The following is a 138,483-nucleotide window of genomic DNA, read 5'->3' on the forward strand; positions in this document are numbered from 1 at the left end:
GGGCGGGAGGGGGGCCAGTCTCCTCTGGGAGCGCCCCAGAGTCAGCGCGGCCCCCACCTCCCCGGGCTTGGGTGCTTGGGAGTTAAGCGGGACCCCTCCGGAAAAGGGAGGGGGGACCCGCCTCACTTCTGTCTTGGGCCGCAGCGGCCGGGCGGGACGCCCCCAGAGGACCCCTGCACCCCCACCCCACCCACAGGGCCCGGCCAGGTGGCCTCACAGGGAACAGGTGCCCAGGGCCCTCTGCCAGCCGCCCCCCCGCTGCTCCTGACCGCTGCTTCTCTTCCCAGACGCTGCAGCCCCTGTCCTGGCCTCTTGCCTGCCGCCCCCATGAGAAAAACCAACATGTGGTTCTTGGAGCGGCTTCGGGGGTCTGGGGAGAACGGTGCTGCCCGGGGCGCGGGGAGTGAGGCCGGGGACAAGGCCTCCAAGGGGCCCCTATACAGCAATGTGCTGACGCCCGACAAGATCCCCGACTTTTTCATCCCCCCCAAGCTGCCCTCGGGCCCCGTGGAGGGTGACGGACAGGCCGCGCTGGGCCCGTCCACGTCGGAACAGAACCTGGCCTCCGCGGCCCCCCGCCAGACCCCACGGAGCCCCCGGCTGCCTGCCAAGCTGGCAGCCGAGAGCAAGAGCCTGCTGAAGGCAGCCACCCGGCACGTGATCCAGATCGAGAGTGCTGAGGAGTGGCCGCCTGAGGAGGCCACTGACCCAGACCCCCAGGCCCAGGGCGCCATGTCCCTGCCCTCAGTCCCCAAGGCCCAGACGTCCTACGGCTTCACCACGCTGGCCGAGAGCCCCCACACTAGACGCAAGGAGTCTCTGTTCCACAGTGAGCACGGGGCCCTGGCCCAGGTGGGCTCCCTGGGTGCCGGGCGCCGCCGGGCAGCTGCCAAGGCCAATGGGGGTGATGGGGGCCCCAGGGAGGCTGGCGGGGCCCTCATGAGCCCCGGCCGCTACTTCAGTGGCGGGGAGAGCGACACGGGGTCCTCGGCCGAGTCCTCTCCCTTCGGATCCCCTCTGCTCTCCCGCTCGGTGTCACTGCTCAAAGGCTTCGCCCAGGACAGCCAGGCCAAGGTGAGCCAGCTCCGGCACTCGGTGGGCCGCCACGGCTCCCTGTCGGCTGACGACAGCACTCCAGACACCAGCCCCGGCAGCCGGCGCCGCCTGACCCGCCGGGCACCCCCGGAACCTGGCCCCGAGTCGGGCCAGGCGCGTGGAGAGCACACGGTCCACGTGGGCCCTCGGGGCAGCGTGCGGCTGCTGGCGGAGTACGAGGCAGGCCAGGCCCGCCTGCGGGTGCGCCTGCTGGCCGCCGAGGGCCTCTACGACCGCCTGTACGATGCCCGCAGCATCAACTGCTGCGTGGGCCTGTGCCTGGTGCCCGGCAAGCTGCAGAAGCAGCGAAGCACCATCATCAAGAACAGCCGCCACCCGGTCTTCAACGAGGATTTCTTCTTCGACGGCCTGGGGCCGGCCAGCGTCCGGAAACTGGCCCTCAGGATCAAGGTGGTGAACAAGGGCAGCAGCCTCAAGCGGGACACGCTGCTCGGGGAGAAGGAGCTGCCCCTGACCTCCCTGCTCCCCTTCCTGTAGAGTGGGGACCTGCTCGCTGCCTGCTCGGGTGCAGAGGGCAGACCCCCGTCTCTCCTCCACACCGGGTCCTGGCGGGCAGGTCCGCTGGCTTGGGCTGGGGCTGGGCGGGGAGGGGCTCACACTCAGGCTGGGCTGGGCCCTGATGCTGCAGCTGACGTGGGTTTGCTGGGTCACCCGATGCTGACTGGAGTATTATTTTTCATGAATTAATTTCTTTGGAGGAGGAGGAGGAGGAGGAGGAGGAGAGGGGGCCTCAGGGGAACAGAAAGGGCCACTTCGTGAGGCCCCTCCACATTGCCTCACCCCTTTCACGCAGAGTTCTAGCAGGAGGTTCTCAGGGGTCCAGGAATCCGTGCAAGTGACAAGGCAGGGCCGTGGACGGGGAGGTCACAAGTCCCGGAGCCCACAGTCTCCTTCACTGCACGCGTGTCTTCCTCCCCCGCAGCCTGCCGCCATCCAGTTCCCACCCTGCAGAGAGCAGGGCCTCACAGCAACACCAGGCCCAGACTCTGCCCGAGACGCTCCCTCCAGGGGCCAGGCTGTCTCTGGGTCTCCCAGCTTCCCAGGTTCCGGTGGTGAGCGGGACCGGGCCAGGGTGCCTTGCCGAGGGTGGGCGCGGAGGGAGCAGCTGCTGCCACAGTCAGAGCAGAGGAGGTCTTGGCAGAGGTCCGCTGGGAGGAAACGGCTCTCCTGTCCTGCGTTCCTCCGACACAGTTGACACTTGCTTTTTGGGTGCAGGCCTGTCTGGCCATTTCCGCTGTGGCGCTGGAGGGTCTTGCTCAGAGATGCCCAGAGAGCAGCCCTGTGGCCCATTCCTCCGCGCTGGGGGCTGCCACCCGTCGCCCTTTTGTCCAGCGTCTGCAGCTGGGAGCGACACGCGGTGACTGACGGCCGTGGCTTTGACGCCGTGTGTAAATAGGCTGCGGCTACGGCGGGTGGGTCAGAGCCCAGGAGGCAGCTGGGGGGACCCGGCTGTGGCCTTTCATGCTGCTCGGTGGCCGCAAGGCTTCCATTGTGTGGTTATGTGGGTCCTTGAATGATTTTGGGGGGCGGTTTCCAGCTCAGAATGATGCAGAAAAGACTCAAAGCAGGGGCCAGGCCAGGGCGGTGCCTGTGCTTCTCCTGGCTGCTGGTGGGCACGGGGAACCAGGGCACATCTGTGGCATCCCGGGGCGCATCTGTGGCATCCCAGGACGTCCCTCATCAGCCCGTTTGCTGCACGTTGTTCCTCTTGACCAGGGAAGGGTGGAGGAGCTGCTTCCCAGGACTGGAGGAGCAGCCGGGCCCCTGCTGCACGTTCGGTGGGACACACCTGTGAGCCCTCCAGAGAGAGACAGTGCAGGGCCCTTGGGGCTGGGCCCCTTCTGAGCCTGGTGTTGCAGGCGCTCTGCTCTCTCTGGAAGCCAGGGCACCCAGGGCGGGGGCTCCTCAGGCCGGGGAGGCGGGGAGGGTGCCCTGCATGGAGAGAGACGCTCCCAGCCTTCTCTGATGCTCACCCCTCCCAGGCCCTGTTCTCTCTGGGGTCCCCCGTTTAATAGCCCCTGCACTGTTTGATATCTTAGTGTCTGAGGTTGACTGTGGGTAAATCTGTAAGACACTCCCCAAGCGTGTTTGTTTATAAAAGCTGTTTATAGTGCAATAAAGGTGTTTCGGGAATACGGGGGTGGAGGTTGGCTTGCCTGGCTGTTTAATAACGAGAGAGCTCTGCCGTGAACCCCAGGGAGGCGGTGGAGAGGGTTCCAGATCAGTGAGGTCCTTTCCACCGACGTTCAGAATGCCCTCCACATTCTCCTGCCCTGGGCGGAGGCAGGCAGGGGGCAGGAGCCCAGTCCCTGATAAACCACCGCTCCCTTGGAGCAGCAGGTCTGGGTGCCGCTCCACGATTCCAGCTCGGTGACGGCACCCATGTGAGGAAACAGGACTCTGACCCCACACGGTGCCTACAGGGTGGGTCCCAGCTCCACCCAGAACCTTCAGACAGGACCCCATCTCCACTACCCCCACCAGACACCGACCCGTCTCCCCTGACACCCCTCAGGACAGGGCCCCATCCCCCCTCAGACCCCTCAGGACAGGGCCCCATCCCCCCTCAGACCCCTCAGGACAGGGCCCCGTCCCCCCCCAGATCCCACGGGACAGGAACCCGTCTCCACAGACCCCTCAGGACAGGAACCCATCCACCCTCAGACCCCTCAGGACGGGAACCCGTCCCCACCCAGACCCCTCAGGAAAGGACCCCATTACCCCCCCCAACCCCTCAGGACAGGACCCCGTCCCCCACAAGACCCCTCAGGATGGGATCCCGTCCCCCACAAGACCCCTTAGGACGGGACCCCATCCCCCCCAGATCCCTCAGGACGGGACCCCGTCCCCCCTCAGATCCCTCAGGACAGGGCCCGTCTCCATGCTCTGAGCCCAGGCTGGGCTTTGTCTCTGCCGCTCCCCACGGGGCCCAGAGGTCTCTGCCATCTCAAATCCACCAGGAGCTTTTGGGATTGGGGGTTCGGCGCAGCCCCGCCTCCTGACAGTGGCCTGAGGAGCTGCACTAAGGAGTCCCCGTCAGGGCCTGTGATGGGTTGACAGGGCTACGGGCGCCTGGTACCCTCTTCAGCCCCAGCCACTCATCCCTAGGCTGCGTGTGTGTGCGTGCCAGGTAGGTGCACATACGTAGCCATGTGCTTCTGCATGTGTGTGCAGTGTGACTGCACGTGTGCCCATGTTACTGTGTCATCTGTTTGGTGTAACAGTGGCCCTGTGACCAGGTGAGTGCCTGCAAGCACTCGAGTGTAGCTGCCTGTGTGCTAGTGTGTGCACGTGTAAGCACGTGAGCTGTGTATGCATGTGTGTAACTGTGCACTTGTGTGCCTGCGTGACCGCGTGTGGGCTGGCGTCTGCATGTGTAAGCATGTGAACTGTGTATGCATGTGTGTAACTGTGTGCACTTGTGTGTGCCTGCATCAGCACGTGTGTGCTGGCGTGTGCACGTGTAAGCACGTGAGCTGTGTGTGCATGTGTAACTGTGTGCACTCGTGTGTGCCTGCATCAGCACGTGTGTGCTGGCGTGTGCACGTGTAAGCACATGAGCTGTGTGTGCATGTGTAACTGCGTGCACTTGTGTGTGCCTGTGTCAGAGCGTGTGTGCTGGCATGTGCACGTGTAAGCACATGAGCTGTGTATGCATGTGTAACTGTGTGCACTTGTGTGTGCCTGCATCAGCACGTGTGTGCTGGCGTGTGCATGTGTAAGCATGTGAGCTGTGTATGCGTGTGTAGCTGTGTGCACTCGTGTGTGCCTGTGTCAGTGCGTGTGTGCTGGCATGTGCACGTATAAGCACATGAGCTGTGTATGCATGTGTAACTGTGTGCACTTGTGTGTGCCTGCATCAGCACGTGTGTGCTGGCATGTGCATGTGTAAGCATGTGAGCTGTGTGTGCATGTGTAACTGCGTGCACTTGTGTGTGCCTGTGTCAGCACGTGTGTGCTGGCGTGTGCACGTGTAAGCATGTGAACTGTGTATGCATGTGTAACTGCGTGCACTTGTGTGTGCCTGCATCACTGCTGGTGTGCACTTGTGTGTGCGTCTGTGTGTGCTGATGTCTGGGAGCTGCGGCTGCCCGTGCCCTCCCCGCTCCACTTCTAAGTGGGCACCACCCAGGGATGCCGTGCCTGCGTGGTGTCTCGCCCTGCCTCAGGTCTTGGCTCACTGCCCTTCAGATCAGCCCCCACCCCGGAGGAGTCAGATGCCCTTGTTCACTCCTGGCTGTGGTCGTTTGCTGCCTTGTGATATTGATCCTGAGCAGAGCGAATCTACTGTCAGGGCCTCCAGCGTCCCTGGCGCCGCAGAGCGCTCGGTCCCAGTGGGTGCTGTGCAGTGAAGGAGGCGGGCACACCTGCCAGCAGTCTCTCCTTCCAGCGTGGCGGCCATCCTGAGTCTCCCGACCCTCAGGAAGGCCATGGGCACCACAGGCAGGGGGCAGCCTGTTTGGTGCAAATTACACAAAGATGCCCTTTCTTCAGTGTGGAGCCATCATAGGGAACAACAGAGCCAAGAGATGAGCAGTCAGAAGCCTGGAGACATTGTGGACACCTGGATCCAGCTATGCCTGAAGTTCATAACAGTGCACCACTTCAGCTCAGAGGGTGGGCCAGTAAAGTCCCTTCTTTGCTCAAGCCGGCTTCATTCAGGTTGTTTTGTTTTGTTTTGTTTTGTTTGTTTGTTTTTTGCAGATGGAGTTTTGCTCTGTTTTCTGGGCTGCAGTACAGTGGTGCAATGTGGGCTCTCTGCAGCCTCCGCCTTCGGGGTTCAAGCAATTCTCCTGCCTCAGCCTCCCAAGTAGCTGAGATGACAGGCGCCCGCCACCATGCTCGGCTAGTTTTTTGTATTTTTAGTAGAGACAGGGTTTCGCCAAGTTGGCCAGGCTCGTCTCAAACTCCTGACCTCAGGTGATCCACCCACCTCGGCCTCCCCAAGTGCTGGGATGACAGGCGTCAGCTAGCACGTCCGGCTGATTCATTTTTTAAGTTGACAGCCAGAGAACACTGATCCAGTGGGTGTCCCATCCCAGGAGGAGGAGTAACACCTTCCCAGGGCCCCTGCCTTGTGGCCTCTCCTCTCTGGGGCCTTGAAACCCTGACATGTGTGGGGAGCTAGCAGGGCGAGCTTCAAGCCCCACCTTCCACTTGGGGTGCGGCCAGGGCCAGCCGCGTGGCTTCTCTGGGTCTCAGGCTCCCCAGGCCGAAGGCTCCGTCTGTGATGAGCCCTGGCGGCTGGTGTGTGGTAGAGCTCAGTCCACAGGCTCAGCGGGCGGAAGCCGGCACAAAATAGCGACGATAATTAATATAATCACATCAGGGCCGTAATTACTGGCGGCCTCAGACCCACCCAGGCGGGGGCTCCCTTGGCCTCTCTCTGCTGCACCCACCGCCCCAGTGCCGGATTCAATTAAGCTTCTGTTTTCTTCTTGGCTCCTGGGGGCAGGAGGGAGGGCTGACCACGGCCAGTTCCGCCGACAGGAGGAGAAAAATGACTTCAATAAAAAGGAGGAGGCGTGAGCGACCCGCGCACATGCCCCTCCCCACCAGCGCGGCGATTCCCGCGGGCCGGCACTGAGCCCTGGCTCCACGGGCGACCACAGGCGGGCGACCCGGTGCCTGCGCCTCAGTTTACTGTAGAGTGACGTGGTCCCAGAGCCTCCCTCCAGGGTCACACGCAGGGCAGGGCCTGTTGATTTTTTTTTTTTTTTTGAGACGGAGTCTCGCTTTGTCACCTCTGTCGCCCAGGCTGGAGCGCAGTGGCCGGATCTCAGCTCACTGCAAGCTCCGCCTCCCGGGTTCCCGCCATTCTCCTGCCTCAGCCTCCCGAGTAGCTGGGACTACAGGCGCCCGCCACCGCGCCCGGCTAGTTTTTTGTATTTTTAGTAGAGACGGGGTTTCACCGTGTCAGCCAGGATGGTCTCGATCTCCTGACCTCGTGATCCGCCCATCTCGGCCTCCCAAAGTGCTGGGATTACAGGCTTGAGCCACCGCGCCTGGCCAGGTCCTGTTGATTAAGCCCATCGTGGGTGGGTGGGCGGCAGGACCCGCCGAATCCTCACCAAGACGCTGCCAACTGCCATCTACAGATGGAAACACTGAGGCACAGAAGGCAAAGGGGCCTGCGCACACCTCCCAGCTGGCAGGACAGGAATTCGGACCAGGGCTGGACCCACGCTGCCCTTCCCGGGTGGGATTGGACACCCACTAGCATGGCCGGCCCCTACCCGCCGGCTGAGAGGGCGACAAGGCCTGAGAGGGCCCTAGGGCCGCGTGGCCCCTGTGCTCTGCCAGCCATGGGTCAGAATCCTGACAAGTCCCTCCATTCTCTGTGACTCAGTTTCCCCTCTGCAGTGCCCTGTACCCTCCCTGCCTGCTGGTGGGGCTGGGGTGAGCGCTGGCCCAGCACCCGTGGCACCCAGTCCTGGTCACCAGGTGAGCCCGGCTGCAGCGCCACGGATGGGACCCGCACCTTCCCCCGTGTGGTGAGGAATCCTCTTGTGCAGGGTGAGGTCTGGGCTTTGCCTTGGCTTTGGGAGGTGATTTCTGCCCTGCCTGAGAGGAGCGTCTTGGTCTAGGGTAGGGAGGGTCACAGCAGCAAGACCAACTGTGGGACTTGGGTCCCACAGCGCCAGACACCTTGGAGCTTGAGGGCGACCCTGTGGCAAGCAGTCAGTCGCTCAATCAAGCCCCTACGAGGGAGTCGTGTAAAGCTCTGGGCGTGTTGTCTGCATACCGTGAGGGTCATATGTGTTGTCCGCACACGGTGAGTGATCATACATGTCTGCCCATTGTGAGGGTCACACTTGTTGTCTGCACACCGTGAGGGTCATATGTGTTGTCCGCTCATGGTGAGTGATCATACATGTCTGTACATTGTGAGGGTCACACGTGTTGTCTGCACAACGTGAGGGTCATACGTGTTGTCTGCACACCGTGAGGGTCATACGTGTTGTCTGCACACCGTAAGGGTCATACGTGTTGTCTGCTCACGGTGAGGGTCATACGTGTTGTCCACTCACAGTGAGTGATCATACATGTCTGCACATTGTGAGGGTCACACGTGTTGTCTGCACACCGTGAGGGTCATACGTGTTGTCCGCTCATGGTGAGTGATCATACATGTCTGCACATTGTGAGGGTCACACGTGTTGTCTGCACACCGTGAGGGTCATACGTGTTGTCCGCTCATGGTGAGTGATCATACATGTCTGCCCATTGTGAGGGTCACACGTGTTGTCTGCACACCGTGAGGGTCATACGTGTTGTCTGCACACCGTGAGGGTCATACGTGTTGTCTGCTCACGGTGAGGGTCATACGTGTTGTCCGCTCACGGTGAGTGATCATACATGTCTGCACATTGTGAGGGTCACACGTGTTGTCTGCACATGGTGAGTGATCATACGTGTTGTCTGCACACCATGAGGGCTCACACTGCTGTCTGCACACGGTGAGGGTCACACTGTTGCCGCACACGGTGAGGGTCACACTGCTGTCTGCACACGGTGAGGGTCACACTGTTGTCTGCACACGGTGAGGGTCACACTGTTGTCTGCACACGGTGAGGGTCACACTGTTGGCCGCACACGGTGAGGGTCATACGTGTTGTCTGCACACGGTGAGGGTCATACGTGTTGTCCGCTCATGGTGAGTGATCATACATGTCTGCCCATTGTGAGGGTCACACGTGTTGTCTGCACACCGTGAGGGTCATACGTGTTGTCTGCACACCGTGAGGGTCATACGTGTTGTCTGCTCACGGTGAGGGTCATACGTGTTGTCCGCTCACGGTGAGTGATCATACATGTCTGCACATTGTGAGGGTCACACGTGTTGTCTGCACATGGTGAGTGATCATACGTGTTGTCTGCACACCATGAGGGCTCACACTGCTGTCTGCACACGGTGAGGGTCACACTGTTGCCGCACACGGTGAGGGTCACACTGCTGGCCGCACACGGTGAGGGTCACACTGCTGGCCGCACACGGTGAGGGTCACACTGTTGCCGCACACGGTGAGGGTCACACTGCTGTCTGCACACGGTGAGGGTCACACTGTTGTCTGCACACGGTGAGGGTCACACTGTTGTCTGCACACGGTGAGGGTCACACTGTTGGCCGCACACGGTGAGGGTCATACGTGTTGTCTGCACACGGTGAGGGTCACACTGTTGGCCGCACACGGTGAGGGTCATACGTGTTGGCTGCACACGGTGAGGGTCATACGTGTTGTCCGCACACGGTGAGGGTCACACTGTTGTCCGCACACGGTGAGGGTCACACTGTTGGCCGCACACGGTGAGGGTCACACTGTTGGCCGCACACGGTGAGGGTCATACGTGTTGGCTGCACACGGTGAGGGTCATACGTGTTGTCTGCACACGGTGAGGGTCACACTGTTGGCTGCACACGGTGAGGGTCATACGTGTTGTCTGCACACGGTGAGGGTCACACTGTTGGCCGCACACGGTGAGGGTCACACTGTTGTCCGCACACGGTGAGGGTCATACGTGTTGGCCGCACACGGTGAGGGTCACACTGTTGGCCGCACACGGTGAGGGTCACACTGTTGGCCGCACACGGTGAGGGTCACACTGTTGGCCGCACACGGTGAGGGGCATACCTGTTGGCCGCACACGGTGAGGGTCACACTGTTGTCCGCACACGGTGAGGGTCATACGTGTTGTCCGCACACGGTGAGGGTCATACGTGTTGTCTGCACACGGTGAGGGTCATACGTGTTGTCTGCACACGGTGAGGGTCACACTGTTGGCTGCACACGGTGAGGGGCACACTGTTGGCTGCACACGGTGAGGGTCATACGTGTTGTCTGCACATGGTGAGGGTCACACTGTTGGCCGCACACGGTGAGGGTCATACGTGTTGGCTGCACACGGTGAGGGGCACACTGTTGTCTGCACACGGTGAGGGGCACACTGTTGGGTGCACATGGTGAGGGTCACACTGTTGTCTGCACACGGTGAGGGTCACACTGTTGGCTGCACACGGTGAGGGTCATACGTGTTGGCTGTTCCTCTCTCCTTTGGCAAATGTGGACTGAGAGCTGGTGTGCCTCAAGCTCGTGTCGGGGATACCACAGCTCCGGGGTGTCCCTGAGATAATGTTCCCGGCCCCGCGCTCTCCAGAGCCAGGACTCTCCCTGTGGGCAGTGGCCTCTGGGCCCATCCCCTCCAGATGGCTCCAAGCAATAGAAAGTGGCCGTGGGTGGCTTCCAAGTCCAGGCCATGAGAAGGAGGTGGCCCAGGGAGGCAGGTGCAGCTGGCAGCCCCCGCAGGCCCCAGCCTCCTGGTCTTACAGCAGACTCCCGGGTGTCGTGGAGCAGGCACCGTCCCTGGTCTGCCCGAGTTCCTGACTGAGGCTGTTTCTCGTCGACAGGCGTTGAGGTGGGCGCCTAGTCTGAGTCCTGCCCTTGGAGGACTTCCTGGAAGGGGAGGCCAGAGGACAAAAGGGTTGTGAAACTCCAGAGCGGAAAGGACTTGGCCCTAAAACTTCCAGGAGGCCCTGGGTCACAGAGGGGGACTGTAAGAGGAGTGTAGACTTCATCCTGGGGGCAAAGGGCTTGGATGAATGTTTCAGAATGACTTGAAGTGTTTGGAAGGAAGGGGCACGGCCGGGGAGCACAGAAACCAATGGGAGGGCAGGGCACTGGTGCTGGGTCTGGATGGGAGAGGCAGACGCCTGGCACCAGGGTGAGGAGAGGAGCAAGACACATTTGGAAGAGACTGAGGCTGCAAAGCTTCCGGGATGTGCGAGGACTAGATGTTTGGGATGGTGGACGGGGGCGGGGGGGCCCGCTGAGTCCTCTCTGTCAGCGCGCTCACCTACCAGCCAGCCCAGGAGCCTCTGCCTTCCAAACGCACCGGGAACCTTCTCAGCAAGCAGGTGGAGCCGCTGCACACGGCAGCACATCGCCTCTCTGCCACACTTGGTGGAACACACGGGGCAGCCCAGGCAGGAGGAATTCAAGAGCGGCCAACATGAGCCTATCTGCTGCCAGCAATGGAAGTCAGGATGGGGCCCCCGGGGCAGAGACCAGGAGGGATGAGGGGCCCCTGGGGGCTGTCATGGTTGGTGTTTTCATGGGGCGGGGGTTGCTATGGTGAGTTTATTTATAAATGTTCACTGAGCTCATCAGGACCAAGTATTCAGAACACACAAACTATTCATACAACTCAGCAACAAAATGACAAACAACCCCATTAAAAAATGGGCAAAAGACCCGGTGCAGTGGCTCGAGCCTGTAATCCCAGCACTTTGGGAGGCCAAGACAGGCGGATCACGAGGTCAGGAGATCGAGACCATCCTGGCTAACACGGTGAAACCCTGTCTCTACTAAAAAAAATACAAGAAAATTAGCCAGGCGAGGTGGCGGGCGCCTGTAGTCCCAGCTACTCGGGAGGTTGAGGCAGGAGAATGGCATAAACCTGGGAGGCGGAGCTTGCAGTGAACTGCGATCTGGCCATTGCACTCCAGCCTGGGCGACAGAGCAAGACTCCGTCTCAAAAAAAAAAAAAAAAAAAAAAAAAAAAAAAAAAAATGGGCAAAAGACTTCAATGGGCATTTATTGGAAGAAGATATACAAACGGTCAACAAGCACACGAAAACATGCTAGGCATCCTTTGTCATTACCGAGATGCAAATCGAAACTAAAATGAGATACCACTTCCCACCTACTAGGAGAGCTGTAATCAAGAATATGGAAAATAATGAGTGTCGGTGAGGCTGTGGAGAAACAGGGCCTCTACACACTGCTGACAGGGCTGTAACGTGGTGTAGCCGCCATGGCAAACAGTCTGCCAGTTCCTCAAAAACGTAAACGCAGAAGTTCCACATGGCCCAGCAATTCCACTCCTGAGCGCACCCGAAAGAACTGAAAACTGTCATTCATACAAACACTGGTGTGTTAATGTTTGTAACAGCTCTATTTACATCATTCAAAACATAGAAACAGCCCAAATGTTCATCGACAGAGAGAGATTAACCACCATGTGGCATATTCGTACACTGGAATAGTACTCAATCACACAAAAAATGGAGCATGGCCTTGAAACATGACACTCAGTGAAAAAACTCAGGCACAAAAGGACGCATATTGTTTGCTTACATTTATATGAGATGTCAAATACAGGTAAATCCAGAGGATTTCTTTTTGAGATAAGAAGAATGTTTTGGGGAGCTAGACAAAGTGGCTTGCACCTACAATCCTAGCAACGTTGAGAGGCTGAGACAGGAGGATCCCTTGAGCCCAGGAATTGGAGGCTGCAGTGAGCTGTGAATATGCACTGCACTCCAGCCTGGACCAAAAAGCAAGATCCCAACAATTTATTTAAAAAAAATGTTTTGGGGCTTAATAGAAGTTACAGTTGCATAACATTGTGAAGGTGCTAAAAGACACTGAACTGATCGTGTCAAAGTGGTTAATGTGCAGAGGCTCCCGCCTGTCATCCCAGCACTTCGGGAGGCCGAGGCGGGTGGATCATCTGAGGTCAGGAGTTTGAGACCAGCCTGGCCAACATGGTGAAACCCCGTCTCTACTAAAAACACAAAAAAATTAGCCGGATGTAGTGGCAGGTGACTGTAATCTCGGCTACTCGGGAGGCTGAGGTAGGAGAATCACTTGAACCCAGGAGGCAGAGGTTGCAGTGAGCCGAGATTGTGCCACTGCACTCCAGCCTGGGTGACAGAGCAAGACTCCATCCCCGCCGCCAAAAAAAAAAAAGGCGTCACAGAATCCTCTCACTTGGTGCCCAATCGTCCACCCTATGATCCCTTTCATAACCCATTCCATTCATCCTTCTCCATTCCATTCATCCTTCCCATCATCCTTCCCACCATCCTTCTCCATCATCCTTCCCATCATCCTTCTCCATCATCCTTCCCATCATCCTCCATCATCCTTCCCACCATCCTTCTCATCGTCCTTCCCATCATCCTTCTCCATTACCCTTCTCCATCATCCTCCACCATCCTTCTCCATCATCCTTCTGCATCATCCTCCACCATCCTTCTCCATCATTCTTCTCCATCATCCTCCACTATCCTTCTCCATCATCCTTCTCCATCATCCTTCACCATCCTTCTCCATCATCCTTCCCATCATCCTTCTCCATCATCCTTCTCCATCATCCTTCTCCATTATCCTTCCCATCATCCTTCTCCATCATCCTTCCCTATCATCCTTCTCCATCATCCTTCCCATCATCCTTCTCCATCATTCTTCCCATCATCCTTCCCATCATCCTTCTCCACCATTCTTCCCATCATCCTTCCCATCATCCTTCTCCATCATCCTTCCTATCATCCTTCCCATCATCCTTCTCCATCATCCTTCCCGTCATCCTCCCATCATCCTTCTCCATCATCCTTCCCCATCATCTTTCTCCATCATCCTTCCCACCACCCTTCCCTATCATCCTTCCCCATTACCCTTCTCCATCATTCTCCATTATCCTTCTCCATCATCCTTCCCATCATCCTTCTCCTTCATCCTTCTCCATCATCCTTCTCGTCATCCTTCCCATCACCCTTCCCATCATCCTTCTCCATCATCACCCTCCCCCATCATCCTTCCCCATTATCCTTCACTGTCATCATCTATCCCCACCATCCTTCTCCATCATCCTTTTCTATCATCCTTCACCATCATCACCCATCCCCACCATCCATCCTTATCATCTGTTTCATTGTTTGTCCCTAGACCAGCTCTGTTGCCTCTGCCCTGGTCCTCATGGTAAAAACCCAAGTCCTTCCGATTCCCACCAGGCCCTGCATGACCTGCCTGGCCACCTCCTTGTTCTCACCTCCTCCCTTTCTCTCCCTTGCTCAGTCTGCTGCAGCCGCATGGGCCTCCTTTTGGTTCCGTCTGCACAGCAGGCACGTTGGTCTCAGAGTCTTTACTCGTGCTGTACTCTTCCTAGATACCCTCATGGACTTCACCTCAATGGCCTTCCCTGCCTTCCACCGTCCCCCAACTCTTCTTTGCTTTCTTCTCGGCTCTCTGTGGGGGCCAGGACCACCTCCCAGGCTCTTCCCAGGCCCAGAACCGTGCTTGGCACATAGCAAGTGTTCAAGTTTTAGCTGAATAAATGTGTGTGATGGCCAAGGTGCTAAGATTTTTTTCTGAGAAATCAGTAGGATGGGGGTCTGGGGCCTCTTCCCACCTTCACAGGCAGCTGCAGACACCATCCCCACTGGCCTTCAGGCCCTCCTCATACCCACTCATACTCACGGGCTCTCTGTGGCTGAAAGGAAGGGCTATTTTTAACCACGTCATCCTCCGCCTCAAGTGTTTAATTGCACAATAATAAGGGTGGGCGACGGGTGAGCAAACCTCACATTACACCAGCACATGCGGCAGGGCCGCCAGCACTGCCTGCCCATGTGGTCCTTCACCTGGAGACCCTCACATAGCCCGCCCTGAAGGCCAGGGAAGACCTTCAAGGCGTGAGTGTTCCGAGGAGCAGAGAGAGCTGCTGCAGAGAGGGGGTGCCTGCCAGGCACAGGGCTGCATAGACGTCTATCCAAACTCAGGGATGGTTGGTCTTGTAGAGCCATGGGCCCCACAGAATGGGGTCCATGCCAATGCCCTCCTCCCCAGCCACGCTCACCCCACTGTGCATTGGTATCTCCCTGCCGTCCCTGCGGGCTCTGGCCCCATCCCACCTCTGGGCCTTTCCTCCTGGTGCACTCTCCCCCCATCACCTCCCAGTCCCTTCCTCACCTCCTTCACTTCTGTCTTTGCCCAAAGTCCCCTTCCTGGGAAGGCCTCCCTGACCTCCCTATCTTCCCTAAGACTCTGCCGTCTCCTCCCTGCTGCGTTCTGCTGGCTGACAGACTCTGATTCACCAGTTGTGTTTCTTGCCTGTCTTCCCCACTAAGACGCCAGCTCCAGGAGGGCAGGGATTTTGCCAATTTTGTTCACAGCTGGGTCCCCAGGGCCTCTGCTGGGGTGGGCGTGGCACACAGTCGGTGCCCAATGTATGGTTGATGTACTCGCAAATGAATGAACGGCTGTGCAGGACCTTGGCAGCTCTTCCTGAAGCGTTTGGATGGGGCCAGCACTGCCCCTCCCTGCGGGCTGAGCAGCCGCCACCTGGGGCAGCCATAGCGAAGGTACATGGCCTGGGTGTGCCCACAGCAGAGATGTGTCCTCACGGTTCTGGAGGCCAGAGCTTTGCCATCCAGGTGTCAGCAGGGCTGGCTCCTTCCAGAGGCTCAGAGGGACACTGTGTCTGCGCCCTTCTCCAGCTGGTGGTGGTGGCCGGCAGCCCTCAGCCTGTAGATGCCTCAGTCCAGTCTCTGCCGCTGTCCTTGCACGGCCGCTGCCCCTGAGTGTGTCATGAGCCCACTCCTCATCTTAGAGGGATTCCGGTCATTGGACTGAGGGTCCACCTGACTCCAGGGCCTCATCTTAACTCATCACATCTGCAAAGACCTTATTTCCAAATAAGGTCCCACCATGGGTTCCAGGGACGGGCAGTATTTTGAGGGGAGACACAACGGAACCCGTCATACGCTCCTTGATGCTGATTAAATCCAAGTCTGAGCCCATCTAGACCTGCAGAGCTGGGGTCTCTGTAGGAGGCAGGGTGGAGGGCTGGCCCAAGACTCTACGCTTTGGATATTGTTTTCACATCTTTTAGTTTTGATATCATTTTGACCTTACAGGAAAATGGCACGATTACTTGCCATACAGCAGGAACTCCCCCTGACTCTACCCTGAGTCACCAGCAGGCTGGATTTTCCCCATTTGCTGTGTCATCTTCGGTGTCTGTACCTCTCTATCTGTATCTACAGCCACCTGCTGTCTACGTACCGTACACTATTCATATTTATACGCATTTTCAGAACCATTTAAGACTATGCTGGAGGTGCGATGCCCACTTCCTCCTAAACATGCCACCGTATCTTTTCTAAAAACCAGGATTCTCTTTTATAACCCTGGGGGCTGTTGTCAACGTCGGGAAATTCCACATCCACACAATGCTCAGATCTAATCCGCTGCCTGCATTTAAATCTCGCTGGCCGCTGCGGTGATGTCCCACTGTGGGGGGGGGGCTTGCTACCCCAGCAGGTACCATGGCAACAGATGCTGCTGGCCGGGCCTGCAGTGGAGCAGCCTGGGCTGGGAGCCAGCCGGGGCGGGGGCTAGGAAGGCTAGGCCTGGAGGTGCTGCTGGCCCTGGGGTCGGGTTCATGGCACCCTGAGGACCACACAGAGTAAAGCTCCTGGGCCTCTCAGACCACTTGGCCTTGGCTAAGGGTTGAGAAGGGTTCTGAGGCCTTGCCAGAGCTCAGAGGGAAACTGTGTGGCCCTCGGCAATCGGCTGCGGATGCCTGCCTCAGGCCGGGCGTGGCCGTGGGCGCAGCGTGCTGTATGTTCGTGTTCAGCCCTCGGCAATCGGCTGCGGATGCCTGCCTCAGGCCGGGCGTGGCCGTGGGCGCAGCGTGCCGTATGTTCGTGTTCAGCCCTCGGCAATCGGCTGCGGATGCCTGCCTCAGGCCGGGCGTGGCCGTGGGCGCAGCGTGCCGTATGTTCGTGTTCAGCCCTCGGCAATCGGCTGCGGATGCCTGCCTCAGGCCGGGCGTGGCGTGGGCGTGGCGTGGGCGCGGCGTGGGCGCAGCGTGCCGTATATTTGTGTCCAGCCCTCGGCAATCGGCTGCGGATGCCTGCCTCAGGCCGCGCATGCGTGGGCCCAGCGTACTGTGTGTGTGTGTCCAGCCCTCGTGTTCACAGGTGAGGAAGGGCCTCCTTCCGAGGCTCTTGGCAAGTGTGGAGGAAGCAGAGCCAGGTTGCCTGGTCCACGGGCTTGACCGCATCCAGATGCCGGGGAGAAGGGGCTGCCGCGTCAGAGCTGCTCACAGCCGGGCCCTGGGGAGCCACTGATGTCACTGCACCTCTGTGTTCCCATCTGTGACAGGGAGCAATGGTGGCTGTGCCTTCGGGGCTGCTCGAGGACTCACCTCGGTGTTCCCGTCTGTGACGGGGAGCGGTGGTGGCCATCTCGGTGTTCCCGTCTGTGACAGGGAGCGGTGGTGGCCGTCTCGGTGTTCCCGTCTGTGACGGGGAGCGGTGGTGGCCATCTCGGTGTTCCCGTCTGTGACAGGGAGCGGTGGTGGCCGTCTCGGTGTTCCCGTCTGTGACAGGGAGCAGTGGTGGCCGTCTCGGTGTTCCCGTCTGTGACAGTGGTGGCCGTCTCGGTGGTCTGTGACAGGGAGCGGTGGTGGATCTGTGACGGGGAGCAATGGTGGCCGTCTCGTGTTCCCGTCTGTGACGGGGAGCGGTGGTGGATCTGTGACGGGGAGCAGTGGCGGCCGTCTCGGTGTTCCCGTCTGTGACGGGGAGCAGTAGTGGATCTGTGACGGGGAGCAGTGGCGGCCGTCTCGGTGTTCCCGTCTGTGACGGGGAGCAGTGGCGGCCGTCTCGGTGTTCCCGTCTGTGACGGGGAGCGGTGGTGGATCTGTGACGGGGAGCAATGGTGGCCGTCTCCGTGTTCCCGTCTGTGACGGGGAGCAGTAGTGGATCTGTGACAGGGAGCAGTGGTGGCCGTCTCGTGTTCCCGTCTGTGACCCGGTGGTGGATCTGTGACGGGGAGCAGTGGTGGCCGTCTCGGTGTTCCCGTCTGTGACAGGGAGCAGTGGTGGCCGTCTCGGTGTTCCCGTCTGTGACAGGGAGCAGTGGTGGCCGTCTCGGTGTTCCCGTCTGTGACGGGGAGCAGTGGTGGCCGTCTCCGTGTTCCCATCTGTGACGGGGAGCAGTAGTGGATCTGTGACAGGGAGCAGTGGCGGCCGTCTCGGTGTTCCCGTCTGTGACGGGGAGCAGTGGCGGCCGTCTCGGTGTTCCCGTCTGTGACGGGGAGCAGTGGTGGCCGTCTCGGTGTTCCCGTCTGGGAGCAGTGGCGGCCGTCTCGGTGTTCCCGTCTGTGACGGGGAGCAGTGGTGGCCGTCTTGGTGTTCCCATCTGTGACGGGGAGCAGTAGTGGAGACAGGGTAGTGGCGGGTCTCGGTGTTGTCTGTGGGGAGCAGTGGCGGCCGTCTCGGTGTTCCCGTCTGTGACAGGGAGCAGTGGCGGCCGTCTCGGTGTTCCCGTCTGTGACGGGGAGCAGTGGTGGCCGTCTTGGTGTTCCCATCTGTGACGGGGAGCAGTAGTGGATCTGTGATGGGGAGCAGTGGCGGCCGTCTCGGTGTTCCCGTCTGTGACAGGGAGCAGTGGCGGCCGTCTCGGTGTTCCCGTCTGTGACGGGGAGCAGTAGTGGATCTGTGACGGGGAGCAGTGGTGGCCGTCTCGGTGTTCCCGTCTGTGACGGGGAGCAGTGGTGGCCGTCTCGATGTTCCCGTCTGTGACGGGGAGCAATGGTGGCTGTGCCTTCGGGGCTGCTTGAGGACTGAGTGTGAGGACGTTGCTACGTGCAGTTTTGTTGATGTGTCTGTGGTTTTACAGTGACCCTACTCTCGGGCTATATGGGCTGCATCCGTTACAGCCTTGGGTCTGTATTGTTCAGAATCACATCTTGGAGACTACGCTCTACCCACCTCTGTCTCCCGTTTCTGTGGGGTCTTGGCCTGCGCTGCTGCAGAACCCCAACCCCAGCTCAGGCCCCAGGAGAGAAATGGATGGGTCCCAACAAGCCAGTCCTCATGGGGGACATGGGAGTGAGTAGAGATGCAAGTGCAGGAGCCATGGGCAGGGCACGTGCAAGAGGTCAGTGGTGGACTCAGAAGACAGGCAGACACACAGAGGAGAGAAAGAGGGAGGGGCGAGAGAGAGAGAGAGAGATGGAGAGGGGCATCGCCCGTGTCTGGAGGGGAGGGGGCTTGTCAAGGGCTGGGTTGGGGTTGGGGCTGCAGAGGGATTGGGGGACTCATCCCAGCCTCTCCTCCAAGTGCATCTTGGGCTGTTCTCCAGAAGCCGGCTCTTTGGACTGAAAATACTGAAAATAGACCTCACAGCTCAGACACTGTCTCTGCAGCCACCCTGGTGGCCCCTCACGTGTCCCCAGCTTCCCCCGGAATGCTGAGTGTGGTGGTGAATTTTTTGTGCGAACTCGACTGGGCCACAGGATCCCCAGAAGTTTGGTCAAACACTATTCTAGGCATGTCTGTGAGGATGTTTTTGAATGAGATGAACATTTGCAAAACACCTGCTCTTAGGAACATGTCCCCACTCTATTGTCGTGTTTAGTGTTTCATTATTAGAAGTAAATCTGGGATGAATATTTATGTGTGAACGTCACTGACTGCGTGCTCTGTGACACGTTTGGACGTGTGTCCCTCCAAATCTGATGCTGAAATGTGATCCCCAGAGTTGGTGTGGGGCCTGGTGGGAGGTGCTGGCTCACAGGGCAGACCCCGCCTGCAGGGCTTGGCCCACACCCTTGGTGACATGTGCGTTTTGTTCTTGCTCACCTGAGAGCCCTTTAGGAGTGTGGCACCTTCCCCCTTGCTCCCTCTCACCCGTGACACACCGGTTTCCTCTTCACCTTCCTCTATCCAGGAGTAAAGCTCCCTGGCCCCACCAGAAGCAGCCGGGAGGCTGGTGTCACACTTCCTGTACAGCCCGCAGAACCGCGAGCAAATGAACCCTCTTCATTATGAACGCCCCAGCCTCAGGTACCTCTTTATGCGACACAAAACGGGCTGACACATTGCATAAGACAGATGACTGGGGATGAACATCCTGGGCCCAAGGATGAAGCATCTGTGACGCAGGCACCTGCTGCCCAGTTCCCTTCTGAGGGGCTACGCCCATGCAGGGCTGAGGGTGTGGGGCCCACCCCCATGCCAGCCCATCCTTGCCAACCCTGCACGTCACTCTCTTTTTATCAGTTTTCAAGGACAGGATGGCATCTCACCAGTTTAACTTGAACTTTTTTTTTTTTTTTTTTTTTTTTTTTTTGAGACAGAGTCTCGCTGTGTCACCCAGGCTGGAGTGCAGTGGCGCAATCTCGGCTCACTACAAACTCCGCCTCCTGGGTTCAAGTGATTCTCCTGCCTCAGCCTCCGAGTAGTTGGGATTACAGGCACCACCACGCCTAGCTGATTTTTGTATTTTTAGTGGAGACGGGGTTTCACCATGTTGGCCAGGCTGGTCTTGAACTCCTGACCTCAGGTGATCCTCCCACCTTGGCCTCCCAAAGTGCTGGGATTACAGGCGTGAGCCACCACGCCTGGCCCTTAACTTGAATTTCTTTTGGCTGGATGTGTGTTCCTAAGATCTTGGCCACAGTATTTCTTCCATTTGTAACTTGCTCATCCAAATTCTCATTCACCCTCCTGTCGGGGTTTTAACCTGTTACTAATTTATGTGAGCGTATTGTATAACAAGTATACATGATTAAGGCTGAGGCTGAGACCCTGCTGTGTACTCACAGATACACACGGCCAAGGCTGAGACTCAGGGCCCCTGTGGTCCCAGCTACTCGGGAGTCTGAGGTGGGAGGATCGCTTGAACTCAGGAAGTCGAGGCAGCAGTGAGTGGAGATTGCACTCTTGCACTCCAGCCTGGGTGACAGAGCAAGACACTGCCTCAAAAAATGAATAATAAATACATACATACTGAAATTTTTAGGGGTGGAGGAGTATGACGTCTACACCTTAGCTTCAAATGTTCAGGAAAAAACCGACAGGACAGTAACACAGTGTGACAGGCCATGCACAGCTGGTGACCAGGTGACGGGCACACAGAGTTCTTAGTGGGATCCTGAAGTCAGTTTGACTTGGGGGCTGCCGAAGAGACACGAAGACGCCTTCTGTCCCCACCTGCCTCCCAGTCAGAGCCCCAGACACCTTCCCACCTCCCTCCCAGTCAGAGCTCACCAGGCACCTTCTGTCCCCACCTCCCTCCCAGTCAGAGCTCACCAGACGCCTTCCCACCTCCCTCCCAGTCAGAGCTCACCAGACGCCTTCTGTCCCCACCTCCCTCCCAGTCACAGCTCACCAGACGCCTTCCCACCTCCCTCCCAGTCAGAGCTCCCCAGACGCCTTCTGTCCCCACCTCCCTCCCAGTCAGAGCTCACCAGACGCCTTCTGTCCCCACCTCCCTCCCAGTCACAGCTCACCAGGCACCTTCCCACCTCCCTCCCAGTCAGAGCTCACCAGGCACCTTCTGTCCCCACCTCCCTCCCAGTCAGAGCTCACCAGACGCCTTCCCACCTCCCTCCCAGTCAGAGCTCACCAGACGCCTTCTGTCCCCACCTCCCTCCCAGTCAGAGCTCACCAGACGCCTTCTTCCCCCCACCTCCCTCCCAGTCAGAGCTCACCAGACGCCTTCTGTCCCCACCTCCCTCCCAGTCAGAGCTCACCAGACGCCTTCTGTCCCCACCTCCCTCCCAGTCAGAGCTCACCAGACGCCTTCTGTCCCCCCACCTCCCTCCCAGTCACAGCTCACCAGACGCCCTGTCCCCACCTCCCTCCCAGTCAGAGCTCACCAGGCACCTTCTGTCCCCACCTCCCTCCCAGTCAGAGCTCACCAGACGCCTTCTGTCCCACCTCCCTCCCAGTCAGAGCTCACCAGACGCCTTCTGTCCCCACCTCCCTCCCAGTCAGAGCTCACCAGACGCCTTCTGTCCCCACCTCCCTCCCAGTCAGAGCTCACCAGACGCCTTCTGTCCCCACCTCCCTCCCAGTCAGAGCTCACCAGACGCCTTCTGTCCCCACCTCCCTCCCAGTCACAGCTCACCAGACGCCTTCTGTCCCCACCTCCCTCCCAGTCAGAGCTCACCAGACGCCTTCTGTCCCCACCTCCCTCCCAGTCAGAGCTCACCAGGACGCCTTCTGTCCCCACCTCCCTCCCAGTCAGAGCTCACCAGACGCCTTCTGTCCCCACCTCCCTCCCAGTCAGAGCTCACCAGACGCCTTCCCACCTCCCTCCCAGTCAGAGCTCACCAGACGCCTTCTGTCCCCACCTCCCTCCCAGTCACAGCTCACCAGACGCCTTCTGTCCCCACCTCCCTCCCAGTCAGAGCTCACCAGCACGCCTTCTGTCCCCACCTCCCTCCCAGTCAGAGCTCACCAGACGCCTTCTGTCCCCACCTCCCTCCCAGTCACAGCTCACCAGGCACCTTCTGTCCCCACCTCCCTCCCAGTCACAGCTCACCAGACGCCTTCCCACCTCCCTCCCAGTCAGAGCTCACCAGACGCCTTCTGTCCCCACCTCCCTCCCAGTCACAGCTCACCAGACGCCTTCCCACATCCCTCCCAGTCAGAGCTCACCAGACGCCTTCTTCCCCACCTCCCTCCCAGTCAGAGCTCACCAGACACCTTCCCACCTCCCTCCCAGTCAGAGCTCACCAGGACGCCTTCTGTCCCCACCTCCCTCCCAGTCAGAGCTCACCAGACGCCTTCTGTCCCCACCTCCCTCCCAGTCACAGCTCACCAGGCACCTTCTGTCCCCACCTCCCTCCCAGTCACAGCTCACCAGACGCCTTCCCACCTCCCTCCCAGTCAGAACTCACCAGACGCCTTCCCACCTCCCTCCCAGTCAGAGCTCACCAGGCACCTTCTGTCCCCACCTCCCTCCCAGTCAGAGCTCACCAGACGCCTTCTGTCCCCACCTCCCTCCCAGTCAGAGCTCACCAGGCGCCTTCTGTCCCCACCTCCCTCCCAGTCAGAGCTCACCAGACGCCTTCTGTCCCCACCTCCCTCCCAGTCACAGCTCACCAGACGCCTTCTTCCCCACCTCCCTCCCAGTCAGAGCTCACCAGACGCCTTCCCACCTCCCTCCCAGTCAGAGCTCACCAGACTCCTTCCCACCTCCCTCCCAGTCAGAGCTCACCAGATGCCTTCTGTCCCCACCTCCCTCCCAGTCAGAACTCACCAGGCACCTTCTGTCCCCACCTCCCTCCCAGTCACAGCTCACCAGACGCCTTCCCACCTCCCTCCCAGTCACAGCTCACCAGACGCCTTCCCACCTCCCTCCCAGTCAGAGCTCACCAGATGCCTTCTGTCCCCACCTCCCTCCCAGTCAGAGCTCACCAGCTCCCAAAACTTCACCAGTTCCAGCGAGCTTTCTTTAAAAATGATACAACTTTTCTTGAAAGTTTGCAATTATTTCAAAACAAGGACAACAAAAACAAAGCCAGAAAGGTGTGCAAACAAACAACAGTGAGAACAAAACAAGGTGACTAACCAGCTTCTGTGCTCCGCCCCAGGCTTGGGCCTGCTCTCTGTTAGAAACCAGTGACAAAGCTGGGGACAGTTGAACTTTTATTAGCACCAAGCTGGGACTTTCCTCTTGAGGGAGCTGGGACTGGCCTTGAAGGAAAAGGGAAGGAATTTCTCATCACAGCATTTGGTGTTCTGTAGTCTGGGCCTCGTGTCGCTGGAAGGCCCCCTGAAGACATCGCTCTGAGTCCCCCCTTTGGGAAACACGCTGTGAATTGGGGGCGGCACCGCGGGTCACTGTGTGAGGGACGAGACAGTTGTGCCTGCACCCAGGGGAAAGCCCGGCCCCCTCGTCACCCTCGTCCAGTGGCATCTGTGGGATTTCTTCCCAGCCATGACCACGGCTGTTCTCGTTCCTCACCACGGAACTACCCAGAGGGAGGAGGCAGCGAATGCTTTGGGTTCTGCAGGAGCTGACCTGGGTTCGCACCCGGTGCAGTCCCGGGCCAAAGCACTGCCTCTCTGAGCTCGTTTTCTCCTTGGTGAAGTGAGGGTGGTAATAGGGAAAGCCGCCTCGAAGGACAGACTGCGGGGGATGATTTGATTCTTGCTGTTCAGCCCTCGGTCCAGTGCTAATCCCGGCGAGGAGAGACCAACTGCCCTTGACTGGGACGGCATCTGGTGGTCACACGTGGTATTGCTGCCTCCTCCCCGGGTACCGCCGGCCGTCACTCACTCACGAGGCTTATTGAAGTTCTGTTTTACACTTTGGGAAGCCGAGGCGGGTGGATCACCTGAGGATGGGAATTCAAGACCAGCCTGACCAACATGGAGAAACCCCATTTCTACTGAAAATACAAAATTAGCCAGGCGTGGTGGCGCATGCCTGTAATCCCAGCTACTCCGGAGGCTGAGGTAGGAGACACGCTTGAACCTGGGAGGCTGAGGTTGCAGCGAGCCGAGATCGCACCACTGTACTCCAGCCTGGGCAACAAGAGCGAAACTCCATCTCAAAAATAAAAAGAAAAAAAGAAATAAGTTCTGTTCTGGATGCCGCTGGAAGTTCAGGCATGAGCAAGATAATCAGTCTCCACCCTACTGGAGCACGTATGCTAATGAGATAAAAAAGACAATAAATATGTAAAAAGGCAACACAGCAAGATCATGATAAATGCGACTAAGCAAACAAACTCCCCATAGATTTAGGTAGAAAAATGAGGAAGCCCTGCTGTAGACGAGGTGATTGGGGAAGGCTTTTAGGAGGAGATGATTTTTTTTGTTTTTTTTTTTGTTTTTTTTGAGACGGAGTCTCGCTCTGTCGCCCAGGGTGGAGTGCAGTGGCCGGATCTCAGCTCACTGCAAGCTCCGCCTCCCGGGTTCACACCATTCACCTGCCTCAGCCTCCCGAGTAGCTGGGACTACAGGCGCCACCACCTCGCCCGGCTAGTTTTTTGTATTTTTTAGTAGAGATAGGGTTTCACCGCGTTAGCCAGGATGGTCTCCATCTCCTGACCTCGTGATCCACCCGTCTCAGCCTCCCAAAGTGCTGGGATTACAGGCTTGAGCCACCGCGCCCGGCCAGAGGGGATGATATTTAAGGTGAATCTGGAAGGAGTCATGCCCCTGAATTGGGAGGGGTTACTGAGCCCCACACTGAACTGGTGTGGCTATGAGAGCAGGCGTGAGAGAGGGACAGGGGAGGGGACCAGCCTGGCGGGCCTGGGGAGGGAGCCAAGCAGCAGGGGGTCTCCATTCTGAAGTAGAAGCACTGGCAGCCACAGCCACACCTGGGTGGCTCTGACCACGGGGTGGTCACTGGGAACAGGAGATGGGTGCACTTCCGTTGTGTGTGGCTGCATGACAGGCAGCCCAGCCAGCAGGTGACGGCGGGCGTTCCTCACTCCCCGTGATTCTGCGTTCTGCGGTAGGACATGACCTCACTAGGCAATAGGACTTTGTCAGCCCCGTCACAATCATACACAACTGTTGTGGACCGAAACGTGCTGTGCTGCCACAGGTGTGATAGGAGCTCAGCAGAATCAGCCATGCCTTCCCTCTGTAGGCTTAATTTGGAGTAGTTTCAAAATGAATCGCCGTTTTAGAGACTGGCAAGACTGAATTTGACAGCAACTTCTTCCCGTTTCTCCTCTCTCTCCTCCCTCCATTTTCTTTTGCAAGGACCTTAGGGGCATAAAATTAGGTGAACAATAATTATTTCCATCCATCCATTCATTACCCATTCAGATACAACTATGAGCTCATTCCCCAGCCGGAGAATAAGAATGGGATTAGGGACTTCCTGCCACAGCCCCAGCAACAGCAACACCTCCCACATCAGCTCATTGTCTGCTCAGCACCACCGTTCTGCTCCACCACCTACAACTGCTTGTCACTAGAGTTCTACTCCACCTCCTACAACTGCTCATCAATCATCACGGTTCTCCTCCACCTCCTACGTCTGCTCATCAATCACCACGGTTCTCCTCCACCTCCTACATCTGCTTGTCACTAGAGTTCTACTCCACCTCCTACAACTGCTCATCACCATGGTTCTGCTCCACCTCCTACATCTGCTCATCTCCGCGGTTCTCCTCCACCTCCTACATCTGCTCATCACCACGGTTCTGCTCCACCTCCTACATCTGCTCATCACCACGGTTCTGCCCCACCTCCTACATCAGCTTGTTACTAGAGTTCTACTCCACCTCCTACAACGGCTCATCACCGCGGTTCTGCCCCACCTCTTACATCTGCTCATCAATCACCACGGTTCTGCTCCACCTCCTACATCTGCTCATCACCACAGTTCTCCTCCACCTCCTACATATGCTTATCACCACAGTTCTCCTCCACCTCCCACATCTGCTCATCAATCACCGCAGTTCTCCTCCACTTCCTACATCTGCTCATCACTGCGGTTCTCCTCCACTTCCTACATCTGCTCATCACTGCGGTTCTCCTCCACCTCCTACATCTGCTCATCACTGCGGTTCTCCTCCACTTCCTACATCTGCTCATCACCACGGTTCTCCTCCACTTCCTACATCTGCTCATCAATCACCACGGTTCTCCTCCACCTCCTACATTTGCTCATCACCATGGTTCTGCCCCACATCCTACATCTGCTCATCAATCACCGCGGTTCTCCTCCACCTCCTACATCTGCTCATCACCATGGTTCTCCTCCACCTCCTACATCTGCTCATCACCACGGTTCTCCTCCACCTCCTACATCTGCTCATCAATCACCATGGTTCTGCTCCACCTCCTACATCTGCTCATCACAATGGTTCTCCTCCACCTCCATCTGCTCATCACAATGGTTCCCCTCCACCTCCTACATCTGCTCATCACCGTGGTTCTGCTCCACTTCCTACATCTGCTCATCAATCACCACGGTTCTGCTCCACCTCCTACATCTGCTCATCACCACAGTTCTCCTCCACCTCCTAAATCAGCTCATCACCATGGTTCTGCTCCACCTCCTACATCACCGCGGTTCTGCTCCACCTCCTACATCTGCTTATCACTGCGGTTCTGCTCTTTCCTTTTTTTTTTTTTTTTTTTTTTTGGAGAGGAGTCTCACTCTGTCACCCAGGCTAGAGTACAGTGGTGTGATCTCGGCTCACTGCAAACTCCGCCTCCTGGGTTCAAGCGATTCTCCTACCTCAGCCTCCTAAGTAGCTGAGATTACAGGTGCCCACCACCACACCCAGCTAACTTTTCGTATTTTTAGTAGAGACGGGGTTCACCATGTTGGCTAAGATGGTCTCGATCTCTTGGCCTTGTGATCCGCCCGCCTTGGCCTCCCAAAGTGCTGGGATTACAGGTCTGAGCCACCTCGCCCAGCATCCATCTATTTTCTTATTGATTTATAAGAGCTATTTATTTATGCCGGGTACTAATCAGTTATAGACATGACAAATGCTGTCCTCCCATTCGTGGCTTCTGTTTCCACGTTTTTGAGGAGTCCTGAACATCAGGCTTAAGTTTTACATGGCTGACTTATTGGTCATGGATGATTAGCACTCTACACGTCTTGTTAAAAATATCCTTCTTTACCTGGAGGGCAAAAGCACAGTCACGTTCACTTTTTTCCATAAGTTTTAAAGTTTTGTTTCAGCATTCACATCCCATATCCACTGAGGACTGATTCTGTGTGTGGTATGAGGTAGGTGTGACAGAAGGAATAGTGACCCCCAACGGTGTCCACATCCTCGTCCCTGGGACCTGGTGTGAAAGTGATGATATGGATGGGAGTTACCCAACACGACGACAGTCGGGAGACCAGGGAAAAAGCACTCGGACGCACGCGCCTGCCCAGGATTGCATCACAGGCCAGCGTCCAAAATGGCCTGCTGTGACCTGAAAGCCAGTTTGACCTGGGAGCTGCTGAAGTGACCTCAATGACATGAAGATGCCTTCTGCTGCCACCTCCCTCCCAGTCAGGGCTCACCAGCTCCCAAAACCTCACCAGTTCCAGCGAGCTTTCTTTCGAAATGATACACAACGTTGCTCCTTCTAGTAAAGGCCCCTCCTGTTCGCGCTGCAGATCTACCAAAGACCGCCCGTCCTGTGTGCATGCCCCAAATTGCAATTGTTTTTATGTATTTTTCCAGACAAAACGTTTTACGTAAAAATGCGTCTCTATCTGCTTGACTTTGACACTGGGAGCACGTTATTTCATGTGGCAAAACGGACTTTGCTGGTGGGACTGGGGTTCCAGACCTGGTCAGACTTGGAGGGTCAGAGCACCCGGCTTATGCAGGCAGACCTCCTTCAATCACCTGTTTCCGTAATAACCAAGCGGGTTTCCCAGCCCTGCTCAGAGATGAATGCCAGTGGAGCATCCACGTGTGAGGGGTTAGACTGGCCGTTGCTGGCTTTGAAAATGGAGCGTGGGGCCAGGACCGAGAAGAGCAGTGGCCTCTGGGTGCTGGGAAAGGCCCCCAGCTCACACACAAGGCAGTGCCGGGAAAGGCCCCCAGCTCACACACACACACGGCAGTGCCGGGAAAGGCCCCCAGCTCACACACACACGGCAGTGCCGGGAAAGGCCCCTAGCTCACACACACACGGCAGTGCCGGGAAAGGCCCCCAGCTCACACACACATGGCAGTGCTGGGAAGGGCCCCCAGCTCACACACACGCCAAGAACACAGATCTCAGTCCTACGACCACAAGGCACTGACTTCTTTTTTTTTTTTTTTTTTTTTTTTTTTTTTTGAGACGGAGTCTCGCTGTGTCTCCCAGGCTGGAGTGCAGTGGCGTGATCTCGGCTCACTGCAAGCTCCGCCTCCCGGGTTCACGCCATTCTCCCTCCTCAGCCTCCCAAGTAGCTGAGACTACAGGCGCCCGCCACCACGCCCGGCTAGTTTTTTGTATTTTTAGTAGAGACGGGGTTTCACCATGTTAGCCAGGATAGTCTCGATCTCCTGACCTTGTGATCCACCCGCCTCGGCCTCCCAAAGTGCTGGGATTACAGGCTTGAGCCACCGCGCCCGGCCGGCACTGACTTCTGTAGCCACCAAATGAGCAGGAGACGAGCCCCCCGGAGGCTCCAGGAGCCAGCCCTGCCCACACCGTGGCTTGAGTCCAGTGAGATCCCTGTTGGGCTGCTGAGCCCAGGACGGCCAGGTGATCGCTCAGTGTTGCTGGAGCCTCTGCTTGTGATATGTTAAGGCGGCCGCAGCAGAGAGGAACACACTAGGGACCTGGTTTATTTTCTGCCAGGCGGACGCCCCAGGTCCGGGCAGTCAGAACCCCACACTCCCCACAGCCTGGTCCCCGTCCCCCTCTATTTTCTGCTCAAAGCAACATCACAGGACATTCAGAAATCAAGCACTGTGGCTGTGAACATTTTGCTTTTCCACAGGACATGGGAGCAGACAGGGACCCTCCAACTCTCCCCTGAGGGTGGGCGGAGTTCTGCTGTCCCCACCCACTCCTGGGCTCCTCTGGCTCCTGCTGTAGAGACACCAGCCCTGACTCCACCGAGAAGGTGCCGGGTGCAGCTCCTCCAGCCGTGTGGCCCCGGGAGTTTCCCGTGACCCTGGAGCGCTCATCTGCGTCTCTTCTCCACCACGGGCTGCCGTGAGGGCCAAACGCGCTGCAGCCTGCGTGCTTGGGGTGTGCTGCGAGCTGGAGGTTGCCAGATCCTTAACCCCGTGTCACTGGCGCAGGTTTAGGGAGCAGCCTTGGGTGCGGCGCTCTGAACGAGGTCTCCTGGAAACCGCAGTGGCCACAGGCCCTCCAGCGGCAGCAATGCCTAACTCATCTCTTTGTGGAAGGCACCCACAGATCTTGGTCAGGTTTAACTTGAGAGAAAAATAGCCGGGCGCGGTGGCTCAGGCCTGTCATCCCAGCACTTTGGGAGGCCGAGACGGGCGGATCACGAGGTCAGGAGATCGAGACCATCCTGGCTAACACGGTGAAACCCCGTCTCTACTAAAAATACAAAAAACTAGCCGGGTGTGGCGGCGCCTGTAGTTCCAGCTACTCCGGAGGCTGAGGCAGGAGAATGGCGTGAACCCGGGAGGCGGAGCTTGCAGTGAGCTGAGATCCGGCCACTGCACTCCAGCCTGGGCCACAGAGCCAGACTCTGTCTCAAAAAAAAAAAAAAAAAGAGAAAAATAAGTCACTGAGTGCAAGGTGAGGGTTTAGGAAACTTCAGGCCAAGAAAGGGGGTTTTCCCACGGCCTCCTGGATGGGACCAGACCCTCCCAGGGGCCTTTCTGCCTGGAGTCCTCCGAGAGACCCCTTTCCCGACAGCGGTGATGGCGCGGCTGCGTCTGGGAGCAGAGCATCCGGGAGATGGGACGGGGAGCTGGAGAGGGCTTTGCGTGTGTTGATGAACTGGGTCTCTTGTGTGCCAAGTGGTCACATGCCCGGACGGCTGGCCCCACACTGGTGGCAGGGGTGAGGGACACAGCAGGACTCTGGGGTGGGCCAGCACTGGGTGGGGGTGGGGGTCTTAGGCCTGGGAGCCCAGAAAGGGGAGGGATGGTCAGGGACTCTCCCCGCATGGGGGACCGACAGGCTTGAGTCTTCAATGATGAGTAGAAAACCACCAAGCACAGAAGGGGGAAGTGCTGGGCAGAGGCGCAGGGGAAAGGCTGGATGGGGCACAGCACGGAGAGGGAAAGGCTGGGTGGGGGCACAGCACAGAGGGGGAAAGGCTAGGGGGGCACGGAGAGGGAAAGGCTGGGTGGGGGCACAGCACAGAGGGGGAAAGGCTGGGGGGCACGGAGAGGGGAAAGGCTGGGTGGGGGCACAGCACAGAGGGGGAAAGGCTGGGGGGCACGGAGAGGGAAAGGCTGGGTGGGGGCACAGCACAGAGGGGGAAAGGCTGGGGGGCACGGAGAGGGAAAGGCTGGGTGGGGGCACAGCACAGAGGGGGAAAGGCTGGGTGGGGGCACAGCACAGAGGGGGAAAGGCTGGGGGGCATGGAGAGGGAAAGGCTGGGTGGGGGCACAGCACAGAGGGGGAAAGGCTAGGGGGGCACGGAGAGGGAAAGGCTGGGTGGGGGCACAGCACAGAGGGGGAAAGGCTAGGGGGGCACGGAGGGGGATAGGCTGGGTGGGGGCACAGCACAGAGGGGGAAAGGCTAGGGGGGCACGGAGGGGGATAGGCTGGGTGGGGGCACAGCACAGAGGGGGAAAGGCTAGGGGGGCACGGAGGGGGAAAGGCTGGGTGGGGGCACAGCACAGAGGGGGAAAGGCTGGGGGGCATGGAGAGGGAAAGGCTGGGTGGGGGCACAGCACAGAGGGGGAAAGGCTAGGGGGGCACGGAGGGGGATAGGCTGGGTGGGGGCACAGCACAGAGGGGGAAAGGCTAGGGGGGCACGGAGGGGGATAGGCTGTGTGGGGCACGGTGTGGCAGAGGCGGGAAATTCAGCCCCTTTGACGAGCTGCAAGGAGGTCCGGAAGGCTGCAGCCTGGGGAATACTCCAGTTATAACCATGATTTTGTTGTGAGAATCGAACAGCGTAGTTTGAAGTTATTTCTCAGGAGAGGTTGGAGCCGGAAGGGTCTGTATCCCTGAGGGTTGGAAACTTTGCCAAAACCACTTAGTACTGAGGACACTTATTGTTTCAAGTAACGAGAAGCCTGGACACAGGGTGGATTCCAGAGCTGCTAAGTTCAGAGGCTCGACAAGGGCATCAAAGACCCGCTTTTCAGTCCATCTGCCCTCAGGCTGGCAGGCCTCATGGTCACAAGGCGGCTGCCTGGGCTCTGGACATTACAGACGGGCCCAGCAGTGACAGGAACGGGAAACGCGGTCTTTTCCTTGTGTCTCCTTTTAAGAGAGGGAAGCCATATCTAGATAACCCCTGCAGGGTCCCCTCAGGCCTCCTTCCTAAACCAGTCCTGGGAGGTCCCTGTGAGCCACGACTGCCAGGACTGAGTCCTGATGCCAGCGCAAGCCCAGGTGACCGGCATTGTAGACAGCGCAGGGGTTAGAATGTGGACTGTGGAGAATGTGGGGGACACTCTCCTGTTGCCGCGGCCACCACAGACACATTTGGGTGCTGAGGGAGTGAGGCCGCGGGGGCTGGGAAGGGACCTGTACATGGGGGACAGCAGGCGAAGGTCACTCGGGAACCAGCCCAGCTCTGAGGCTGCAGGCAGGTTGGAAAGGGAGCTCAGTGGTGACCCCCGTGGCCTGCAGAGCTCTGTGTACGAGAGCCGGCGGGTCACAGACCCCGAACACCAGGACCCGGACAATGCGGAGCTGGGACCGGAGGACCCGGAAGAGGAGCTTCCCCCCGAGGAGGTGGCCGGGGAGGAGTTCTCAGAGACCCTGGATCCCAAAGAGGCTCTTTCTGAGTTGGAGAGAGTTCTGGACAAGGACTTAGAGGAGGACATTCCTGAAATCAGGTGGGCACCGCGGAGCGGCCCTGCCCGGGCGCGGTGGGGTAGGGCAGCAGCCCCCTGGGCACAGGCCCCTGGACGTGCGAAAGCGTTGTTCCCGGCCGCTGGCCTGGCTCGCCGAGGGGCCCAGGCTGCCGAGTCAGCCTAGGTGTGGGCCTGGTCAGCTGGCGGCCAGCACCCCTCACTGGGCCCTGAGACAAACACCAGCACATGCTCCCCTAGCCAGTGGCAGGAGGTGGAGTAAACAGCGCTGAGTTTGGAGTCAGGCAGACTGAGTTCAGGCGCCCAGAGTTCACAGTTTAACAAGTGATGACCTCAAGTCAGACAGCGAGAAAAAGAAATGGGAAAAAAAAGCCTCCCAACTCAAAAGCTGAAACAATTCTAAGCACCACAGGTGGCTGAAACATTTTAAATGGTCGGGAGGAACACGTTCAGGGTGAACGAACGCTTCAGCGAATCGGCACTGGGGGCAGTGATTCTGGGCGAGTGTCCGCAGCAAGGCGCGCGCTCTACCTACCTCTGGAACTTGGCTCCTGCCCTCCCTGCAGTGTGGTCCCGGCCCACGCCCACACCCAGGTGCTCCCTTCTCACCGTGGTCTCCGTGCTGCCCAAGAACAAAGCAGCGGCCCTGTCCTCACGGGGCCGTGCTAGCCTGCAGAGAAAACGGCAGTAGTGTGAGGGGCTCCCGGGGAGGACACGGGAGCCAAGAGCTGCGACAGGGCAGACGTCCTGACGTTTGGCATCTTCGCCTGCTGCCTGTGTCCCTCCCACGGTCTGTGAGCTTTCTGGGAGGCAGGCGCTGCTCTCTTTAGAGGCTGGTGGCCCCTCTGGGGCCTGGCATACAGTAGGTACTAGATAAATGTTTGTGAGATGGGCAAACATTATCTTAGAACTCACTGAAACAGCCCCACCAGGTGGGAGCTGGTCTCATGTCCAATTCACAGAGGAGGCGGCTGAGGGCCTGGGGAGCCGGGTGCCCTGGCCAGGGTCTTCCATCCAGCCAGCAGTGGAGCTGCGGTTTGGTCCAGGCCTTCGTGGTGCCAAAGTCCTCCCCCAGAGACCCTTCTCAGGAAAGGAGAGGCGGGTGGGCAGGGCGCTCGAGCAAGACCTACGCTTCTCTGGGCCCCCAAACGCGTCGGGGCGAGAAAGCAGCTCCAACTTCAACATGGAATTCTCCCAAAGCCGGCTGTCCATCAGCCAGAAGTTCCCCAGCACCATCATGGCCAAAGCAAGGAGGAAGAGGCGGCGGAGGAGGCTCGTGGAGCTGGCAGAGCCCAAGATAAACTGGCAAGTCCTGAGAGACAGGTGAGGACAGGCCAGACCAACCATGGCCTCGTGGGGGCAGCGCTGGGGCTTCCTCTGTCCCCTTCCCGGGCTCCTCCTGTCCCCACTGCTCGGCTCCCCTCCCACAACCGCCACCACATCCAGCAAACTTAGGGTAGACGGGGTTGGCCAGTTAAGGAGGTGGCCAGACGCCGGGACTGGCTAGGGAACTGCGGCCCTCGGTGGCCCTCTGGGCGGTGGCCAAAGGAGAGTGAGGAGTTTGGGAGCAAACGGGAGACCCAGGGCAAAAGGCAGTGGGGGCTCGGACCCTGTCTCCTCGCAGGAAGGGATGCTGTGGTAAGGGGTATGCCTGGATTTTCCCATGCAAGATGAGCTTACGGTTCTGTCTCTACTGGTAAGTCCAGGGCTGTCTCCTCCATCTGCCTATGCCGGGGGACACGTGTCAGGTTCCGGGGAGCCCCTCCACTTGAGCCACCCTCTTCTCTCTAGGGAGGCGGATGGGGAGGGCTCCTCAGATGTGGGGCTCTCCACCCTTGTGCTTTGGACTCGGGCAATCGGCTGGGACCTGGGTCTGCTCCCAGGAGATGGCCCTGGGCCCTCTTCTGAGCTATGCTTTTCCCCAGCTACCTCCCTCTCTGGACATCAGCCTTGCTCACAACAATCCACACGTCCCGGTGGCCCCCTCCCTCCTACCCCCTCTTCCAGCAACTCCACACCCGCCGTTGGCCACCCTCCCGGCAGAGACCCAGGCTTGTTTCCGGGCAGGGCCAGGGCTCTCTGCCTCCCCTGCCCTGAGCTGCTCACTTATTCCAGGCCCTCTGTGTACTGGACCGAGCGGTTCCTTGAGGACACCACCCTCACCATCACAGTGCCCGGTAGGTGGAGCCCGTGCCTGCTGAGACCCCTGCCTCCGGCTGCTGGCCTCCAGGGAACCTGCCCCACCCCATCCAGATACTTCTGGCCTCCCTTGCCCCATATCCTGGGAGCCTCTGTCCTCTCCACTGGAGTCTGTCCCCTGAGGAGCCTGAGCTGAGACTGGTCCTGGGGGTGAGGGTTGTGGGGAACACGCTCCAGGACAGGGCCAAATCGGGGCAAGAATTTACAAGAAGACCCCCGGCTTTCCCTTCCACAATGATTTCCATGCTTTTCTTGAGAGGAATTTGGTATTGAGGTATCATAGATGCCTTCAAATGAGACACTTCGAGAGTTCCCCATAGAGGAGAGTAATAGTCCAGTTCTCTCCTGTGCTGTTCCTGACTTTAGACCCACAGTCATCACTAGGCCCCCGGAAACCCCAGGCTTGTACTAACTTCAGAACAAAACCCATTTTCCCAGATCTGTACTGAGCCCCATTGAGGAGCCACGGGGCTGAGCTGCCATTCCAGCCCTGCCACTCCCATCCCGTGTCCGAGCAAGGACCTTCAGGCCTCTGAGCCCATTGTCCCTAAATCAGGGACAGCAAGTCTTCTCTCTGCAGGGTGTCTGGTCCCCAGCTGTCTCTGCCCACAGTTTTTCCAATTCGGCCTCCTGCCCAAGCTCGTGAAAAGCTGAATTCCGCATGCAGAGCCCCTGGGAACTGCAGGGTGTTTACGCTGGGGTTCACCGACTCCGTTTCCCGTTTTGCGCAGCAGTGTCCCGCCGAGTGGAGGAACTGTCTCGGCCCAGGAGATTCTACCTGGAATATTACAACAACAACAGGTGCGGGAAGGAGGGGAGGAGGACTGGGTGCCTACTCGGAGGGCAGAGTTTGGCAGAAATGCCTTATTCTCCCCTGACAGGATGCGGCGTGGCGAAGGGTCCAGGTCCTAGCTCTAGGCAGCCTGTGTTCAGATGGGGCTGGCCCGCTTCCCAGCCCACGTCCCCAGCAGGCTGCTGGGCCTCTTGCAACCGCATTGCCAGCTGTGGAATGCTGGTGGTGGAGGTCACCCGTGAAAGGGGCTTTACACAGTGCCTGACACAGTGCGTGCTCAGATGTTGTTATCACCATTGTGACTGTATTTTGTTTACTTGAAAAAGGTAGAAATTGTAAGACATATTATTTTATGTACAAAATTCTTTATCACTTAGAGCCCCCGTGCTTGTTAAAAGTGATACTGAGTTATTTCGACACAACATATCGTTACCCATCTTTATGCACTGTATGAAGGAAAGCACAGCTGAAAGAGACAGCAGAAGTGTGTCCAACTGTTTTGAACCACTTCTGACACAGAGACGATGATGTGGGTGTTGCACACACTGGTCCACACCGGCATCTGTGCGCTTTTTAACGCCAAATCATATTGTAACCTGAAGACAATTTAAATTGCAATTAAACTTAACTCCTGTAGAAGCAGCAGTGCACATCACGTGAACAGCTACATCTGAGCACACACAGAGGCAGCCAGATGTGGCCATGACACTTCCGCCATCTGGCTGGCAGCACTTGTAAGCAGCATCCCAACCTCGGACCTGTTCCAGTGTGGAGACCCTTAGAATCAGTGAAATGTGGCTTTATTTCTGGGCAGAGGCATAGCTGAGACCTGATTTTAGAAGGCGCAGCCCCGCGAGCTCAGCTGTACTTCGCTTTCCCCAGCTTTGCATGACAACCTCAGGACAAACACTTTCTTCCCTTGGGTCCAAGTCCTCACCCCAGGCTCTTGATGATGGGGGTGTGTGGAGAAGGCCTGGGAGGAGCTGCCATCCCAGAAGGGAATGGGGGAAGGCCTGGGCCTGAGGGTGGACGTTGCACACTGAGCAGAGACAGCCCTGGGAAACGGTAGCTCTGTGCTTGAGAACTCTATGAATCCCTGCTTGGAGACGCTTTCAAAACCCACCACTACCCCAGAAACAGAGGAGCTAGGAAAGACAGACAGACAGACACACACACACACCTGGGAAAGACAGACACACACACACACCCCTCCCCGGGCCGAGCTGCTGGTCTGAAATGGGGACCTCCCTCAGGACTACTCCTGTCTGGCCCATTCCTCGGTCCTGCCTGGAATACCGAGCGACGAGTCGCCTGAAGGAACTGGCCGCCCCGAAGATTCGTGACAACATCTGGAGCGTGCCCATGTCTGAGGTGGGTGCCCCGTGACCCCGCGACTCACCCACGCCGGGCGGGAGGGACCGGGCAGAGGAAAGAGGCTTTGCCTCTGGGAGTCGGGGGAGGAGGGGAAGCGGCACAGGCGGCGGCCTTGGTTTGGGAGCAGCTTTGCTTGGATCGCTCCCTGTCTTCAGATTTGCCCGGGGGTCATCCTTCCCTGCGTTTCAGCCCGGGGTGGATCCCAGAGCTTCCAGCTCACACTCGGGAATTAGAACAATCTTATCTCAGGTGTTCAGAAAGCGCTCAGTCCACTTCGCATGGAGACTCTCATCTCTTCCCCAGCTCAGGCCGGACACCCAGCCGCTCGCAGCCACTGACCTGCTCTCCCCCTGCACCTTTTGCTTTTCCGAAAAGTGGCAGAAAAGGAACCCCGCGGACTTGACCCGGCTTCTGCCGCCCCCGCCGTGCATGTGACTCTTGCGTGGGTCGGTAGTTTATTCCTTGTCATCAATTTGCCAATCCAGGCGCCCACTGAAGGGAATTTGGGTGGCTTCCAGTTTGCAGCTGTTACAATAAAGCTGCCACGAACACCTGTATGCAGCTTTTTGTGGAAGTGTAAGAATCGGGATTTCTCAGTTACTGGGCATATCTAACTTTTTAAAAAAACTGACCAACAGTTGTCCAAAGTGGCGGCGCCATCTTGCTTTCTCTGGGTGGGGAGTGACCTCAGGCGCGCCCCATCCTGGCCATCATCCTGCCTTCTCTGGGTTGGGAGTGGGAGCTCAGGCGCGCCCGTCCTGGCCGCCATCTTGCATTCTTCGGCCTGGGAGTGAGCTCAGGCACGCCCCATCCTGGCCACCATCTTGCCTTCTCTGGGCGGGAAATGGGAGCTCAGGCGCGCCCCATCCTGGCCGCCATCTTGCATTCTTCGGCCTGGGAGTGAGCTCAGGCACGCCCCATCCTGGCCACCATCTTGCCTTCTCTGGGCGGGAAGTGGGAGCTCAGGCGTGCCCCATCCTGGTCGCCATCTTGCATTCTTCGGGCTAGGAGTGAGCTCAGGCGCGCCCCATCCTGGCCACCATCTTGCCTTCTCTGGGTTCGGAGTGGCACCTCAGGCGTGCCCCGTCTTGGCCGCCATCTTGCATTCTTCAGGTGAAGATTGAGCCCAGGTGCGTCTCAACCTGGCCGCCATTTTGCATTTTCCAGACAGGGATTGAGCTCAGGCGCTCACCATCTTGGTTGCCATCTTGCCTTCTCTGGTGGGGAGTGGGAGCTCCTGCGCACCCCATCCTGGCGGCCATCTTGCATTATTCGGGCGAGGATTGAGCCCAAGTGCTCCCCATCCTGGCCGCCATCTTGCATTCTGTGGGAGGGGATTGCACTCAGGCGCGCTGCGTCCTGGCCGCCATCTTGCATTCCCCCGGTGGGGAGCAGGAGCTCACGTGCGCCCCATCCTGGCCGCCATCTTGCATTCTGTGGGAGGGGATTGCACTCAGGCGCGCTGCGTCCTGGCCGCCATCTTGCATTCCCCTGGTGGGGAGCGGGAGCTCACGTGCACCCCATCCTGGCCGCCATCTTGCCTTTTTCCGGCGGTGAGTGCGCCCCATCCTGTCCGCCATCTTGCATTCCCTGGGCGAGGATTGAGCTCAGGCGCTCCCCCTCCTGGCTGCCATCTTGCTTTCTCCAGGCGGGGAGTGAGCTCAGGTGCTCTGCGTCCTAGCCACCATCTTGTCTTCTCCGGCCAGGGAATGAGCTCAGGCGCCCTCCATCCTGTCCGCCATCTTGCATTCTCTGGGCGAGGATTGAGCTCAGGCGCTCCCCCTCCTGGCTGCCATCTTGCCTTTTCTCAGCAGTGAGTGACCTCAGGTGCACCCCATCCTGGCCACCATCTTGCCTTTTACGGGCGGTGAGTGAGCTCTGGTACCCCCCCATCCTGGCCGCCATCTTGCATTCTCTGGGCAAGGATTGAGCTCAGGTGCGCCCCATCCTGGCCGCCATCTTGCATTCTCCAGGTGGGGGGTGAGCTCAGGCGCTCCACGTCCTAGCCGCCATCTTGTCTTCTCCGGGCAGGGAATGAGCTCAGGCGCTCTCCATCCTGGCCGCTATCTTGCATTCTGTGGGCGGGGAGTGGGAGCTCAGGCGCTCCCCATCCTGGTCGCAGTCTTGCCTTCAGCGGTGAGTGAGCTCAGGCGCGCCCCATCCTGGTCGCCATCTTGTGTTCTCCCGGCGGTGAGTGAGCTCGGGTCAGGCGCTCGCCATCCTGGTCGCCGTCTTGCATTCTCCCGGCGGTGAGTGAGCTCAGGCGCTCCGCGTCCTAGCCACCATCTTGTCTTCTCCAGGCAGGGAATGAGCTCAGGCGCCCTCCGTGTTGCCGCCATCTTGCGTTCTCCAGGCGGAGAGTGAGCTGAGGTGCCCTCCATCCTGGCTGCTGTCTTGCATTCTCTGGGCGGGGAGTGGGAGCTCAGGCGCTCCCCATCCTGGTCGCTGTCTTGCCTTCAGCGGTGAGTGAGCTCAGGCGCGCCCCATCCTGGTCGCCGTCTTGCATTCTCCCGGCGGTGAGTGAGCTCAGGCGCGCCCCGTGCTAGCCGCCATCTTGTCTTCTCCAGGCAGGGAATGAGCTCAGGCGCTCTCCATTGGGGCCGCCGTCTTGCGTTCTCCAGGCGAGGAGTGAGCTCGGGTCAGGCGCTCGCCATCCTGGCCGCCATCTTGCGTTCTCCAGGCGGGGAGTGAGCTCGGGTCAGGCGCTCGCCATCCTGGTCGCCGTCTTGCATTCTCCGGGCGGTGAGTGAGCTCAGGCGCTCGGCGTCCTAGCCGCCATCTTGTCTTCTCCAGGCAGGGAATGAGCTCAGGCGCCCTCCGTGTTGCCGCCATCTTGCGTTCTCCAGGAGGAGAGTGAGCTGAGGTGCCCTCCATCCTGGCCGCTGTCTTGCATTCTCTGGGCGGGGAGTGGGAGCTCAGGCGCTCCCCATTCGGGCCGCCATCTTGCCTTCCGCGGTGAGTGAGTTCAGGTCAGGCGCTCCCCATCCTGGCCGCCGTCTTGCGTTCTCCAGGCGGGAGTGAGCTCAGACGACTGGCCAGCACCCTGTGTTGCCGGCTTGCTTGTTGGTTGGTTCATCTGACTATTCCTAAACATTTTGTCCGTTTCTGGCGTGGTATTAACTTCCGTTTCCCTCCCTGTGTGTGGTCGTGTCTTCTCCTCTGTGGTTTGTCACACCCCACTTGGGAAATGTTTAAAGTCACACCATCTCCCCCATAAAACCTCAGTAGGGATTTCTAACAGACAAGGACGTTTTCAAACGTGATCCTGGTAACGCTGATCACACTAACAAGTGAACAGTGATTCCTTGATACCAACATGCGCGGTTCACGTTCCCTTTCCCACTGATCTCCAGGACGGCTTTCTGCGGTGGGTTTGGACGGATCGGGGGCTGCGCCTCCATCCCTGGAGCTCCTTAAAGGCAGGACGGAGTCTCCACCTCAGCAGCCGGTCCAGAGCTGTGTGCACGGAGGCCTTGGGCTGGTGGGAAGAGAGGAGGGAGGGAGCAGGGAGACGGATCATTGCGTGGGAGCTTAAATTGTAAACACCACGATATCTTTGCTGATAGATGTGTCTGTGATTTTTATGGGGGAGCAATTTCAAGAAGAAAGGGACTGAAATTTCACAGTGACCTTCGGGGGTGGTTTCATTTCATCCTCTGCCTCCACGCAGGCTCCAGACGGTTAGGACGAGCCAACAATCACAGACTCTCAGGTAGCGCTCCAAGAACGGACAGACAGGAGCATCTAGGCAGGCGTGGGTCGGACGCCTCCTCTTCCCTTTTAAGGAAGAAAACATTTCAGCAGCTGCCCCCCTTCCTTACCTCCCTCCCCAGAGGCATCAGGAATGGCCAGTTCCTCTTCCAGCCAAGCATAAGTGGGAGACGTGTGAAGTGGTCCTTTGCCTACTCCTTAGTTATTTTGCAGGCGGACTCCTACACACGTGTACGGGAGCCAGCTGGTAAAGGGGAACAGAATGCCTATGAGGAGAGGGGAGGGAAACCGGCTCCAGGTTAAGGATGTCCAAGTGCTGCCCAGTACTCAGTCTCTGCCTAGGCTGGTGCAAATTATCAAAGAACACACTTTCAGTGAACTGTGAGTTTTCTGGAAAATGCCAAGAATGTGTGTGGAGATGGAGTCTTGCTATGTTGTCCAGGCTGGTCTTGAACTTACGTGATCCTCCCACCTCCACCTCCCAAAGTGCTGCCACTGCGCCGGCCACTGTTGAGAATTTTGATCTGCGGAGCGAGTGTGCCAGGTTTCTGGGTGAAACGTCTGCAAGGTCTCCTACCTCGGCCAGTGCTGCCCCACTGCCCACCCAATCCCCTAGGTCGTGTTTCGTGGTTTCGTGAACATAAATGACTTCTGTCTTGCCTTCCCTCATTACTGTTTTCTAGAGCAATGCGTGCCGATTTATGGAGAAAAAATGGTCTAACTGCTGGGTTGCCTTCTCTTGAGAACATGCTGCAGTCAGCTTGTGCAGCCCCCAGCGGTCGGGCGCCGGGCTCTTTCTGGGGTGTGTGCGTGGTAACTAAGCTGCAGGGAACATCCCTGCACCCACTTCTTCGGGTCAGGTGCAGGAGTCCCTGTATGTGGCAGTCACCAAGCCTGTGCATGTTCGGCTGAACCTAGTAGACGAATTGCTCCCTGAGCTGCCTGTACTAATTTACTCTCCCTCCAGTAATGCATGCGAGTCTCTCACCAGGGCTTGATAATGTCAGACTTTTTCATTGTTGTCAAATTTGTGAGCATGGAGTGATATTTTGTTGTTTTAATTTACATTTGTCAACAATTGTTGACATTACATTGATCAAAAGACAGGATTATTGACCATTTAGGGTTCATCTCCTGTATCATTTGCTCAGCCCTTTTGGCTTTTTTTTGGTTATTGATTTGAAGGCGCTCTTTATACATGATAGTTACTAATCCTTTGATGAATACATTAAAAACCAGCTTCTTCCCAGGCTGTCTTGTGTCTCTTAGTGTTGCTCCTGGGGTCCTTTTGCTCCAGGGCCCAGGAGGAATCATGGACTGTTTTATGTAATCCTTCTATTTCTCTTTCCAGGTGTCCCAGGTATCCAGGGCAGCCCAAATGGCAGTCCCCAGCTCACGGATCCTCCAGTTGTCAAAGCCAAAGGCCCCAGCCACCCTGTTGGAAGAGTGGGACCCCATGCCGAAACCCAAGCCACATGCGTCAGACTATAACCGCCTCCTTCACTTGGCCAGTAAGTAGGTGCCTCAGGCTAGGCGCCTCCTGATGTCCTGTCCAAATCCCAGGGGACACCTTATACCTCTGCCTAGAGCGGGCAGAGGGAAGCTCTCCCCCAGGAAAGAGAAGCAGAAATCACAGGGACGTGTGGTCTGGAAGCAGAGGGTGTTGTCTGAGAGGGTTTTCTAGCAGGAAAAGAAGGTGTAGAAGAGAAAATCAGGGTGCAGTGCAGGGGCCAGAGAGCCACGCTAAGGAACAAAGGCAGCTTTAAAATGGGTGTTGAGCTGGGCGCGGTGGCTCAAGCCTGTAATCCCAACACTTTTGGAGGCCGAGACGGGCGGATCACGAGGTCAGGAGATCAAGACCATCCTGGCTAACCCGGTGAAACCCCATCTATACTAAAAAATACAAAAACCTAGCTGGGCGAGGTGGCGGACGCCTGTAGTCCCAGCTACTCGGGAGGCTGAGGCAGGAGAATGGCAGGAACCCGGGAGGCGGAGCTTGCAGTGAGCTGAGATCGCGCCACTGCACTCCAGCCTGGGGGAAAGAGCGAGACTCCGTCTCAAAAAAAAAAAAAAAAAAAAAAAAAAAATGGGTGTTGGCCTGACTCCTTTCCTGTCCTTTAAAACAAATTGAATAACCATTTTCCTCAACGACAAGGGTAATGTGTGTGAATTGCCAGAGAAGTTGCTTGGCCATTTATGTTTACTCTTCTATATCGTTTTCCCAGGCTCCTGTTGCCTGGTGTTTTGGGGTTGTAGATTAGGAGCAGCTCTTTATATAAGATGGTTACTAATCCTTTATTGAACACATTGCACGATGACTTCTTCCCAGTCTGTATCTTGTGTTTTAACTTCGCTTATGTGGCCTTTTCTTTGTTTGTTCATTCATGAAAGAATTTTTATCCATTCTCTTGATATTTGTGAAATGATATGAATGGAAACAGATGAGTGTTGATGCAGCACTGCCTTACACCATCCTGCACACACTTGCGCTTACCACACACACAGTGAGTATAAACATCAATACACTGGTACACGCACGCACTTACGCTTACCACAAACACACACGGTGAATACAGACATCAATACACTGGTACACATATGCACGTATACATCCATCCATGTTTCAAATGTATATATAAATATCCATGTGTGCATGTGTGTGTGTATGTGCGTGTGTGTGCATGTGTGAGAATGACGGAGGGTTGAGGCTTCTACCCACTCATAGTTGGGACCACCGTGTTTTTTTTTTTTTGAGATGGAGTCTTGCTCTGTCACCCAGGCTGGAGTACAGTGGCGAGATCTTGGCTCACTGCAACCTCTGCCTCTCGGGTTCAAGCAATTCTCCTGCTTCAGCCTCCCAAGTAGCTGGGACTACAAGCGCCTGCCATCACTCCTGGCTAATTTTTGTATTTTTAGTAGAGATGGGGTTTCACCATGTTGGCTAGGCTAGTCTTGAACTCCTGACCTCATGATCCACCTGCCTTGGCCTCCCAAAGTGCTGGGATTACAGGTGTGAGCCACCACGCCTGGCCAAGGGACCAGCTTTTTTTTTTTTTTTTTGAGATAGAGTCTCGCTATCTTGCCCAGGCTGGAGTGCAGTGGCACAATCTCGGCTCACTGCAACCTCCGCCTCCCGGGTTCAAGTGATTCTCCTGTCTCAGCCTCCCGAGTAGCTGGGACTACAGGTGCAGGACACCACATCCGGCTAATTTTTGTATTTTTAGTAGAGACGGGGTTTCACCATCTTGGCCAGGATGGTCTCGATCTGACCTCGTGATCCGCCCGCCTTGGCCTCCCAAAGTGCTGGGATTACAGGCATGAGCCACCACGCCTGGCCAGGAACCAGCATTTTTAAAACGTGAAGCAGACGAGCAAATGAAGTGCACTGAACTATGTGGGGTAAGAGTGAGTGTGTGGCAGTTTCTCTGTGTGTGCTCACACTTGCTATGTGGTGGGGATAAGAGCGGGTGTGTGGCTGTGCTGTTCTCTGTGTGTGCTCACACTTGCTATGTGGTGGGGATAAGAGCGGGTGTGTGGCTGTGCTGTTTCTCTGTGTGTGCTCAGACCTGCTGTGTGGCGGGGGTAAGAGCGGGTGTGTGGCTGTGCTGTTTGTGTGTGCTCACACCTGCTGTGTGGTGGGGATAAGAGCGGGTGTGTGGCTGTGCTGTTTGTGTGTGCTCACACCTGCTGTGTGGTGGGGATAAGAGCGGGTGTGTGGCTGTGCTGTTTCTCTGTGTGTGCTCACACCTGCTATGTGGGGGATAAGAGCGGGTGTGTGGCTGTGCTGTTTGTGTGTGCTCACACTTGCTGTGTGGTGGGGATAAGAGCGGGTGTGTGGCTGTGCTGTTTCTCTGTGTGTGCTCACACCTGCTATGTGGGCTCAGTCGCTGCTGCTAGAGAGTGCTGGAAACTCAACAGAGTTTCAAAGCCCAGATGCCTACTAAATTCTCACAAAGGAGTTCCAAGAAGGCTAGGTTCTGGGCATGGTTCTCCCAGCCCCTTTAGGGCCACCAAGGCCTCACTGCTTGGCCCCCTTACCTTGCACAAGGGCATGTGCCAGACAGAGCCAGCATCCACCCAGAAGGTGCAGAAGAGACAATTAGGGTGCAGAGCCAGGGCCAGAGCAACACTCATACCTGCCTCAGTGTATAGTTGTTTATATTCGCCACGTGTGTGTGTGGTGAGCGCGGGTGTGTGCAGGGCAGTCTAAGGCAGTGCTGCATCTGCAGTTTCCACTCAGGCGGCCTTGCCCAGCCGCGTGTCACGTGGAGTTCTGCCTGCCTAGTGGAAGACACTCCACGCTCTTTTCCTCAGGGGCCTCTTCACAGAGGCAGGGCTGGTCTGCCAAGAAGTGGGTGGCCCTTATCCATTTGCACAGAGGTTCCATGCAAAGAGGGATCTGGAAAGAAGGTGGGAGCTTCCCCGGAAATCAAAGGCCCCGAAGCCCCAAGAGACAAGGTGGAGGACAGCTCTGGCTGCTATGGCAGACTTGGTGGCCACATCCCTTCCTAGTCTCCAAGCAGTCTGCTGCAGCTCCCTGCTGTTAAGGAAGGGGTGGGGGAGAGATGGTGAGGAGGGGGTACCCGGAGGAGGGGACCACGAGTGCCTGAGGAGCAGCCACCAGGGGGAAAGACATGACACCAGCCAGGGAGAGGAGACGCCTCCTGCCCAGACCCACCTGCCGCCATGACATGAGCAGGTGGGGGTGTGGAACCAGGGTCACCTGGGTTGGCAGCAGAGTGAGGAGACTTGAGCGCTCTTGGCTGTGGCCCCCTGAGTCCCCCTTTCAGGTACCTGTGGCCATTTTTTTTTTTTTTAGAGATGGGGTCTTGCTGTGTTGCTCAGTCTGGCCTCAAACTCCAGGGCTCAAGTGATTCTCCTGCCTCCGCCTGCAAGATTGCTGGAATGACAGGCACGTGCCATTGAGCGTGGCTGCCTGTGGCCATTTGAAATATTTTTTTCTTTACAATTCACCCTGTTTTTAAGTGTAGATTTCATAGCTGGGTGTGGCAGTGCCTGACTGTAGCCCCAGCTACTTGGGAGGCTGAGGCGGGAGGATCGCTGGAACCCAGAAGGTTCAAGTCAGGTGGAGGCTGTAGTGAGCTGTGATCCTGCTCCAGCCTGGGAGACACAGCAAGACCCTGCCTCAAAATAAAATCAAATGGGGCCAGGTGCGGTGGCTCACGCCTGTAATCCCAGCACTTTGGGAGGGTGAGGTGGGCGGATTGCCTGAGGTCAGGAGTTCAAGACCAGCCTGGCCAATATGGTGAAACCCTGTCTCTACTAAAAATACAAAAAATTAGCTGGGCATGGTGTCCTGTGCCTGTGATCCCAGCTACTCGGGAGGCTGAGGCAGGAGAATCGCTTGAACCCGGGGAGCGGAGGTTGCAGTGAGTGGAGATCCCACCACTGTACTCCAGCCTGGGCGACAGAGCAAGACTGTGTCTCAAAATAAAATAAAGTAATAAAGTAAAAAAAAAGATGAAACAAAATTAAAAAAAATAGGCCAGGCGCAGTGGCTCACACCTGTAATCCTAGCCTTTTGGGAGGCTGAGGTGGGCGGATCGCCTGAGGTCAGGAGTTCAAGACCAGCCTGGCCAATATGGTGAAACCCCGTCTCTACTAAAAATAGAAAGATTAGTTGGGTGTGGTGGTGCACGTCTGTAGTCCCAGCTACTCAGGAGGCTGAGGCAGGAGAATTGCTTGACCCCAGGAGGCGGAGGTTGCAGTGAGCCGAGATCACAACACTGCACTCCAGGCTGGGCAACAGAGCAAGACTCTGTCTCAAAATAAATAAATACATAAATAAATAAATAAAAATAAAAAATGTGTTTCAGTGGCTTTTAGTACAGTCACAGGGTTATGCAACCACCACCACAGTCAATTTTAGAACTTTTTTATGCCTTCAGAGGGCAGCCCCGTCCCTATCAGCTGTCACTCCCCATTCCCATCCCCCAGCCCCTGGCACCCACACGTTCACTTGCAGACTCTGGATTGGCCTGTCCCGGACATTCGTACAAATGGAATCACACACTGTGTGTCCTTTCGTGTCTCTCGCCTCTCGCAGGACGTGATGTCCTCAAGGCTCAGCCACACTGTAGCCGGTGCTAGAGCCGTGCTCCTTTTCTTGGCTGAGTCATATTCCACTCTCTGAGTGGACTACATTTTCATCCTCAATTCCTGTGCTGATGAGCAGGCCATCTGATCATGGGAGTTTTTTTTCTTTTCTTTCTTTTTTTTTTTTTTTGAGATGACATCTTGCTCTGTCGCCCAGGCTGAAGTGCAGTGGCACCATCTGGGCTCACTGCAACCTCTGCCTCCTGAGTTCAAGCCATCCTCATGCCTCAGCCTCCCGAGTAGCTGGGACTACAGAGACGCACCACCACGCTTGGCCAATTTTTGTATTTTTAGTAGAGGTGAGGTTTCATCATGTTGACCAGGCTGGTCTCAAACTTCTGACCTCAGGTGATCTGCCGGCCTCAGCCTTCCACAGTGCTGGGATTCCAGGCGTGAGCCCCCATGCCCAGCCTGAATGTAGAACTTTGAGGTTTGAGCTTCAGTGCTGTCCTTCTCTTCTGTTCCCTCTAGGGCCCAAAGCTCAGTCGGACAAGTGTGTTCCTGACCGAGATCCTCGCTGGGCGGTGCTGGATGTCACCAAGAAGGTGGTGGCCAGCCCCCGGATCATCTCCCTGGCCCAGCCCAAAGTGCGCAAGTGCCTCAACGAGGGCCACAACCCCTATTCCATCTCCCCGGCCTCCCTGGTGGCCCAGGCGTCCCCTCGCCTCTATGAGCTTGCCACCCCCAAAAGCATCACCAGAAAAGTGTGATCAGCCCAGGCCTGGCCTCTAAGACCTCCGCTCCCAGTAAACACCCTCAGGCACCCTAAACCTGTGTATGTGATTATTCTGAGCTTTTTGGCCTGGAGAAGGGAGGGTGGGCCAGAAGGCCAAAAGAAGGATGAGGAGGACAATAATATTTATTTTTTCATCCAACCTGCGATTTGTCTAGCTGTTTATTTTCCGAGTCACTTTCATTGACCATCTCGAGTGCCCTCTGAATCTCTTCAATCCAGACTTGCTCGTCCACTCCTCCTGAGGGCCCACAGGACCGTCAGAGTCGGAATGATAGCCACTGTCACACCAGCTGACACCTGTTACACAACTTATGGATCTTTACAGTGACCTAATGATGGAGGGATTATCATTGTCCCCATTCCTCAGATGTGGAGACTGAGGCTCAAATAGGTTAGGAAAAGACCCACAGTCCCTGCTATGGCCTGAATGCCTGTGTCTCCCCCAAATTAATATGTTGAAATTCCCACCCTCGAGGTGATGGTATTAGGAGGTGAGGCCTCGGGGAGGCAGTGAGGTCATGGAGCAGAGCTGTCACGCATGGGATTGGTGTCCTTATCAAAGAGGACCAAGAGATACCCGTGGCCCCTGTCTGCCATGTGAAGACACTGAGAAGCAGGCAGTGTGCAACCAGGAGGACCCCCATCACCAGCCCCTGACCATGCTGGCACCCTGATCTCAGACCTGCACCCTCCAGGACTGTGGGAAATAAACTACTATTGCTTCTAACCCACCAGCCTATGGTACTTTGTTACAGCAGGGCAGATGGACCAAGACAGTTCCCATTATTAGCATCTGGTTGCTGCTCTAACAAACGCCCACGAACGGGGTGACTTAAAACACTACACATTTGGGCTGGGTGCAGTGGCTCATGTCTGTAATCCCAGCACTTTGGGAGGCCGAGGCAGGCGGATCACTTGAGGTCAGGAGTTCGAGACCTGGCCAACATGGCAAAACCCCACCTCTACTAAAAATGCAGGAATTAATTGGGTGTGGTGACACATGCATGTAATCCCAGTTACTCAGGAGGCCGAGACAGGAGAGTCTCTTGAACCTGGAAGGTTGAGGCTGCAGTGAGCTGAGATCGCACCACTGCACTCTAGCCTGGGCGATAGAGAGAGACTATGAGACTCTGTCTCAAAAACAACAACAACAACAAAATGCGCATTTATACTCTTACCCTCCTGGAGATTGGAGTCGAAAGTCAGTCTCACTTGGGCTGAAGTCCAAGTACCAGCAGGGCTGCTGCTTCCAGAGACCCCGGGGAAGAGTCCGTTTCCCGCCTTTTCTGGCATCCGGAAGCACTTGCATCCCTGGTGTGGGGTTGTGGCGTTGGGTCTTTCATCTTCAAATCCAGCAGCACAGCCTCTTCTCTCTGACTCTCACCCTCCTGCCTCCTCTCTTGAGAACACCGTACTGACCTTGGGCCACCTGGGTCATCAGGATAATCTCTCATCTCAGCATCCTTAATCCCATCCGCAACTCTCTTGTCATTTAAGGTGACCTATTCAGAGGCCTGGGGACTAGGCTGGGGATGTCCTTGGGGTGCTATTCTGCCAACCACAGACAGTCTGGCGACTTCCTTGGCACTCTCAGTTTCTCTGTAGCCTGGAGGTGGGAGAGATCTTCAGGAAGTACAGTGTCAGGACTGGGTGAAATAAATGATCAGGGCTGGCTGTGGTGGCTCACGCCTGTAATCTCAGCATTTTGGCAGGCTGAGGTGGGTGGATCACCAGAGGTCAGGAGTCCCAGACCAGCCTGGCCAAAGTGGCGAAACCCTGTCTCTACTGAAAATACAAAAATTAGCCAGGCGTGGTGATGGGCACCTGTAATCGCAGCTACTTGGGAGGCTGAGGCAGGAGAATTACTTGAACCCGGGAGGCGGAGGTTGCAGTGAGCCAAGATCGCACCACTGTACTCCAGCCTGGGTGACAGAGCAAGACTCTGCCTCAAAATAAATAAATAATCAGACTGTGGCATTTGTGAAAGAAGGAGAGAGTACCCTGTTTCTCATGGGGTGGTATCACCATTTACCAAGATAGGGAACACTGGGAGAGGAGCTTTTTTAAAATATGGGAGTGGGTAATGAATTCTGAGTTTGAAACTGTAGAGTTCCAAGGTGCTTCGATTTTTTGTTGTTGAGACGGAGTCTGGCTGTGTCGCCCAGGCTGGAGTGCAGTGGCGCGATCTCAGCTCGCTACAAGCTCCGCCTCCCGGGTTCACGCCATTTTCCTGCTTCAGCCTCCCGAGTAGCTGGGACTACAGGCGCCCGCCACCTCGCCCGGCTAGTTTTTTATATTTTTAGTAGAGGTGGGGTTTCACCGTGTTGGCCAGGCTGGTCTCGATTTCCTGACCTCGTGATCCACCCGCCTCGGCCTCCCAAAGTACTGGGATTACAGGCGTGAGCCACCATGCCTGGCTGGTGCTTTGCTATTTCCAAGAGAAAATATACACCTACATCTACACCTACATCTGTGCCTGCAACTACATCTGTGCCTGCACCTACATGATTTCTGCAACATTCTCTCCATTAGAGCCCAGGATAGGTGATGCCCACCAAAACCAGCAGGGTACAGTGGCTCACGCCTGTAATCCCAGCACTTTGGGAGGTCGAGGTGGGTGGATCACGATGTCAGGAGTTCGAGACCAGCCTGGCCAACATGGTGAAACCCCATCTCTGCTAAAAATACAGAAAATTCGCCAGGTGTGGTGGCAGATGCCTGCAGTCCCAGCTACTCGGGAGGCTAAGCAGGAGAATCACTTGAACCCGGGAGGCAGAGCTTGCGGTGAGCGGAGGTTGCGCCACTGCACTCCAGCCTGGTGACAGAGCGAGACTCCGTCTCAAAACAAAACAAAACAAAAAAAACAAAATAACCTGCATATTCTTTAAAACTCATCATTGCCAGGCCAGGAGTGGTGGCTCACACCTGTAATCCTAGCACTTTGGGAGGCTGAGGTGGACAGATTACTTGAGGTTAGGGGTTCGAGAACAGCCTGGGCAACATGGTGAAACTCCGTCTCTACTAAAAATACAAAACAAATTAGCTGGGCGTGGTGGCGGGCACCTATAATCCCAACTACTTGGGAAGCTGAGGCACGAGAATCGCTTGAGCCTAGGAGGCAGAGGTTGCACCGAGCCAAGATGGCACCACTGCACTCCAACCTCAGTGATGGAGTGAGTTTCTGTCTCAAAAATAAATAAAAATTAAAAGTAAAAGTAAATTAAAGGGCTGGGCGCAGTGGCTCATGCCTGTAATCCCATCTCTTTGGGAGGCCAGGGTGAGTGGATCACCTGAGGTCAGGAGTTCAACACCAGCCTGGGCAACATGGTGAAACCCCATCTCTACTAAAAATACTAAAATTAGCCAGGTGTGGTGGGCGCCTGTAGTCTCAGCTACTCAGGAGGCTGAGGCAGGAGAATCACTTGAATCCTGGAGGCGGAGGTTGCAGTGAGCCGAGATCGCATCACTGCACTCCAGCCTGGGCGACAGAGTGAGACTCTCTTTCAAAAAGAAGAGAAGAGAAGAGAGGGAAAGTTTTGTGTTGGATTTCATGGCTTCTTTTCAATAGACCATCTTGTTCCTCTTTTCACTATGGGCACTACTGCTTCAGATGTTGCTTCTATGCTTTTGGTCTCTTCTTGACTTTTGGCAACAAAATTAGTCAGCTTTGTACTGGAAAACATTGCTTTGCTCTTGTTTAGGAAACAAATAAATTAACCAAAGGATTAAATGTGTGCTCTCCCTCAATGGACAGATAGACAGATATAGATATACAGAAATAGTGACAGCTGCTGTGGAAAACGAGGGAGCCAGAATGTCCACCAATAGGGGAACAAATAAACACAGTGATGTAGTCCTGCAGGGGTGTCCCGACCCAAAAGAAATCACGAGAATGAGAAATGGAGATGCCCACACCTGCCTTTGCAGAAACATGGTGACGTGTGACCCTGAACTAATAAAATAAATTAATGATAAAGGGAAGGTTACTAAAGGTGTCAGAAATGCTGGGAAAGGGTGTCTGTGGGCTCAGATCTCAGACAAAGCTGCAAGGACAGTTTTCCAAAATACATAGTCCAGGGGCAACACCAATAATTCTTTCTTTCTTTCTTTTTTTTTTTTTTGAGATGAAGTCTCGCTGTGTCGCCCAGGCTGGAGTGCAGTGGCGCCATCTCGGCTCACTGCAAGCTCCGCCTCCCGGGTTTACGTCATTCTCCTGCCTCAGCCTCCCAAGTAGCTGGGACTATGGGCGCCCGCCACCACGCCCGGGTAACTTTTTGTATTCTTTAGTAGAGACGGAGTTTCACCGTGTTAGCCAGGATGGTCTCGATCTCCTGACCTCGTAATCCTCCCACCTCGGCCTCCCAAAGTGCTGGGATTACACACGTGAGCCACCGTGCCCGGCCACCAATAATTCTTTCTCAGAATGTTAAGAGCAGGTGGCCGGGTGCGGTGGCTCACGTGTGTAATCCCAGGACTTTGGGAGGCCGAGGTGGGTGGATCACCTGAGGTCGGGAGTTTGAGACCAGCCTGACCAACATGGAGAAACCCTGTCTCTACAAAAATAAAAAACTAGTCAGGTGTGGTGGCACATGCCTGTAATTCCAGCTACTTGGGAGGCTGAGGCAGGAGAATGGCGTGAGCCCGGGAGGCAGAGCTTGCAGTGAGCCGAGCTCATGCCACTGCAATCCAGCCTGGGTGACAGAGCGAGACTCTGTCTCAAAAATAAATAAATAAAATAAATAAATAAATAAATAAATAAATAAAATAAAGGCTGGTTTAGGGAGATCACCCTTATTCAAAGATGAGAAAGTAAAGGATGGGATTGAGGCTGGGTGCGGTGGCTCACGCTTATAATCCCCGCACTTTGGGAGGCTGAGGTGAGCAGATCACCTGAGATCGGGAGTTCAAGATCAGCCTGACCAACATGGAGAAACCCCGTCTCTACAAAAGTAAAAAACTAGCCAGGCGTGGTGGTGCGTGCCTGTGATCCCAGCTACTTGGGAGGCTGAGGCAGGAGAATCGCTTGAACTTGGGAGGCGGAGGTTGTGGCGAGCCAAGATTGAGCCATTGCACTCCAACCTGGGCAACAAGAGTGAAACTCCATCTCTCAAAAAAAAAAAAAAAAAAAAAAAAAAAGGATTGAAATAGAGATGTCACAGAGAAAATAAGTATTGTTTAAAAATCATCAAATATAGGCCAGGTGCAGTGACTCATGCCTGTAATCCCAGCTACTTGGGAGGCTGAGGCAGGAGAATCACTTGAAGCGGGCAGATCACTTGTTGAGGTTAGGAATTCAAGACCAGCCTGGTCAACATGGTGAAAATTTCTCTACTAAAAATACAGAAATTAGCTGGGTGAGTTGGCGGGTGCCTGTAATCCCAGCTACTTGGGAGGCTGAGACAGGAGAATCACTTGAACCCAAGAGATGGAGGTTGCAGTGAACCAAGATCGCACCATTGCACTCCAGCGTGGGTGACAGAGTGAGACTCTGTCTCAAAAAAAAAAAAAAAAAAATCACCAAATATTTAAATAAATTATCATAAAGCAGGAATTACAGGAGTTCATAGAAGATACGGAAAGGAAACAGAAGGAGATTAACATGAGGTTGCAGAATTTAGGGAAACAAATGAAAGTCTAAATTAGTTACAATGAAGTCTAAATTGCCTTAAGGAGAACAGACATTGCAGAAGACATAATAGTAAAAGGACGTGGAAGACAGGATTGACAAAAGCTAACACAATACGTGAAAACAACAGATCATCATAAAGGGTCAGAGAGAAGATTTGGAAACTAGAAAAAGGCCATGCTACATATATAAAAATGATATTCTCAAAGAAGAGATAGAAAATAATGGAATACAGCAAATATCTAAATTTATAATTTAAGAAAACCCCAGAAATACAAGATTTTCATCTATAGGTTGGAATAACTCACCATGTCCCAGGAAAAATGACACTAAATGGCTTACACCTGAGCACATCAAGATACTAAGACCAAGTGACTTAAAAGGGAAAAGCCCAGACTTTATTTCAGCAACATTCATTGCTAGAAGTCAATAGAAAAATGTCTACAAAGTTCCGGAGGACTTAATTTTGAATTATGATGATCTGGAGAAATAATTTTATACTCAGCCAAACTGTCATTAAAAAAATAAAGACATCAGCCAAGTGTGGTGGCTCATGCCTGTAATCCCAGCACTTTGGGAAGCTGAGGCGGGCGGATCACCTGAGGTCAGGAGTTTGAGACCAGCCTGGCCAACGTGGTGAAACCCCATCTCTACTAAAAATACAAAAATTAGCTGGGTGTGGTGGCGGGCGCCTGTAATCCCAGCTACTCGGGAGACTGAGGCAGGAGAATTGCTTAAACCCAGAAGGAAGAGGTTGCGGTGAGCTGAAGTTGCAGTGAGTCGAGGTTGCGCCACTGCACTCCAGTTGGGTGAGAGAGTGAGACTCCATCTTTAAATAAATAAATAAATAAAATAAAAACATCAGACAAATGTCTTAGAGCATGCAAGAATTTAAGGAACTTCCTGAAGAAACTATTTTAAGAACGACTTTCAGCCACCTGAGAGAAAATGGAGAAGCCACAGCTAGAGAACTGATGCTGAGCGCTGAGTCCGTCTGGCTTGAGGATTGGCATTAAATCAAATCTAAGAAGAATGGCTACAAATGTAGATGTTATAAATCTTTAAACTAGAAAGGGTATAGTTAACCAAAAGTGAGGGGGGCAGAGAGAATAGGAAGTGGTACAGGTATAGACATTCTCTCATCAAAAAAAGTATTTAAAATGGATTATTCCAGTAATAGAAATGTAAGTATATTAAAGCGCATAATGTTAAACAGGAAGAGAATCAATGTAATTAAGTAGGATTCTGTAATTTAGGGGAGAGGGAATAGGGCAAATTAGAAGTATTCTGCACTGTGCAGTCTTGTAGTCACATGCGGTTTTCGGGCAACTAAAATGTGGCTACTTTGAATTGCAGTGTCCTATAAGTGTAAAACACACACCAGAGATTGGAAACAGTGTGGAAAACAGAGTGTAAATATCTCAATAATTTTATATTGATTACATGTGGGAAAGAATATAGATATTTGTATTAAATAACATATTACAATTAATTTTACTTGTGTCTTTTTACCTTTTTAATGTGGTTACTAGAAAATTTTAAATTGTATCACATTTGTAATAGTGTTGGTCTGAAGGAATGGAATTAAGTAGATTATATGAAATTGTAATTATAAAGGTGATCACGGCCGGGTACGGTGGCTCAAGCCTGTAATCGCAGCACTTTGGGAGGCCGAGACGGGCGGATCACGAGGTCAGGAGATCGAGACCATCCTGGCTAACACGGTGAAACCTCGTCTCTACTAAAAAATACAAAAAACTAGCCGGGCGAGGTGGCGGGCGCCTGTAGTCCCAGCTACTCGGGAGGCTGAGGCAGGAGAATGGCGGGAACCCGGGAGGCGGAGCTTGCAGTGAGCTGAGATCCGGCCACTGCACTCCAGCCTGGGCGACAGAGCCAGACTCTGTCTCAAAAATAAAATAAATAAATAAATAAATAAATAAATAAATAAATAAATAACAAAGGTGATCACTAGAATAAAAATACAAGCCATTTAAATTCTCAGAACGAGATGTAGCGGAGCTGTGGCACACCAGCCAGAAGATCAGCCCCAGAACTCAGCCCTCGTCCTCCAGCCTCTGGGAACCATCCTTGCCTGAAGACAACTGGTCCCTATGGTCACCTTCTCTCCCTCCCCAGTGACTGGTCAGTGCACGAGTACAAAGCCTTTGTCCCGTGCCCCCGTAGGGGACAGCTCTGAGGGGCCAGCCCAGCTCCACAGCCGGAAGCCTCCATAGCTCCTGTGCTGCAGACCCTTCTCTCTCCGCCCCGCCGCCTTCACTTCCCCACAGGTGCCCATCCTGAGGGCCCTCCTGTCGGAATTTCCTGCATACAAATCTCTGTCTCAGCATTCACTTCCTGGAGACTCTGACCTGCAAAAGGAATTTGAGAAAGCAGATTCTAAAGTTGGATCTGGGGGCCAGATCACCCACCAGCATGCTGGCAGTGAGGCACCCATGCCTAGTGGACGGGAACACTGACTCACTGTGTCTCAGGTTTACCCCTACGTGTGCTCAAGAGGTTGAGATTTGTCCTGTGATCCTTTCTGAGTTTAGCCTGTTTAAGTCTCTTGATAGGATAAATGCTTCATCTTTGTTTTTCATCATATTTCTTACACTTTCTATTTTGTTTTGTTTTCTTTTGTTTTATATTTTCTCCTTTTCTTTTTTAATATATATGTACACGTGTGTGTATATATGTGTGTGTATATACGTGTGTGTATATGTATTTGTGGGTGTATATATTTGTGTGTATATGTGTGTGTATATGTGTGTGTATATATGTGTGTGTATATACGTGTGTGTGTATATGTATTTGTGGGTATGTATATTTGTGTGTGTGTATATGTGTGTGTATATTTGTGTGTGTATGTGTGTGTATATGTGTGTGTATGTGTGTGTATATATATTTGTGTGTGTATATATTTTTGTGTGTGTATATTTGTGTGTATGTATATATTTGTGTGTGTATATGTATGTGTGTGTATATATATATTTTTGTGTGTGTGTATATTTGTGTGTATGTATATATTTCTGTGTGTGTATTTGTTATTCTCGTTGTTGTTTTTCGGTAGAGATTGGGTCTCATTATGTTGCCCAGGCTGGTCTTGAATTCCTAGGCTCAAGCGATCCCCCACCTCGGTCTCCCAAAGTGCTGGTATTACAGGTATGAGCCACCACACCTGACCCTATTTTTTTTTTTCTATTAATTTTCTTTTATAGCCATCTTCTCTCTCATTGCATTACATCTTCAATTTGTTTTGCTCTGGTTTGAATGACTGTGTCTCTCCAAAATTCATGTTGAAACTTAACCCCCGGTGCAATTGTATTAAAAGGTGAGACCTTTGGCAGGTGATTAAGTCATCAGGGCTCTGCCCTCAGGAATAGATTAGCACCCTTATAAAAGGGCTCAAGGTCGGCCAGGCAGTGACTCATGCCTGTAATCTCAGCACTTTGGGAGGCCGAGGCGAGGGTGGATCACTTGAGGTCAGGAGTTCGAGACCAGCCTGGCCAACATGGTGAAACCCCGTCTCTACTAAAAATACAAAAACTAGCCTGGTGTGGTGGTGCACGCCTGTAACCCCAGCTACTTGGGAGGCTGAGGCAGGAGAATTGCTTGAACCTGGGAGGTGGAGGTTGCAGTGCACCGAGATTGCGCCATTGCACAGCCTGGGTGACAAAGGCAAAACTCCGTCTCAAAAAAAGAAAAAAAGAAAGAAAAAAAGGGCTCAAGGTCAAAGGGAGCACTCTCTGCCCATCCCTTCTGCCATGTGAGGGTTCGGCATTCCTCCCTTTGGAAAATGCTGTACGAGGCACCATCTTGGGAGCAAAGACCAGGCTCTCACCAGACACAAAAATGCTGGTGCCTTGATCAAGGCTTTCCAGCCTCCAGAACTGTGATAAATAAATGTGTTTTTAAAATATATATATAAACTACCTCATCCGTGGTGCTTTATCAGCATAAATAGACTAAGATGCTTTTTTTTTTTTTTTTTTTTTTGAGACGATGTCTTGCTCTGTCGTCCAGGCTGGAGTGCAGTGGTGTGATCTTGGCTCACTGTAACCTCTGCCTCCCGGGTTCAAGTGATTCTCCTGCCTCAGCATTCCGAGTAGCTGGGCCTACAGGCATCTGCCACCACGCCTGGCTACTTTTTGTATTTTTAGTAGAGATGGATTTTCGTCCTGTTGGCCAGGCTGGTCTCGATCTCTTGACCTTGTGATCCGCCCGCCTCAGCCTTCCAAAGTGCTGGGATTACAGGCGTGAGCCACCGCACCCAGCCTTGTTTGTTTTTTCAAACCTTTCAAAACGTGACTCATGTTTTGTGGCACAGGTTAGGTCTCCAGGAAATAGACGTTGAGACACAGATTATGTGCAGGAGTATTGTGGGGGTTACCCTTGGGGTCAAAACCTGTCAGAGAGTGAAGGAAGCAGGGCTGGAGGGAGGGAGGAGCGAGCTGAGATGACCGAACCTCCTCTAATCCTGCAGGACCTCTGCAGCCTCATGGTTGAGCCCAGTTGGTCACAGGTGCCTGAGTATAGATCTGAACCAACCAGTCGCTGATGTGGGCAGCTCCTCAGAGGGACACTTGACCCCGAGCAGAGGGGGAGACGAGTGCTTGTGTAGGGGAGGGTGTGATGGTGCACCCAGCATCCACTACATTACTCACCACTCCTCCAGGATCCCGTGAGGCCTCTTTTTCTGGGGAAAATGTGAAGGAAAAACGTTGCTTGGGTGAACTACAGCGCCCCCTGCTGCCTCGGGGCTGCAATGGATTCATCACCCTCAGCCCCACCACACATTCTCCGTCTGCTCCAAGAGGCCTAGCGATGTGGTGACCTGGACCCTCATCCCGGGACACCACGCCTCTGTCAAACTTGGCAGCTGCCCGCTGACCATGAAAACCAGGCAGAGAAGAAACAGGGAGGCTTGAGTGGAGGCACATGCCGGCATATCTCCTCCAACGTGAGGTGTCCGCCCAGACCACTGTGCCACGGCCAGGGGCACCCTCTCCAGCCTCTCCTCTTAAGGTCTCTGCTCAAGATTCACTGCTCTTTATTTTCTGAGTTTTACTTCATTTTATGCTCATGGAATAATTGCAAGAATGACTATAGTCGAAACCCTCTGTACTGGCCGGGCACGGTGGCTCACATCTGTAATCCCAGCACTTTGGGAGGCTGAGGCGGGCGGATCGCTTGAGGTCAGGACTTTGAGACCAGCTTGGCCAACATGGTAAAACCCAGTCTCCACTAAAAATACACACGTAAGCTGGGCGTGGTGGTGCGCATCTGTAATCTCAGCTATTCCGGAGCTGAGGCAGGATAATCACTTGAACCCGGGAGGCGGAGGTGGCAGTGAACTGAGCTCGCACCACTGCACTCCAGCCTGGGCGACAGAGCAAGAGCCTGTCTCGCAAAAAACAGAAACAAAAACAAAAACCCTCCACACCCATTTCCACACTCCGCTGCCTTGTTCACCTCATCATTTTTCTGTGCATTTTGTAGAAATAAAATGAAATGGTTTACTTTTTTTTTTTTTTGAGATGGAGTCTCGCTCCGTCGCCCAGGCTGGAGTGCATTGGCGCCATCTCAGCTCACTGCAAGCTCCGCCTCCCGGGTTTATGCCATTCTCCTGCCTCAGCCTCCCGAGTAGCTGGGACTACAGGCGCCCACCACCTTGCCCGGCTAGTTTTTTGTATTTTTTTTAGTAGAGACGGGGTGGTTTTCTGAACCATTTTAGAGCAAGTTGCATATAACATGGCACTTTTCCCCTATAGGCTTCAGTGTGAATTTTCAAATAAGAGGAATGTCTTATGGAAAGCACAGGACAGTTGCTGATTTCAGTAAACTCGACATTGATGCAATCTTTTAATCTACATCTGAACTCCAACTTCATCAGCTGACTTGATAATGTCCTTTGTAGCATTTTCCCCTCCACTGCTGGATCCATCTAGGATCAGTTATTTGACATTAATAAAAGATTTACACAGGCCGGGCATGGTGGCTCACGCCTGTAATCCCAGCACTTTGGGAGGCTGAGGCGGGTGGATCATGAGGTCAGGAGATCAAGACCATGCTGGCCAACATGGTGAAACCCCATCTCTACTAAAAATACAAAAATTAGCCAGGTGTGGTGGCACGCACCTGTAATCCCAGCTACTCGGGAGGCTGAGGCAGGAGAATGGCGTGAACCCGGGAGGCAGAGCTTGCAATGAGCCGAGATTGTGCCCCTGCACTCCAGCCTGGGCGACAGAGTGAGACACCATCTCAAAAAAAAAAAAAAAGATTTTCACAGGTTTGTTTTTTCTGGCATTAACATTTTTGTTGTTTTTGTGAGTTTTTGTTGTTGTTGTTGTTGTTGTTTTTGAGACAGAGTCTTGCTCTGTCGCCCAGGCTGGGGTGCAGTGGCATGATCTCAGCTCACTGCAACCTCCGCCTCCCGGGTTCAAGCGATTCTCTTGCCTCAGCCTCCCGAGTAATTGGGACTACGGGTGTGCACCACCACACCAGGCTAATTTTTGTATTATTTTAGTAGAGATGAGGTTTCACCATGCTAGTCAGACTGGTCTTGAACTCCTGACCTCGTGATCTGCCTGCTTCAGCCTCCCAAAGTGCTGGGATTACAGGCCACCGCACCCGACCTGTTTTGTTTGAGATGGAGTTTTGCTCTTGTCACCCAGGCTGGAGTGTAGTGGTGTGATCTCAGCTCACTGCAACCTCTGCCTCCTGGGTTCAAGTGATTCTCCTGCCTCAGCCTCCTGAGTAGCTAGGATTATAGGCACCCACTACCACGCCCGGCTGTGGCATTAACATTTTTGAAGAATACAGTCCCTCTCGTTTAACAGAGTGTTCCTTATTTGGGTTTGTCTGAAATTTCTTCGTATGTAGATACGGGTTGTGCACTCCTGGCCGGATTCAGTGATGCCGTGTCCTGCTCTGGAAACCACACCCAGGTGCACATGGTGTGCACCTGCCCTTTACCAGGGATGCTGAGTTTTATCACCTGCCCAACAAGTGGCCTCATTTCTCCACTGTGACTAACAGTCTACGGACACAGACTTTCAGACCTTAAAATATCTTTCACTTTTTTTTTTTTTTTTTTTTTTTTGAGACAGGTCTCACTCTGTTGCCCAGGCTGGGATGCAGCAGCACAATCACTGCTCACTGCAGCCTCGCCCTCCTGGGCTCAAGTGATCCTCCCACCTCGGCCTCCGGAGTAGCTGGGACTACAGGCACGTTACCATCATGCCCCCTAATTTTTAAAGTTTTTTTTTTTTTTTTTTTTTTTTTGAGACGGAGTCTCGCTCTGTCGCCCAGGCTGGAGTGCAGTGGCGCGATCTCGGCTCACTGCAAGCTCCGCCTCCCGGGTTCACGCCATTCTCCTGCCTCAGCCTCCCGAGTAGCTGGGACTACAGGCGCCCACAACCGCGCCCGGCTAATTTTTTGTATTTTCAGTAGAGACGGGGTTTCACCGTGGTCTCCATCTCCTGACCTTGTGATCCGCCCGCCTCGGCCTCCCAGAGTGCTGGGATTACAGGCGTGAGCCACCGCGCCCGGCCAAGTTTTTTTTTTTTTTTTAACAGTGTCTCATTCTGAGGCCAGGCGCGGTGGCTCACGCCTGTAATCCCAGCACTTTGGGAGGCCAAGGCGGGCGGATCACGAGGTCAGGAGATCGAGACCATCCTGGCTAACATGGTGAAACCCCGACTCTACTAAAAATACAAACAAATCAGCCGGGCGCGGTGGCAGGCGCCTGTAGTCCCAGCTACTCGGGAGGCTGAGGCAGGAGAATGGCGTGAACCCGGGAGGCGGAGCTTGCAGTGAGCCGAGATCGTGCCACTGCATTAGAGCCTGGGCGACAGAGCGAGACTCCGTCTCAAAAAAAAAAAATAAATAAATAAATAAAAATAAGAAAAAGTGTCTCACTCTGTTTCCCAGGCTGGAGTGCAGTGATCTTAGCTCGCCGCAACCTCTGCCTCCCGGGTTCAAGTGATTCTCCTGCCTTAGCCTCCACAGAGTAGCTGGGATGATGGGCACTTGCACCACGCATGGATAATAGAGACAGGGTTTCACCGTGTTGCCCAGGCTGGTCTCAAACTCAAGTGATCCTCCCACCTCGGCCTCCCCAAGTGTTAGGACTACGGGTATGAGCCACCATACCAGACCACAATACCCTTCTCTTCACCCAAGTCCTCATTTGACATCTTTGTGATGATTCTTGCCAAGCCCTCTCCTAGGAATCTTCTCCGGTTGTGCCGGGCGGACTCAAGCCCTTGGGTTCGGCCCCTCAGCACAGCACCTCACTCATATCTGTTCATGCTTTTCCCTGCTTCACAGGACCTCTGGCTACCCACCCAGTTGAGGACTGCATAAGATACGTGTTTAGTTCACAGAATGGCTGAATTAATAATAATAAATGAAAAATAAGGAACCAACTGTTGCACAAATCAGTGAGGACTCTTGAACACAAGGGCCAGAACCCTCAATCTGAATGATGTAAATCAAAAAAGGAGTGAGGGTAGGCCCCTCCAGAGTGGTTGGCGAATTCTCAGAGGACTGAGTAATGCTTGTGTATCAGGCATCAAGGGTGGTGCATGTCAACTTCTCACCATTCACTGGCCGATGACTGGGAAACATGAATGAGACTCATTCCCTTCTTCCTGGTCCCCAAATCCCTTCTTCCTGGTCTCAGTAGGAACCGCCCTCCACTCATTTGTGCAAGCCACACATCTGGAGGCCATCCTTCACTCTGTCCAGCTTCGCTCCATCAGCGAGTCTTGTGGGGTCCACCTTCCCAAGTCTCTCTGGTCCAGGCCCCACATCTCCCACCTGGCCCCTGCCTCTTCACGCCCCGCTTCCTATCCTCTCTCTGCATCGTGCGCCCCGAAGATTCACGGCACTTATGTGTCTCAAATTTAAAGTGTGGCGAGTCCTTGCCTTCCCATCCTCCCCTCTAAACGCCCTGAAGACAGGCGTTAGGGCTGTCTCCATCAAATCCCCCCCACCCCCCGGCCTAGCACAGGATCAGAACGTGCACGTGTTCCAGAAATGTTCAATCTGCGAAACAACGACGGGCTGCAGAGCCAAATGGCCCTGGGGTCAAGCCCACCTCCCTGCCTCCCGCCTTGGGCTCTCCGGCGGGTGCATGTTCCCAAGCTCCCCAATTGGTTCCTCCGCGCGCTAGTTTGCTCATCACGGGTGCAAAAGTGCAGAAAGTTCCAGAACCACGCCGGCCGGACACCAATTCTGGCTCTATCACTGACACTCTGGGTGGCCAGTCGCCCTGGGCCTCAGTTTCCTAGTCTGCAACGCGGGGTATTAACAGTGAGCACCCAAGGGATTGGAGAGGTCACACGGGCCCACGTGGTCCCCACGCAGGTGTGATTATCAGGAATTCGTATTTTTATGGAATGCATCCTCCTCCGCCAAGGCCAAGGCCAGGGTCCAGCAGAGACGGCCGGGAAGACACCGCAAGCTCGCCACAAGCCGCCGGCTACGCTCGGCTGCGCGCCCGCGCCCGCGCACCTACTACGCGCCCGGCCCGCTCTCCGCCCCCTCCAGGCTCCGCCCCGACCCCGCCCTCCAGGCTCCACAGCCAATGAGTGCGCGGCCCCGCATCCGGGGATCCCGGCGCGGCCGCCGCCTCCCGCGCACACACGGCCATGGCGGAGGTGAGTGAGCGGGCCGGGGGAGCCGGCCCCCCGCCCCCGCGCGTCCGCGCCCCCCGCAGCCGTGGCTCTGCCTCGCAGTGGGCCCCGGGGACAGAGAGCCCCGCTCTGGAGCTCTGAGGCCGGCCGGGGCGCCTGGCCCTTCCGGGGCCGGAGGGGCGCGGGGCTCCGTCGGCGGCCGCCCCCGGCCCGGCCCCCCCCACTCCCCCGGCTGCCACATCGCGGGCTGCAGTGCGCATGCGCGGCGGCGCGGGGCGGGCGGGGGCCGGAGTGGGGGAGGGGAGGGACGCGGGGCGGGGCCGGGGTCTGGGGTCCGGTGGGCGCGCGGCCCCGCTCCAGGGTCCGACTCCCGTTCCCGGCCCCGGCCCCGCGGCGCGCAGGCCTCCCCTCCCGCGCGTTTGCCAACTTTGCCAAGTGCTGGGGCCGCCGGGCGCCCCGCGCTCCCCGTCGGGATCCCGGTGGACCCACCGCGCCTCCGCCGCCCGCGAGCCCCCCGGCGGGGCTGGGTCAGACCCAGGGCGGGATTTGAACCCCCGACGCGGACCCGCCTGGCACAAACTGGGCGCAGGGTGGGTGGGTCCGCCGGGGCCTAGAGAGCGTCGGGGCTGATCTCAGCAGAGTTGGACCAGCCTCTCCCGGGCACGAAGTTACTTCTGGAGCCTCCTCCCTCGTCCTGGAAACAAGCCGGGGGCCAGCTATATTTTGGAATCCAGAATTTTTGCGATTTGAGGATCTGTGGGATTTTGGACTGTGATGTTTGATCACACACACCTAGGACTGTCTAGGATAAGACAACAGATAGCTTCGTGTCAGGTCAAACCAGGAAGGAAGAAACTTCCGCTTTTGGAGCTTTTTTGGATGTCGGAGTGGTGGGTGAGCCTGTGTGGACTTAACTTTCACCCTAGAGGGTCCCGGTGAAGACGGAAAGAGAGAATGTAGGCGAAGGCGCGGCGGCTGCGAGGTGTCAGTCGGTGGGACTCAGTGCGTGACTTGCGTGTGCAGAAGTTAAGACAGGCAGGCAGACTCAAGAGCGGATCCTGTCTGGGCCGCAGGGGCCCGTAGGAAAAGGTGCCCACCCAGCCGGGCACAGCCGCCTCATGGGAAGCCGGGATTGGAACTGCGGCCTGGCCCTGGTGCCACGTTGCGTGTTTATGTCTTGGCACCATACGAGTGGGTGTTGTGGAAGGCAGGCCTGGCCATTCTCTCCCCCTGGTGACGACCTCAGGGGCAGTAACAGGCCCTGTGTTTGTGCCAGAGACAGTGTAGGTGTCTCGATGCTAGGCCAGATCTCACCAGGCAGATCTCCTTCATCAAGAGTGAGTTCTTGGCCGGGCGCGGTGGCTCAAGCCTGTAATCCCAGCACTTTGGGAGGCCGAGACGGGCGGATCACGAGGTCAGGAGATCGAGACCATCCTGGGTAACACAGTGAAACCCTGTCTCTACTAAAAATACAAAAACGTAGCCGGGCGAGGTGGCAGGCGCCTGTAGTCCCAGCTACTCGGGAGGCTGAGGCAGGAGAATGGCGTGAACCCGGGAGGCGGAGCTTGCAGTGAGCTGAGATCCGGCCACTGCACTCCAGCCTGGGTGACAGAGCGAGACTCCGTCTCCAAAAAAAAAAAAAAAAAAGAGTGAGTTCTTTTGGAGGAGACGTTTAGAGAGACAGTCCCCATGCGGATGGTGGCTGGCCTCCAGGCTCGGAGGCAGAAGCCGCGTCTCCCAGTGGCCCTGCAGCGATGTGGTCGTCCAATGAGTTGTGCTCCTGGCATCTTTGCTGGGAGTGGGGTGGCATTTGGGCAACACACATGGCCTCGCAGGTAGCTCCGTGTCTGGGATGGCACAAGTCAGACTCCCAAGCCAGCCTCCCCCAGACCTGCCGTGTGGCTGTTTCGCCCTGGGCTGAGCTCCTTGTGGTCTGGCTGCTCCTGGTAACCCTGTTTTCCAGTTTGGGGTGGTGCCCTGTCGAGTGAATTTGATTTTTCTAAGGCGGTCCTGCTCTGTCCTCAGCCTGAGGATCTCGCAGTGAATGGGGCCGACAGGGCCTGTGCTACAGGGATGCAGAGTCTGGTCAGAGAGAGAGGTGGATGGGTTCGGACCAACTAGTGTGAGGATGCTGAGCGTGAGGAGCCGTGGCAGCCTCTCTGACCACCGGACTTGTTCTGTGTGGTCTTGGGCAGGTTGCCCAGTGACGCAGAACTTCCTTTTCCTCATCTCTGAAATGGGAAGTTAATGGTCGATCTTCAGAGCTAGGAGGTCTGATGAGGTCCTGCCGCAATGGCTTGTACATACAAGTTGAACCTTGTGAAGTTGACAATATTCCGCTGTTTTTAACCCATAAAAATGGCAATTTGCAACTTAATAGCACATAATCAGTACTAGTTACTTTATTATGTATCAGTATCCCAGAATAATCATAAGCACCAGAGTGGCAGACGGGAATGCTTCATACTCTACTAGATTAATCTTTAAAAAACCTAAGAGCACTGGCCGGGCGCGGTGGCTCAAGCCTGTAATCCCAGCACTTTGGGAGGCCGAGACGGGTGGATCACGAGGTCAGAAGATCGAGACCATCCTGGCTAACACGGTGAAACCCCATCTCTACTAAAAAATACAAAAAACTAGCCGGGCGAGGTGGCGGGCGCCTGTAGTCCCAGCTACTCGGGAGGCTGAGGCAGGAGAATGGCGTAAACCTGGGAGGTGGAGGAGCTTGCAGTGAGCTGAGATCCGGCCACTGCACTCCAGCCTGGGCGACAGAGTGAGACTCCGTCTCAAAAAAAAAAAAACAAAAAACCTAAGAGCACGGTCTTTTGCTCTTGCCTAAAACCATCCACGGCTTTTCATGCTCCCTGGGATAAAATGGTCCTCCTTGCTGAGTCCTGCAGCCCTGTGGGGTGGTCCCCACTGATCCCCCGAGTCTAGGGCGCTGGGCTTCTGTTTGCTGGTGCACTCTACCCCTTTGGGCGCTGCCAACGAATGGTTCAACCTCTACTCAGGCCCCCCAGGCCTTCCCTGACCCACAGTTGCAGAGCTCCTGCGCCCTGTTTTCTCTTCTCGGTGCCATACATGTCCACTCGTTTGTTATCTGTGTCCAAAACTAGCAACACCATGTGGGTGGAGGCAGGTGGAACTTGTTTCTCGGGTTAAGCACCTCGCCACTGCCTTGCTGAGCCCAGAGTGGGCGCCCAGGGTGCGTTGGTCAGACGGAGGAGTGGGATGCTGGGCGGTCCAGCAAAGGCCTGGCACTTGAGTTGGTGTGGATGGGGAGGAGGGTCAAGCATGGTCTTAGGAGGAGGAGGTTCCAGTCACACTGGGGAGAGCTTGTGGCATGGGAGGGGTAGGTGCAGCCATCTTGGCGAGTGGAACCTGCCGCCCTGTCCTGTGGGGTTAAGCTTACAAGGGTGGCCCCTTGTGTTTTCTGGTGCAGTCTCCACCTTTGGGGGCTGCCCTGGGAGAAGGGCTGGTCTGTGCTCTGCACTCAGGCCTCTGGTGCAGGCTTTATGCTGAGTAGCTGCCTGCTGCTTCTGCCCCCTGAAGACCCTGGTGGATGCCTGGGTCTGTGGCCTGTTGTCCTCTGGACCTTGTTTCTAGAATGCTGTTTGCGCTTCCTTCGCTTTTTTTGTTGCCTGGAATACCCTTGGCCTGCTCCCTATCTTTTTCCTGCTTCCACTTTGACAAAACAGAGGACTTTGTCTTTCCTGGGAGTGAACTCAGAGGGAAGCATGCGGAGTGTTCTCAGTGAGTGAAATAGGGTCTCTGGGAACCCACTTGGAGAGTAGACTTGCACCTGGACACCAGGCAGAGGCAGCAGGAGGAAGAAGATCCATGAAGTCCGTATTCCGTGTTAAGTTCTAGGAGCTCGGAGTCACCCGGAAATGAACTTGGGGATCCCAGGCTGCTCAGAGCCTCCCTGTTGGTGGCCCTTTGTCATTCCCAGCCGCTTCCCTCTTTGCCCTCCTCTGCCTTAGCTCTCCTGTTAAATGGCAAGTCAGATAAGGGCCAGATCCTCCTCAGACCCTGCAGACCGCCTCTCCGGGGGCTCGGTGTGGATCTCGAGCCTGCGGGGTTGTTGTCAACTCGCCGTCCGGACTGGGGCCTCGTTTGATGTGGTCGCCTGCCTGCCCCTTGTTAGGCTCCTGGTTGCAGGAGTAGAAAGCCAGCCCCTGACTGAGGCAGGAACTGTTGCCCAGAGAGCCTGCCTCGACCCCTACCCAGAGGGTGCTAGAGAGGACCGAGGGTGATTGCAGAGGTCACTTAGGATGCTGTCACTGTGGCGTCACACCGCGTGTGGCTGTGCGGAGTGGTTGTGGCTGGTGGCCACCTGCTGTGTCCTGAGAGAGGTGAGGCCATCTCGGTGGGACCCGGACCAACCCCAGGCAGGAGGCGTGAGTTGCCCCTGCAGCTGCCATGTGCTCTGTGCCACTTGCTTCAAGTCCCCGTGGCCCCTTCCCACTGGGGGCCCTGCTGGCTCTTCCTTCCCTCTGCCTTCTGTGTGCCCTCTGCCACCACAGAGCTCAGCTTTCTGAAGTTGGATGGGTGGTGTCACTCTCCACCTCTCCTCGGTCCTTGCCGGCCTTGTTGCCGGAGTCACTCCAGGCCCAGTGACTGCCCCAGCTCCCTTCCGTGGCTTTGCCGGACAGTTGACCCTTGAACCTCACGGGCTTGAACTGCACGGGTCACTGATACGTGGATTTCCTTCCACCTGTGCCACCCGAGACAGCAGGACCAACCCCTCGTCTTCCTCCTCAGCCTGCTCAGTGTGAAGAGGAGGAGAACGAAGACGTTCGGGATGGTCCACTCCCACTTGGTGAATAGGGAGTGTACTTTCTCTTCCTGACAATTTTGTTCGTAACTTTTTCTGTAGTTTCCTTTTTTTGTGAGAATACAGTACATAATACAACATACGAAATACATATTTATCAACTGTTGATGTTATCAGTAATGCTCCCGACCAACAGGAGGCTATTAATAAAGTTTTGGGGGGTCAGAAGTTATGCGGGGGTTTTCACTCGTGTGGAGGGTTGGCACCCGTAACCCCCGCATTGTTCGAGGGTCAGTTGTGCTCCCCTTTGTGCTCCCCAGTGTGACGGGCGGGAAAGGGTTTGCAGGCCGCCGGCCTGAGCTCCACTTTGTAACTGCACCACGCAACTTGCTGTGTGAGCTTGGGTAACTGACTCTATCTCTTTGAGCTTGGTTCCTTGTTTTTCTTATGAAGGGAATGATTATACCACCTCTGAGGACCTGTGAAGAAACGTTGCAATTCTTACTACAGAAGTTTTTAAACTTCATTAAATATTTTAATATACTCTTTTTGGCAACAGCTTTACTGAGGTGTAATTCGTTTACCATACAGTTCACCATTTTAATGTGTCCAGTTCCGTGGTTGTTCGTGTATTCTCCAAGTGGTGCAGCCACCATCACAGTCAATTTTAGAACATTTTCATCACCCCAAAAGGAACCCCACACCCCTTAGTGGTCACTCCCCAAACCCCACATCGACCCCCAGCCCCTTTCCACCAGGAATCCATTTTCTGTCTCCACGGATTTGCCTGCTCTAGACATTTGGGATAAAATGAGTCATACGATGCGTGGCCTTTCGTGTCTGGCTGTTTTCAGGAGCAGGAGTCTTTTGAGATACGTCCACGTGGTAGTCGGTCGGTGCGTCCTTCCTCTGCCCGATTGCTAGACCTTTGTTTTGTTTTTGTCAGCTGATGGATATTAGGACCCTGACCTGGGCCACATGGTTAAATACTATTTAGCTTTTGGAGGAATTGCTGGACTGTTTTGCAGAGTGGCTGCATTATTTTCAGGGCACAGGAGAGTTCCAGTTTGTCCACATTCTTGACAACACTTGTTATTATCTGTCTTTTTGAGCACAGTTATTCTCTGATTAGGAAGTGGTATCACAGTGTGGATTTTGCTTGCTTTTCCCTGATTTACATTGAGCATCTTTTCCTGTGCTTATTGGCCATTTGTGTGTTCTCTTTGGAGAAATATCTGTTCAGATCCTTTGCCCATTTTTCAATGGCATTATCTTTTCCTTATTGAGTTGTAAAAGTTTTTTATATATTCTGAGAACAAGTTCCTTATCAGATAGATGATTTTTCAGGTATTTTCTCCTATTCTCTGAGTTGTCCTTTCACTATCTTGATAGCGTCCTTTGAAGCGCAAAAGTTTTTAATTTTGGTGAAGTTGTTTATCCGTTTTTGTTGTTAGTTTGTTTTTGGCCACTTGAGATTTTGGTGTCTTATCTAAGAAACCATTGCCAAATCCAGGGTCACAATTTTTTTTCCCCCACATTTGTAGATTCAGTCAAAAGGTTGCAAATATTTATCCATATATTTTCTCCTAAAAGTTATATGGTTTTAGCTCTTATATTTAAGGCCTTTGATCCATTTTGAGGTAATTTTTGCATATGGTGTGAGATGGGGTCCACCTTCTTTCTTTTGCACGTGGATATTCCACTGTCCCAGTACCATTTGTTAAAGACTGTTCATTCCCCATGGAAGTGTTTTGATACCTTTGTTGAAATGCAGTTGACTGTGAATGTGTGCGTGTATTTCTGGATTCTCAGTTCTAGTTCTTTGATATTTGTGCTGTCCTTATGGCAGTACCACAGTGTTTTTGCCGTGGCTTTGTGGTGAATTTTGAAATCGGGAAGTATTGTTTCAAGATTGTTTGGGCTGTTTTGGGTACCTTGAGCTTCCATTTGCTTTTTGGAATCGGCTCGTGGGTTTCTACAAAGAAGCCAACTAGGGTTCTGATAGAGATGGTGTTGAATGTGTCAATCAGTGGGGGCGTTGCTGTCTTAATGTTGTCTTCCCAGCCATGAACATGGGATGCCTTTTCATTCCCTTAGATCCTCCTTCTAACACTGCTTTGTTCACTCAGAGTATTCTACACATTTCACACTTCTCTTGATGCTATTGTAAATGGCATTGTTCTTTTTATATTTGTTGCTTTTATATAGAAATAAAATGGATTTATATGTATTAATTTTATGTACTGCATCCTTGCTGAACTCACTTTAGTTTGAACAGTTTTTCAGATCATGTCACCAGCACCATCACAGAGATTGTGTTACTTCTTCCTTACCAATCCTTTTTTTTTTTTTTTTTTTTTTTTGAGACGGAGTCTTGCTGTATCGCCAGGCTGGAGTGCAGTGGCACGATTTCGGCTCACTGCAACCTCTGCCTGCTGGGTTCAAGTGATCCTCCTGCCTCAGCCTCCCGAGTAACTGTGATGACAGGCACTCGCCATGCACCCAGCTAATTTTTATATTTTTAGTAGAGACAGGGTTTCACCTTGTTGGCCGGGATGGTCTCCATCTGTTGACCTCATGATCTGCCCGCCTCGGCGTCCCAAAGTGCTGGGATTACAGGCGTGAGCCACCTCGCCCAGCCTTTTTTTTTTCTTTTTTTGAGATGGAGTCTTGCTCTGTTGCCCAGGCTGGAGTACAGTGGCATCATCTTGGCTCACTGCAACCTCTGCCTCCCTGGTTCAAGCAATTCTCCTGCCTCAGCCTCCTGAGTAGCTGGGATTAGAGGCACATGCCACAATGTCTGGCTAATTTTTTTGTGTTTTTAGTAGAGACACGGTTTCACCATGTTGGCCAGGCTGTTCTTGAACTCCTGACCTCAAGTGATCTGCCCGCCTAGGCCTCCCAAAGTGCTGGGATTACAGGCGTGAGCCAGCGTGCCTGGCTTCCTTACCAATCTTGATTCTTTTTATTTGATGTTCTTACACTGACTGCCCCCTCCGGCACTCCGTTTAGCATGAGAGGTGAGAGTACATGTTACGCTCATGGTGTGAAGGAGAAAGCAGCCTGCGACCGTTGAGGGCGATGATAAGTGGATAAGTGTGGGTTTGTCCGAGACGCTCTTTGTCAGGTTGAGAAGCTCCCTTCTGTTCTGAGTTTGTTGGGTATTTTTCGTTATGAAGTGTATTGGGTTTTGTTGGATTGGGTATGTTCAGATGATCCTGTGTTTTGGTTTTTATTTTATTGACGTGATGTATTAATTAACTGACTTTTGGATGTTAAATCGACCTCGCCTCCCTGCGATGAGTCTTACTTGGTCATAGCTTACAATCTTCTTTAGATGTTGTAGGGTTCAGTTTGCTAGTATGTTGTTGAGGGTTTTTGTGTTTATGTACATGAGAGATATGGTGACTTCTTGTGGTGGCTCACACCTGTCATCTCAGCACTTTGGGAGGCCGAAGCGGGTGGATCACGAGGTCAGGAGTTTGAGACCAGCCTGGGCAACGTGGTGAAACCCCGTCTCTAGTAAAAATACAGACACTAGCTGGGCGTGGTGGCGGGCACCTGTAGTCTCAGCTACTCGGGAGGCTGAGACAAGAGAATCACTTGAACCCGGGAGGCGGAGGTTGGCGCCACTGCATTCCAGCCTGGGTGACAGCGAGGCTCTGTCTCAAAGAAAAAAAAAGAAAGATATTGAACATTGTGATAATGGTAACTTACATTGGTTTTGTTTGCCTTTTTATAAAAAAAATTGAGGTGATTGACAAACTATAAAATATACCCATTTTAAAGTTTATAATTCATTGATTTTTAGTGTATTCATGGCCCTGCAACCATCCCCTCTATCTAATTCTGAAACATTCCGTCATCCTCAGAAGAAGCCCCGTCCCCGTTAGCAGTCACGCTCCCACTGGCTCTCTCCCTGGCTCCTTTCTGTCTGTGGATTGGCCTGTTCTGGATGTTTTGTATCAGTGGACCCTCCGCTGTGGCCGTTGGTGTCTGGCTTCCCTCCCAGCGCATGCTGTTCTTGAGCTGCGTCCAGGTTGCCACATGGGTCAGGACCGTGGCCTGTGTTAGGGCAGTTTTCAGTGTCATATGATGCATGTCCTGCCCTGGGCGAGAACGCCTCCACCCCGTGCGTGGTCCTTGGTGGGAGGCGGGACGAGCGGCGGCCACACACGTGTGCTGCCCTTAGTGCCCCCCAGCCCTCAGAGGTGGAGACAAAGCCGCTTCCCTGGGTCACCGGGGACTGGGCTCTGACCAGCGCTTGCTCTTGGCTGCCACACTGTGATGTCCAGCAGCAGGTTTTCGGCTGGCCGAGCTAACCCTGCCTCTCTTCCTTCGCAGGCCTCCTCGCTGGGGAGGCAGAGTCCTCGCGTGGTCTCCTGCCTCGAGCACAGCCTGTGCCCCGGGGAGCCTGGCTTGCAGACAACAGCAGGTACCTTCCTTCCTCCTCCCCCTGCTCAAGTCCGCCGAGGCCTTTGTGGCTGTGAGAGACAGAATACCTGCTGGGTCTGGCTGAGCTGTGGACCAGCACACTGGCTTCCAGAGTCCAGAGTGTCCCAGCTCCCACCCGTTCAGATGGAGCTGTGGGGCGGAGTGGTCAGGACTCCGTCGTCCTGTTCTTTAGCAGGGGCCGGGAGCCCCGGCCGCACCCCCAGCGGAGGCCCCAGGCGCAGCTGCACCGAGCTGAGGCTGCTTCACCTCGCCAGGGTGTCGGGAAGGGGCAGCTTGCTGAGGGAGCCGGGGCTGAGAAGGTGGGGGGTGGCGCGACAGGCAGCACCCCGGGTTCCCTGCACCTTCCCGCGCTGCTGCTTGCCCAGTGGGCATCAAGGTCCCATGCCCGCCTCCTGGCCACCTGTGTTGGGCCCACGGGGAGGAGGTGACGCTGTAGGGCAAGGGTCTCTGTGACTGTTCTTTCTTCCCCTGCCTGGGCTCCTTCTGCGGGCCAGATGTAGGGCTGCATCTCTTTCCGGTGTCAAACTGGTCCCCACCCCAGTCCTCGGAGAAGGCAGCGCCGTCCCCGTTTTCCCTCACATGGCTCCTGCAAGGATGCGCTGGTCACTGAGGGTCCGGGCCCCCCCCGGGCAGCTCCAGGTCATTCCCCCACTCCAGCGAGGTGCCTGCCGCCCAGGGTCCTCTGTGCCCCGCAGCTGCATGTTCTGTGCATGGGCTGTGTGTGGTGCACACCTGTGTGCCCAGCCATGCAGGCTGTGCGGCTGCCCTAGAGGCCTCCTGCCCTGGGCTCCCAGGCCCTCAGGCTTGCAGCCTTGGGCTACACTGCTCCCTGTCTGGATTGATTGAGCCCCAGCTGTTTCCTTTGTTTGCTTAAAAATTCGCCTAATTGGAGACTAAACATGCTGAGGAATGGTGACCCACCCCTGTTCTTTTGGGGGAACCCTGGATCTGATGACAGCGGCCGTCTGTTGGGCCGTGTACCTCGCATGTCTGCCGTATGTGGCCCTGCAGACGGAGCATCAGGGACTGGCGTTGTCGAGGCCCCATTGGTGCCGTCCCTGCATGCTCCTTGGTGCTGTACTGAGCTATGCAGGTGAGAGTTCAGCGTCCCCCCGTGTGAGGAGTCGTGGAGCCCGGTGTGAACCCAGCTCCACTGAGTCCTGCTGCTCCTTCCACCCTAATGAGACAGATGTCGGTCTCTTTCCAGTCCACTCGCTCCCCAAACCCTCGCAGGCTTCTCTGTTCAGGAAGACAAGCAGTCTCTCAGAAAGAGACACCCCCGCCCCCCCAAAAAATCCTTGGACTCTGCGTGCAGCTCAGCAGCCGTGCTCCTGTGTGCGTCCGTCGTGGGGTGTCCTGTTGGGTCCCCCCGTGGGAGGCTGATCCTGGCAGCGTGCAGAGGGCCTCATCCCTCGGGCTCCTCCTACCCCAGGCGTCCGTAGTCTCGGCAGGATGGTTGGGACGGGCGAGGCAAGGTGCTCACGTGGGCTGCTGTCTTCTCCCCAGTGGTGTCCATGGGCTCTGGAGACCATCAGTTCAACCTCGCAGAGATCCTGTCACAGAACTACAGTGTTCAGGGAGAGTGCGAGGAGGCCTCGAGGTGCCCAGAGAAGCCCAAGGAGGAGCTGGAGAAGGACTTCATCTCCCAGGTACTTGGCCGAGGTGATCCCGCCCCTGTGTTGGGTGGAGCCCTCGGGGGTAAGCCTCACAGTTTCTGTGCGGCTCAGATTCCACATTGGTAAGTGCCAAATTGTACATCTTTTTGCAAAGTGCCAGATGCTGTCCTAGGAGCTGAAATTCAGTGGAGACCAGGTCTTTCATGGGGCTGTCTGAGCAGTACAGTGGTCAGGGATTAAGCCAACTGCTCTCAAATCTTCTGGTCTCAGAACCCACTTTGTACTCTTAAAAATTATTGAGAGTTTCAGGCCGGGCGCGGTGGCTCACACCTGTAATCCCAGCACTTTGGGAGGCCGAGGCAGGCGGATCACGAGGGCGGGAGATCGAGACCATCGGTGAAACCCCGACTGTACTAAAAATACAAAGAATTAGCCGGGCGTGGTTGGGGGGCATCTGTAGCCCCAGCTACTCGGGAGGCTGAGGCAGGAGAAGGGCGTGAACCCTGGAGGTGGAGCTTGCAGTGAGCCAAGATCGCACCACTGCACTCCATCCATCCTGGGAGACAGAGTGAGACTCCGTCTCAAAAAACAAAACAAAACAAAACAAAAAAAACTAGGCTGAACGCAGTGGCTCACGCCTGTAATTCCAGCACTTTGGGAGGCCGAGGTGGGCAGATCACGAGGTCAGGAGATCGAGACCATCCTGGCTAACATGGTGAAACCCCGTCTCTACTAAAAATACGAAAACAAAATTAGCCGGGTGTGGTGGCAGCACCTGTATTCCCAGCTACTCGGGAGGCTGAGGCGGGAGAATGACGTGAACCCCAGGAGGCAGAGCTTGCAGTGAGCTGAGATCGTGCCACTGCACTCCAGCCTGGGTGACACAGCAAGGCTCCGTCTCAAAAAAAAAAAAAAGAATACAAAATTAGCCAGGCGTGGTGGTGCACGTCTGTAGTCCTGGATACTCGGGAGGCTGAGGCAGGAGAATCACTTGAACCTGGGAGGTGGAGGTTGCATTGAGCTGAGATCACGCCATTGCACTCCAGCCTGGGCGACAGAGTGAGATCCTGTCTCAAAAAAAAAAAAAAAAATGGAGAGCTTCGAGGGGCTTTGTTAATGTGCTTTATCTATTGCTTTTTTATTATATGAAAAGTTAAAACTGACATAAATTGGCTGGACGTGGTGGCTCACGCCTGTAATCCCAACACTTTGGGAGGCCGAGGTGGGCAAATCACCAGGTCAGGCGTTTGAGCCTAGCCTGGCCAACATAGTGAAACCCTGTCTCTACTAAAAATACAAAAATTTTCGGGCGTGGTATCTCACACCTGTAATCCCAGCACTTTGGGTGGATCTCTTGAGCCTAGGAGTTTGAGGCCAGCCTGGGCAACATAGCAAGATCTTGTCCCAAAAAAAAATAAATAAATAAAAGGCCAGGTGCAGTGGCTCGCGCCTGTAATTCCAGCACTTTGGGAGGCCGAGGCGGGTAGATCACCTGAGGTCAGGAGTACAAGACCAGCCTGACCAATGTGGTGAAACCCCGTCTCTACTAAAAATACAAAAATTAGGTGGCCGTGGTGGCGGGCGCCTGTAATCCCAGCCAGTCAAGGGGCTGAGGCAGGAGAATCACTTGAACCTGGGAGGCAGAGGTGGCAGTGAGCCGAGATCGGGCCATTGCACTTCCAGCCTGGGGGACAGAGCAAGACTCTGTCTCAAAAAAAAAAAAATTGACATGTAAAAATACTTATTCAGTAACTCATTTTAAAATGACATGAACAAATCAGTTACATGTTAATATAAATATTTTTATGAAAATGAAAAAAAATTCTGTACCAAAAGAAAAAAATTAGTGAGAAGAATTAATTTTTAGTTTTCCAAATGTCTTTGAACGGAGAAGCCAATGTGAAAATCCAACTTCTGTCCTTTTTTTATGAGTTGGAGTCTCGCTCTGTTTCGCAGGCTGGAGTGTAGTTGGTGCGATCTCGGCTCACTGCATCCTCCGCCTCCTGGGCTCAAGCGATTCTCCTGCTTCAGCCTCCCGAGTGGCTGGGACCACAGGTGTATGCCACCACGCTCGGCAAATTTTCGTATTTTTAGTAGAGACGGGGTTTCACCATGTTGGCCAGGCTGGTCCCAAACTCATGACCTCGTGATCCACCCAGCTCGGCCTCCCAAAGTGCTGAATCACAGATGTGAACCACTGGGCCTGGCCAAGCTTCTGTCTTTAAAAAACTTACTTTTTTTGAGACAGGATCTCACTCTGTTGCCTAGGTTGGAGTGCAGTGGTGCAATCATAGTTTACGGCAGCCTCGAACTCCTGGGCTCAAGGGATCCTCCTGCCTCAGCCTCCTGAGTAGCTGGGACTATAGTCGCACGCCACCGTGCCTCACCAACTTTTTTATTTTATTTTTTGTAGAGTTCTTGCTATGTTGCTAGGGCTGGTCTTGAACTCTTGGTCTCAAGCAGTTTTTCTGCCTATAGGTGTGAGCCACTGTACCTGACCCAGTTTCTGTCTTTTTCTTTTATTTGAGACAGAGTCTTGCTCTGTTGCCCAGACTGGAGTGCAGTGGCGCCATCTCGGCTCACTGCAACCTGTACCTCCTGGGTTCAAGTGATTCTCCTGCCTTAGCCTCCTGAGTAGCTGGGACTACAGGCACCCACCACCATGCCTGGCTAACTTGTAGTTTTAGTAGAGATGAGGTTTTACCATGTTGGCCAGGCTGGTCTCGAACTGCTGACCTCAGAGTGATCCTGCCACCTCAGCCTCCCAAAATGCTTGGAATACAGGCAGGAGCCATGTCCGGCCAGTTTCTGTCTTTTAAGGGAGACGTTAATCTCTTGTGATAGGCTCTTATGGTTGAAGTACAAACATAGCCTCAGATCTGTTGTTGAAAAAAGTAAGTATTTAACAGCTTTTCAGATAATTGTGGGTATCTTCCTTGATGCTAACAGCCAAACTCATCAAGTGGGAGTTTTGTAGAGAGTAGTTGTGGAATCTGAGACCGTATCAGTGAACCTCATCGTTCAAGAGGCAGAAAAGTCCATGACCAGGGTCCAACTGAGTGGGTTCTGGTGCTGGCTCTCTCACTGGCTCGCTGTGTCCTCGCAGGGTGGACAGAGAACAAGAGGGAGCCCTCTGGTGTTTTTGTTAAAAGGACACTAATCCTGTTGGATCAGGGCCCCACCCTCATGGCCTCGTCAAACCTTAATTACCTCTGTAAAGGCCCTATCTCCAAATATAGTCATGTTGGGGGTTGAGGTTGACTGTAACATTAATACCACCACCAGCCTTATCACAAGTTTTTTAAATATTGGAAAGTTGGCAAGTTCATGTTGTCAAACCTAAGTTTTTCAAAATCTTGGGTTTTACCTGTGGCAGTTACGGTCAGCTGTTTCCTTTGAAGTAACAGCCCCCTGGCTTGCATACAAGGCAGCGCCTGCCAGGTGCCTGTCTAAGCGACTGTAGTTGGCCAGCATTCTTTGAGGTGAAACGACCAGGAACAGCCTCTTCGCCTCACCACTCATTCCATGCATGTGGTTCCTTGAAGGAACCACCTCGCTTTGGTATGCAGCAGGTGCATGCTGCATGCTTCCCACGCCCTCACAGCACATGGAAACATCTGCGCAGGATGAGACTTAACAAAATGCTCATTTTGTCCAGCACCTTCTTTCATTGTTTTTTGAGATGGAGTCTTGCTCTCGTCACCAAGGCTGGAGTGCAGTGGCGCGATCTCGGCTCACTGCAAACTCTGCTTCCAAGGTTCAAGTGATTCTTCTCCCTCAGCCTCCCGAGTAGCTGGGATTACGGGAACCCACCACCGCGCCTGGCTAATTTTTGTATTTTTGGTAGAGACAGGGTTTCTCCATGTTGGCCAGGCTGGTCTCAAACTCCTGATCTTGTGATCCACCTGCCTCGGCCTCCCAAAGTGCTGGGATTACAGGCTTGAGCCACCGCGCCCGGCTGTCCATCCAGCATCCAGCATCTTTTGAAGTGAAGCTGGGGTGTTTGCTTTTGTTCTGTGAGGAATGTGACAGCAGTGACAGCAGGGGTGCACCGGCCGTGGCTTCCACAGAGCCCTGGGCTCTTGCCGGCTGCCAATGCTGCACCATCAGTGCAGGCATCAATGAAGCCAAAAACAGAAATCACGGCTGAGTGTTCTTAGGAAAGGGGCTTCACCTCGGGCTACTCTGGAAAGGTCCAGGCAACCCAAGGGCCTCTGGACCAGTGCGTCAGCCCTCCCGCCTGCATAATCCTGAAGGTAATGGGCATACAGAATCTGTTCTGTCCACGGGGTCCTGTGAGAACAGAAGGGGGACTCGGTGCAGATGTTCCACCTGGGGAAGGGCTGGGACTAGGCTGGGAAGTTTCTTTCTTTTCTTTTCTTTTTTTTTTTTTTTGAAACGGGGTCTCGCTCTGTCGCCCAGGCTGGAGTGCAGTGGCGCGATCTCGGCTCACTGCAAGCTCCGCCTCCCGGGTTCACGCCATTCTCCTGCCTCAGCCTCCTGAGTAGCTGGGACTACAGGCGCCGCCACCACGCCCGGCTAATTTTTTTGTATTTTTAGTAGAGATGGGGTTTCATTGTGTTAGCCAGGATGGTCTCGATCTCCTGACCTCGTGATCTGCCCGTCTCGGCCTCCCAAAGTGCTGGGATTACAGGTGTGAGCCACCGCGCCCAGCTAGTCTGGGAGATTTCTATGTGAACTTGAAGCCCCCAGGATGAGTCTGGGCAGGAGCTGGGGTGGAGGGGAGGCCAGTGCTGACATCTTGAGAGAAGGAGAGGGAGTGTTCAGGAAGTTGGAAGCTGAAAGTGTGACCCGCAGGGGTCAGGGTAGAGTCTGAGCCGGCAGGACTAGCCTCTGTGGAGTAGAGGCTCACACAAGGGAGGACAGAAGGCTTTGAAAGCAACGGTGGAGAGAATGATAGTTCGTATCTCTTCCTTCCCAGGAATTACACACCTTATTGCTACTTCTTGTCATGTTGCGTTGGCTTAGAGCATCACAACAGCGTTTCTTCTTTTTTTTTTTTATTTTGAGACAGATTCTAACTTTGCCACCCAGGCTGGAGTGCAGTGGTATGATCTTGGCTCACTACACCCTCCATCTCCCGAGTACAAGTGATTCTCATGCTTCAGCCTCCCGAGTAGCTGAGACTACAGGCGGGCGCCACCAAGCACAGCTAATTTTTGTATTTTTAGTAGAGACGGTTTTGCTATGTTGCCCAGGCTGGTCTCGAACTCCTGGCCTTAAGTGATCCGCCTGCCTTGGCGTCCCAAAATACTGGGATTACGGGTGTGAGCCACTGTGTCCGGCTTATTTGTGTAGTTTTCTGAGGGTTCTTTTTTTTTTTTTTTTTTTTTAAATCAGGAATAGATGTTGGATTTTACCAAATGCCTTTTTCAGATACCTTTTTTCACCTTTGATATATTGATGTGGAATTACAATAGTAAATTGCTAGATGTCACAGCATCCTTGTATTCTTGTAATTCACCCTGTGTCGCACCATCCTTGTATTCCTGTAATTCACCCTGTGCAAGGAGGCATTGTGGGCAGGGTGGTGCCCTCTTCCCTGGCCGGTGACCCCTAGGCTCTGGTGCCTCTCTGAGGGATTGTGAGGGAGCTCTTGGATGAAAGACTGGGCCTGAGGTCTGGCTGGAGAGTGCTGCCATGCGGGGAGTTGCTGTGGGTGTGACAGAGTGGCCCTGGTTGTGGCCAACGAGGCTCAGGCAAGAGGACGGGGACAAGAACCCCCAGAGCAGTCCTTCCTGATGGGGCCCTGTTCCCTTCCCCAACTCAGAGCAACGACATGCCCTTCGATGAGCTGCTTGCACTCTATGGCTACGAGGCATCAGACCCCATTTCAGACCGGGAGAGTGAGGGTGGTGACGTGGCCCCTGACCTCCCGGACATGACCCTGGACAAGGTGAGTAAGCGCCCTTCCTGGAACTGGTCCCCAGCAGAAGGTGGGGGGGCCTGGGGCTGCCTCTCTGCAAGGGGGTGTTCAGTGAGAAGAGGCACAAAGGCCCCCAGAACAAGTAGAATGTAGCTACCTGTGACCACTCCCCCGGGGCTGGAATGGCCACGGGCATGGGGCTGGACCCTAGCCTTAACCCCAGGCCACAAGTCATTCTGGCTTGGGTGGGTGGAGGGGCACATCGGGGCCTCCCCAGGACTAGTCTTTCTGCCATTCCATACCCAGAGGTCACAGGTTGAGAGTTGGGTGTTGGGAGCAGGGGAGGGCTGCATTGCAGAAGGTTAAAACCAAATGCACGGGCAGAGAAAGAGCCACGCACTCTGGGCACGTGCCCCTGTCTCCAGCTCTGGTGACGGGGTGTGGGCTCCCACGTGTCCCCGTCTCATCCCTGCTCCCCCGATGCTGTGCACCCTCAGTGGCGTCTCCACCTCCGTTTCCTTATCTGCAGAATGGGAACAGCGGCCCCACGTGAGCCTCAGGGCCCTCCCAGTGTCTTTATTGTTGTTGTCATTAGTGATATTGCGAGATTGTTAAACTGTAAAATGTTCTTTACTTTTTTTTTTTTTTTTTTTTAAAGGAACAAATAGCAAAGGATTTGCTTTCAGGGGAAGAAGAGGAAGAGACACAGTCGTCTGCTGACGACCTCACCCCGTCCGTGACCTCCCACGAGGCCTCCGACCTCTTCCCGAACCAGAGTGGATGTAGGTGACTCTGTCCCCATCCTCCACCGCAGCCAGGCCCGCTGCCAGGCAGTCGTGATGCTTGACGAAGGGTCCTTGGGCTGACACAGGCCAAGAGCTCATCACAGTTGAGGGCATCTGCCCGGTGGGAAGTGTCAGTAGCCCTGGGGGTGCTTTGTTCTCCCCTGCGCTGGCCAGTGAGCCTGGACTCTCAGAGCGGTTCGGTTTAAACAAGCAGGGAACGTGTTGGTTCCCCTAGCAGATCCAGGGACAGCATCCCCAGAACCGTCCTCCCTCACAAGCCTCTGTGCTGGCTTTCCTGGGAGCTGAGGGCTCGGGGCCCCGCGGTGCAGCCGCCGCCTAGAACGGAAGGCCTCTTTCTTCAAAGGTGCATCCTGGGTCGTGGGTCCCGGGCCCATCTGTGTACCCAGCGTCTGGCCAGGGAGAGGGTCACGGCCTGGGGATCAGGCGGATGGAGAGTGGGAGTGGAGGGTCTTTGCCCAGAGGAGGGGTTGTACGGGCTGCAGGACCCTGGGGGACCTGCCTCTGTTTTCCCAAAGCTCATTTCCTGGCTGATGAAGACAAAGAGCCTGGCTCTTCTGCCTCCTCCGACACCGAGGAGGACTCTCTTCCTGCCAACAAATGTAAGAAGGTGCGTGGCTCTGCCCTGTCCCCAGCCCGGCATCCCGGCCGTGGCTCTGCCGTCTCCCCAGCCCGGCATCCCGGCCGTGGCTCTGCGGTGTCCCCAGCCCGGCATCCCGGCCGTGGCTCTGCCCTGTCCCCAGCCCGGCATCCCGGCCGTGGCTCTGCCCTGTCCCCAGCCCGGCATCCCGGCCGTGGCTCTGCCCTGTCCCCAGCCCGGCATCCCGGCCGTGGCTCTGCCCTGTCCCCAGCCCGGCATCCCGGCCGTGGCTCTGCGGTGTCCCCAGCCTGGCATCCCGGCCGTGGCTCTGCGGTGTCTTCAGCCTGGCATCCCGGCCGTGGCTCTGCGGTGTCCCCAGCCTGGCATCCCGGCCGTGGCTCTGCGGTGTCCCCAGCCTGGCATCCCGGCCGTGGCTCTGCGGTGTCTTCAGCCTGGCATCCCGGCCGTGGCTCTGCGGTGTCCCCAGCCTGGCATCCCGGCCGTGGCTCTGCGGTGTCCCCAGCCTGGCATCCCGGCCGTGGCTCTGCGGTGTCCCCAGCCTGGCATCCCGGCCGTGGCTCTGTGGTGTCCCCAGCCTGGCATCCTGGCCGTGGCTCTGCCGTCTCCCCAGCCTGCCGTCCCGGCCACAGTAACCGAAGCTGGGTCCTGCTGAGCCCTCTCCCTGGGTTTGTGCCTCTTCTCAGAGGACGTGCTGCTCAACCTCAGGGTGGGCTGGGACCGGCCCCAGGTGCTTTGGACTGGAGCCTGGGTCCCTGCTGCTGACCCAGAGTGTTTGTCCTCCGACATCCTGTCTGGGTCTCTGCCAGGCCGCGCGTCAGGACACAGCCCCCTCACATACCCAGGCCTCTGCCTCCCATCCTCAGACCCCAGAACTGGACATCAGCAGGTAGACTGCACAGATGGGTCTGGGGTCTGGGCAGCGGCCCCTCCACCTGAGCCCGCCACAGCACGCTGCAGCCAGCCTCCCGCCCGGCTTGCGTGCTCCTCAGTGTCCTGATTCCCAGGCCCTTGCTTTGCAGGAGATCATGGTGGGACCTCAGTTCCAAGCTGATCTCAGCAACCTGCACTTGAACCGGCACTGTGAGAAGAGTAAGTAGGGCCTGGGGAGAGGAGGCGAAACCCACTTCTGCTGGGGAGTGGCCTGGCTGGACGTCGGACCCTCGAACAGTCTTGTCAGGTCCCCTGCCTGCGTCGCTCACTGGGGCAGCTGAGCCTGTGGCTGAGGAGGTGGGATGCTCTCTTGGCTGCAGTGGGCCTGTCGCTGCCTGCCCCTGCCCAGCTCGGTCCCTCAGAGTCTGCTTCCATCACCCTGCACAGCCAGACCCTCAGCAGCCCATCCTGCCCCTGACCCAGCCCTGCCCCGCCCTTGACTCCAGCCGTCTCCCCCCGGCCAGGGCTGCGGCGTTCGATGGCTCTGTGCCAGGTTGGACAGTTCTCCAGAGACCTGCCGGGTGTTGTGGTGCGCCCCTGCCTTCTCCGCTCCTCTTCAGGGCACTCCCTTTCCTGGACCTGATCTTTGTCTCTTTCCCGCTAGAGTTCAGAACCGAGCCTCTCTTGCCCCTTCAAGGCATGGAGTCACGTGCTCGTTGACTTGGGTCTCGTGTGTCTTGCCCTGGAGCCCTCGCAGGCCCTGGGCCGGTGCTCCCAGCTCCGGAACCTTCTCCAGGGCGATTCAGTGGTTGAGACTGGCGGTGGGAAGGGACAGGCAGGTGCAGCAGGAGTGCCGAGTCCAGGGAGACAGGGACCCTCCGTGAAGAGAAGCCACCCTCCTGGGGCTGCTGGGAGGTGCCCTGTGTGAGAAGAGGATGGAGCCAGGACGGCGCAGCCAAGCTGCTGGGACATCCAGAAGGCAGGGTCAGAGGGGACACATGGGACCCTCACCCAGAGTCCCTGGCCTTGGAGTCTGTTGTCAGGGCCCTTTCCCCACTCTGACTCACCCCCCCGTGAGGGTGCCCTGTCCGGAGCAGCCAGAACTTCTTCCCATGGGATGCCAGCTGGCCCCTCCCCCTCGGTATAATGCCTGTGGCATTCGAGTCATCTACGTGGTTGTGTGTGTCTTGTGTATTGCCCTGTGGCCCTTGGTTTGGATGCTGTGGTTGTGTGTGTCTTGTGTGTGGCATCCTGGTCCTTGGTTTGGATACCACATTTACCCACGCTTTCTGCCGTGGGCTTTGGTCGCCGTTGATTCAGTTGTGGGCTGTGAACGCCCTCGTGTGCGTTGTTAGTGGACATAGGCACTTGGTACTTGATGGACAGCGGGGAGTTGCGTGGTGGATGTGTGCTTAGGGCCACACCTGAGTTTCTCACTGGTGATTTGTGGGGGTCGGTGGTTGATGGATGACGGGGAGTTGCGTGGTGGATGTGTGCTTAGGGTCGCACTTGAGTTTCTCACTGGTGATTTGTGGGGTCGGTGGTTGACGGACAGCAGGGAGTTGCGTGGTGGATGTGTACTTAGGGCCACGCTTGAGTTTCTCACTAGTGATTTGTGGGGGTCGGTGGTTGATGGACAGCAGGGAGTTGCGTGGTGGATGTGTGCTTAGGGCCACGCTTGAGTTTCTCACTGGTGATTTGTGGGGGTTGCTCCACATTCTCGGTGTTTGCCGCCGAGGGTGAATTTGCCTGAGTTTTACCCTCCTGGTGGATACGGACTTTTGTTCCATTGTGGCTTTAATTGGCATTTCCCGCCGGTGTCCTGGCCGTTTGAATGTTCTCTCTTTGCGTGCTCAAAGCTTTCCCCCGTTTTGGTGTCTTTCTCTTTCGGGTTTGTAGTCGTTCACATGTTCTGGAAACCAGTCTTGGTGGGCTCTGCTCCTGTGTCCTCCGGCTTGGGGCTTGCCCATTGACTCTCAGTGATGTCTTTAATTTTAATATAGTCCAACTTACCAATCTTTATTTGAATAATAATGTGTTTGTGTTCTATTTGAGGAGTGTTTGTTTACCCTCAGGCTCTCGACGATATTCTTCCATGCTTCCTTCTAGAAGATTTATTGTTTTTCCTTTCACATTTAAAGCTGTAATCCAACTTAGTTTAAATTTTGGTGCATGGTGGCCGGGCGGGTGGCTCACACGTGTAATTCCAGCACTTCGGGGGGCCAAGGCGGGAAGATTACTTGAGGTCAGGAGATTGAGACCAGCCTGGCCAACATGGTGAAACCCTGTCTCTACTGAAAATACAAAAATTAGCCGGGCGTAGTGGCGGGCGCCTGTAATCCCATTGGGAGACTGAGGTAGGAGAATTTCTTGAACCGCGAGGCAGTGGTTGCAGTGAACTGAGATCGCACCACTGCACTCCAGCCTGGGCCACAGAGCGAGACTGTCTCAAAAAAATAAAAAGTAAATAAATTTTGGCGTGCGGCGTGAGGTGGTGTGAAGTATGGGTTAGGGTTAGGTATTTTTTTCCATGTGGCTGTGCAGTTGCTCCAGCACCATCTACAGCGTGAGGTGGTGTGAAGTATGGGTTAGGGTTAGGTGTTTTTTTCCATGTGGCTGTGTGGTTGCTCTAGCACCGTATATTGAAAAGACCATGGCTGGGCACGGGGGCTCACGCCTGTAATCCCAGCACTTTCGGAGGCTGAGGCGTGTGGATCACCCGAGGTCAGGAGTTCGAAACCAGCCTGGCCAACATGGCAAAACCTTGTCTCTACTAAAAATACAAAAATTAGCCGGGAGTGGTGACGCCCACCTGTAATCCCAGCTACTTGGGAAGCTGAGGCAGGAGAATCGCTTGAACCTGGGAGGCGGAGGTTGCAGTGAACTGAGATCACACCACTGAACTCCAGCTTGAGCGACAGAGCAAGACTCCGTCTCAAAAATAAAAACAACAAAAGCCCATTCCCCCCCCACTGAGTTGCAGCGATGCGTTTGTGATAAGGTGCCTGTAGGTGTTTCTTGTCTCACCCCGAGTCATCACCATCGTCTCAGTTATTACAGGTTTACAGGGAAGTCCGAGGTGGTGCAGGTCTTCCAACTTTGTAAGTTTTCGTTGCATATCTATATTAGTTACTTATTTATTTATTTTTTTTGAGGCGGAGTTTCGCTGTTGTTGCCCCGGCTGGAATGCAATGGTGCGATCTGAGCCCACTGCAACCTCCGTCTCCCAGGTTTAAGCGATTCTTCTGCCTCGGTCTCCTGAGTAGCTGGGATTACAGGCATGCACCACCACACTCGTCTAATTTTGTATTTTTAGCAGAGACGGAGTTTCTCCATGTTGGTTAGGCTGGTCTCGAACTCCTGACCTCAGGTGATCCTCCTGCCTCGGCCTCCCAAAGTGCTGGGATTACAGGCATGAGCCACTGCGCCTGGCCACATATCTGTGTAAGTTTTAAGATTAAAACTTATGTTTTTGGCAACCGATAAGTGTTAATCTTTTTTTTTTTTTTTTTTTTTTTTGAGGTGGAGTCTTGCTCTGTTGCCCAGGCTGGAGTGCAGTGGTGTAATCTCAGCTCACTGCAACCTGTGCCTCCTGGGCTCAAGCAGTTCTCCTGCCTCAGCCTCCCGAGTAACTGGAATTACAGGTGCCAGCCACCACGCCTGGCTAATTTTTGTATTTTTAGCAGAGATGGGGTTTCACCATGTTAGCCAAGCTGGTCTCAAGCTCCCGACCTCAGGTGATGCACCCGCCTCGGCCTCCCAAAGCGCTGGGATTACAGGCGTGAGCCACCGTGCCTGGCCCATACATTGATTTTCAAACGTTAATTTAACTGCACGGTGGAATAAACGCGCTGCCTGGCCGTGAAGTGTTCTCTGTCGTGTTTGTGTATCACGTGCACTCAGTCCTCATTATTTGTGGATTCTGTACTGGCAAGTTGCCTGCTTGCTAAAATGTATTTGAAACCTCAAATCAGAACTCGCGACACTTTTATGGTCAGGTGCCAGCAGATGTGTGTAGCGTGGCAGTGAGGGTGAGTTACCTGAGTGTATTATCCAGCTGAGGTGGGACAAGGTGCTGCTCTGTCTCGTCTCTTGGCCCTTTTACTGCGAGCAAGCGCCTTTCCTGCCGTGTGCTTAATGCCATTTTCCACATCGTTGTGCTTTCTGTGGGCGAATTTACGGTTTAACATGGCGCCTAAATGTGGTGCCGACGTTCTGTCTGGTGTTCCTCAGTGGAAGAAGGCTGTGATGTGCCTTTCAGAGAAAATTCGAGAAACTCCACTCAGGCGTGAGCTCTGGTGCTGCTGGCCGTGAATTCAGCGTGAATGAATCCATAAGGTAGATTCAATGAGACGGTGGTCCCCATCCTTGTTTGGCACCAGGGGCTGGTTTCGTGGAAGACAGTTTTTCCACGGATGGTGGAGTAGGGGGCGTGGTTTCAGGAGGAAACCGTTCCACTTCAGATCATGAGGCATTAGATTCTCGTAAGGAGTGTACAGCCTGCAGCCCTGGCGTGTGCAGTTCACAGTGGGATTTGTGCTCCTATGAGGATCTGATGCCACCACTGGTCTGACAGGAGGTGGAGGTCAGGCAGTGACGCTGGCTCGCCCGCTGCTCACCTCCCGCTCTCCCGCCGCTCACCTGCTTGCCTGCTGCTCGCCTCCTGCTGTGCGGCCAGTTCCTAACAGGCTGTGGACCAGTAGTGGTCTGTGGTCTGGGGATTGGGAACCCCTGCAATAACACAGTTTTTAAAATTTAAATGTTATTTATATATCTTTTTTTAATATAAATTTTATTTATCTTTTTTAAATTTAAATTTTATTTATTTATTTATCTATTTATTTTTTAGACAGAGTCTTGCTCTGTCACCCAGGCTGGAGTGCCCTGGTGCGATCTTGGCTCACTGCAGCCTCTGTTCCCAGGCTCAAGTGATTCTCGTGCTGCAGTCTCCTGAGGAGCTGGGGCGACAGATTTGCGCCACCACACACCAGAAAAGTTTGTGTGTGTGTATTTTGTAGAGACCAGGTTTCATCTTGTTGCCCAGGCTGGTCTCAAACTCCTGGCCTCAAGTGATTTGTCCGCCTCGGCCCCCCAGAATGCTGGAGTTACTCTCATGAGCCACTGCACCCAGCCTGCACTAGGCATCTTCGAGTGGACGTCGGAAACAAGTTATTCATAGGTTGATGAAAATGCTGTATTTCCCCTGGGGCAGTGATTACATGCTCGCCGTGAGCACCTGGATTAATGGAAATCAGCACATAGGTATCTGACGCCTTCCTTCCTCAGTGTGATGTGCTCACATTTACGATTTTTGCATGTTGTTCATGGAGGTACTGGCCTGTCCTTTTATTTTTATTTGTCCGTGTCTGGTTTTGGTACCAGAGTTATGCCGCTTTCATGAATGTGTTTGGAAGTGTGCCTTTTTCCTAACCTCTGGAGGAATTATTCTTTAAGATGTAAGCGGCTGGGAGTGGTGGCCCACGCCTGTAATCCCAGCACTTTGGGAGGCTGAGGCGGGTGGATTACCAGGTCAGGAGTTCGAGAACAGTGTGACCAACATGGTGAAACCCTGTTTCTACTAAAAATACAAAAATTAGCTGAGCATGTAAAAATATTGTAAAAATACAAAAATCAGTGCGCACCTGTAATCCCAGCTACTCAGGAGGCTGAGGCAGGAGAATCACTTGAACCCGGGAGGCGGAGGTTGCAGTGAGCCGAGATCACTCCATTGCACTCCAGCCTGGGCGACAGAGCGAGATTCCATCTCAGAAAAAAACAAAAACAGAAAAAGAGTTTTATCAATTGTATTACTCTTTACAAAGAACTAACTTTAGCCTTGTTCATGTCTCTCTATTGCTGGATTTCTGTTTTTTACTTTTTTTGTGTGACAGGGTCTCACTCTGTTGCCCAGGCTGGAGGGCAGTGGTGCAATTTTGACTCACTGGAAACTCTGCCTCCCGGATTCAAGCGATTCTCCTGCCACAGCCTCCTGAGTAGCTGGAATTACAGGCACCTGCCACCACGCCCGGCTAATTTTTGTATTTTTAGTAGAGATGGGGTTTCACTATGTTGGCCAGCCTGGTCTCGAACTCCAGACCTCAGGTGATCCATCCACCTTGGCCTCCCAAAGTGCTGGGATTACAGGCGTGAGCCACTGCGCCCGGCTCTTTTACTGATTTTTAATTGAATTGCACTGTGGTCAGAAAACATACTCTGTGATTTCAGGTCTTTGAAATTGATTACACCTTGCTTTGTGACCAGTATTTGATCTATCTTGGAAAATGTTTTACGTGTCTGAAAGGAATGTGCGTTGTGCAGTTGTTGGGTGCAGGTGTCCGCGTATTTCCCATGGATCCGTTGGGTAATTGTTGTTCACATCGTCTGTATTCTCACTTAGTTTTTTTGGCTGCTTGTTCTATTTATGGAAAGATTGTTAGTGACCTCTGATTGTGGATTGTCTATTTCCTCTTTTTAATTCTGTCCATTGTTACTTCACTTCGCAGCTTTGTTATTAGGTGCATACACACATTAAGATTGCTTTGTCTTCGTGTCGAATTGTTTCTTTTACGATTGTGACATGTGTCTGTAGTGATACTTACCAAAAATAAGTGCTTTATCTGCCCTCAGTGTGACCACGGCAGCTTTTTGTTCGTTTAGTGTTTGCGTGGTTTTTTCCCATTTGTTTTACCATTCTAGATTCCTATATTTGAAGTGTATTTTCTGTAAGTGGCACATGTTTAGATCTTGTTTTTGAGGCGGAGTCTCTGGAGTGCAGTGGCGTAATCTCACTGCAGCCTCCACCTCCCTGGTTCAAGCAGTTCTTCCACCTCAGCCTCCCAAGTAGCTGCGGTTACAGGCGCCCGCCACCATGCCCAGCTAATTTTTGTATTTTTAGTAGCGATGGTGTTTCACCATGTTGGCCAGGCTGGTCTCAATCTCTAGACCTCAAGTGACCTGCCCACCTCGGCCTCCCAATGTGCTGGGATTACGGGTGTGAGCCACTGCACCTGGCCTGTTCTTTGTTTCTTAATTTTTTTATATCTTCTTTTGGATTAAATAGCTTTATTTTGTCCTCCTGTTTCAGCTTATAAGTTTTAGTTTTCATGCTTATCCTAGAGGTTACAATATGAATTATTGACTTATCACAGTCTACTTTTTTTTTGAGGTGGAGTCTTGCTCTGTCGCCCAGGCTGGAGTGCAGTGGTGTGGTCTCGACTCACTGCAACCTTCGCCTCCTGGGCTCAAGTGATTCTCCTGCCTCAGCCTCCCAAGTATCTGGGACTACAGGCACATACCACTATCCCCAGCTAATTTTTGTATTTTTAATAGAGATGAGGTTTCACCGTGTTGGCCATGCTGATCTTGAACTCCTGACCTCCAGTGACCTTAGCCTCCCAAAGTGCTGACATTACAGGCGTGAGCCACCACACCGGGTCTCACAGCTTTAAATAAGTACATTCTATTTCCTCTACAATGCACGAAACAGTTTAACTCAGTTTACCTGTCCCCTGACTTTTGTGCTATTATTAATTCTACATATCGGCCGGGCGCGGTGGCTCACACCTGTAATCCCAACCCTTTGGGAGGCCGAGGTGGGCAGACTGCCTGAGGTCAGGAGTTTGAGACCATCCTGGCCAACATGGTGAAACCCTGTCTCTACTAAAAATACAAAAATTAGCTGGTCGTGGTGGCGGCGCCTGTAGTCCCAGCTACTGAGGAGGCTGAGGCAGGAGAATGGCATGAACCTGGGAGACGGAGGTTGCAGTGAGCCAAGATCACAGCACTGCACTCCAGCCTGGGCAACAGAGCAAGACTCCGTCTCCAAAAAAAAAAAAAAAAAAAAAAAAAAAACCAACTACATATCACAAGATTATAACGTTGTTTTGAACAGTGAACATTCTTTGTATTTATCCACATATTTCCTCCAGTTTCCGTTTGGGATCGTTTCCTTCAGCGCAGAGAACTTCCTTGGTAATAGCCCTTGTGCTTTCTTTCCGCATTTCTATGTCTGAAAAGTGGATTTTTGCTTTCATTCTTTAAAGAATATTTTCACGGGCATATTTTTCTAGGTTTGCAGGGTGTTTTTCTTTCAAGACTTGAACAGTTTCATTCCATTGCTTTTTGGCTGTCGTCGTTTCTGTTAAGAAGTCAGAGGACCGTCTTACTGTTTCCTTTGAAGTCATCGTGCCCTTTTTCTCTGCTAAATTTTGTTTCCTTTCCCTTCCTTTTATTTTATTTTTTTACCAGTTTGACGCTGATGTGCCTGTGCACACATCTTTGTGTGTGCTTGTGTTTATCCTGAGTTTCCTGGCTCTGTGGGTTGGCATCAGTCGTGCACACATCTTTGTGTGTGCTTGTGTTTATCCTGAGTTTCCTGGCTCTGTGGGTTGGTATCAGTCATCAGTTTTGAAGAATTGTTGGCTATTATCTCTTCAGATTTTGTGCTGCCTCATTCTTTCCTTTTTCTGTGACTCATTTCCACGTATCTTAGAGGTTGCTTAACTGTCTTATCCTAAACTGTGTTCTTTCTTTTTAGACTTTTGTTTTGGTCTTCTAAACATTGGTTTCCTTTTGATTCCACTAATTCTGCTTTGTGCTGTGTTCAGGCTGCTGGTGAAAAAGCTGTTTGGTGGGTCCGTTCGGGTATTGTATTTTCCAATCCTGGAAGGTGCTTGAGATTCTGTTCTATAAATTTCAAGTTTCTGCTGAGACCCTTCGGCTTTTTGTCCATTTCCTTAACGTGTTAATCCTAGTTAGACTGAAGTCTTCGTCTGCTGACTGTTAACGTCAGCTGTGTGTAGACCTGTTTTGTTGTCTGATGTTTTCTTGTTTTGTTTGTTTGAGATGGAGTCTCGCTCTTGTCGCCCAGGCTGGAGTGCAGTGGCACGATCTTGGCTCACTGTAACCTCCGCCTCCCAGGTTCAAGCAGTTCTCCTGCCTCAGCCTCCTGAGTAACTAATTTACAGGTGCCCACCACCACACCCGGCTAATTTTTGTATTTTTAGTAGAGATGGGGTTTCCTCATGTTTGCCAGGCTGGTCTCGAACTCCTGAACTCAGGTGATCGCCCGCCTCAGCCTCCCAGAGTGCTGGTATTACAGGCGTGAGCCACCGCGCCCGGCCTTGTTTTCTTGTTTTATTCTGAGACAGGGTCTTGCTCTGTTGCCGAGGTGAAGTGCAGTGGCGCAATCATGGCTCATTGCAGCCTCGACTCCTGGGCTCAGTCTCACCTTAGCCTCATCCCACCTTAGCTGGGACTACAGACGTGCCCCGTGCCTGGCTACTTCTGAAATTTTTTGTAGAGATGGAGTGTGCTGGTCTCAAACTCTGGCCTCAACGGATCCTCCTACTTCAGCCTCCCAAAGTGCTGGGATCAGGCCTGAGTCCTCACATCCGGTTTATGTTTTTCTCCCGTGTTTCACCCTTCACGTGAGGGTGGGTGATGAGGTAGGCCGTGAGAGACGGTCTGCTCTTTTCTTGGAGACCACCTCGGTCCACGCAGGGCTCAGGTGTTTGCGGAGACGGAGAAGGGTGGCTGTGGTGTCTGCCCGTTGTCCTCATGGGGGCCGTGGGCCCGGCTTGGTGGGGCACAGCAGCGACCTGGAGCTAGTTACCGCGTCAGCTCCCTGCCGTGGAGACTCTCCCGTGTGGAGCTGTTTTCCCCAGTGCGTTGTTCACTTTTCTTCCTGTGCGCTGACTTTGTTTTTTATCTGTTGGTTTGCTTTGCTGGGGTTCCTGTGTCTCTTTCCTGGATAATCGAGAGGTGCTGGCACTCGAGCCCGACCTGGCCCTGAGCTCTCCCTGCTTTGTCCCAGTCACGTCCCTCCCCTCAGCTGGAGGCTGCGTCCCTCCCTTTGCTGAAAGCCAATTGCATCTGAGGTCGTGGACTTTTCCTCCCCTCTGTGGGCACATCTGCCACCGGCACCGGCTGCCGGGGCAGGACGTCTCCCCAGCGGTGATGCACCTTCTGGCCATGGCTCCTGAGGCCCCGGGGTTAGAGCGCGGCGGTGTCTGTGGGGGCCGCCGCTTGTCCGTGGGACCCGAGTCTCAGTCTCCCGGCCGCTCCCTCAGGCCTCTGCGTTTCAGTGGCTGGTGTAGCTGTGCAGCCCGAAGCCAGCCTCACCTCCCTGGGCTCGCTGCTCAGCCCCGGCTGCGGAGCCCTGGCTCGGATTCCCCTGCCCCGGTCTAGGCGCCCGCAGCTTCCTCTGAGCCCGGGGCTGGATCGCGCCCCCTGCTGGCCGCTCGCGGCTCCCTGCACGCGGTCGCTGGGACTCAGGCGTGTGCGGCGCCCGGAGCCTGCTCTGGACCCACGAGCGCAGCAGCGCCCAGCCCAGGAGGAGCACAGCGATGGCGGCCGGGGCTGGGGAAAGGGAGGCCGGGACGGTGCCTCCTCCCTGTCACAGGGGCTGAGCTGGCGGCTCCGCGTGTCCTCGCGTGTGTGGGTGCAGATTGGGTTCCTGCAACGTGACCTTTGCCCTCTGCTTGTGCAGTCTACGAGAATGAAGACCAGCTGCTCTGGGACCCCAGCGTCCTCCCCGAGAGGGAGGTGGAGGAGTTCCTGTACAGGGCGGTGAAGCGGCGTTGGCAGGAGATGGCTGGGCCCCAGCTCCCGGAGGGAGAAGCCGTGAAAGACAGTGAGCAGGTGGGGGCTGCCGTGCCGGGGACAGGGGCTGAGGGCTGCAGCGGCGTGGGCCAGCGCTCACACCCCGGTGCCTCCAGGGGCCAGGCAGGGCAGAAGGGAGGGCAGGGGTCAGGTGTGCGGAGGCCTGGGCACTGGAACAGCTACTCAGGTTGGGAGGGGACCAGTTAAAACCACGTATTGGGGAGGAGGTGTAGACGCCTCCGGGTGTCTCTGCGGGGGGTGTAGACACCCCTGATGTCACTCCCTGCATAGAGGTATCGGTGGCCTTGACAGTGCTCAGGAGGGTGGTGTGGACGGCCCTTGATGCCACTCCCTGAATGGTACAGACAGTTCTTGCTGTCGGCTCCTGGGCTGTGCTCATGGGAGTAACCACCACATCCTCTCCCCAGGCGCTGTACGAGTTGGTGAAATGCAACTTCAACGTGGAGGAGGCCCTGCGAAGGCTGCGGTTCAACGTGAAGGTGATCCGAGGTGAGCAGTGGCCTGGGCCCTTCTTCCGCTGCGGCCCCACCCTGGGCACTGCTGACCCGTCTCCCCGGCCGTTTTTGCAGATGGGCTCTGTGCTTGGAGTGAAGAGGAGTGCAGGAACTTTGAGCATGGCTTCCGCGTGCACGGAAAGAACTTTCACCTGATCCAGGCCAACAAGGTGCGGACTCCGCTGCCCTCCTGCTGCCAGGCTCCACCAGGGGCTTCTTGATCTGGGGAGGTGCTCAGGGTCGGAGGCACACAGCACACGGCCGACTGGAGGCCTCGTGTCCCGTGTCCCGTGTCCGCCTCCTCACCGCACGCCCATTGCTGTCTTCTGTAGTTGACTCTGCTGCCTTCTTGGGGCCCCTTTCCCGTCCCCGCAAGAACAAGGCTCTGGTTTTGGGAAAGAATGTGCCGAAAGCTGAACTCAGTAGTTTCTGCCTCACATTCCACCCCGGGGCCCTGGGCACCTCATCTTCATGTCTGTGTCCTCTGAGCAGAGCCTGCTGTCTCAGTGTGCAGCACTGACCCCACAGCAGAACCCCTGACCCCTGGGGACCAGGGGTCTCCTGTTCCCTCCTCCAGGGACCCAGGTCCTTCTGCCACCCGGGACACACCCTCACGGCAGGCAGGTGCTGCCGAGGGCCGGGGCCTTCTGCCCCCCCCAGACCTTCCCCACATCCTCTGGGTCTCTGCGTGGCTGCAGCAGCGCCCTCTGCCCTGCGGCTTCTTTTTTTTTTTTTTTTTTTTTTTTTGAGACGGAGTCTCGCTCTGCCGCCCATGCTGGGGTGCAGTGGCCGGATCTCAGCTCACTGCAAGCTCCGCCTCCCGGGTTTACGCCATTCTTCTGCCTCAGCCTCCCGAGTAGCTGGGACTACAGGCGCCGCCACCTCGCCCGGCTAGTTTTTTGTATTTTTTAGTAGAGACGGGGTTTCACCGTGTTAGCCAGGATGGTCTCAATCTCCTGATCTCGTGATCCGCCCGTCTCGGCCTCCCAAAGTGCTGGGATTACAGGCTTGCGCCACCGCGCCCGGCCGCCCTGCGGCTTCTTGAGCGATAACTTGCCAGCCAGCCTCTTGGCAGTCAGACATCTGAGGCGGAAAACCTTCCCGTGGCTCTGAGCGGTGGCTTCCCCGCCTCTGTCCACGCCCCGCTTGGGCACTGAGCCCCTTCAGGACCAGTGGGCTGGGCCTGCTCGTTGCTGAGCCTTGCGTCTGCCTTGTGTCCTGGGGCCGTGCTCCGTTTGGGGCCCGATGTCTTCCACTGAAGGGCTGGAGTGAGGAGGTGCCTGCCCGGGGCTGGTGGCACGGCCCAGGACGTTGCTCGAGTGACTGTGTGGTGCCGTGCACAGGAGCCGTGGACTGTCCTTGTCAGACTGCAGCACCGCGTGGTGGTTTGATTGGAGACAGCTAGGGGAGGTGTGGCCGGAGTGTGGTGCTCCCAGGCTACACTCGAGCCCCTGTCAGTTTCTATATCTCCAGGCCGTGTTTCTCTATCTCCAGGCCGTGTTTCTGGAGCTACGGGCCGTGTTTCTGTGGCTCCGGGCCGTGTTTCTATATCTCCGGGCCGTGTTTCTGGAGCTCCAGGCCGTGTTTCTGTGGCTCTGGGCCGTGTTTCTATATCTCCGGGCTGTGTTTCTATGGCTCCGGGCCGTGTTTCTGTATCTCCGGGCCGTGTTTCTGTATCTCCGGGCCATGTTTCTATATCTCCGGGCCGTGTTTCTCTATCTCTGGGCTGTGTTTCTATGGTTCCGGGCCGTGTTTCTATATCTCCAGGCCGTGTTTCTGGAGCTCCGGGCCGTGTTTCTATATCTCTGGGCCGTGTTTCTATGGCTCCGGGCCGTGTTTCTATGGCTCCGGGCCATGTTTCTATATCTCCGGGCCGTGTTTCTGTATCTCCGGGCCGTGTTTCTCTATCTCCGGGCTGTGTTTCTATGGTTCCGGGCCGTGTTTCTATATCTCCAGGCCGTGTTTCTGGAGCTCCGGGCCGTGTTTCTATATCTCTGGGCCGTGTTTCTATGGCTCCGGGCCGTGTTTCTATGGCTCTGGGCCATGTTTCTATATCTCCGGGCCGTGTTTCTATGGCTCCGAGCTGTGTTTCTATATCTCCGGGCCGTGTTTCTGGAGCTCCGGGCCGTGTTTCTGGAGCTCCGGGCCGTGTTTCTGTGGCTCCGGGCCGTGTTTCTGTGGCTCCGGGCCGTGTTTCTATATCTCCGGGCCGTGTTTCTATGGCTCCGAGCTGTGTTTCTATATCTCCGGGCCGTGTTTCTGGAGCTCCGGGCCGTGTTTCTGGAGCTCCGGGCCGTGTTTCTGTGGCTCCGGGCCGTGTTTCTGTGGCTCCGGGCCGTGTTTCTATATCTCCGGGCCGTGTTTCTATATCTCCGGGCCGTGTTTCTGTGGCTCCGGGCCGTGTTTCTCTGGCTCCGGGCCATGTTTCTCTGGCTCTGGGCCATGTTTCTATATCTCCGGGCCGTGTTTCTGGAGCTCCGGGCCGTGTTTCTATGGCTCCGGACCGTGTTTGTGTATCTCCGGGCCGTGTTTCTGGAGCTCCGGCCGTGTTTCTATATCTCCAGGCCATGTTTCTGGAGCTCCGGGCCGTGTTTCTCTAGCTCCGGGCCGTGTTTCTGGAGCTCCAGGCCGTGTTTCTGGAGCTCCGGGCCGTGTTTCTCTATCTCCAGGCTGTGTTTCTATGGCTCCGGGCCGTGTTTCTGTATCTCTGGGCCGTGTTTCTGTATCTCCGGGCCGTGTTTCTGGAGCTCCAGGCCGTGTTTCTGGAGCTCCAGGCCGTGTTTCTGTGGCTCCGGGCCGTGTTTCTATATCTCCGGGCCGTGTTTCTATATCTCCGGGCCGTGTTTCTATGGCTCCGGGCTGTGTTTCTGTATCTCCGGGCCGTGTTTCTGTATCTCCGGGCCGTGTTTCTATATCTCCGGGCCGTGTTTCTATGGCTCCGGGCCGTGTTTCTGTATCTCTGGGCCGTGTTTCTATATCTCCGGGCCGTGTTTATATATCTCCAGGCCGTGTTTCTTTATCTCCGGGCCGTGTTTCTTTATCTCCGGGCCGTGTTTCTGGAGCTCCGGGCCGTGTTTCTATATCTCCGGGCCATGTTTCTATATCTCCGGGCCGTGTTTCTGTGGCTCCGGGCCGTGTTTCTGTGGCTCCGGGCCGTGTTTCTGTGGCTCCGGGCCGTGTTTCTATATCTCCGGGCCATGTTTCTATATCTCCAGCCTGTGTTTCTGGAGCTCTGGGCTGTGTTTCTATGGCTCCGGACCGTGTTTGTGTATCTCCGGGCCGTGTTTCTGGAGCTCCGGGCTGTGTTTCTATATCTCCAGGCCGTGTTTCTGGAGCTCCGGGCCGTGTTTCTCTAGCCCCGGACCGTGTTTCTCTATCTCCGGGCCGTGTTTCTGGAGCTCCGGGCCGTGTTTCTCTATCTCCGGGCCGTGTTTCTATGGCTCCGGGCCGTGTTTCTATATCTCCGGGCCGTGTTTCTCTATCTCCGGGCCGTGTTTCTGGAGCTCCGGGCCGTGTTTCTGGAGCTCTGGGCCGTGTTTCTCTATCTCCGGGCTGTGTTTCTATGGCTCCGGACCATGTTTCTATATCTCCGGGCCGTGTTTCTGGAGCTGTGGGCAGGTCCTGGCCCAGCCATGAGGGGCTGTGTGTAGCCAGCACACGTTGGTCAGCCTGTTCTCTGGAACAGGACAGGGAGCCAGTGTGTATTTCAGGCTGGCCCTTCGCAGAACAGCTCCCTCGTGACGTGCATTTGAGGTTTGCCCTCCAGAGAGGTTGTCTCGGTCTCACCCCCAGGCAGGACCCCATGTTGTTCTTGCAGCGGTGAGCACGGGGCACCCTCGTTCTGGGTGGCCGTGGGTTTGTTGGCCCAGAGCGTGTCCAGGTGAGGGGGGGCTTTTCCGCCATCACCAGCGGTGGCCACAGCCTCAGGCTCACGGGGGGACGAGCCTCCCGGGTGGAGACGCTGGAGGTGTGGCCAGGTGTGCGCCCAGCTCTGTACCACCTGCCACGCGGAATGCACTCGCTGTGTGCTCCTTCTCGTCTCCCTGAAGCCTTACGTGCGTGTGATTTTGGCCTTTATGTGTTACGTTGTGAATTTTGAGTCTGGGGTTCACAGAACCCGTGTGTCCTTCTGTGGTGGTTTCTGTGCACTTGGGAAGCATCTGCTGGGCCTGGAGGGATGTGTTCAGCGGGAAAGCAGGCGCTGCGGGCTTGTGCCTCTTCCTCCCGGGGCGGGGACTCTGTCCAGGAGTCTGTGGACCCGGGGCTGTCACTCCCACTCCCACTGTCACTCCCACTGCCACCCCGGGCCTGTGAGAAGCAGGTGGATGAGGTGGACGTGACCGGCCTGGGGCTCATGGTCTGGGACAGGGTGGGTGAGCAGTAGACGGCCTGGAGGGTCCGTGTGTGTGGCTGATGCTACAGAAGGGAAAGAGGGGTCTCTGGCCAGGAGCTTGGGGGTTCTGAGGGGGCTTGAAACAGGAGGCAGTGCCACGGTGCTCCAAGCCCCCGTTCCCCGTGGTGGGCGTAGCCTGTGGGCCTGAGTAGGGTCATGGGTCGGGGGGTCTTGCGTTATCTGAGAGTGGTGGGTGCTGTGCCCCTTCTGTGCTGTCCCGGAGTCCCAGGAGTCATCCTGGGATGGTGGGGCAGGGGCAGGGGCTGGGCAGTGGGGGACAGATGGCGCCTGACCCCTCCCCACAGGTGCGCACACGGTCTGTGGGTGAGTGTGTTGAGTACTACTACCTGTGGAAGAAGTCGGAGCGCTATGACTACTTCGCCCAGCAGACACGGCTGGGCCGGAGGAAGTACGTCCCGTCCGGAACCACGTGCGTGCAGCGCTCCCCGGCAGTAACGATGGGCGGCCACCCCGCCGGGGGTGGGCACGCGGGCGCCTGGGCAGCACCTCCTGGGTGGGGGCGTCCATCCTCTCTGCTGCCCCTCATGGTGCCCTCTCCCCACAGGGACGCAGACCAGGACCTGGATGGCAGCGACCCCGATGGCCCTGGCCGTCCGCGCCCGGAGCAGGACACCCTGACTGGGATGCGCACAGGTGAGGCGTGGGGAGTGTCTCCTGCCCTGGGGGCGGCCGTGGGTCTGGAGCCTGTGAGTGAGGCCAGGTGGAGCCTCTCCTCGCTGGTGCCCTGTGCTGGGCCAGCCGTCACCAGGAATGGGCGTCTGGGTGGTGGAGGGCCAGCCAGGTGATGTGGATGCCACTCTGCACACCTCGCTGGGAGAAGGGAGGGCGGGCAGGGCTTGTGCTTACCCTCTGGGCTTGCTGGAGGGGTGCCCCGCATGCTGAGGTTGGGGTACATATCAGGCCTTAGTCTCCTGGGAGGGCCTGCCTGCCCCAGGGTGGGGACTTAGCCCCAGCCATCAGGACACTCAGGAAGGGCAGGGTGTCCGGAGCCGTCGCCAGTGTCTTGCATCTGAGGCCGTGACGGAGCACACGAGGGCCTCGGGTGGGATTTTCCCACTGTGTCTGATGCCATCACGGGAGGGTCCTTTGCTGCTGGCTCTGCGTTTAGATGGTTGAGGCTGGGAGGGTCACCCCGTTTCCAGAATCTGGTTGTCTCCGTGGTTTGTTTGCTCAAGGGCGTCCCCCTCTGCTGCTTCCTGGAACTGTGGTGCGGCTGCGTGTGGGACGGTGCGGCCCCATGTGCTGCGTGTGGGACGGTGCGGCCCCTGTGCGTGGGACGGTGCGGCCCTGTGCGTGGGACAGTACGGCCCCGTGCGCTGCGTGTGGGACGGTGCGGCCCCATGTGCTGCGTGTGGGACGGTGCGGCCCCATGTGCTGCGTGTGGGACGGTGCGGCCCCTGTGCGTGGGACGGTGCGGCCCCATGTGCTGCGTGTGGGACGGTGTGGCCCCATGTGCTGCGTGTGGGACGGTGCGGCTGCATGTGGGACGGTGCGGCCCCGTGCGCTGCGTGTGGGACGGTGCGGCTGCGTGTGGGACGGAACTTCCCCAGACGCTGTGTCGACCCTCGCAGTGCCCCAGGCCTTGCTCACACCCTTGTCTCTTGTAGTCTGCTCTGGTGTTACGGATGTGGGCTGTGACCCACTCGGTTGATTTTATGACCTTCTAAAACTGGGGTCTTTAACCTGGGGGCTCACAGATTTCCGAGTAACTGGTTTCTTCTGTATTTGTACAGAGGCTTTTTTACGGAGGGATCCACAGGCTTTGCTGGACCCAGCAGGGTTGGCAGGAGCTGGCACAGGAGTGGCATGGCTGCAGCCTGGTGCCTGTGGGCGGCCCCACCCTCTGTTGCATTCTCTTCACAGACCCACTGAGTGTGGATGGCACGGCCGGTGGTCTCGGTGAGCCTGCGGTGGCCTCTGATGGCCTCCCGTCCTCGGAGCCAGGGCCCTGTTCCTTCCAGCAGCTGGACGAGCCCCCCGCTGGACCCCCGTCCCGTCAGCCTCCAGCCCTGGCCGACCCAGCCTCGTACCCGCCAGCTGTCATCGCTCCGGAGGCAGACGCCAGCCCAAGGCTGGCTGTGGACTTCGCCCTGCCCGAGGAGCTGCCTCTCATCTCCAGCCGTGTGGACCTGAGCGGGGACCCGGAGGGGACTGTGGCCCCTGCGCAGGTGGCTTTGTCGGTCACCGAGTTTGGACTCATTGGCATTGGGGACGTGAACCCCTTCCTGGCCGCCCACCCCACGTGCCCGGCCCCCGGGCTACACTCGGAGCCCCTGTCACAGTGAGTGCCACCCCATGCCCGGAGCTTCCCCGACACTCCAGTGAGGTCCCCCCAGCCCTCAGGCTGCGCTGAGGGTTTGCCGCAAGGGCAGTGCGGCTCCACGAGCGGCTCTCGGGGCTGCTTTAGGGTTATTCTTGACTTGTATGTATTTTCTGACTGGAGAATACATTCGTGTGGTCCACATGCTCCACAAATAGGGGCAGGTGCCAGGCTCTCCCACCCCTGCTCCAGCCACAAGCTCCCCCCAGAGCACCCGGGCCCTGCTGCCGTAGGTTGTCGGGGAGGCAAGGCTGGGAGTCTCGAGTCCAGCGCTCAGCACTGGGCTGTGCAGGCATGTGGGGCCACCCTGACACCCCGCGTCTCTCTCGCTCTCTTCCCTGCAGCTGTAATGTGATGACCTGCTGACTCCTGGCCGCGGGCGGCGTATGCGGCCCAGACTGGACTTGGCACTGCCGCTGGGCCCGCCTCTGTCAGTCTTCCTGACCCCTTCCCCCGCCCCGGGCCTTGGGGTGGCACCTCCTCTGCTTCTGAACACGTCAGGACTGGAGTGAGGTGGCTGGGCCGTGCGCCGTTGCCCCGGCCATGCAGACTGGACCCAGAGCCACACACAACGCCGTCAGCGCCCGGCACTGCCACCCGGGTCCAGGCTGCTGCCTGCACGTGGGATCCGTCAGGCAGCCGTGGACAGAAAAGACCCGGCCTTTGGGACGCGGGGCAGAGCCGGCTGCCTCGTCCCTTCCAGCCCGCAGAGGCGAGGGAAGGTGTCACTGCCCCGGCGGGGAGACGGGCAGGACGCCCCGCCCCGCACCAGCAGCCTCCGCCGGGGCACCCTCCGTTCCCTGCTTGGCTCTGTCTCTCCACACCTGGCAGGGCCGCGGGCTGCCCCAGCCCTGGGGGTCGTGGGCAGCTGCTACTCAGTGCCAACCCCGTGGGGCACAGAGCCATATACCTCGCTGTCCGGCCCCCAGCCCGGCCTCCCCTCCCACCCCATCGTCTCCACTTCAGGAAAAGCCGCACTTTACACCCCCACCTGCCTCTTCCCCTCCATCCCTGTTCCCGATCCTGAGCGGTTGGGGTGGGGGCCCCTCAGCAACCCCAGGCGTGGGTTTGAGGAGACAGGTGACTTACACCCCCTTTGCTGTCCTCCCCTGGTACCAAGGCAGGGAGCCTCGAGAGGAGCTGGCCCTGCCGGCCGTGCAGGGGCCGGACTCCAGCCTGTTTCCCCAGCCCTGCAGGTCTTCCTTCTGTGGGAAGCTTCCCAGCAAGATGGCTTGGAGTCCTGGTCCCTCTTCCCCGACCCCTTGTCCGTTTCTGTTTCTGTTTACACGTTGGCGTGGGGTCCTCCGTGGGCCGCGGCGTGCCCTGCCCCGGGCGTCGTCCAGCCTCCTGTGCTCGAGCCCCTTTCTGAGTTGGACTCGACCATCCCTCACCCCACCAAGGACCACACTGTGAAGTGATAACTGCCTTGAACCCCCCCTTGCTGTTTTATTTATTAAACTTGATTTGAAGCCTGGGGTGCCTGGTGGTGGGTTGGGTGGGGGCTGGGGGCGCCCGGGGTGCCTGGTGGTGGGTTGGGTGGGGGCTGGGGGCGCCAGGGGTGCCTGGTGGTGGGTTGGGTGGGGGCTGGGGGCGCCCGGGGGCCTGGTGGTGGGTTGGGTGGGGGCTGGGGGCGCCAGGGGTGCCTGGTGGTGGGTTGGGTGGGGGCTGGGGGCGCCAGGGGTGCCTGGTGGTGGGTTGGGTGGGGGCTGGGGGCGGCAGGTGTCCCTGTCATCTCACTTGGGGGCCTGCATGTCTGTTGGAGGATCCGGGATAAGTTGTGAGCCACAGAGGCGAGGGGGTGCAGTGGGGGCATGATGTGGTGGGCTCCATGTCCACGTCAATGAGGGAACTGTGGCCATGAGGACGGGATGTGAGGAGGGCCCACGTCTGGGTAGAGGTGGTCGGCGCTGCCTCCTAGAAGTGACAGTTAAGCTGGAACCTGAAGGGGAATGGCCCTGCTTTGCTGGAAGTTTGCAGGGTCCTGGCAGGCGTGACAGCCGATGCAGAGGACAGAGGCCTGGGTCTACAGGAGAAGCTGAGGGCACAGAGGGCAGCGGCTGGGCGGGGTGGGGACAGTAGGGCATGGGGCTGAGATTTGTTCTTGGTGTGGAAGCCGCTTGAGGTCTGCATTGTCTTTTTTTTTTTCTTTTTTTCTTTTTTTTTCAGACGGAGTCTCACACTCGCCAGGCTGGAGTGCAGCGGTGCCATCTTGGTTCACTGCAGCCTCCGCCTCCCGAGTTCAAACAATGCTCCTGCCGCAGCCGCCCGAGTGGCTGGGACCACAGGAACCCTGCCACCACGCCCGGCTAATTTTTGTATTTTTCTGTGGAGACAAGGTTTCCCCATGTTGGCCAGGATGGTCTCAATCTCTCGACCTCGTGATCTGCCCGCCTCGGCCTCCCAAAGTGCTGGGATTACAGGCGTGAGCCGCCGCGCTTGGCCCCTCCTCCTTTTCTGAAGCGCATTTTTACAGGATAGAGAATTCTGAGTGGACTGTGTTTTTCTTTGGGCACGTTAAAGTTGTCCTCTTCACGCCTGCTTTCTATTGTTTCTGATGAGGAATTTTCTCATTCTTCTGTTTTCCTTAATATGAAATCTCTTGTCTCTGACTATATAAATGGTTTTCTTTTGTTTTTGGACTTTGGCCGTTTGTGATGTACCTGGGTCTGGTTCTCTAAACTGAGCTACTTCGACCTGAGGGTGGGTGCATTGTAACAGATTTTGAAGTCTTGATTGTTATTTCTGCAAATATTTGTTTTCTTTTTCTTTCTTAGAGTTCCATTTCTGGAAGAGTATTTCTCAATTTTTTCTGATGTCCCACTCTGTCTTTTGGGTCTCTGGTACACGTGCCACGTCCTGGGTGTTGTCCCACAGGTCCCTCCAGTCATGTGTCACGGCCGTGGGTGTCCCACAGGTCCCTCCAGTCATGTGTCACGGCCGTGGGTGTCCCACAGGTCCCTCCAGTCATGTGTCACGGCCGTGGGTGTCCCACAGGTCCCTCCAGTCATGTGTCACGGCCGTGGGTGTCCCACAGGTCCCTCCAGTCATGTGTCACGGCCGTGGGTGTCCCACAGGTCCCTCCAGTCGTGTGTCACGGCCGTGGGTGTCCCACAGGTCCCTCCAGTCATGTGTCACGGCCGTGGGTGTCCCACAGGTCTCTCCGGTCGTGTGTCACGGCCGTGGGTGTTGTCCCACAGGTGTCTCCGGTCGTGTGTCACGGCCATGGGTGTCCCACAGGTCCCTCCAGTCATGTGTCACGGCCGTGGGTGTTGTTCCACAGGTCCCTCCGGTCGTGTGTCACGGCCGTGGGTGTTGTTCCACAGGTCCCTCCGGTCGTGTGTCACGGCCGTGGGTGTTGTCCCACAGGTCTCTCCGGTCGTGTGTCACGGCCGTGGGTGTTGTTCCACAGGTCTCTCCGGTCGTGTGTCACGGCCGTGGGTGTTGTCCCACAGGTCTCTCCGGTCGTGTGTCACGGCCGTGGGTGTTGTTCCACAGGTCTCTCTAGTCATGTGGCCACAAATGTTGTCTAGCAGGTCTCTCCGGTCGTGTGTTACTGCCCTGGGTTTTGTCCCACAGGCCTCTCCAGTCACTCATGTTACAACCCTGGGTGTTGCCACACAGCAATCTCTTTGTTCTATTTTTTTCTTTCTCTGTGCTTGTGTTTGAATAATTTTTTTTTTTTTTAATTTTTTGGAGACGGAGTCTTTGTTGCCCAGGCTGGAGTGCAGTGGTGCGATGTCGGCTCACTGCACCCTCCACCTCCTGGGTTCAAGTGATTCTCCTGCCTCAGCCTCCCGAGTAGCTGGGACTACAGGCGCCCGCCACCAATTTTTATATTTTTAGTAGAGACGGGGTTTCACCATGTTGGCCAGGCTGATCTCGAACTCTTGACCTCAGGTGATCCACCTGCCTCAACCCCCCCAAAGTGCTGGGATTACAGGCGTGAGCCACTGAACCCAGCCCTTTTTTTTCCGAGATGGAGTCTTGCTCTGTTGCTCAGGTTGGAGTGCAGTGGCATGATCTCGGTTCACTGCAACCCCTGTCTCCCGGGTTTACGCCATTCTCCTGCCTCAGCCTCTGGAGTGGCTGGGACTACAGGTGCCCGCCACCACGCCCGGCTAATTTTTGTATTCTTAGTAGAGATGGGCTTTCACCATGTTGGCCAGGCTGGTCTCAAACTCTTTTTTTTTTTTTTTTTTTTTTTTGAGACGGAGTCTCGCTCTGTCACCCGGGCTGGAGTGCAGTGGCCGGATCTCAGCTCACTGCAAGCTCCGCCTCCCGGGTTCACGCCATTCTCCTGCCTCAGCCTCCTGAGTAGCTGGGACTACAGGCGCCCGCCACCTCGCCCGGCTAGCTTTTTTTTTTTGTATTTTTTAGTAGAGACGGGGTTTCACCGTGTTAGCCAGGATGGTCTCGATCTCCTGACCTTGTGATCCGCCTGTCTCAGCCTCCCAAAGTGCTGGGATTACAGGCTTGAGCCACCGCGCCCGGCTGGTCTCAAACTCTTGACCTCGTGATCCCCCCGCCTTGGCCTCCCAAAGCGCTGGGATTACAGGCCTGACCCACTGCGCCTGACCCAGAAGTTATACCCTTAAGACCCAGTCCAGGGATGCCAGGGCCTTCGGCAGCAGGAACCAGGAGTCGTCATCCACATTATGAGATTTCGGTGCTTCGATTTCTCTGCTGCCCACACTGACCTTATTCTCAGGGGCAGTACCCTTTGTGGTGACTGAGATGGCACCAGAAGCTGCAGGCCCACAACCTTGCATCTGTGATTCCTGTGGGAAGCCTGTGTCTTGCCCAACAGTTCCAGTAAAACTGGTAAAATTTGTTCCTGGGTGTCACGCCCATAACTGAATCAGGAACTGCCGAGCAGAAAGGGTGTCCTGGGCCGGGCGCGGTGGCTCAGGCCTGTAATCCCAGCACTTTGGGAGGCCGAGACGGGCGGATCACGAGGTCAGGAGATCGAGACCATCCTGGCTAACCCGGTGAAACCCCGTCTCTACTAAAAAATACAAAAAACTAGCCGGGCGAGGTGGCGGCGCCTGTAGTCCAAGCTACTGGGGAGGCTGAGGCAGGAGAATGGCGGGAACCCGGGAGGCGGAGCTTGCAGTGAGCTGAGATCCGGCCACTGCACTCCAGCCTGGGCGACAGAGCGAGACTCCGTCTCAAAAAAAAAAAAAAAAAAAAAAAAAAAAAAAAGAGGTGTCCTGGTTGGCCAGGCCTGGGTCCCTTGTTCCCCTTTGGTAGCAGGACAGTCCCTATGGAGGAACAGTAAGAGGGAGGAGGACGTGGGCAGGCCGGGCGCCGACACCCAGAGGCACGAGCCTCCCATTTGTGTGGGGTGAGACCAAAGGTCAGGAGGGCAGTGCAGGCACAACTTCCCTCTTAGGCCATGGAATCTGAAACTGTGAGGAGGCAGTGGGGAGCCGCAGTGGTTTTTTTTTTTAGCTGAAGTAGAGTCGGGAGTCATGTGCCACGGCCATGGCTGTTGTCCCACAGGTCTCTCCGGTCACGTGTCACGGCCGTGGGTGTCCCACAGGTCCCTCCAGTCACTGGTGTCACGGCCGTGGGTGTTGTCCCACAGGTCCCTCCAGTCACTGGTGTCACGGCCGTGGGTGTTGTCCCACAGGTCCCTCCAGTCACTGGTGTCACGGCCGTGGATGTCCCACAGGTCTCTCCGGTCACGTGTCACGGCCATGGGTGTCCCACAGGTCCCTCCGGTCACGTGTCACGGCCGTGGATGTCCCACAGGTCCCTCCAGTCACTGGTGTCACGGCCGTGGGTGTCCCACAGGTCCCTCCAGTCGTGTGTCACGGCCGTGGGTGTCCCACAGGTCTCTCCGGTCACGTGTCACGGCCGTGGGTGTCCCACAGGTCCCTCCGGTCACTGGTGTCACGGCCGTGGGTGTCCCACAGGTCTCTCCGGTCACTGGTGTCACGGCCGTGGGTGTCCCACAGGTCCCTCCGGTCACTGGTGTCACGGCCGTGGGTGTCCCACAGGTCCCTCCAGTCACTGGTGTCACGGCCGTGGGTGTCCCACAGGTCCCTCCAGTCACTGGTGTCACGGCCGTGGGTGTCCCACAGGTCCCTCCAGTCACTGGTGTCACGGCCGTGGGTGTCCCACAGGTCTCTCCGGTCACGTGTCACGGCCGTGGGTGTCCCACAGGTCTCTCCGGTCACGTGTCACGGCCGTGGGTGTCCCACAGGTCCCTCCGGTCACTGGTGTCACGGCCGTGGGTGTTGTCCCACAGGTCTCTCTGGTCGTGTGCCACGGGTCCCTCCAGTCATGTGCGATTTGATTGGAATAGCTAAGATAGGTTGGAGCTGGGAGAGACCACGGGATGCCGTGTGTTGACTAACAATGTTCTTCCTTGTCCGTGGGGTCTTGCGTTTCTGAGGGTGCACTAGATGTGGGTAAGGCAGTAAGAGGCAGAGGGGATACTGTTTTGCCCCAGGAAGGCCTTGCCCCCGCCCCGTCAGCAGCTGGGTTGATGTGCCGTCTCGAGGAGCTGGGCTGGCCTGGTCACCGCTGTGTAGCGTAGCTTCGCCTCTGGGTTAGCTGTGGGGTGGTGGAATCGTGGCCCTTCCTGCAGCCCAGACCCAGGCAGGAGGACCTGGAGGGCCCGCTCTGCCTTGGGGCTCTTCCGGATTCGTCCCACACCAGGCTCCTGGGACTAATGAGGCCTCCACCGGGCTTGGTCTTGTCTAACCTCTGGAGGGCTCGTACCTGTCTAGAACAAACGTGTTGTCCTCAGCTTTTCGGCGGCCATCAATAAGTCATTTGTGTTAGTTTGTTTAATGCTTTCCTTTTACAGTGAAGCGAAGGTCTTTGGTGACCTCCTGCCTGCTAACCAAGCATGGAAATCTGTTCTGCACAGAGTCCATGGCCATGCCAGGAGGCCTTAGCCAGGGGCCTGCCTGGAGATCGGCGCTCCTGAGACAATTTCTGTGGGGTGGAGGTTGCTCAGAGCTGATGGTCCCAGGGTGGCACTGTCTGGGCCCCTACGGACCTGGCCCAGCTGCTGCTCTCTCCACGGTGGTCCTTGTTTCCTCGGTTTGTAGCTGCCGAGTAGGACGGCCAAATAAAACGCAGGCTGCCCAGTTAGCGTCGAATTACAGATAAACGAGTGTGTGAGCACGTCCCATGCGGTATTTGGGGCACACGCTGAAAACCGGTTTGTCGCTCCTCTGGGATTCAGATGTAACTGGGTGTCCTGTTTGTTTCTCTCCTCTGGGATTCAGATGTAACTGGGTGTCCTGTTTGTTTCTCGGATACCAGGACTCAGCTGGGGGTCCCTGGCGTTTGTTTGCTCCGTTCCTGGGCCGTTCCTGGGGATGCGGAGACCCTGGCGTGGAGCGCCGCCTCCGTGTGTCCGGCAGAGGGCGCCCGTGCCCCCCGAAGGCGGCGCGGAGCCCAGAGCGCAGCCCAGCCCCGTCCCCTGGTCCTGTGGCTCGAGGGCGGGGAGGGAGGGGTGGTGGTCACTGCAGGGCAAATGTTGTTCCTTGTTCTTCCTTGAGTCGGAACCAGGTCCTTGGGGTCTGGGGGTGCTCAGCAGCTTTGCAGACTAGTTGAGGTCTTCCAGGTGACTCTCCTCGCCTTCACCGGCTCCTGGTTTGGGGGGCAAGGATAGAAGCTACTATGCATCAGAAGGTTTGTGAATGGGGATTTAATCGAGTGTTTCACAGGGTGGCCCCTGCCACCTCCACCCCCGTTTTGTACGAGAAGCAGGCGGAATCCAACTCTCCCCTCGAGAACACGCCGTTGCCCTCCACTGTTGCTTGTGTGTCTCGCCTTGCTGCGACCCAGTCAGAGCTCCCTGCAGTTGTCATGTCCCTGGTTGACCTCAGGCTCCGGGCACTGAAGTCTTTCAGCGTCCCAGTAAGCACAGCCTGCGCACCCACTGTGTGCCAGCTCCCACTTTCCTGGAGCTTGGGGGAGGAGACAGGGACAGTGAGCAGACGTACAGACTGAGATGGTGGGAGGGGCTGTGCGGTCCGGGTTCTCTGCACGAGAGGCTCTGGCAGGGCGGCTGCTCCCTGGGTTGTCTGCGCGAGAGGCTCTGGTGGCTACGTCCCGGGTTGTCTGCACGAGGGGCTCTGGCATCTGGGTGGCTGGCAGGGCGGCTGCTCCCCGGGTTGTCTGCGCGAGGGGCTCTGGTGGCTACGTCCCGGGTTGGCGGCTGCACCCCGAGGGGCTCTGGCATCTGGGCTCTGGAGGCTAAGCTGCACCCCGGGTTGTCTGCACGAGGGGCTCTGGTGGCTAAGTCCCGGGTTGTCTGCACGAGGGGCTCTGGCATCTGGGCTCTGGCAGGGCGGCTGCTCCCCGGGTTGTCTGCACGAGGGGCTCTGGAGGCTACGTCCCGGGTTGTCTGCACGAGGGGCTCTGGAGGCTGGCATCTGCACGAGGGGCTCTGGCAGGGCGGCTGCACCCCGGGTTGTCTGCGCGAGGGGCTCTGGTGGCTACGTCCCGGGTTGTCTGCACGAGGGGCTCTGGTGGCTAAGTCCCGGGTTGTCTGCACGAGGGGCTCTGGCATCTGGGCTCTGGCAGGGCGGCTGCACCCCGGGTTGTCTGCGTGAGGGGCTCTGGTGGCTAAGTCCCGGGTTGTCTGCACGAGGGGCTCTGGCATCTGGGCTCTGGCAGGGCGGCTGCACCCCGGGTTGTCTGCATGAGGGGCTCTGGAGGCTGCACCCCGGGTTGTCTGCACGAGGGGCTCTGGAGGCTGCACCCCGGGTTGTCTGCACGAGGGGCTCTGGAGGCTGCACCCCGGACTACTGCTGTGCGGTTTTCTTTGCTGTGACCCGGTGAAGACCTTCCTCACGGAGCTCACCGGACTCGCAGTGCTGACACTCGGAGGGTTACCCTGTCCCTGACTGTGAGGTGACACTAAATTAAGAGGCACTGAGGGATTGCAAAGTCTGAGTGGGATTCTGAATTCATGGGTTCTGGATTCTGAATTCGAAGGCAGCAGTTTCCAACCCTGTTAAATCTTGACCCCAGGAAGAAGGACTTCTACATCTTAACCCGGCAGACACATGGTACTTACTGGCACTGTATTTTGTTTAATTAACCCTCAAATGATGTCTCCTAATGTTTGGCCCCGGGTCAAGCATTTCACAAACTGTTTAATCTTCTCTACAATCCCAGGTGATGGCTAGTGTCTTGCCCATTTATGCAGACAGACACTGAGGGATACCTTAGATGTCTTTCCACACCATCCACCCCCTCAGCCTTTGCTGCCCACTGCCTGCACGTCAAACCCACTGACGGGCACCTGTTTGACTCCAAGAGCCCTGGGCCGGAAACGTGGGAGACAACTGCTGTTCTGACCTTGAGCAAGTAATTCACCTCTCAAGTCCCAGAGAAGCACAGAAAGCAACGGCAGGTGTAGTGGCTGGCTGCACTCAGGTGGTACCTACTGTGTGCCAGGCCCCCTTCTGCCCACTTCACAGGTGTCTCAGTCTCCACAGAGTCCGTTTGGAAACGGCCTGGAGGTATCCAGGTTGCAGTGAGGCACCAAGGTGGCAGAGCCAGTGCTGGGCAAGAGGTGGGAGCTGCAGCTGCCGAACCCGTGAGGTTGCTTGCCTGGGGGTGGCGGCCTGGCCCCCAGGGGTGGTCTTGTCTCTAGGGGACCCAGCGTGGGGCCTTGTACCACCACCCGCTTCCAGCTCTGCCATCTGCAGGTGAAGGAGAAAGCCACTGAGGCCTGGCCTCCAGGTCAGGCTGTGTCCCTGCTGGGAGCTGCACCGGCCTCAGGTTCTTCCTGTAAGGGAAGACCAGGCAGCTGGGGGCAGCAGCAGATCCAGCTCTGAAAGCTCTGACAAGAAGTTCCTTGAAGTGTGGTGGACCGCAGTCAGCATATGCAGGAGACGACCCCAATCCTGACCCTAATGCTAATTCTTGCTTCCCCCACCAGATTTTAATCCTTATCCTGCCCAGGGATTTTAAGGGCTGACCCAAATCCCGACCTAAGGGGAAGGATGGAAGGGGGAACAGCCTCTAGCCTCACCTCCGCTCTCTGTCCTCCCAGGTCGACCCCACCCCTCTCCCGGATCTCTTCCTCCTGGCTTGGCCCAATCCCACAGCCCCCACTGTCTTTCCCCCTCCCACTTCGGCAAGCCCCTCCACATGACCTCTCCCTGCTCCCCAGCACACAGTAGGTGCTCGATAAAGAACCCTGCCTTTCCTTGACTCCAGTAGACGTTGCACCCTCTCCATGGTAGCAGAAAAGGTGGGTGGGCTGTCAGGACTACACTGACAGCAGCGGTCATTTGCAGACAGGTTGAAGTGTGGGGGGAAGCGCAGTGGTGATGCTGAAGCCTACGTTATGTAGCATTTATGAGAGGCACGGTAACCCTCACGACCCTCATTCCGGCAGGAGCTACAGCCCCTGCCTCACCGTGAGTGCAGCAGGGAACCTGAACCGCCTGCCACAGGTCCGCTTGCACCGTCTTCCCATCCAGCACCACACTGGGTGCCTTTGCTGTCTCCCAAGAGCCCCTTACCCATGGAGTTCCCCCACGTGCAGGTGTCTGACCACCCAGGTCCCGGGAAGCAGGGTCGAGGAGCTCCCAGTTGAAGTCCAGTTGCTGAGATGCACCCTGTTTTGGTGTTGCTGGGGCAGGGGCTGATGGTGGCGCTGAACAGGTTTTAGAGGAGGTGCAGGGTGGCGGCGGGTCCTGGCGCCCAGCAGCTTGTTTCTGATCCCAGCCCTGCCACTTGCCAGTAGGTGACCGTGAGTGGCAGAGGTCAAGGCTGGACTCCGGGAACGTGGGCCTGACACTCCTGAGGCCTCCCGGGTGGTCCCAGCCGAAAGGACCCAGTGTGGGCCCCTTGGGCCTCAGTTTCCCTGGCGTGGGTGCCCTCAATCCCCAGGCACCCTCAGCTCAGGGCTCCCCAGGACCCGGTGGGGGCACAGACCCCGGCGCCGTTTCGTGGGGTCCCCCGCTCCTGGTGCCCCTGTGCTGTTCTGTGCAGCGGGAGGGCAGGTGCGCCGGGGACACCCACACCGTCGCCAGGTGGGTCCCGAGGAACTGCAGCTTCTCACGTGCCGGGGCAGGATTCTGTGTGAGGAGGAAAGAAACTCCTCCAATGAAGCCGCGTCGCCCCTTCAACGTGAAGGTGCTTCCTGCTTTCGGGGGGTTCGGGGTGCACAGCGCGGCTGCCACTTCCTGAGGAGGAAAGTGGGGGGACCCGTCCTCCCCGCGGCCCTGCCGGTCCCGCGTCTTCCTTCTCCACGTCCCCCGGGGCTCCGAGGCCCGACCCGCGGGAACCTCCAGCCTCTGTCGGCCTCACACCCGGGTCAGGGCCGGGACTCCAGGCGGACGAGGGCCCCGTGGCGCCCAAACGCTCCCCCACCCGCTCCTTTCGGCGCCGCGGGCCGGCGGGGGCAGAGTCCGCGCTCCGGGGCCGCCACACCCCTCCGCTCCCCTCCGCGCCGCTCCCCTCCGCTCCCCTCCGCGCCGCTCCCCTCCGCGCCGCTCCCCTCCGCGCCGCTCCCCTCCCCTCCGCGCCGCTCCCCTCCCCTCCGCGCCGCTCCCCTCCCCTCCGCGCCGCTCCCCTCCCCTCCGCCGCTCCGCTCCCCTCCGCGCCGCTCCCCTCCCCTCCGCGCCGCTCCCCTCCGCGCCGCTCCCCCCCTCCGCTCCCCCTCCGCCGCTCCCCCCCTCCGCTCCCCTCCGCGCCGCTCCCCTCCGCTCCCCTCCGCGCCGCTCCCCTCCGCGCCCCTCCCCTCCGCTCCCCCTCCGCTCCCCTCCGCGCCGCTCCCCTCCGCTCCCCTCCGCGCCGCTCCCCTCCGCGCCGCTCCCCTCCGCGCCGCTCCCCTCCGCGCCGCTCCCCTCCCGCTCCCCTCCCCCCCGCCCCTCCCCCTCCCCCTCCCCCCTCCGCCCCTCCGCGCCCCTCCCCTCCTCCCCTCCCCTCCCCTCCCTCCCCCCTCCCCTCCGCTCCCCTCCCCTCCCGCGCCGCCGCCCCCCCTCCGCCCGCCCCTCCCCTCCCCCCCCCTCCCCCCCGCTCCCCCCCCCCCCCCCCTCCCTCCCCGCCCCTCCCCCCCTCCGCGCCCCCCCCCCCCCCTCCCCTCCCCCTCCGCCCCCCTCCGCCCCCCCCGCCCCCTCCCCTCCCCTCCGCCCCCCCCCCCCCCTCCCCTCCCCCCCCCTCCCTCCCCTCCCCCCCCCCCTCCCCTCCGCTCCCCCCCCCCTCCCCCTCCGCTCCGCTCCCCTCCCCTCCGCGCCCCTCCCCTCCGCGCCCCTCCCCTCCCCCCTCCCCCTCCCCTCCCCGCCGCTCCCCTGCCCTCCCCCTCCCCGCCCCTGCCCTCCCCGCCGCTCCCCTCTATTCCCCTCCCCAACCCTGCCCTCCCCGCCGCTCCCCTGCCCTCCCCTCCCCTGCCCTCCCCGCCGCTCCCCTCCCCGGCCCTCCCCTCCCCTCGGCGCAGGGCGGGCTCTGCACCCACGTGACCCCGCGGCCGGGCCGGGACGCGACGGGACGCGCTGGGACCGGCGTCGGGGGTCGCGGGGACCATGCAGCGGAGGTGGGTCTTCGTGCTGCTCGACGTGCTGTGCTTACTGGTCGGTAAGAGCCGCGGGGACCCGGGCGTGGGGGGGACCCTCCCGGGACGGACACGCCCCCGGCTCCGCGCAAGTTTGCAGGGGAACGGGGAGGCCGCACGCCCGGGTCCCTCCGAGGCCCAGACCTCCCTCCGCGCCCCCCACCGCGCGCGCCCTCCCGGGCCCCGGGGTCCCCGCGTCCCAGGCCCGGGGGGTTGGGGGTCGCGAAAGGCCCGGGGAGCCGGGACCGGCATCCCCCGCCCCCGCAGCAGGAAGTCGCTGCCTCCCCTCCTGCCCCGCCCGGCCTGGGCGGTGATTCACGCGGGCGGCGGCCCGGCGGGCCCGGGAGGTGGGTCCGCGCCTCCGCCCCTGGGGTGGGCGCTCCCTCGACCCTGGCACCCAGTGCGTCGGTGGGATTCGAACCCCTGCAGTGCGGGGAGGTCCAGCCGCCCTCCCGGCTCAGGCGGGGGAGACGCTTGGAGATAAAGTCTGGGTCCCAGGCTCGGGGGGTACCGGGAGAACCAGACCTGTCCGGCGGGTTTGCGGGCAGATGGGGGGAAGGCCCCCCTCCCGCAGGGTCCCGGGAACAAAGGCCGAGTGTTTGCTCTGTGGCTGAACAGACAATGGCCCCGGAATTCTATCCCTGGGGGTGTCCTCCCCACCAACGTGTTTCCTGCTTCTCTGCCATCTCACAGCAGGGCCAAGTCCTCTCACTCCCAAAGGAGACCCTTTTTAGGGGGGGGGCCAGGTGACAGCAATAAGTCCCTGTGGGGTGTCTGCCAGCCTGGGTGCCATTTCCTGAGCACCTATGGTGTTATTTATTTAAACGTTTAGGTGGCACTTTCTGTATGCCAGGTACTAAGCAACATGCAAATAACGAAAACATTTCCCTTACAACAGCCTGTGAGGGAGGTGCTGAGTCACCTGCTGGAGGCCACACAGCAGGGGGAGGCCACACAGCAGGGGGAGGCCACACAGCAGGGGGAGGCCACACAGCAGCGGGAGGCCACACAGCAGGGGGAGGCCACACAGCAGCGGGAGGCACAGCCGAGATGGGGTTGGGTGTAGCTGCTGTGTGCCGGGGTGGTGGCCAGGCCAAGTGCACCTCCGTTCTGGAAGCTCGCACACATCACAGTTCAGTCAACACTGAGGTTCCAGATGCTGGCATGAGGGCAGTGTGAGGGCGGGAAGGCTCCCAGGGGGCTAAACGAAGAGAAGGTGTCTGTCCTGGGGACCCCAGGGAGAGCTTTCCAGGCAGAGGGAAGCCCGGCGTCCATCTGAGTCTCTAGTTGGAGTTGCTGGGGCAAGGAAGTCGGAAACGGAGGCTAACCTGTGTGAGCCTCTGCCTCAGGAGAGCTGTGGGTAGGGGCTGGACTCCTTCTCAGCATCTTGTAACCCTGACTTTCCACCCGGCTGGCAACTGCAGGAGCCTTCTCCAAGGCCTCTCTCCGCCCTTACAGCAGCTCCAGCCCCTCCTGCGCAGGTTCTTAATCCCAGCTCTCTCCGCAGTCCTGCCCCAGTGCTTGCCTCTTCAGCCACTGTCCCGCCTCCAGGCCCCGGCGCTGCCCATTTTTTTTTTTTTCCTCGAATCTCGCTCTGTCGCCAGGCTGGAGTGCGGCGCGATCTCGGCTCACTGCAACCTCCGTGTCCTGAGTTCAAACGATTCTCCTGCCTCAGCCTCCCGAGGAGCTGGGACGCCACCACGCCCAGATCATTTGTGTATTTTTAGTAGAGATGGGGTTTCACCAGGTTGGCCAGAATGGTCTTGATCTCTTGACCTCGTGATCCGCCCGCCTCGGCCTCCCACAGTGCTGGGATTACAGGCGTGAGTCACCGTGCCCTGCCTGCCCATTCTATTCTGCATTCCCTCCACCATTCTTGCTCTGTGAGGCAGACCTCTGTTTTCTTCACTGGATTATTTCCCCAGACTTCGCCAGCATGGAAGGTGCACGGTGTCCTAGGGCCCTCGACGTTGGCATGTGGGGAGGAGTGTGTGGTTCCCTGCCCCTCCACTGACATTCAGAACTTAGAAAAGCCACACCCGTTTGTACTTGCCCTGCTGGGCCAAAGGATGCCCTGCCTTGGTTTGTCTCTGGGGTAGCCGATGCGGGCTTTGTCGTGCACCTGCCCCATGGAATAGGGAGCTGCCCTCCGCCCCTGTCCTCCGTCGCTGACTCAGGGCCCCCAGGAGCCCCAGTGCCATGGCAACACCTTCCATAAGTGGCTCTTAAATGTATCTTTGATCCCTGAGGCCAGAGCTGGGTCTGTCCTGGTCACCACGTGGCTGGCCCGTGGCCTGTCATGAGGATCGATGAAGGGGCAGGTGTGTGAACAAAGGCCTCTCAGCTGTGCCCCTTCCTTGGTTTTTTCCTGACTTCTCTGGCCAGTTTTTAGGTTAAAATAAGTCCCGCCTGATTTTAACAGATGTTTATTAAACATCCGCTCTGGCCAGGCCCTGATCAGGGTCCGGGGACGGTGTCCTGAACACGACAGGCCCCTCCTGGTGCCAGTGGGTGGATGGGGGAAATTAATGTCAGTGTCCCACCCGTGACTGCGTAATTCCACATGGGATTTGCACGTGGAAGAGGGAAAAAGAGCAAACCTTTCCTTCTGTGAGAGTGACGCTGGCGTGGACGGTCGGGAGGGGAGATGAAACTGAGAGTGGAAGTTACTCAGAGCTACTCTGGGGCCTGGCACGTAAGTTAGAACTACTTTGGGGCCCGGCACATTGGCTCACACCTGTAATCTCAGCACTTTGGGAGGCTGATGCTGGAGGATCACTCCAGCCCAGGAGTTTTTGACCAGCCTGGTCAACATGAGACCCCTGTTGCTACTTTTAAAAATTAAAAAAAAGGCCGGGCGCGGTGGCTCACGCCTGTCATCCCAGAACTTTGGGAGGCTGAGACGGGCGGATCACGAGGTCAGGAGCTCGAGACCATCCTGGCGAACATGGTGAAACCCCGTCTCTACTAAAAAAAATAAAAAAATTAGCCGGGCGTGGTGGCGGCGCCTGTAGTCCCAGCTACTCGGGAGGCTGAGGCAGGAGAATGGCGTGAACCTGGGAGGCGGAGCTTGCAGTGAGCTGAGATCGCGCCACTGCACTCCAGCCTGGGCGACAGAGCGAGATTCCGTCTCAAAAAAAAAAGAAAAAGAAAAAGATATTTCGTGCAGAGAGAAGTGCCTGTTCAAAGGCCCTGAGGTGGGTGTGTGCTGGGTTTGTTCAAGCAGCAGAAAGGAGGCTGTGAGGGTGTGAGGGGAGAGGGCCTGGGGAGTTTGTGTTTGTCTGAGGGGGATGGGAAACGGAGTGTTACTTGGGCCTCCCACGTGCTGTGGAAAATCTCTTCCTTGCTGTCTGGTGGGAGCAGAGGTGGGAGGCCTCCAGGCCAAGGCCCCAAGGCAGGTGCGTGGGGCCCCAAGGCAGGTGCGTGGGGCCCCAAGGCCCCGCTGGTGAGAGAACCTCACAGCTCCCAGGCTTTTCCTCCCCACCAGCCTCCCTGCCCTTCGCTATCCTGACGCTGGTGAACGCCCCGTATAAGCGAGGATTTTACTGCGGGGATGACTCCATCCGGTACCCCTACCGTCCAGATACCATCACCCATGGGCTCATGGCTGGGGTCACCACCACGGCCACCGTCGTCCTTGTAAGGCAGGAGGGGCTCAGAGGGGCGGGGACGGGGATGGGGTGGGCACAGCTTTACCCTGGGGACCTGACTGGGTGGCACAGCCCTGCCCTGGAGGTGTGTGGGGGGCTGGGGGACACAACCTTGCCCCGAGTGGTACTTGTGGGTAATAGGACCCCCTTTAGAGTCCTCAGCTCTCCGGCAGCTTTGGGGAGGCCCGTGGGGAGGAGTGAGGGTTCCTGTGGCTGCGCCCCCCGGGCCTGAGGCCCTTCAGCTGCCCCACTTGCAGGTCTCGGCTGGGGAAGCTTACCTGGTGTACACAGACCGGCTCTATTCTCGCTCCGACTTCAACAACTACGTGGCTGCCGTCTACAAGGTGCTGGGGGCCTTCCTGTTTGGGGCTGCCGTGAGCCAGTCTCTGACAGACCTGGCCAAGTACATGATCGGGCGTCTGCGGCCCAACTTCCTGGCCGTCTGCGACCCTGACTGGAGCCGGGTGAACTGCTCGGTTTATGTGCAGCTGGAGAAGGTGTGCAGGGGAAACCCTGCTGACGTCACCGAGGCCAGGTGCGTGTGGCTAGCAGCCTTCACTCTTGGGGGGAATGGGAGGTGAAGACACTGGGAGGCAACAGGCAGCTGGTCGGGCAGGAGCCAGACCTCAGGGTTCCGTGGGCCCTGCAGACACTGGGAGGCAGAGGGGAGCAGGCTCTGTCTCCGTCTCCCCTAAATTTCACGCTCTGCCCTTTTCTGCACTATCTTTTTTTTTTGAGATGGAGTCTTGCTCTGTTGCCCGGGCTGGATCTCAGCTCACTGCAACCTCTGCCTCCTGGGTTCAAGAGATTCTCCTGCCTCAGCCCCCCTAGTAGCTGGGATTACAGGCGTGTACCACCGTGCCGGGCTGATTTTTGTATTTTTAGCAGAGACGGGGTTTCGCCATGTTGGCCAGGCTGGTCTCGAACTCTTGACCTGGTGATCTGCCCGCCTCGGCCTCCCAAAGTGCTGGGATTCCAGGCGTGAGCCACCGCGCCCGGCCTTCTGTACTACCTTCTTACTATCTCTACTGATAAGTCCTTAAATTTTTCACCTAATTGTTGTCCTTTTTAAAAACTGAAATAAAATTTGTGTCAGATAAAATTCACAGTTTTTTCCATTTTAATGTGTACAATTCATTTTTTGTACATTCACAATGTTGTGCAGCCATCTCCTCGCCCTAATTCCAGAATATTTTTGTCACATCAAAAAGAAATCCCACAGCCTGGGGAACATGGCAAAACCCCGTCTCTACAATGAATCAAAACATTAGCAGCCACGATGGGGTGCACCTGCAGTCCCAGCCCCGTGATGGGGTGCACTGCGCTCCCAGCGACTGTGGAGGCTGAGGCAGGAGGATCCCCTGAACCCGGGAGGCAGAGGCTGCAGTGAGCCAAGATCATGCCACTATATTCCAGCCTGGGAGACACAGCGAGACCTTGTCTCAAAAAAAGAAAAGAAAAGAAAAGAAGAGAAAAGAAAGGAAAAGGAGCCCTTGTGCCCATTAGCTGTCACTCCTCCCCCAGCGCCTCGCAACCACCACCATCCTGCTTTCTGTCTGCGGATTTGCCTGTTCTTAATGTTTCATATAAATGGAATCATACGCTAATGTGGTCTTTTGTCTCTTTTTCTTTTTCTTTCTTTTCGTTTTTTTCTTTTTGAGACAGAGTCTCGCTCTGTCGCCCAGGCTGGAGTGCAGTGGTGCGATCTTGGCTCACTGCAACCTCCGCCTCCCAAGTTCAAGCGATTCTCCTGCCTCAGCCTCCACAGTAGCTGGGATTACAGGTGCCCGCCACCATCTCCGGCTAATTTTTCTGTATTTTTAGTAGAAACAGGGTTTTACCACGTTGGTCACTGTGGTCTTGAACACCTTACCTCGTGATCCACCCACCTTGGCCTCCCAAAGTGCTGGGATTACAGGTGTGAGCCACCATGACCAGCCCCTCTTTTTCTTTTTCTAATTAAAAAAATGGCAAGGGGGCCAGGCAAGGTGGCTCACACCTGTAATCCCAGCACTTTGGGAGGCCAAGGTGGGTGGATCACCTGAGGTCGGGTGTTAAAGACCAGCCTGGCCAACATGCTGAAACCCAGTCTCTACTTAAAATACAAAAATTATCTGTGCATGGTGGCGTATGCCTATAATCCCAGATACTCGGGAGGCTGAAGGAGAGAATCGCTTGAAACTGGGAGGCAGAAGTTGTAGTGAGTCGAGATTACGCCATCACACTCCAGTCTGGGCGAGAGAATGAGACTAAAAAAAAAAAAAATGTGTTTTGCCTCCTGGGTTTACGCCATTCTCCTGCCTCAGCCTGCCAAGTAGCTGGGACTACAGGCGCCCGCAACCACGCCCGGCTAATTTTTGCATAAGTTAGTGCATTCTTGTATGTTTTTGAAGTTCATCCATGCTGTAACATTCGGTCAGTTTTTGCTTTATGTATTTTGGGATTCTGTTGTTTAGTATATTTACCTTTATAATTGTTATATCTTTTTGATAGATTGACCATTTCATCATCATAGAATGATATATATGAGTTTTGTCTCAATTTTGTCTTGATGTCTATTTTGTCTGATATTAATATAGCTATTCTGGTTCTCTTTTTGTTACTGTTCGCTTATAATATTTTTTTTTTCCATTCTTGGACTTTCAACCTGTTTATGTCTCTGACTCTAAAGTAAGTGTCTCATACCTAGCATAAGATTGGGTCATGTTTTTTAATGCATTGTCCAATCTCTGATTTTTTTTGAGACAGAGGCTCACTCTGTTGCTCAGGCTGGAGTGCAATGATCTCAGCTCACTGCAGCCTCGGACTCCCAGGCTCAAGCCATCTTCCCACCTTAGCCTCCTGAGTAGCTGGGACTACAGGCATGTGCCACCACATCCAGCTACTGTTTATTTTTTTTGGTAGAAACGGGGTTTTGCCATGTTGCCAAGGCTGGTCTTGAACTCCTGAGCTCAAGCGATCCACCCACTTTGGCCTCTTAAAGTGCCGGGATTACAAACGTGTGCCACCGCACCCAGCCAGATCTCTGACTTTTTACTTTGTGTGTGTTTGTGTGTGTGTTTTTTTCATTATATATTAATCTTTTATTGAATTAAGGCATTTGATTAAACTTTGACTTTTAATTGGAGAGTTTATTTATATTCAATGTAATTCCTGATAAGGAAGGACCTCTGTCATTTTGTTTAGGTTTGCTTAGGTTATTCCTTCTTTTTTCAATTCCTCATTACTGTCTTTTTTTTGTTTTGCTTTTAATTTTTTTTTTCTTTTACAGATGGAGGTCTTGCTATCTTGCCCAGGACTCGAATTCCTGGGCTCAAACCATCCTCCCGCCTCTGCCTTCCAAGTAGCTGGGACTACAGGGATACACCACCACATCTGGCTGGTTTTTAAATTTTTTTATAGAAATAGGGTCTCGGCCGGGCGCGGTGGCTCAAGCCTGTAATCCCAGCACTTTGGGAGGCCGAGACGGGCGGATCACGAGGTCAGGAGATCGAGACCATCCTGGCTAACACGGTGAAACCCCGTCTCTACTAAAAAATACAAAAAAGTAGCCGGGTGAGGTGGCGGGCGCCTGTAGTCCCAGCTACTCGGGAGGCTGAGGCAGGAGAATGGCGTAAACCTGGGAGGCGGAGCTTGCAGTGAGCTGAGATCCGGCCACTGCACCGCAGCCTGGGCGGCAGAGCAAGACTCCGTCTCAAAAAAAAAAAAAAAAAAAAAAAAAAAGAAATAGGGTCTCACCATGTTGCCTAGGCTGGTCTCGAATGCCTGGGCTCGAGCAGTCCTCCCGCCTCAGCCTCCCAAAGTGCTGGGATTACAGGTGTGAGCCACCGAGCCTGTTCATGCTAAATAATCTTTTTCTTTTTTTTATTCTCTTTTTTTGAGGCAGAGTCTGGCTCTGTTGCCCAGGCTGGAGTGCAGTGGTGCAATCGTGGCTCACTGTAGCCTCCACCTCCTGGGTTCAAGCACTTCTCCTGTCTCAGCCTCCCAAGTAACTGGGATTACAGGTATGTACCACCACGTCCAGCTAATTTTTTGTGTTTTAAGTAGAGACAGGGTTTCACCATGTTGGCCAGGCTGGTCTCAAACTCCTGACCTCAGGTGATCCACTTGCCTCGGCCTCCCAAAGTGCTGGGATTACAGGTGTGAGCCACCACGCCCGGCCGAATAATCTTAATTGACCTGTTTTCTTTCTTTGTTTTTTTCCTTTCTTCTTTTTTTTGTTAATTGACCTATTTTCTTTGTTTGCTTGAGTTGGAGTCTTGCTCTGTCACCCAGGCTGGAATGCAGTGGTGTGATGTTGGTTCACTGTAACCACCGCCTCCTGGGTTCAAGCGATTCTCCTGCCTCAGCCTCCCGAGTAGCTGGGATTACAGGCTTGCGCCACTGCGCCTGGCTAATTTTTGTATTTTTAGTAGAGATGGGGTTTCACTCTGTTGGCCAGGCTGGTCTCGAACTCTTGACTTCATGATCCACCTGCCTCAGCCTCCCAAAGTGCTGGGATGACAGGTGTGAGCCACCGCGCCCGGCCAATCGACCTATTTTAAAGTTCACTGTCTCTTTTGCTTCCTCAGACCTGCTACTGAGCCCCTCTCAAGTGATTTTCCATGTCAGATAAATCTTTATTTCGTTCCTTTTATAACTTCTGTTTGATATTCTCTGTTGGATGAGACAATGTTCTCATATTCCTTTGGCTCTCTAAGCATTTTATTCATTTATTTATTTTTACTTTTCTTTTTTGAACATATTTTAAATGGCCAACTAAAAGTGTTTGTCTAGAACCCAGGCTCGATGGCACACACCCGTTGTCACAGCTATTTGGGAGGCTGAGGCAGGAGGATCGCTGGAGCCCAGAAATTCAAGTCAGGCCCTCTCTTAAGAAAGAAAGTTCGTAGTAAGTCCAACATCTGGGTGTCCTGAGGGACAACGTCTATTAATTGATTTTTTTTCCTGTGTATTGTTGGCCACACCTATGTTTTTCTACATGCCTTGTAGTTTTTTTTGTTTTCTTTTTTTTTTGTTTTTTTTTTTTTGCAGATGGAGTCTTGCTCTGTCGCCCAGGCTGGAGTGCCATGGCGCGATCTCGGCTCACTGCAACCTCCGCCTGCCCGGGTTTAAGCAAATCTCCTCCCTCAGCCTCCCGAGTAGTTGGGATTACAGGCGCCCGCCACCGCGCCTGGTTTCTCCATGTTACCCAGGATGGTCTCGATCTCTTGACCTCGTGATCTGCCCAAAGTCCTGGGATTGCAGGCATAAGCCACCGTGCCCAACCTGTTTTGTTTTGTCTTAAATTGGGTGCTTAGAATATTATAATGTAGCAGCTCTGGAAATATGACCCTACCCCCTCGCCGGGTTTGTTCTTGCTGTTTGTTGCAGTGGTTATTTGTTTAATGCAAAGTCTGTATTTTTGTCCCGCGGGGCCGTTTCTTCCTATTCTTTTAGCCTAGTGGTTGTGATAGGACAGAGATTTCCTTCAACATCTGAAACCAAAGAAACCCACAAAACCCTCCCAGAGTTTGTAGAAGGGTCTGTGTGCATGTGGGGTCAGCCTTTCCATGGTTCAGCATGTTTTCAACTCTTAGCTTTCGCTTCCTGTGTGTGCAGAGCCTGAAGGCAGCCAGACGTGAGAGCTTCGCTGAGGGCCCTCGGGCCCTTGCAGGCCTCTCCTGAGCTCCTGCACAGCTCTGGTCTAGGTTCCAAGCCCTCATCGCCCAGAGCGTTTTATTCCCTGGCCTTTCCCCCTGCTCTGTTTGGTTGGTCTGTTGTTTGCCTCATCTGCTGTCGCTGGCCCCAGGCAGCAGAGAATCATAAATGTGTTGTGAATGTTTCCTCCAGATGTCTCCCAGGTCGTACCTCAGCACCGCAGAACGTCCAGTCAGGTGAGATCAAGGCTAGCCCTTGAGCCATACTCCCGTCCACAGTTGCAAGTAACGTCTGTTCTTGGAATCTGTGCTGGGCATGTGGTCTGTTAGTCTGTTATCCTCAGGCCACCACCAGTCTAGGCAGTGGGAGAGGGACCAGGATGAGTTAAAACACCACAAAGCTGTTTGTTCTGAGATTCGGCCGGTTTGTCTCGATCAAGTCGTCTGGTTGCTGCAAGCTTTTGATTAGTCCCAAGAAAGTTGATTGTGACTTTTTGGCCATTTTTCAAAATTGCTTTTGAAGTTTCTTGCTCTGTTTTCTGTCTTTCGTTGATGTCTTTCACTGAATCTTGAATTTATATAGAAAGGAGTCTTCCCTCAGGTCCGCAGATGGGAGAAAATCCTGAAAAGAAACACAGTGAGAACGAAACTGTGGTGTCGCCTGCTTGCCAGACACGATTGTCTGCCCTGGGTTTTGGGTTCAGGCCTCAGGGTCTTCACGGATGAGGCGTCTCATGCCACAGCCCCAGTCAGACTCTTATTCTGTTATCAGATAACTGGAACAGAAAAGGGGAACAGTTTCTGCTACTGGGATTTGACTACATCTAGCAGCAGCAGCCTCCGTGTCGAACCCTCCTTTCTGTGGGAGGGGCGGGGACAAGGGGGAGGTTGGAAGATGCTGAGAGCCACCTGCTCCTTCTCCTTCCTCAGGCTGTCTTTCTACTCGGGACACTCTTCCTTTGGGATGTACTGCATGCTGTTCTTGGCGGTGAGTCTGTTCCTCCAGGGCCTGCTTGTCGGGGGAGCCGTGGCTAAGTCACTCCCTTCCCTGGACCTCAGTTTTTCCAGCTGTAAAATGGGTGGGTAGTGGTGGTGATGGGGGGCTAACTGATTTGTTTATAAAAACAGGAGGCCCTGGGCTGGCCGGTGTCTGCCTCAGGCCTCAGTGCTGCCATCTGTGCGGTGGGAGGGGAGCGCCGCCAGGCGCACAGGCTAACGCGTCCTCTCCCCACCCAGCTGTATGTGCAGGCGCGGCTCTGTTGGAAGTGGGCACGGCTGCTGCGGCCCACAGTCCAGTTCTTCCTGGTGGCCTTTGCCCTCTACGTGGGCTACACCCGCGTGTCTGATTACAAACACCACTGGAGCGATGTCCTTGTTGGACTCCTGCAGGGGGCACTGGTGGCTGGCCTCACTGTGAGCTTCTAACCCTAACTCCATCCCCTGTTGTCCAGAGACCCCTCCCCACTCAACCCTCATCCTGCCCCGGGCACCCTTGCCCCACCAAGTCCTTCCCTGGGCCTCGTCCATGGCAGTCCTCCCTGGGACCCCTCCTTCTGCCCCCATTTCACCCCGGGACCCCTTCCCCCCAACCCCAGTCCTTCCCTGGACCCCCCTGCATCCCCCATTCCTCCCCTGGGTCTCCTTCCCGGGCACCCCAGTCCTTCCCTGGACCCCTGGCCCTACTGCAGTTCTTCCCTGGGCCTGTCAGCTCCCGAGTGCTCCCCACTGGTCCTCCACTAAGTGCACTCCCTTCCCACCCCAGGCACTTTTCCTCTCATTGCCCACCGAGGCCTCTCACTCCCACCTGGGACCCTGTTCATCCCCCTCCTGCTCATGCCCATGTCCCTGGTACCTGGCCAGCCCTCTGCCCGTTCTCACCTCTCTCTGCTCTGCCAGGTCCGCTACATCTCAGACTTCTTCAAAGCCCGACCCCCACAGCACCGTCTGAAGGAGGAGGAGCTGGAACGGAAGCCCAGCCTGTCACTGACGTTGACCCTGGGCGAGGCTGACCACAACCACTGTGGCTACCCGCACTCCTCCTGAGGCCGGACCCCGTCCAGGCAGGGAGCGGCTGTGAGTCCAGCTGAGGCCCACCCGGGTGGTCCCTCTGGCCCTGGTCAGGCACTGAGGGCTCTGGACGGGCTCCAGGAACCCTGGGGTGATGGCAGCAGTGAGCTGGCTCTGCTGCCCCCGCCCAGCACTGGACCAGGGGTCTGGGGGTGCCGGGTAGCCTCAGCATTTGGAGGGGGACCTGTTCCCATCGGTCCCCAAATATCCCCTTCTGTTTATGGGGTTAAGGAAGGGACCGAGAGATCAGATAGTTGCTGTTTTGTAAAATGTAATGTACATGTGGTTTTTAGTAAAATAGGACACCTGTTTGACAAGTGGTCTCAGCGCCTCTGTTGCTTATGGCCATTCTGGGACTGCGCTGCTCACATCAGAGGGCTCCCCTGCTGGGCTGGGCGGCGCTCGGGTGCCAAGCACACTCACCTGCTGTGACGGGAGAAGACGGAAGCCCGGCCCTTGCGTTTCTCCAGCACAGCGCTGGGGTCAAGGGTCAGGTGGATCAGCCCACACGGGGGACACTTCACTGCGGAGAGGGCCCTAAACAAAAGGCTCTCCGGTGGAAGGGCCCAGCCTCCCCCGGGGAGGCCTCCCTGGAGGGACTGGAAGGCCTCTGCCCCAGGTTCCTAGTAGAGGCGTCTGAACGGAGGCACCTGGGCTAAGCGTGGCGTGAGTGAGCACGTGGCTGGACCCACCCAGGGCCTGGGTCCTCGCACCAGCTGGGCACCGAGTCTGGGTGCGGAGGACAGTATCCCTGGGGGGTCCGCTGGGTAGAGCCTATTGTCAGGCCTGAAGGATCACACACAGGATTTTCGCCTCAGCCCCCTTCTGAGCCCCTTCCACAGGTTCGCCCAGCCCTGTGTCCTTTAGGCCCAAAGCTGGTCTCTCTGGCTCGAAGCCCTCCCCTCCGCTCATGTCAACCCCCGTGCACCTGGGGGCCGCGCTTCTGAAACGGGTAATTCAGGGGCCGGTTTCCCTGAAATGATTACAGAACACACAGAGCTTACTTTTTCGATGGAGGGTAAAGGGTAAATTTGTTTTTGTACAGTGGGTGACTTAAGTATCTGCCAGCGTTTCACTTGCACCTGGAACCTATCTTAGTCCCCAGCCCCCGCAGGGTGTTGCTATCAGGCCTTAGCCTACGGTGAGGGTAATGTAGCACTTGGGTGGGGGGCGGTGGGGGGCAAAGATGCAGCCTGGGGGCCCCACCCTAGGGGCCAAGATGGGGGAGACCTGCCCTTGGCAGACGGGAAGGAAGGAAGGAAGGTGACCCAGACACTGCAGAACTCTAGCTGAACGTCAGGGACTTGGCTCCATGCGGATGTCAGACAAGTTCCTGGCCAGGAAAGTCACACTGAAGCTTCCCAGGGCCAAGGAGCTCAGGTATCCCAGGACGCAGACTACGAGGGTGTATCTGGGCTCAGAACGTGAGCCTCTGGCAGTGGATGGGGGAGAGGTTGCCAGCCTGAGCCCGCAGACAGAGTCACTTGGATCAGGAGCGAACGGGAAAGACCCAGGTGCCCCGACACCAGCCAGCACCTCAGTCTCCTCCCAGGTGCAATGGCCTTGAAGACCAGGACCACAGTGAGGACTGAGGCAAGTCTCTGGACGCAGCTACAGTGCACACGACTCGTGTGGTTTGCTGGGGAGCAGGTGGCCGTGCCGGGACAGCCAGTGAAGAGGAAGGAGCAGAGGAAGCTCGGCGTGAGGGAGACGACGTAGCTGAGTCCAGCTGTCGGCCTTGACTTGGCCCGGGGGAGTCTCAATGCTTCAGAAAGACCGCCGGCACCACACCTGTGAGAGCAGAGAAGGAAAGAGCTGTGCTGACCAGAGGGCCCTCAAAGGCCAGAAGGGCCCAGCTATGGGAGCCAGTGGCCCCTTGCTGTTTGGGTGCTGCCCAGCTGGACCCCGCATGCACTGGTCTGCATCTGATGAGAAAAGCCGGGACGCAGTGTGTCAGGCACAGGACTTCTCACAGAGTCCCAGCACCAGGAGAGCAGACACGCTGGGAGTCAGGACACATTTCTCCACCCACACGGAGCTATGGGGAAGCTCACGTGCCTAATTTTAGGTTTATACTGCCCACACCCTTATGGTTTTATGGAAGAAATAGTATTTTCTCTCATTGTACAAGGAGGGTGTTTTTTTTCTGTTGTTTCTCACAGGAAACTCAGATTCTTAGCCATTCTCACAGGAAACTCAGATTCTTAGCCATGTAAATATCATTTTCCATGGCGATGTCCTCGTCGCCCAGCATTCCTCCTACCTTCCGAGGTTAATTGGTTTTTGAAAAGCTCCTGAGTATTTGATGAGAGGCAGAAATTATTTGAGCTTGTGAGCTACAATACGTGATTGTGGTTTTGTAGGAAATCATACGTACTTTGTTTTTTAGAGATGGGGTCTCATTCTGTTGCCCAGACTGGAGTGCAGTGGTGCAGTTACTGCTCACTGCAGCCTCGACCTCCCAGGCTCAAGCGATCCTCCTGCCTCAGCCTCCTGAGTAGCTGCGACTACAGGCGCCCACCACACCCACTTTCATGGTTACTTTTTTTTTTTTTTTTTTTTTTTGAGACGGAGTCTCGCTCTGTCGCCCAGGCTGGAGTGCAGTGGCGGGATCTCAGCTCACTGCAAGCTCCGCCTCCCGGGTTCACGCCATTCTCCTGCCTCAGCCTCCCGAGTAGCTGGGACTACAGGCACCTGCCACCTCGCCCGGCTAGTTTTTTGTATTTTTTAGTAGAGACGGGGTTTCACTGTGTTAGCCAGGATGGTCTCGATCTCCTGACCTCGTGATCCGCCCATCTCGGCCTCCCAAAGTGCTGGGATTATGGGCTTGAGCCACCGCGCCTGGCCTGGTTACTTTTTTTATAGGTGCCTACTGAAGTATTTAGGAGTGAAATTTTGTGATGTCTGCAACTTATAATATTTCATAATACAAACACATGAAGCAAACATGGCAAACTATTAGTGGCTGTTAAGTCTGTGTGCTGTGCATGTGGGTATCATGATGCTACTCTTTGAAAAATTTTATCTTAAGTCACAAAAGGAAAACTCTGCCTGAGAAAACAGTCCTAAGTTCAAAATGTCATTACCTTTACTTTTAGTGGGACAATATTTATTTATTTTTGAGAAGGGGTCTTGCTCTGTCGCCCAGCCTGGATGGCACGATCCCAGCTCACTGCAACCTCCACCGCCCGGGTTCAAGCGATTCTCCTGCCTCAGCCTCCTGAGTAGCTGGGAGTACAGGTGCCCGCCACCACGCCTGACTAGTTTTTGTATTTTTAGTGGAGATGGGGTTTCACCATGTTGGCCAGGCTGGTCTCGAACTCCTGATCCCAGGTGATCCACCCGCCTCGGCCTCCCAAAGTGCTGGGACTATAGACGTGAGCCACCGTGCCCGGCCACATTATTTATTTATTTATATTTATTTATTTTTTTTGAGACGGAGTCTCGTTCTGTCGCCCAGGCTGGAGTGCAGTGGTACGATCTTGGCTCACTGCAAGCTCCGCCCCCCGGGTTCACGCCATTCTCCTGCCTCAGCCTCCCGAGTAGCTGGGACTACAGGCGCTGCCACCTCGCCTGGCTAATTTTTTTGTATTTTTAGTAGAGACGGGGTTTCACTGTGTTAGCCAGGATGGTCTCGATCTCCTGACCTCGTGATCCACCTGCCTTGGCCTTCCAGAGTGCTGGGACTATAGACGTGAGCCACCGCGCCCGGCCACATTATTTAAACTTTTAACGTTAGTTATTAGAACTTGATACAGGAAGGCAGTGTTTCCTCGACTTCACACGGCAGTGGTGTGGCCTGCAGCCTTCTGGACCGCGTTGGTGATGGGGATTTGGGGTCTGTGAGCCCCCAGGCGTGGTTCGGCAGTGCAGTCTGGGCGTTTCCCAGAGGCTTGTTGAGCCCCAAGCCTGGTTGTCTGCCCCCAGTGCTCTCAGGTGCTGACCGCCTCCTACGACAGGAAGAGGCACATCGTCCTGCAGTGTAGGGAATCTGTTCTTCCGCCCGCCGCCTATTTTCAGGAGCTGGACAGCTCCCAGGTCTCATCCTTCGCCTGTTGACTTCTCATTTCTGAGACATAACGAGCTGCAGCATTTTGTTATCCTCATTTTGAACAGTTGTGATTTGTTAGATCTAAGCCTAGTTTTGTTTGTTTTAACTTTGAATCACTGTTTTGTAAGCAAGCAGCCTAGTTTAGACGTTTTAATGGCATTGCAAGGATAGGAAATCCCCGGGAAGAATTAGCAGACGAGGCCAAGTGTGTGGTGAGGGCATTGCACAGCAGGTGGAAGCTTAGGTTACTGGGAATTATTCGGTTCCAGCAATGGGATTTATGAATGAATTCGCCCAGTGAATGAATGGATGATGACTGTGTGAAGAAGACTTAGCTGTGATTCCATGGCCCTCGCCTGGGGTCAGGGCAGGGTGGGTGTGGACGGGAGGGTGTCACGGCAGGTGTTCACCCGTCTGGAAACCCCCCACGTGGACAAGCAGTGCAGCTTCCCTGCAGGGGTTTCCTGAGTCCGGGGCCACACCGCAGGCTGCACCTCAGGGAGTCCACAACATAACATGAGAGACTTTTGTCCTAACTTTGAGCAGTATGTACAGCAGTTGAGATATCTAATAGAAAAGGAATAATATGCATTTAGAGGGGTGGGTGTTTCTCTTTTTTGAGACAGGGTCTGGCTCTGGTGCAATCACTGCTCACTGCAGCCTCGACCTCCCAGGCTCAAGCGACCCCCGGCCTGACTCCCGAGTAGCTGGAAGTACCGATGCATGCCACCAAGCCTGGCTAATTTTTATATTTTTTAATAGAGACTGGGGTTCTGCCATGTTGCCCAGGTTGGTCTCGAATTCCTGGTCTCAAGCAGTCCTCCTGCCAGCCACCCAGAGTGCTGGAATTACAAGTGTGAGCCACTGCACCTGCCAGTAGTATGGTTTTTCTAAAGACAAAATGATTTTCGAATGATGAATCGATGGAACAGCAGCTAAATGAAATGAAACTCTGTGTTAGGAAGGAAACGCCACATGCAGTGCTTACCGAGAGGCAGATGGCGCAACTGGTCTTAGGGGCTCACGTGGAATCGATAGTATGCTGCTAAATTCTCCAGCTCTATTTCAGATTAAAAGACTTACATTTTGTAATCAATTAATTAATTGATAAAACATCCTAGTCCACCTCCTGACCTGATCTATTATAAATATTTGAAAGCACCTTCCTCTAGACGTTGGACGATGAGTTGAAAATCCTAGACAGTTATGCAGGTGGTTTATGATATGTGTGGACCTTGAAACGCAGGGAGGTCGTGACGTCTTATGTCGGAGCTTAGAGCAAGCACCTGTCCAACGTTAAAGCCCCCCCATCAATCCAGTGGCTCCCTGTCACCTTCTGCTGTGTGGCAAATTCCGGACCCCATGGAGACTGAGACAGAAACTGCCACCTTCAGAAACTTTGGTCCCCCCGAAAAGTCCTCACAGTTCACAATGTCGCGTCCTGCCCGGGGTTTTGTTCTTCGAGGAGACGTGCTCCCAGCAGAACTGTTAGCCTGGCTGCCACTCAGGTGGGAGTGCAGCAGACAGAAACGCATTGTCACGTAATGGAACATGAATTCAAACAATGAAACAGCGGTTTGGAATATTTTAGCTGCTGGCTGTATGGAAAATCACGTGCATCCCCAACTTTCAACTCTAAAAAGACAAGTATTTATACTGAGGAACACAGAACTCTGTGACTATGGTAAAAGGTAATACGTGAGAACTTGGCAAAATTTTACACATGAAAATGCTCATACACGTATTCACATACAAATATTGACACTGTTAATGGAAATGCCAGCCACACTTTGGAGCCTGAGATCAGGAGGCCCTCATGGCACCCTGTGAATGTGAGAACTCAGCTTCAGTCCCAGCTACTGCAGACAGGGCTGGGTCACGAGCCTGGTCACAGCCTCTGCACCTCATATTCTTTGTCTGAATTAGGAGGCAGAGGTATTCTTCCCAAGGCAGTCCAGGCTTCAGTGAGATGAGTTAAGCAGATCTGTCCAAGAATGACTTGGACAGGGAGAGGCTCCATAACTGTCTTCTTTCCAGAGTCACTCACGATTGTGAGACTGGAAAGTCGCCCATGTGGGAAAGGAGGAGCCCTGAGGGCCCCTGTGCAGGGAGAAGGTGACCTGGAGCCCTGTCCTCCTCTGGAGCAAACGTCTCACATCTACTAGTTGAAACGGAGGCCTTGATCCATGAGGAGACATGCAGATGCACCTTTAACCCCAGAGAAGGACACCAGTGCCTGTCACCCGGGCTTTTGTGGGCCTCGTAAGGATGATATCATTGCAATCACTAAGGCCAGTGAATTATAGATTCTGAGGACAAGAGGCAGCGTTGAAGTGGGGTCATCCGGAAGGGTTACCTGTGGGAAGAGATGCAGCCCCCGTATCCCAGATATATTCTCATGAGAAGCGTCTCGTGGAAGGGGTTGGCCGTGGCATGTCTTGGATAATCACAGGGTTTACCGACTAGAAACTGTTAGAACAAGAAATTCCACGTCTCTGAGGTGAAAAAGCAAACGTCCCATGGAGAGTGTCCAGAAAGACATCTTGGCCAGACACAGTGGCTCACGCCGGTAATCACAACACTTTGGGAGGCCGAGGCAGGTGGATCACCTGAGGTCAGGAGTTCAAGACCAGCCTGGCCAACATGGTGAAACCCCATCTCTACTAAAAACACAAAAATTAGCAGGGCGTGGTGCCGGGCGCCTGTAATTCCAGCTACTCAGGAAGCTGAGGCAGGAGAATTGCTAGAACCCGGGAGGCAGAGGTTGCAGTGAGCCGAGATCGCGCCACTGCACTCCAGCCTGGAGCGAGACTCCGTCTCAAAAAAAGCAAGAAGTCCTCCTGGGTATGGTGGCTCATGGCTGTAAACCCAGCGCTTTGGGAGCCTGTGGCAAGAGGATCGCTTAGCCCAGGAGTTTGGGGCTGCAGTGGTGCACTCCAGCCTGGGTGACACAGTGAGACTCTGTCTCAATAAGATAAACAAAGTCTTTCCAGTGGATATGAAATGAGCAGTGTCTCCACTGGAGTTTGAAGTTTGCCATATCGATTGACTCCTACTTCCAGAAAATAGTTCTCTATAGCATGAAATACTGTTAGCATTTTACACACAGGAGAACCTCCTTCAAAATTGGAGTCTATGCTGTCAAATCCTGCTGATGCTTATCAGCTCAGTTTACGTAATATTCCTTTTTTTTTTTTTTTTTGAGACAGGGTCTTGCTCTGTTGTTCATGCTGGAGTGCAGTGGTGTGATCATAGCTCACTGCAGCCTTGACCTCCTGGGCTCAAGCCATCCTCCTGGCTCAGGTTCTCAAGTAGCTGGGACCACCAGTGCAAGCCACCACACCCAGCTAATCTAAAAAAATTTTCTGTAGAAACAGGGTCTCCCTATGTTGCCCAGGTTGGTTTTGAACTCCTGGGCTCAAGCGATCCTCCTACCTCGGTCTCCCAAAGTGCTGAGATTACAGGCGTGAGCCACTGCACCTGGCCAGGTTATGTAATAATCTAAATCCTTTGTTGTTATTTCAACAATGTTCACAGCTTCTTCACCAGGAAAGAATATTTCATCTCAAGAAACTACTTTGCTCATCCATAAGAAACACACCCTCATCTGTTCCATTTTATCATGAGATTGTAGCAATTTACTCACGTCTTCAGCCTCCATTTCTTATTCTCTTGCTATTTCCACTACATCTGTGGCTCCTCCCTTCACTGAAGTCTTGAATCTTCCAAAGTCATTCCTGAGGGTTGGAGTCCACTTACTTTAAACTCCTGTTAATGTTGAGGTTCTTGACCTCCTCACATGAATGAATCATAAACGTTCTTAGTGGCATCGAGAAGGTGCGTCCCTTTCAAGGTTTTCAATTTGCTTTGCCCGGATCCACCAGGGGAGTCCCTATCTGTAGCAGCTGTAGCCTTACAAGATACAAGATGTATTTCTTGGCCAGGTGTGGTGGCTCATGCCTGGAATCCCAACACTTTGGGAGGCGGAAGTGGGTGGATCACCTGAGGTCAGGAGTTTGACACCAGCCTGGCCATGGTCTCACCATCGTCTGAATATGGTGAAATCCTGTCTCTACTAAAAATACAAAAACTAGCCGGGCGTGGCGGCGGGTGCCTGGAGTCCCAGCTACTCGTGAGGCTGAAACAGGAGAGAATCACTTGAACCCAGGAGGCGGAGGTTGCAGTGAGCCGAGATCGTGCCACCGCACTCCAGCCTGGGCAAGAGAGTGAGACCATGTTTCAAAACAAACAAAGGAACAAACAAAAAGATGTATTTCTTAAATGATAAGCCTTGAAAGTTGAAATTCCTCCTTGATCCATGGGGCTGCCGACTGGATGTTGTGTTAGCATCAAAACACCGTTCGTCTGCTTGCACGTCCCCATCAGGGCTCTCGGGTGGCCAGGTGCACTGTCCATGAGCCTCAATATTTGGAGAGGAATCTTTTTTTGAGCAATAGGTCTCAACAGTCAGATTAAAATATTCCATAAACTAGACATTAAACAGATGTGCTGTCACCCAGGCTTGTTGTTCTATTTACGGAACACAGACACAGTAGATTTTGCATAATTCTGAAGGGCCCTGGGTCAGAGTGGTAAACGAGCACTGGCTCTGAGTCCCTTTAGCCCCTAACGAGGGCGTCAACCTGTTCTCTAGAGCTTTCAAGCCAGGCACTGACTTCTCTTCCCCGGCTTTGAAAGTCCTAGTTGGCATCTTCTTCCAGTAGAAGGCTGGTTTGTCTGTGTTGAAAATATGTTGTTTAGGCCGGGCGCGGTGGCTCACGCCTGTACTCCCAGCACTTTGGGAGGCTGAGGCAGGTGGATCACGAGGTCAGGAGTTTGAGACCAGCCTGACCAATATGGTGAAACCCCGTCTCTACTAAAAATACAAAAATTAGCTGGTGTGGTGGCGTGCACCTGTAGTCCCAGCTACTTGGGAGGCTGAGGCAGGAGAATCGCTTGAACTCGGGAGGTGGAGGTTGCAGTGAGCTGAGATCCCGCCACCACACTCCAGCCTGGGCGACAGAGCAACACTCTGTCTCAAAGAAAAAAAAAAAAGAAAGAATATCTGTTGTTTAGTGTAGCCACTTTCACCAACCATCTTAGCTGGATCTGGATAACTTTCTTGCAGTGTCTACATCAGAACTTGCTGCTTCACATTTTCTTTTTTTTGAGATGGAGTCTGGCTCTGTCGCCCAGGCTGGAGTGCAGTGGCGTGATCTCAGCTCACTGCACACCCGGCACAGGGTCATGCTTGAGTAGGGAGTTAATTCCACTTCCTTAACGGCTGAGTGTCCACTACGATTATTTGGGATTTTTCTGCACAGGAGATTTCTGTCACCCACTTTTGTTTACCTGTGTAATCATTTACTTATGCCCGTGTGGACACCTGGATAGTTATTTCAAGTTTTGGTTGCAATTCAGTACTGCTGGATTTTGTTGCTTTATTCACTCCCATTTGTGTCACTGTGAGCTCTTTCTTGTTGGCTCTAGATTTTCTTTGTCATAATCCGTGTGTGTGTGTGTGTGCATGTGTGCATGTGTATGTATGTGTGTCTGTCTGTGGTGAGTGTGTGTGTATGTGTGTGTGTGGGGTGAGTGTGTGTGTGCATGTGTGTATGTGTATGGATGTGTGTCTGTGTGTGGTGTGTGTGTATGTGTGGGGGGTGAGTGTGTGTGTATGTGTGTGTGTGCATGTGGGGTGTGTATATGTATGTATATGTGTGTATGTGTGTGGGGTGTGTGTGTGCCACTTACGTAAGTCACTGCTCCTTTCCAGATGGAGATACAGTGGTTTAAGAATTGTTTTTGTTTTTGTTTTGAGATGTAGTTTGCTCTGCAGCCAGGCTGGAGTGCAGGGGCACAATCTTGGCTCACTGCAACCTCCACCTCCTGGGTTCAAGTGATTCTCCTGCCTCAGCCTTCCGAGTGGCTGAGATTACAGACATGCGCCACTATGCCCGGCTAATTTTTGTATTTTTAGTAGAGATGGGATTTCACCATGTTGGTTGGGATTGTCTCGATCTTGACCTCATGATCCACCCTCCTCAGCCTCCTGAAGTGCTGGGATTGCGGGTGTGAGCCATGCGCCCGGCCCTCAAGAGTTGTGAATGACCCTGCGGGAAAGAACTTTGTAAAATAAAGAGAATGCTTTATGCATTGCTCCTTTGTCTTTAGTCTACAGATTCCACTGATATCCAAAGAGACCTTTCAGGTCAGTACGTCTTGCCCTGCAGGGATTTTGTTTTAATCTGTTGTGATACAGTTAGATTCTTGGTCACATTCTGTGTTCCATCCAGGGAGATTCCCACATACTAAATAATGAAATTCCACTTGCATACATTATGATTTACTCTTTGGGCTTTAAAATTCTATGACTTTTGACAAGTGGACAGGGGCAGGTATCCATAGTTAAAGTATCACATGGAGTACTTCAAATCCCCACCGCCATGAACCCCACGTCACCACTGATCAGTTTGCTATCTCTGTTGTTTTGCCTTTCCAGCATGTCATGTAAGTGGGGCATACAGCCTCTGCATCCTGGCTCTCTCGTCAAGCAGTGAGCCTGTGAGGTCCATCCAGGTGGCGTGGGGGATAGGTCATGCCTTTCGTTTGCTGAATAGTATTCCATTGCACTGCATACTTCGGTTTAGTTATGCATTCAGCTACTGAAGGATGTTATGATTCCTTTAATTTTTGGCTATTATGAACAGTACTTCTATACATGTGTGTGCTGGTTTTTGCTTGGACATGATTTTTCAAGGCAGCTGTCTAAATACCTAAGAGGGAGATTGTTGGATCATATGGTGAGGCTTGTTTGGTTTTTGAAAAAACTGCTGAAGTGACTGTACCCTTATACCTTCCACCAGCAATCGATGAGACCTCCTATTGCAATTGCTACTGTTCTTTAGATTTTAGCCATTTTAATAGATGTGCAGTACTATCTCATGTAATCTGCCTTCCCCTCATGACAAGTTTCTTGAGTGTTAATTAATTAATTAATTTGGATGCTTATTTGGCATCTGTGCATCTTCTCTGGTGAGGCGTCTTTTCAGATCTTCACATATTTTCAGTTGGGTAGTTCATCTAATTCTTGTTGAGTTTTAGTGTTTTTAAAAAATATTTTGCAGACAAGTCCTTTTTCGGATGTGTTTCCCAAATATTTTTTTTTTTTTTTTTTTTCTTGAGGCAGGGTCTCACTCCATCACTGAGCCTGCAGTGCAGTGGCATGATCTCAGCTCACTGCAACCTCCGCCTCCCAGGTTCAAGCTATTCTCCCCGCTCAGCCTCCCGAGTAGCTGGGATTACAGGCGTGCACCACCACGCCCAGCTAATTTTGTATTTTTAGTAGAGACGGGGTTTCTTCATGTTGGTCAGGCTGGTCTCAAACTCCTGACCTCAGGTGATCTGCCCACCTTGGCCTCCCAAAGTGCTGGGATTACAGGCGTGAGCCACCATGCCCGGCCCATGTTTTTTAGTTTTTAAAATCTCCATCCGTTCCCATCAAGGCACAGGATGGTGGCCTCGATGTCAGCTGCCGTTTCCAAAATCACGGCCTGGAGTCGTCCGAACGCCGATTTCCAGAGATTCCCCAGGACTGCCGTGAGGGGCGCCACCCTCAGTTTATAAATCCAGGAAATACTAGTTCCCTGAAACCAAAGTTCATGTTTGAGATAATTAGGAAAGAAAAATAAAATCTCAGTGCTGAAGGAAAGGCAAATGGCACAGTTGATTATTGAAATTTCAGAAGAAGGCCGGGTGCAGTGGCTCACGCCTGTAATCCCAGCACTTTGGGAGGCCGAGGTGGGTGGATCACCTGAGGTCAGGAGTTAGAGACCCGCCTAGACAAGATGGTGAAACCCTGTCACTACTAAAAATACAAAAAGTAGCTGGGTGTGGTGGCACATGTCTGTAGTCCCAGGTACTCGGGAGGCTGAGGCAGGAGAATTGCGTGACCCCGGGAGGTGGAGGTTGCATTGAGTACCACTGCACTCCAGCCTGGGGGACAGAGTGAGACTCTGTTTCAAAAGCAATTTCAGATTAATTTACTGGACAGACTATTACCTTGCTATATTCTCTAGCCCTGTGTTAGCAGTTGCAAGGTATTTTAGGTTTCAACACTTATATAGTCAGTCGGTATAGTTAACTGTCCAAAAGTCCCGTCCACATCGTGGCAACCTATATAAGATTTGCAAACCTCTTCATCTATACAATGGAAAATTGGTAAAGTAAGTATAGCTATTTAAGAAGATGAATTATAAATTTTTAAGTATTGAAACGAGTGAGGGAATGTAATTATGTCACAGCTGTGATACAGAACTTGGGGCTCCCTCTGTTGCCTCCTGCTGGATGGCAAATTCTTGACCTGTGGAGACTGAAGGATAAACTGTCACCTTCATCAGAAACTCTAGTCCAGCAGGAAAGTCCTCATTTCAGAACATACCATCTCCTCCTAGGCATTTTCTTTTTCTTTTTTTTTGAGACAGAGTCTTGCTCTGTCCCCCAGGCTGGAGTGAAATGGCCTGATACTGGCTCTCTGCAACCTTTGCCTTCTGGGTTCAAGCAATTCTCCTGCCTTAGCGTCCTTGAGTAGCTGAGATTACAGGTGTGCCCTGCCATGGTGGCTAATTTTTAAATTTTTATTGTGACAGAGTTTTGCTCTTGTTGCCAAAGCTAGAGTGTAATGGTGCAATCTCAGCTCACTGCAACCTCAGCCTCATGTGTTCAATCGATTCTCCTGCCTCAGCCTCCCGAGTAGCTGTGATTACAGGCATGAGCCACCACGCCCAGCTAATTTTGGATGTTTAGTAGAGACAGTGTTTCTCCATGTTGGTCAAGCTGGTCTCAAACTTACGACCTCGGGTGATCTGCCCGCCTAGGCCTCCCAAAGTGCTGGGATTACAGGCATGAACCTCTGTGCCCAGCATTAATTTTTGTATTCTTAGTACAGACAAGCTTTTGCTATGTTGGCCAGAGTGGTCTTGAACTACTGACCTCAAGTGGTCTGTCAGCCTCAGCCTCCCAAAGTGCTGGGATTACAGGTGTGAGCCACCATATCAGGGATTTTATTTTATTTATATTTTTATTTAATTTTTGAGAAAAGGTTATGCACTGTCACCCAGGCTGGAGTGCAGTGGTACCATCTCAGTTTACTGCAGCCTCCACATTCTGGTCTCAAGCAGTCCTCTGGCCTCAGCCTCCCTAGTATCTGGGACTACAGGTGTGTGCCACCATGCTTGGCTAATTTTTGTATTCTCAGAGGAGACGGGGTTTTGCTATGTCAACCTGGTTAGGGCTAGGGTCAGGGTCAGGGTCCGGGTCAGGGTCATGGTCAGGGTTCGGGTCGGGGTTCGGATTTGGGTTAGGGTTTGGGTTAGGGTTCGGGTTCGGGTTTGGGTTCAGGTTAGGGTTCAGGTTAGGGTTGGGGTTAAGGGTTAGGGTTTGGGTTCGGGTTTGGGTTGAGGTTGGGGTTCAGGTTCGGGTTGGGGTTGAGTTTGGGTTGGGGTTGGGGTCAGGGTTCGGGTTGGGGTCAGGGTTAGGGTTAGGGTCCGGGTCAGGGTCCGGGTCAGGGTCTGGGTCAGGGTCAGGATCCGGGTCATGGTCAGGGTCATGGTCAAGGGTCAAGGGTCAGGGTCAGGGGTCAGGGTCCGGGTCCGGGTCCGGGTTCGGGTTTGGGTTCGGGTTAGGGTTTAGGGTTAGAGTTGGGGTTAGGGTTTAGGGTCAGGGTTGGGGTTGGGGTTGGAGTTAGGATTGGGTTAGGGTTAAGTTTGGGGTTGGGGTTGGGGTTAGGGTTAGGGTTAACAAATTTCTTGACTTGTCGACCTTTGTTATTAACTGAGCGGGAATTAGGAGAGGAGCCTGGTCCTCTCCACACACCCCAGCAGGTACACCGCCCATGTGCCTGTGGAGAACAGCAGTTCCTGAAGGGCCGACAGGTGTGGACCAAGTAGCTGTGAAATTTCTTCTGAAGAAAACGCACTAGGAGGACGTGAGTGAGCTCAGTGGAGGAGGGGCACTACCCCAGGGGACGTCCACATACATGGACTTGTGAACCCGGAATATCTGAGATGGTCTCAGTCAATTTAGAAAGTTTATTTTGCCAAGGTTGAGGATGCACGCCCGTGACACAGCCTCAGGAGGTCTTGACGACATGTGCCCAAGGTGGTTGGGACACAGCTTGGTTTTATACATGTTAGGGAGACAGGAGACATCAGTATATGTAAGATGAACATTGGTTTCGTCGGGAAAGGCGGGACAAGTCGAAGCAGGGAGGGGGCTTCCAGGTCACAGGTAGGTGAGAGACAAACTTGTATTCTTTTGGGTTTCTGCGTAGAAAGAATATCAGATATGCACTTATCTCAGTGAGTAGAGGGGTGACTTTGAATAGAAGGGGAGGGGAGGCAGGTTTGCCCTAAGCAGTTCCCAGCTTTTTTCCCTTTAGATTAGTGATTTTTGGGCCCTCAGATTCATTTTCCTTTCACAGGCTAAGCAGCTTTAGGAACTGAAAGGTTCATGAGGCTGTAAGGAAGAGTCGAGTTTCTCCAGGTGAGCCTGGGCCACAACAGCACGCAGGACCTGGGCGCCCACGAGGAGCTCCTGGGAGGGTTCGGGAAAGGGAGCCATGAACCCTGACTATCTGAGATGGTTTCAGGTGATTTAGAAAGTTCATTTTGCCGAGGTTGAGGATGTGCACCCGTGACAGCCTCAGGAGATCCTGACGACAAGTGCCCAAGGTGGTCAGGGCACAGCTTGGTTTAAGGGAGACATGAGACATCAGTCAGTACATGTCAGAAGTACCTTGCTTCCATCCAGAAAGGTGGGGACAACTGGAAGCAGGGAGGGGGCTTCCAAGGTCACAGGTAGGTGAGAGACAAATGTTGCATTGTTTTGAGTTTCTGGTTAGTCTCTCCAAAGGAGGCGATCGGATGTGCACCTATCTTAGTGAGGAGATAGGTGATTTGGAATAGAATGAGAGGCAGGTTTGCCTTGAGCCGTTCCCAGCTTGACTTTTTCCTTTAGCTTAGTAATCTTGGGGCCCCAAGATTTTCTTTTCACAGAGCCTATGACTAGATTTGCATTTTTAGATCCTGCGAGGAGGCTGCTACACACATGCAGAAGTCATGCTGGTGGCCTGGACTCCGAAGGGAGAGAAGTGGATTTGAGAGACATTTAGGAGGTAGGATTGCCGGGGCCTTGGTGATAGCTTGGATGTGGAGGGCGGAGCAGGAGGGGTGTCAAGCAGATATTGCTCTTAGATTACCACCTGAGATATTAGGGAGAGTGAGTGGGCTGTTTTTTCTTTGTTAGGCAGAACTTGGTTTTGTGGTGCAGTAGGGTGCCTCAAACCAAAAGCCTGACTTCCTCCTACAGGCCAGACCCCAC

General features: G+C 55.3%; 4 protein-coding genes and 1 long non-coding RNA gene across 13 annotated transcripts in view; all 5 read left to right on the forward strand.

Annotated features, from left to right (window-relative positions):
- The first annotated feature begins 241 nt into the window (after window positions 1–241).
- On the forward strand, window positions 242–3,251 carry C2CD4C (C2 calcium dependent domain containing 4C). The gene has a single exon (XM_050771161.1). It carries the CDS (start codon window positions 328–330, stop codon window positions 1,591–1,593), a length of 1,266 nt encoding a protein of 421 aa, XP_050627118.1. The 5' UTR covers window positions 242–327; the 3' UTR covers window positions 1,594–3,251.
- A 28,506-nt stretch (window positions 3,252–31,757) lies between these two features.
- On the forward strand, window positions 31,758–47,171 carry THEG (theg spermatid protein). 6 transcript variants are annotated; one of them, XM_050771172.1, is made up of 9 exons: window positions 31,758–32,126; window positions 33,303–33,425; window positions 33,727–33,798; window positions 34,218–34,279; window positions 35,033–35,102; window positions 36,348–36,465; window positions 41,531–41,690; window positions 46,768–46,912; window positions 46,947–47,171. In XM_050771172.1, exons 1-9 carry the CDS (start codon window positions 31,819–31,821, stop codon window positions 47,026–47,028), a joined length of 1,140 nt encoding a protein of 379 aa, XP_050627129.1. In that variant the 5' UTR covers window positions 31,758–31,818; the 3' UTR covers window positions 47,029–47,171. The 6 variants fall into 6 exon arrangements, with proteins under 6 accessions (XP_050627129.1, XP_050627125.1, XP_050627126.1 ...); XM_050771168.1 differs by having other exon boundaries at window positions 46,768–47,171; XM_050771169.1 differs by having other exon boundaries at window positions 35,036–35,102; window positions 46,768–47,171.
- A 15,087-nt stretch (window positions 47,172–62,258) lies between these two features.
- MIER2 (MIER family member 2) lies at window positions 62,259–100,631 on the forward strand. Of its 2 annotated transcripts, none has more exons than XM_050771142.1 (14): window positions 62,259–62,323; window positions 71,421–71,511; window positions 73,038–73,180; window positions 78,939–79,064; window positions 79,693–79,816; window positions 80,356–80,447; window positions 81,458–81,527; window positions 91,798–91,949; window positions 92,339–92,420; window positions 92,501–92,595; window positions 97,124–97,248; window positions 97,384–97,472; window positions 98,703–99,120; window positions 99,504–100,631. In XM_050771142.1, the coding sequence occupies exons 1-14, from the start codon at window positions 62,315–62,317 to the stop codon at window positions 99,523–99,525; spliced, it is 1,638 nt and encodes a 545-aa protein (XP_050627099.1). In that variant the 5' UTR covers window positions 62,259–62,314; the 3' UTR covers window positions 99,526–100,631. The 2 variants fall into 2 exon arrangements, with proteins under 2 accessions (XP_050627099.1, XP_050627101.1); XM_050771144.1 differs by having other exon boundaries at window positions 62,288–62,323; window positions 97,124–97,227.
- Window positions 100,632–111,568: 10,937 nt separating this feature from the next.
- Window positions 111,569–123,370, forward strand: PLPP2 (phospholipid phosphatase 2). Of its 2 annotated transcripts, none has more exons than XM_050771189.1 (6): window positions 111,569–111,720; window positions 115,185–115,336; window positions 115,605–115,882; window positions 121,917–121,974; window positions 122,223–122,399; window positions 122,883–123,370. In XM_050771189.1, the coding sequence occupies exons 1-6, from the start codon at window positions 111,669–111,671 to the stop codon at window positions 123,027–123,029; spliced, it is 864 nt and encodes a 287-aa protein (XP_050627146.1). In that variant the 5' UTR covers window positions 111,569–111,668; the 3' UTR covers window positions 123,030–123,370. The 2 variants fall into 2 exon arrangements, with proteins under 2 accessions (XP_050627146.1, XP_050627147.1); XM_050771190.1 differs by having other exon boundaries at window positions 111,596–111,679.
- Window positions 123,371–137,413: 14,043 nt separating this feature from the next.
- LOC126943005 (uncharacterized) overlaps window positions 137,414–138,483 on the forward strand; it is a 2,236-nt gene continuing 1,166 nt past the window's right edge. For both annotated transcript variants that reach the window (XR_007721673.1, XR_007721672.1), the window contains exons 1-2: window positions 137,414–137,646; window positions 138,186–138,277. This is a non-coding gene — a long non-coding RNA (uncharacterized LOC126943005). The remainder of the gene's footprint in view (window positions 137,647–138,185; window positions 138,278–138,483) is intronic.

The sequence above is a fragment of the Macaca thibetana genome, chromosome 19 (assembly GCF_024542745.1).
Source record: "Macaca thibetana thibetana isolate TM-01 chromosome 19, ASM2454274v1, whole genome shotgun sequence".
Taxonomy (NCBI): Eukaryota; Metazoa; Chordata; class Mammalia; order Primates; family Cercopithecidae; genus Macaca; species Macaca thibetana.

What these genes read in the sequence shown, in the direction of transcription:
- THEG (XM_050771168.1), top strand. Translation starts at nt 31,819, where the DNA reads ATGGGGGACAGCAGGCGAAGGTCACTCGGGAACCAGCCCAGCTCTGAG. An exon ending in TTACGGTTCTGTCTCTACTG is followed by an intron (nt 33,799 to 34,217) that starts GTAAGTCCAGGG and finishes CACTTATTCCAG; the next exon opens with GCCCTCTGTGTACTGGACCG. An exon ending in CCGCCTCCTTCACTTGGCCA is followed by an intron (nt 41,691 to 46,767) that starts GTAAGTAGGTGC and finishes TGTTCCCTCTAG; the next exon opens with GGCCCAAAGCTCAGTCGGAC.
- MIER2 (XM_050771142.1), top strand. An exon ending in TGGCTTGCAGACAACAGCAG is followed by an intron (nt 71,512 to 73,037) that starts GTACCTTCCTTC and finishes TCTTCTCCCCAG; the next exon opens with TGGTGTCCATGGGCTCTGGA. An exon ending in CGGACATGACCCTGGACAAG is followed by an intron (nt 79,065 to 79,692) that starts GTGAGTAAGCGC and finishes TTTTTTTTAAAG; the next exon opens with GAACAAATAGCAAAGGATTT.
- C2CD4C (XM_050771161.1), top strand. Translation starts at nt 328, where the DNA reads ATGAGAAAAACCAACATGTGGTTCTTGGAGCGGCTTCGGGGGTCTGGG.
- PLPP2 (XM_050771189.1), top strand. Translation starts at nt 111,669, where the DNA reads ATGCAGCGGAGGTGGGTCTTCGTGCTGCTCGACGTGCTGTGCTTACTG. An exon ending in CGTGCTGTGCTTACTGGTCG is followed by an intron (nt 111,721 to 115,184) that starts GTAAGAGCCGCG and finishes CCTCCCCACCAG; the next exon opens with CCTCCCTGCCCTTCGCTATC. An exon ending in GCTGACGTCACCGAGGCCAG is followed by an intron (nt 115,883 to 121,916) that starts GTGCGTGTGGCT and finishes CTCCTTCCTCAG; the next exon opens with GCTGTCTTTCTACTCGGGAC.